The sequence below is a fragment of the Lepisma saccharinum genome, chromosome 30 (assembly GCF_977018435.1).
Source record: "Lepisma saccharinum chromosome 30, izLepSacc3.1, whole genome shotgun sequence".
Lineage (NCBI taxonomy): Eukaryota > Metazoa > Arthropoda > Insecta > Zygentoma > Lepismatidae > Lepisma > Lepisma saccharinum.
Window position 1 is genome coordinate 7,077,810 of NC_139258.1, and position 144,179 is coordinate 7,221,988.

The following is a 144,179-nucleotide window of genomic DNA, read 5'->3' on the forward strand; positions in this document are numbered from 1 at the left end:
GTATGAATGACATTCCTGAACTTTGCAACAAATTCCAAATAGTTTGATGAAAGAGCTTGCTGTGAAAAACAGTGAAATAAGAATTACTGGAAAGAAAGAAATTAGAAAACACACACACTCTGGACACACATTCAAGATTGAACAGGTTGGTAACAAGTCAGAACAAAACAGAGAAAATACCTTATGAGTTAAAGGAAACATTAAAGAAATCACGTGTATGGGGCAACAGTGAAGGAAGAAGCATGAGAAAATTGAAGACGTGTTAGGAGACAATCCACGGCTAATAGAATGGCTACAATATTCTGATGCTGAGAAAAAGGTTGGAAATGCAGGACATTGAAAGGTGTTATAAAATATAGATGGAGGTAAAAGAAGCAAAGTACAGCATATAAATGCTAAAACAATTACTTTACAAATTATATGTGTAGTCACAAAGGATGCGGACAGGGAGGAGATAAGCGAAACAAATTTACTGAAAGTACTGTGTCTGACATCTGAAATTTGGAGTGGCTTGTGGGAGGTTGAAGACAGTGGGGTAGACACATCAAAAGGGATAGATTTTGGAGTACGGCAAGAAAGAGGAGACTTTGGAAGAGCACGAGGAGACTTAGGTGGCGTAGACTTTAGTGCAGTGGGACAAGGAGACTTTGGTGGGGCAGATTTGAGTGGAGGAGACTTTAGTAGAGTGGGACAAGGAGACTTTTGTGGAGCAGGATGAGATGTAGGAGACTTTGGTGGGGCAGATTTAAGCGGAGCAGAATGAGATGGACGAGACTTTGGTGGGGCAGGTTGGGATGGAGAAGACTTTGGTGGAGCAGATTTCAGTGGAGCAGGATGAGATATAGGAGACTTTGGTGGAACAGACTTTAGTGAAGTGGGACAAGAAGGAGACTTTGATGGGGCAGATTTAAGCAGAGAAGGATGAGATGGAGGAGACTTTGGTGGAACAGACTTTAGTGAAGTGGGACAAGGAGACTTTGATGGGGCAGGATATAATGGAGGAGACTTTGGTTGGGCAGAATGAGATGGACGAGACTTTGGTGAGGCAGGATGAGATGGAGGAGACTTTGGTGGAGCAGATTTAAATGGAGCAGGATGAGATGGAGGAGACTTTGGTGGAACAGACTTTAGTGAAGTGGGACAAGAAGGAGACTTTGATGGGGCAGGATAGGATGGAGGAGACTTTGGTGGAGCAGGATGAGACTTTGGTGGAACAGACTTTAGTGAAGTGGGACAAGAAGGAGACTTTGATGGGGCAGGATAAGATGGAGGAGACTTTGGTGGAGCAGGATGAGACTTTGATGGGGCAGATTTAAGCAGAGAAGGATGAGATGGAGGAGACTTTGGTGGAACAGACTTTAGTGAAGTGGGACAAGAAGGAGACTTTGATGGGGCAGGATGGGATGGAGGAGACTTTGGTGAGGCAGGATGGGATGGAGGAGACTTTGGTGGAGCAGGATGAGATGGAGGAGACTTTGGTGGAACAGACTTTAGTGAAGTGGGACAAGAAGGAGACTTTGATGGGGCAGGATAGGATGGAGGAGACTTTGGTGGAGCAGGATGAGACTTTGATGGGGCAGATTTAAGCAGAGAAGGATGAGATGGAGGAGACTTTGGTGGAACAGACTAGAGTGAAGTGGGACAAGAAGGAGACTTTGATGGGGCAGGATGGGATGGAGGAGACTTTGGTGAGGCAGGATGGGATGGAGGAGACTTTGGTGGAGCAGATTTAAATGGAGCAGGATGAGATGGAGGAGACTTTGGTGGAACAGACTTTAGTGAAGTGGGACAAGAAGGAGACTTTGATGGGGCAGGATAGGATGGAGGAGACTTTGGTGGAGCAGGATGAGACTTTGATGGGGCAGATTTAAGCAGAGAAGGATGAGACTTTGGTGGAACAGACTTTAGTGAAGTGGGACAAGAAGGAGACTTTGATGGGGCAGGATAGGATGGAGGAGACTTTGGTGGAGCAGGATGAGACTTTGATGGGGCAGATTTAAGCAGAGAAGGATGAGATGGAGGAGACTTTGGTGGAACAGACTTTAGTGAAGTGGGACAAGAAGGAGACTTTGATGGGGCAGGATAGGATGGAGGAGACTTTGGTGGAGCAGGATGAGACTTTGGTGGAACAGACTTTAGTGAAGTGGGACAAGAAGGAGACTTTGATGGGGCAGGATGGGATGGAGGAGACTTTGGTGAGGCAGGATGGGATGGAGGAGACTTTGGTGGAGCAGATTTAAACGGAGCAGGATGAGATGGAGGAGACTTTGGTGGAACAGACTTTATTGAAGTGGGACAAAAAGGAGACTTTGATGGGGCAGGATAGGATGGAGGAGACTTTGGTGGAGCAGGATGAGACTTTGATGGGGCAGATTTAAGCAGAGAAGGATGAGATGGAGGAGACTTTGGTGGAACAGACTTGAGTGAAGTGGGACAAGAAGGAGACTTTGATGGGGCAGGATGGGATGGAGGAGACTTTGGTGGAGCAGATTTAAACGGAGCAGGATGAGATGGAGGAGACTTTGGTGGAACAGACTTTAGTGAAGTGGGACAAGAAGGAGACTTTGATGGGGCAGATTTAAGCAGAGAAGGATGAGATGGAGGAGACTTTGGTGGAACAGACTTTAGTGAAGTGGGACAAGAAGGAGACTTTGATGGGGCAGGATATAATGGAGGAGACTTTGGTGGGGCAGATTTAAGTGGAGCAGGATGAGAAGGAGACTGTGGTGGGACAAATGTAGGAGTAACAGGCTGTGAAAGATGTGGCTTTGAAGGGTCAGATTCAGGTAGAGTGGAAAGGGAACAAAACTTCATAGAGGAAAAATTTGGTATAGGAAGAGACTTCAGAGGGTCAGATTTTGCTGGTGGGGGGCAAGGAAGGTATTTCTGGAGAGGAAGAAGGAGTATGAAGGGCATTTGAAGATAGTGTAGTAATGAAGTTCTGAGGAATGGTAGAAGAATGCAACTTTATGATTGAGGAATACAGTGGCTTATGTAGGGTATGAGGATCAGTCAGAGGCGGGTTTTGGATGCAGAAAGAAGAAGGTTGAGGAGACTGAACGGGAATAGCAGGTAAGTTGGACACTGAAAGTGAGGGGACAGGATCAGGAGCCATGCTTGAGATATTGAAACAAGTACTTATCTGTTGCACATGCTCCAGAATCCTCTGCTCCAAGTATGAAACACCATCAAAATTCAGATGAAGTCCATCCTTTGATAGGTATTTCCCTGGAAAACTTCCCCAGTCCAGAAATGATGCACCAGTTCTGGAACAAAGATCCTGCAGCTCGTTGTTCAGCTTTCTTGCACTGGAAAAGCGAAAACCATTAGCAGAATGTTAAAATTAGTAAAGAAAAGTTACCACGTTCAGATTTCATATAGCAACCCTCCCTCCAAATGCTAAATAAGTAACATTATGGTGCACACTGTTAACCTGCCGTTCGACATGTTAGCCTCCACTAACATTCAAATTTATGTTTATATATCTGTTGTCAAATACGAAAGCTCCCTGAGATGGTCTAACTGTTTTCTTACAGGTAGTACAATATAATAGGGTGGAGTGTTCCATTAACTTATTAGGAGCTATGCAGTGATCACCGTCAACACATTGTGAGATGTTAGTGTAATGCCCAAATGTCGACCAACTGCGGAACTGAGCATGTATGTATTCACATAACAAACAAAAAGTAATGTTGAGAACCAAAAAAGATCAACGAAATTTGAAAAATGGAGGTGCTACCATGATGCTAACATCATTATTTGACCTAATTCAGACCTCAGAAGGCGCTGAGTCAGTAAATGAGTTTATTTTGCATTTTGCAATTTATTTCGTAACAAAAGATGGTAGCAAAATGCACCTCATGCCCCTCAAACATGAAAAATTAACATTACAGTGTGTTACTTTACATTGCATGTTTTCACCAAAAACTACATATGCAAGCTACTACGTATTATACACATTTCGTTACAGATCTGCCAGTGCAATGTGAAATAGACATAGTAATAGAATAAAAATGTTCTTGCTAGCTAGAATATTTTTTTTTTGATATCTGCTTCAATATTATGTCTGATTATATTCTTATATTTGCAACAGGTGTCTCATAACCATGTTAGGTAGCAATATAATGAAAAAGTTATTGCTAGCAAGCACATTTTGTTGTTTTCATATTGTCATTAATGGTCCTGCTGATAGCTAAACGATACCTAATTATTTTAATATTTATTTTATATTTTCATTTTTAATAGTAATTTTATTAGTAATGTTACTAAATAATAGCAACAGAACACAAATCCACAGCGACGACCCAAAAACCCACTATGGAGATGGAAGTTCACTCTGTGGACAAGCCAATTATTACCAATTTATAATTTTTAGATTAACTAGGAGCAAATGATCTTGGCCAAGGTTAGAATTGGACTAGGTTCTTTGAGAACAAAACATTTAATTATTTCTACAAATTTTAAAACAATTTTATGGCTTTGTGAAATCATATAATTTATAACCTTATATTTTGAGAATGGCCCACATACAATAATAATAAAGAAAACAGATTAAAGAGGTTAAGAAATGGATTTACCAAGCGTTGATCAGCCCAACCCGAGAAATTTCTTCTGGATAGAGAGACTTCTTGCTGTTGAGGTCAAAGGTGTTCACATTTCTGGGCAAAATCCCTGAAAATAAGACAAATCAAATATAAAGATAGCAATTCTCTGCATAAAAAAAAAAACAGACAAACATTTAAAAAAACAACGTACATTCCATTCTACAGAGTTTAAGATTGAATGTCTATACAAAATATAAATAACTTAAGTTTTGCAAGTATCTAGGTAACTTCTGCGACGTTTCGGGACGCAACTGCTCCCTTCCTCAGGCTGCTCACATTTAGGTTATGTATAAATCATAACCATGTCGAACTCTCCATAGGTACAGGATATAGGATTGGTAAAAGGTGCGTGGTTAAAAAATAATAAAAATCTAAAAGCCATTACAGGTGCACGTCAGACTACCATGCTGTTTCCCCGATAACCTAAATGTGAGCAGCCTGAGGAAGGGAGCAGTTGCATCCTGAAACGTCGCAGGAGTTACCTAGATACTCGCAAGACGTAACTTATTTATATTTTTATATTAAATTTGTGAGTAATTTGCACAACTTTCATCATGAAGTCTATACAAAGAAATCAGTTAATAAGTATGAGATTAGTCCAGATTTATGAGTGTGGTGCAAAGAATTTATGCATTTGTGATCCTTAACAGTACCATGCAAATGTGAAAAAGAAAAAAACAACCCAAAACTAAGAAAGAAAAGAAATAATGCAATACCTGAAACAACATTTCCTGTTGGGTGAAGCGACCTGATGTTCGACAGCAAGACCTCAAAGTTGTGCAATACAGCTGCAACGTTTGTCAATGGTCTCCCACTTCTCTCTGACAGGTCATTTGCTCCAGTGTGGATCACAATAACATCAAAATAAGGCACAAGGTCCTCAATGTGTTCCCACAACTGGTGCACTTTTGACCCAGGAAAAGCCAGGGAATGGTAGTCATTCCCTTCACCTTCACATGTGTGCAGGTACTTAACCTGGCTGTGTCCAACGATAAGAAACATCTGTAATTAGAAAAATCTCATGTGAGTAGAAGTGAATGAAATATTATATACTGAAAAACATCAGAGTTGATTCACAATGGTGAAGCTATTTTACATGAATATCAATTTGGCTTCTACGATTGTGGACACTTCTACATTTAAATTATCCTATTAGAAGTTGCTACATCCCAGAAGTGTCTGTGATCTTATAAGACGAGACTGATTTCAAATATGTATGTGAAATATGTGATGGATAGAATGTTTGAATGTATAATAGAATATACACTTAAAATGAATTAAATACAAGATTTTAAAAATATTTATGGGTAAAACTGGAAAATTAATATTTATCTGAGCTCCGATGTAATTATTATACAACACAAGATAAAGGTGTCCAGAAGACCCAAAACTCAGTGTAGAGACAAGTTTCCACTTTGGAGAACTCACCTGTACCTTTCAAAAATGCAAGATGGATTAATTTCATTTAACAGTTTTTGTCGTGGAAAGTAGATTGTTTCAGTTAAGGCTTGAAAGTTGCTGTGAAATTAATTTGATCATAGAAGATGCAGGATAGAAAGGAAAGTGTGGAAAAAGCAACATATTACACACACAGGTTTCTGATCTGGTTGAATGTGAATATCTGTGCAACATAGTTAAAAACCAGGGTCCCCAATTTCCATGGTGCCTGAATTTTCAAAATTCACTTCTAAAAAAAAGTTTGAGTCGCTTATGGAAATTGCAATTACTTTTTTCATATAATGAGTGAAGCAGAGTTTTTTTAATTGTTGTGCGTTTTCTGTAGCATGTGTACCATTAAATCAGAATAACATACAATTAAATATTTATGCACGGTTGCTAGCCAAATTCTAAAATCTGCAGTGATATCATAGTGCCTGCCATACATTAGAATGTATTGCATAATTATTCATGCTGTAGTTGAGCCTTCATTAGGCCATTCCCCGGTTCGATCAACGCATGTTAAATTTTAAAGAAGCATTAAAACAAGCTAACGCTACATTAGCACATCGGGGCATTTCTACAACTTTCGCTAAGGCTAACAGACCTCTAATGTCGTCGTTAAATCTAAAGGCACTCTTTTGCTTCATTGAAGTTCTTAACAGCACGTTGTGTTGTCGGAAATAAGATGGCAAAATTGCATATGCCAGCTGTTGTGTTGAAAGGTTATACCAAACTGATTTGAACACATTATTTGCATACCGTCACAAAACGTACACTAGTTCGATTTCTTTCTACAGCAAAAATAATTTTCCCATTCCGTATTTCATATTATAAATTTGTACTGCAAATCAGAAATCACATGTAAGTTAAATGAGAAATATTGTATCAATGTACTTTTTAAAGTTTTGTCAATAATGGCATTGTGATCACACATTTTTCAAATTTTATTAATTTTGCCTGTCGAGCCAAAAATGTATGTTTATAGTTAATTATACGAACTTGAATTTTTTAAAATTCATATTGGGCTTCCACCTTCAATGCACTGTAACCATAAACACAAAACATCACATGACTTTTTAAAATAATGTAACCTCCTTTTACATATTTTAATTTGTATAAGGTAAAGTTATTTACCAAAATATTCGGTGTCGTCGTCCACAATGTTTTCCAGTCATGGCTTGTTGTGTTTATGCTTGTGTCTGCTTATAACTACCATTCCAATTTTATGTTTTTTTTTTTTTTTAAACTGAAAAATGTCAGAAAACTTAAGAGACAAAATTAAAATGAAGCAACTGTCCTAGAAATAGGCAATACACATCCTGTACTCTCATTTAATGTAAAATAAGTCTGTGACATTACACAATGTAGCCTGCAATGTTTGAAAATAGTAGGGAATTGTTCTTTCGAACTTTTCAAATTATTAACCACCTACTCCAATTAACATAATGGAAAAAATGATTTTGCAGTGAAGAGAATGCTCGACACAAATGTTCATTCTATATTGTGAATCACAGTGTGTGCAACCACAAGCGGCTAGCGACAGCTGTAGCAACCTGGAGATAAATGTTAAAAGCACCAAACCTGACCTGCCTAACCAAGTACAGAAATAAAGAAAACCTGCCTAACCTATTTACTTATTCAGCTCATAGCTGTACATAAGTACTGTACAATAAAACATGTTATTTAATATAACGTGAGTCTTAATATAATCACAAAATCAAAACAATTATTATGCAGCATACTGAAAATGGGCTGACTTAATAACAGTGCAAATGGAAATTAAATCATATTCCTAACAAACTCAAAGAGCACTTAAAAATTGAAAAAAATAATCATCTGTTACATGTACAAGATACATTTACGAACGACTACCATCTCATGATGTAATACAGATTACATATGTTGTTTTATTAAAAATAAAAGCTTGAGGTCCTAAGCAGTTTCAGGTATATAGTTTTGTGCATGGACATTGTAACATTTTGACATTGTGCAGTGACATAAAATACACTACCATCCATTCGGAAATTATTCCTTGTACATAAGTACAAGTGGTAATGATATTGTCTAAGAGTGCACTTCTTTTTTTTTACCAGTTATGATAAATCATATACACGATCAAATATAATATAAAAATATCATATTAATCAACTGTTCCATGTACAATGTACATGACTACCATTTCATCATATAATAAATAACCAAACATAATGTAAAGAACCGTACTACACATGTATGTTTCATTAAGGAAAAAAGCTTCAGGTCCTAAGCAGTTTCAGGTGTTGGCATTTCGTGCATGGACATCTTTAGACCTCTTTTGAAATGCCATTTTAATGTAATTAAATTTATCAACTTCGAACCGACTACCCTAACCTAGAACAGTAGTTTTTATTTATAGATTTATAATCTTGTATTGGCAGTCAGTAGGCACTCATTAAAACTTAAGTTACGAAATTACAACGTACCTGTTAACATTTTCGGTGTGCGGACCTAAATACCTAACATTCCTTTCTTAAACATATGTTTATGTGTTCACATTACTTTATTTATTGTTGTTCCTGTGATATCATATAAAAAAGTTCAAAACAAATGTTTCGGAAGAACGCGCTTACTGTCTACGGTGCAACCAATCAAAACTTTACATTTCTCATATCAAAGTATGAGAATAGCAAGGAATCAAAGCAAAATGCCTCTAACATGTCATTAGTTAATGGGCCTATAAAATCACTTGTGCGAACATTAAAAGTTTAACAGGCTGCTAAGATTACTAGTGATGTGTTAACTATCAGCTCATTAAGAATGCTTTCAGGATGGTTGAGCGAACCGGGCACATGTCTTTCATAGTCCATACCTTCGTATGTACAATGGATGCTGGACGAAATCCCTCGATGAGTCGTCCTGTTGGTGAGTCCTCTTCCAGTGGTCCCTCTATGCAGTTCCGGGGAGAAATCCTGCAACATGAAAAAACAATGTAATCCCAATCTCAACCAATAACATTAGGTCATGTTGTCAATGCCGATCTACAAGTTTTGGGCCCTTCCACAAAATATTACCACCCCTTACCATCCCTGCTATATAAAACACATGTACTTATGAAAGAACATGTGAAAGTTGTTGCTCTTATTAAGTTTATTCAGTGTGTACACACGCACACACACCTCTATAAAGATATAATTTAATTTGGCTTTTGTTATAAAGTGTTGCTTTTCTGCCACTTTTGGCTAATTGTGATGAGGATGAGTGATGATAGGATGAAAATGATGGAGTACTCACAAAGAACACCCATGCCCAGGCCAGGATTTGAACCAGTACTCTTGGCTTCATAACACACTGTACTAACTACTCCTCCATGAAGGTCGAAATACCTCTTGAGAGCCATGTAGAATTACATTGTATTGTAAACCTATTTGAGTATGTAACAGGCAAGGACTCCTCTAAAGGTTTCCTTATCCCCCCCCTTGCTCTGTTGGGTTTGACGGTTTATAGATCTGGCACTCCATCGTGTGCATTCCCCTTAGAAAAAACAGCTTTTTGTGTGAAATTGCACATGCAAAATTTTAATAAACAATAAACTCTTCGAGAATCATAAAAACAAGCACATACCTTCCTATGCACAATGGATGTTGGAATAGATCCCTCGACGAGTCTCCTGCAGTGTTCCGTCGTCTTCCAGCGGTACCTGTATGCAGTTCTGGAGAAAAAACCTGCAACATGAAAAAACACAATGTAATTCCATTCTCAATTAATAACTTTAGATTAATGTTGTGTATTAAAAAGCTCAGTTTAAAAGGTCACCACAGCAGGATTTGCAAAATCAATATTTACAAAGGAAAAGAAATGAAGCTCACATCAAAGACAGACCAATCAACGACAAGCAAGGGAACATATGTACCATATTTCTTTTAGTCACAGAGGTATCTTATGTGTAGCTATGGGGCAAGCAGCAGTCCATACTGGACAAAGCAATATAGGCTGCTCTTTAAAACAATTATAATTGAGACTTTAAAACCAATCTTGCTTGTGGGTCATATTTACTCGGTTTCCATCTTAATTAGTTAAAATATTTTCCTATGGTTACGTAGCAGTACTGAGAAATATGCCCAAGTTAGTAACAATTCAATTTACTTTGCAGAACAATCAAGTAAGCATTTGTAGGGATCATTGCAATGTTGAAGTCATATAATGGGTTTTTCAACATAAGGTTTGGCAAAACACAAGAGCTTAATCGGTACTAGTTTACTATCCTTCGGACAGATTTCTTCATTTCTACAGAAGAAACTACTTACCGTAATAAGTTCCTATAGTATTGTCTAACATCTGGAAGGTGTTTTGTGTGATGTGGGAATGTTTCATAGCGGAAATTCAACCATTGACGCATAGCCCCACCAACCATTTGTGGTAAGGTTAGGTTAGGTAGGGTCACAATAGTTAAAAATTGGTTTCGAAAAAAATATCCGTAGCCCCACACACCATTCTCGCATAGCCCCACGAACCATTGACACATAGACCCACAAACCATTTGCGGAAATGTACGTTCCTCAGTTACAAAAACACTTTTTTTTAAAAAAAAATGATCAAAAAAACGTGAATACACGTTAAAAAATGATCCGCGAAGCAGATAGGTAAGTAGAAATGTCAATAATTGGCGAAACTCAGAAGTTATAGGTGTCCGAAGGATAGTAAACATTTACTGTTGTGGTCATTCTAGACATTGTATTCACACAGAAAATGACAAGTGTAAAATGAAATAATTGCACAAGCAGAATTTCAGCCAATAAACTACAGCAGAATATAGGATTGTGGACAATTGGACAGCTCCAAAATGTGATCTGGAAAAAAAAAAAATCTAAAAATTCCCATATACCACAATTTATTCGGAATTTAGCAATCGGAACTTGGACCTTAGAAGCATGATAGCTTGAGAACTTTTTTTCCACAGCATAATTCCTGACTGAATGGCACTTTCAATGACTTAATCTGAACTAATCACATTATCCAAACTTCCAAATAATGCCCATAAATATAGATCCACTAAATGACCCTTCACTCCTAGTAAAACTTGCGAAAATTATCACACAACCTGTTTCCGGACCTGATCGACAAATAGCTGTACCCTTGACCCTCTGTACCCCCTTGAGAAACTGAAATATCTTACATGGTTGACGAAGATTTTGTTGTTTATGAACGTTTTCAGTTGATTTTAGCTCGCTGAAATGTGTTATTGTGAAGTAAAGTACGGTTGTTATCTTGTTACTTTAACGTGTAGCAGAACAGTCCAAAAGCTTTGCACAAGTGAATATAGCACCCAAAACGACTTTCCACAACAGCAGATATAATTTTGCATAGTTAGGTTAGGATTGCAAGGTTTGGTACTGACAAGTTATTTTTGACGTGTTCTTACGCTATTTTACTGTGCATACCACCAGTTCTTACTAACAAAAAGCGGCGAAAGTACTCTGAAATTGCAGGTTTTAACTTACGTGGGCCATACTTTGGGGTCAAATATCTCCATTATTTGCTTCTTCCGTGCTGGAACCAAATTTATATTACGTAAAACATCGAAATCTATAGATTAAAAACAAATTCAACATAATTCTCGAGGGAGTACAGTGGGTCAACGACCCCCAAAGAGCTACCTATTAAATATGGTATGGGAGAAATATCGAACAACTGACAAAAAATACCATGCATAATTCAAGCGTTGAATTAAAAATTAACAACGGAATGAAATTAATCGACAATGCATCTGAAAAGTGAGAGAAAAAAGCAAAAATAAGACCGCCTTTGAAGTCTGGAATAGCCATTACTGAACGATACCTCGTACAAGCTATGCAACTAGGTAAATACACGTTTCCTTGTTCCCGAAATTTTAATCCGGGTACTATGAAAATTGGTTTTGAAAACTGCCAACAAAGAGATACAACAAAAAAACGACAAAAAATCTGGGATGGAGGGTTGTATCGCAGGTCAAGCCAACCATCGTTTTTAATTGTAATGGGCTTTTAATAACCCATCGAACATTTATGAGTATAATATACGCCGCAATAAAGCCGTAGAGGAACGTTTTACGCAAGAATTCTGTATCTATAAATAATCTGAATTTGAAAGACATCACGATACTGAGATTGCAATTCTCGCATATATGCCAATCCTGACGTGCATGGATTGATTAATTTAATACGAATTTGGCACACACACACACACACATATGCATTTCGAAAGCATAACGAAGCTTGTACTTACAATATATAGCTGAAACTACTGCTAAATAAGGTCTTCTATGACACCAAGAAATGCAGCTTCCTTTCACAAACACGAAAAGAAAGAACAATATGGGTACGTTTAAACTTTCCTCCGCACTCCTTATCCAATGAAAAGATTAGTTAGTAGTGACGTCATTACAGTTACACAACGTCACCACTGCGGCCATGTTCCCATCGATGACGTCACGACATTGTTTACTTCCGGTTTTAGGGGTGTAGCAGGAACGTCTACGTTATTATTTTGTAAACTATTATGTTAAAAATACATACAGATATCCTTCTCGCTTTGATTTGCTCTTAACTCAACTAGCACTATAGTTTGTTATATCTCCTGTTTACAGTACGAAAGTGACTTTTTTTGTACACACTACACACAATGTCCACCGTTGTTACATTAATATATATATTTTTAATGCATACACGCATGTTTGTTGTTTATCAATTCGGCATTATCCATTCAATTGTTTTTTTGTGTTGGTGTGACGTCACATCCGCAAAATCAGCCAATCGGAGAGGGGAATCAAATCACCTATGCTGAACTGAGTGGGATTGGCATATATGCCCACTGTACTTATTCTAACTCGTTGGCCCCACACTTATTATGAGTAAAGATTTTTTAACAAATTGTCCTATACCGCGTGTTAAAGGCTTTGATTGGCAAAATTGTACTTATTTTACAACGGAAACTGAATCTAAATGTTTTACTTGAAGTACATTGTGCGAAATCTTACATATATAGAAAGATTATCAATTTACACAATCGAAAAATGTGTTAATTTCATCGAGTATCCGTAGCACGGGACTAATTGCAAGACTTGGATATTTTGTTTCTCACCTTCACGTGGTCCTGGTGAGAGCAAACTGTTTACATGTGTCGAATTCTCGAAGACTGTTAAGTATTTATTTAATTGTTTTTGGTTCGTGAACGTACAAAGTTGAGATGTTAAGAAGACAAGCACGTCTGAGAAGGGAATATTTGTATCGCAAATCTCTAGAAGACGCAAAGAAGAACATTCAAGAGAAAAAGGAGAAATTGAAACGATCCTTGGAAGAAAATGCACCAATTCATTCAGATATAAGGAAGGATGCATTGTCTCTACAGAAGAAGCTGGAATGGGAGGATCAAGGGCCGGAACGAGCAGTAGCTTTAGGAGGAGAGACTGGCGGCGGTGGTGAAACGCACGAAGATGACGAGTATCGGTGGGCAGGTGTTGAAGATCCAAAAATTTTGATTACCACATCTCGAGATCCATCATCAAGATTGAGGGCGTTTGTGAAAGAGTTACGACTTTTGTTTCCAAATGCTCAAAGAATGAACAGAGGAGGTTTTCAAATGGCAGAATTAATCAATGCATGCAGGGCAAATAATGTAACTGATTTCATACTGGTGCACGAACATAGAGGAGAACCAGATACGCTGATAATATGTCATCTACCTTACGGACCAACAGCCTATTTCACAATGTCTGATATTGTTATGCGCCATGATATACCAGACATCGGTAAGATGTCAGAACAGTTTCCTCATCTAATATTTCATAATTTTAAGACACCTCTGGGACAAAGAGTGATGAGTATTCTAAAGTATCTTTTCCCAGTGCCCAAGGAGGATAGTCGGCGAATTATGACATTCGCTAATCACGACGATTACATATCCTTCCGACACCACACATTCAAAAAGGTCAGTGGAAAGGAAATAGAACTCTCAGAAGTAGGACCCAGATTTCAATTAAAACTATTTGAAATCAAATTGGGAACATTAGACACTGTTGATGCAGCTGATACAGAGTGGGTTTCCAGACCATATATGAACACTACGAAGAAGAGGAGGTTTTTGTCAGATGATGATGGTTGGGTTCAGGATGATGACTGATTGTGTGGCAGGTATTGGCAAAATACTATCATACAAGTGAATTCTTTGATAGCTCAATTGTACCTGTTTAAGATCCCCATGTTTGTGGTTATTCATGAATTGTCATTTGAAGTGATGGAATATAGAATTTCAGCGTAATGTTGGAGATTTTACTTTTGATCACAATATGCCCACAGTATTTTTATTCTGTAACAGTACCTGAATATTAGATTTGCATTAATAGAAATTACACACGAACATATAAAGTGAGGTACTAATTTACTATACCAGAGACACCTATTAATGCTTTATTTTGCAATTTTTTACATTGCTAACATACTATTCTGCATTGTGGAACATTTCTTTAGGTGAAATAATGAATTTCTAACGAAAATAATGTATATTTCTTACAATAACGAGTACTTACTGTTGTTCCTTATTTCCCACAAATCTTCCATGGGCAGCCCCAAAAACCATTGATGTTAGCCCAAAAATTCACGATAGCCCCACGAACCATCACGGGGACGAGGTATGCCTACTAGGTTAGGTTAGGTTCGGTTCCATTAGCACTCCTTTCGTTTAATTTAGCATATACGGACAATACGAGAGCGTATTGTGCTCTCGTGCAGAAAGCAAATGGCGGCAGCAGCAATAGCACGTCGGAAATAGATTTTCGTAGAAAACCACATGCATTCGCATTAAAATGGATCAAAACTACATTCCCGAACATCAACAACGCTACAGAAAATGATTTACGTAAGTACTTTCTCCTGTAAATTTGAAGAAATCTGTCTCCAGTATAGTAAAGTGTTACCTAAAGTGATTTTACAGAAACATACTTTGCTAGGTTTGTTATGTATAAAAGTAGGAAATATTGAAGGGGCCGTTGACCCACTGTTCCCCCTCAAGAATTACGTTGAATATTTTCTTAATGGCAGATTTTGATGTTTTATGTAATATTCGATTGCTCCCAGCGTGCGGAAAAAACAAATAACAGATATTTCTTTCCAAAGTAAGTAAAAACCACAGTAAATGTCTGTTATATTGGAGACACATTTCTATCTGATATTTTCAGTTTTAAATGGTTCGTACTTACCAATTGTGTATTGAGGAACATAGTTGAAGGTGCCATTATGCTTTTTACACGAAAATAACTTCGATTTTTCACATTATGAGTAATTCTTTTGGTTTCTCTCTTCCGTTGCGGAACATACAATATGGCACGCACAGCTGTGGATCATCGCGCGTTGTGCTTGTGTTTTGTCGATTTGGAGTGGGTATGCAGTGTTGCAATCTTCTTAACCGAAAAATATTTACTTTCATGTTCATTATGTCATCACAAACCATTGTCGGATAGCCCAAAAAACCATTGACAATAGCCCCAAAAATCTTTCACGATAGCCCCACGAACCATTTCCGGGAAGGTTAGGTTAGGTAAGCATAGTTAAAAAAATAACAAAATTCTGGTAAAAAAAAAGGCACGTTTGGAAACACTGGCGAGACCACGTGCTTTTCGATGCTCGCGCCATCTGCAAGTAGGGAAACAATGGCATAATGTTGTCGCTTTGCACAAAATGCAAGTTTATTATATCAAAAGTGCTTATTTCTTGTTGTGCAGCATTCTACGGTGAGAAAATACCTCCATGAACTTTCAAAATACTACAGAAACTCATTTCCGTAAGTAGTTTCTTCTGTAAAAATGAAGAAATGTGTCTCCGATATAACTGACATTTACCAAAACTGCTATGTCCGAGTACTTTTCGCCGCCTTTTATTACTAAAAACTCGTTGTACACACTCTAGTAGCTAAAGAACATGTTCAAGAGATCACACCATCAAACTTAGCACTCCTAACTGAACAAAAATTTCAAAACTTGCTATCAGCACCAAACCTAACGATGTAAAATTATAAACACCAATAAATCTAACACTCCTATCGATAATTTCACTTCTATTTTGGTTTTGTAAGTTTTCGGTCATTCATGCTTCATTTACTCTATTTTATAATACATTTATGAAACGATAGGCAATGTCCCATCTGCTACTCTTGTGGAATGTCATGTTGGATGTTACATTCACTTGTGCGAAGCCCTCACGCTGTTCTGATTCACGCTACGGTAACGGCATACTTTACTTCACAATATCACAACTCTACAAGCTAACAAAACAACTAAAACACTCATAAACAACGTAATCTTCATAAACTATGCAAAATATTTCACATTCTTGAAAGGGTACATAGGTTCAACAATTCCTCTTGAAGCTCCAAATCAAATATTGTTATCAGTCAGAAGTTTAGAAGACTGGAAATAACTGGTAAAATGTAAAATTATATGAACACCCTCCTAATAAACGGTATAAAGGTAAGTAGGTAACAGTTCCAAATGATTAATGACTTTGTTCTTTGTTAAAGTACTTTGTTCAGAAAGGAAGACTAAACTTATTAGGTCTGTATTAACAACTGTAGCTACATTACAAGATCAATGAAGTAACAATTCTTAAGAAATCATGGTGCGACACACTAATGAATATCAAATATCTCTCCCAAAATATTTGTTTCATTTGCTGCAACGATAGACTGTTAGGTCCAAGTTCCCAAGATTTTGTTCAATATATGCTTTCGTAGTTAGGTTAGGCAGACCAGGTTTGGTTCTCTTAGCATTAAAATAAATCCCTAAATGCCTTCTACTAAGGTTCCGATTTACTTCTACATTAATTCCCACTAGCCTACGATACTTACAGTCGCTTGTCAATGGAAAATACATTGTCCATGAGAAGTGCACTTGTGTAAGGTAATTTTTAAGTTGTTTTTTCAACATAAGTAACTTTTTTTTAAAAAAATTCAAAGAGTGCTCATTAATTTAAGGAAGGTTCAAATTTTGTGTGACAATGATTGCCAAAATTCTATGATAATTAGTCTTCTTGCTAGGAGAATTTGGAAAAAGAAACAAAACAATCGGAACCATTACAAGTAACAGTTTCATACATTGGAGACACATGTCTTCAATTTTACACAAGGAACTACTTACGGAAATGAGTTTCTCCAAGGTTTACGTTCGTCGAGGTATTTTCTTTCATTGTGGAATATATTTGACCGGGAAATCATGTATTTTTCAAGAGAAATATCTCACCGATGCACAATTGCCATTGCTTTCATTTGCTTGCCCTACGACAACCGGATGCTACCTACGTTTGATGATGTAAGCCCGTCAATGGTTCAACTCCCTTTTTTTTTTTTTTTTTTTTATACTATGCTTTCCTAACGTAACCAAACCTAACCTTATCGGAAATGGTTCGTGGGGCTATCGGTCGGTCACCTACCGTGCATAATGGTTCGTGGGGCTATCCGTCAGCTACCTGTGCATAATGTATAATTTGCACCGGTGACTAACACGGTAGTAGGTATTTTTCGGTGAAGAAGGTTGAAACACTGCATACCCACAACATGAGTCAAGATTTGCCCGCCATATTGTGTGTTCCGGAAGCGAAGAAAATAATTAAAAAAAAAGCACTCACAATGTGAAAAATTGCGTTTGTTTTCGTGTAAAAAGCATAATGGCGCCTTGAACTATGTTCCGCAATACACAATTGGTAAGTACGAACCATGCAAAACACAAAATATCCGATTTTAATGTGTCTCCGATCTATGAAACTGGTACCCCATTGTTAATTTAGGTCTTTATGAAATAATATTCATATGCTTCTGTCGTATGTTCACATATGGTGACTTGAAATTCATGCCGTTTTGAAGGTGGTTAGCAGTGGCTAAATCAGTTTTATATGAACAAATGGATACCAGTTCCAAACGTTAAATGATTTTTTGCATGTTTTAGAGGAATTTGAATTATTGTTTTACGTCCACTTTCTGCACAGATAGGCTAATCGGGTCTGGACCTACAGTTTAAAGTGGAATCCGAACCACGGTGTAATGTGGCTCCATGAGGTATCAGGTTTTATTGGAACATTAGGAAGTGGTTTAGAATACTGGAAACGATCGTGGAGGGAAGTTCTAGACTTTGCTGGAGAAATTATAATTTGAAAAATAGCTCATGCAACATCCATACTTTGCAGTGAGCAGCTGTTCTTAGGCTCTGTCCGAAAGGTACAAAGCACGTACTTGAAGCATGGTCTTAGCGGAAGTGACGTCAGCGAGTACAGTTCGAAAGCGCCAAGAACAGAAGTACGCAAGTGCACAGCTTGCAGTACAGACGGGAGCTGACTAAGTCACGTGATTTCCACACTCGATGTTCATTTGTTTAAAGTCACGGAGGTAGAAAACCAGCAACACAGGTTAAATATACGTTATGGGCCAGCAAGTTGTTAGTTAAAGTTCTTATAATGTGTACAAATGTATGTGTACGAACATTTGAAAATGCTATGTGATTTCTATGGTGAAAAACAAGTGTTTAAACCATGGGGAAAACAACGAGTACTAAGTTTTATCTACTGATCGTATTTGGCACCTGCAGTCGAAGTGCAATTCGAAAGATTTTCATTTCCAGGCAACGACTTGAAGACCACACTCTCAAGACCATACTCGGAGGATGTACGGTCTTGCACCTTTCGGACACGGCCTTAGTTTATAGTTATGTGATTCCAGCAGATTTTCATGCGACGCTCGGAGGAGGATTTGTACTTGCAACCAAATATTTTGTAATCAGGTGTTGGAAGCATTTATGATCATTTTAATGCTAAGAGTCCTAAACTTGACACATTTAACCTAACAACAAAAGCATTTAGGATGTGTTATTAATGCTAAGTGCCCTATACCTGACCTGCCTAATCTAACAAAGCATTTATGGACGTAATAGCCCTTCACACCCCATGCATGAAAACTAAATGGAAGCACACACTAAGTAATCACTAAAACTCTGAAGTATGTGTTAACAGATATAAATAGAAATTGAACCATGTAAAAAATGCATCTACCATGATTACAGTAACCCCCGACTTATGTAAATTTGCAGTTACATAACTGTATGTAGCTGTCACAAGTAGAGTTTAAAAAGGCTGGCTTTTTTGAATGGATGTTTTTTCTCGATAAAAACCAGCTTTTTTTAAAAAGAAAACCAGGAAATTTTGGCTTTTTTTACCAATTACACCTAACCTATTCCTTTTGAAGTTACTGTTATGAGTAGGGAGCGGAAGTTGATGAAATGTCATCTTTTTTCTGACATTTCGGACACGATACCCATTAAATATAGACAATATTACACTTTGTCTAGAACCCAAAAAAGGTAATTATAAAGTGCATTTTTTGATAATTTTCGGCATTTTCCCGTCACTTTTTGCGATATTCGGTGTGTTGTTTCGTCATATTTTGTCACTTCTTTCGTTTTGGTAATATTCTTGAGTTTTTTCACCAAGGTGAACATAGGCCTATATATATCTCGAAGGATTTATTTTTCTTTAGAGTCCCACAGAAACGCACCACACTACAAAACATCACCAGGCAAAGCTGCGGTAAATTAATGCACTTTACACCAATTCATTCAGTGCATACGACTTTTTCATTAAATTGTTTTAAAATTATTCGGTTGTTTCCATTGGAAATCCTCATTGCATATTTTGATTGAATGTGAATTTGGTGCCTTTTTTTTAAAAGCAAGATTGAATTTAGTTTAATTTTCTTTTCATTTCAATTTTTAACAATTTAATGGTCATTTTTTCCCATTTTTTATCCTTACTGTGCATAAAAGTGCACTTAAAACACCAACTCAATTTGACAAGCCTACCGAAATATGAAGATAACACTTGGAAAGAACCCCCATTCAAAAAAGCCATCTTTTCTGAAAAACTGTTTATGTCTAGCTACAAATTTCTTATTGTAAATTGTATTTTATATTTAGAAATCACTGTATTTTACAGTAGGGAGATAAACTAAAACTATGGAACAGGAAAAATACTACCAATTCTTGTAAAAAAAGCCACGGAAAAAAACCCTGTTTTTTTTTCCGACCACTTCCAACTCTATAGTGGAACTATAAGCAAAAAAACCTGCGCAGACCCGCAACTCCTGTGTACCGTACTCCCGTGAGGAGAGGAGCATGGTCCAAGTATTGTTACAGATAAAAATATATAAATGACTTACGTGAGTGAGTAGAAATGGTTCAAAACGACGTTTCGGAAGTCTGTACTACTTCCTTCATCAGGTAAATAAAAAAAAAACTTTAGGTGCCAAACATGATACTGTGTTGTCAAATCGTAAGTTGAGGATTCAGGTTCACACAATAAGTTTTTACCTTTTTTATACTCAATTTGAATCCTCAACTTACGATTTGACAACACAGTACCATGTTTGGCACCTAAAGTTTTTTATTTTATTTACCTGATGAAGGAAGTAGACTTCCGAAACGTCGTTTTGAACCATTTCTACTCACTCACGTAAGTCATTTATATATTTTTATCTGTATTGTTAGTGAGTAAAACGCACCATTGTAAAATGTTTGTATATTCTTGTATATATTTTTCATACTTTTATAGTTTATATCCGAATAAATACTGCTGCATGATGTTTCATTTATAAAATAATACTGTGTAAATAATATACACATTTATATATACTTACACACATATAATAATAATAGGGCCAAAGGGGGAGAAGGCGCACATCACTGATATTAAGGTATATAGAATATAGGAAGACCAATTGCCTAAGTTTTAATTGTGTGTTTATTTTTAAAAGTTTCACAGGAAGATGATGAATACTGGAAATTAGTATTTTGTGAGAAATTTATGTTGTGGAAAGTAGCTTGAAGAAGTGATTGTAAAGTGTTTTTTGTGCATGGAAAATGTTGCATACACCTGCTGGCGAAGCAGGAGTCAAAATACAAAGGTACTGAAACCTTACAGCCTGAACATAGCAGTACCAGGTAAAAAAAGGCACTGAACAAACCCGTGCAAGCATATAGGAGTGCATATTGTAGGTTAGTCGGGTGTTACTCACAAATCCAAAATATAAAAAAGGAAAGTTAAAACTTGTACTTACGAATGTGAGTATATACTCATATTCGTAAGTACAATTTTTAACTTTCCTTTTTTATATATAGGAGTGAAATGTAAAAAAAAAAAAAAAATATATCTGCGCAAAACAGTAAGCAGAGTTGCTACAATTTTTTGATTATGAAATTTCCTGACATCCAGGTTTTCCAGTTCAAAAGTGAAATTTTTCCAAACATGTTTGTCATCATGATTTTTGCTTTTAAACCTTGTGTTTTTGAATTAAATATATAATCTGTTAATTATTATAAATATTCACTTTCAAAACTTTTTTTTTTTTTTTTAGCAAATTTTATTCTATGTACACAAGAACACATGAAAGTTTGAAGAGTAAAATGCAAAATTACAATCTGCATCAAATGTATAGGGTGCTACAATCATGTGCATCTAGCCTTCAGGCTAAGGTAAAACAGGTACATTATTTCATCATAACAGATCTCTACAATATAAAAACGACGGAAAAAGTTCATAAACCATACACAACTTTTCATTTTCCGGCTGATTTTGTCTCGTAGAAAATGCTGCTTTTTTGCTTACATTTATAAGTACAAAAGCATCTGGAGAAAATTTTGTTGCATTTAGGAATTCTATAGGAAATGCCAACGAGACAGATCTATACAATAATAGACGATAACCTCATCTTCACCAACCTTTCCGATAATTATGATCATATTGTCTGTCAATGTACTTTAGTTATCAATCAGATATCTGGGCTGCAAGTTCTACTTTGATATTCTTTCTAATATAAAAAAAGGTAAAGTTATCCCCTGTGCTTAGCACATGCCATGAAGGCGTATAGGGGGTGTGGGGGTAATGCCCCACACTTTCTTGATCCGATCGTGAGTGGGGGTGATAATATCTAGTATTATACAAAATAAAATTTATTACAGAAATTCGAAGGAACCATAATTTTGCACAAGACAGAATCATAAGAACGAAAGAAACAAGTTTCTATACTGAATTTTTTTTGGGAGTGGAATCAGAAGTGGAAGTTAACTGCTTGTTCATTTTGGAACTTTTTCTCTTGAAGACTCCAAAATGCATGTAAATTCCAGATGATCTGCAAAATTCCCTGACATTTCCCTGTTTTTCAGGTTTTCCAGATTATAATCCTCTACGTCTCTTGTTTCCCCTTTAATACCAAAGAAGTGAGACGAGGATTGTCTTATCGGCGCAGTGGATGATCATATATTAGGTACTTAAAGTATACAATTTAGACTTAATATTCGTTAACCCAATATTTATTACAAAACATATTAGTACTTATACTTTCCAAATACAATTAATTCAACAGAAATGTCTATGGATTATCTCCCAGTTAACCTAGTTTAATTTGTCCCATTTGATAGTCAGCAGTCAGTAAGTAAAGGCTACAAGAGTCAGAGCAAATCGCAACCCAGCCCAAAACCCCCCACAGCCAACATGACCCGGAGCAATCCACCTAAAAAATCTAAACTAAAACAATTTCCTTTTCTTGCACTTTTAAGAACTCAAAATAAATCAATAGACTTTAGGTAAATTACACCCGGCCATGAGGGCCTATAAAGGGCGATAGACCGTAATGCAATATACTCAGCCTGTCCAGCCAGTGTCCAGTACGTCAGAAGTCTCTCGTAGTCGGCAAGGATCTCCCACGCTAAACTTCTCGCTCGACCAGCGCAGAAGCCCAGCCAATGGCAGAACCTTCCAGAATCACCTGTCTGTTGAGTCTCCATCCGTCATTCATGAGCAATATTACACTATGGGCTTACAAAACAACCTCTCCCCCAAAAATTACAATTTTCTAGCACATAGTGTACTACTAGTTACACATATCCTTTTAGAATTCCCATTACAAACATACTCTTCTTACATAACCAAGTTTCAAGCTTTAGAGCGAGGTTTCGTAATAGTTATAGGGGTTTGCGCATGTCATCCCTCCAACTCCATCGCCTGTAAATATTGAAAAAGAAAAGGAAAACAAACTGGTACCAGTACAAGTTTACAAACATAAACCATTCATTCTTACTATAATACAGGCAACCTACACCAAATCTACAATAATTTACATTTATATAATGGGAGAATCCTTAATTAACCTTACATAGTCAGAGATCTTGTCGATCCATGTATAAAATTACCTATTATTGCCTCTCCTGGGCTCCAAATATCTTTTCAATTTATGTATATGTACTTTGGAACATACCTTGTCATCATCAACTTTCTTAACCAGAACTGAATTCTCTGTTAGAAATTTACTTATAAAATATGGACCCTCGTACATATTAGAAAGACTTTTAGTTATCTTGTCCTCTAAGGAAGATTTAATCTTAGTCCTAACTAATACTTTGTCATTGACTTGAAACGTTATGGGTGCATATCGCTTCTTATACAATTGTTTTCTCTTTTCCCATTCCCTTTGCATATTTCTGATAGCATTTTTCCATTTATCTTGCAAATTACCATCTGCTACATTAAAATCCATATCAGATAATTGCCATTGGACTTCCAATGGATCCCATAATTGTCGTCCCAAAAACAATTCCGACGGAGTATACTTCAATGTATGATGGTATGAACAATTTAAACTATACTGTATCTTTTTCAAACCTTCATGCCATTTAGTTTGATCTGCTGAATAATAACATCTCAAGGCAGTTTTCAAAGTACGTATGTATCTTTCACTTAAATTGGCCTGAGGATTGCCAACAGATAATCTAATATGCTGAATTCCATGGTTAAATAAATAACTGGTAAATGCATCTGATACAAAATATGACGCATTGTCTGATACAATCTCATAACAATAGCCATAAGTCATAAAAATATGATCTAATTTATCAATCAATACCTTTGAACTCAATTTCCTAATTGGCTCAAATACACAAAATTTTGATGCTCCATCTACCAGAACAAAAATATATTTATAACCATTAGATACAGGTAATGGTCCACAAATATCTATGTACAACCTTTTCATAGGAATTGTTACAATTTCAGATGTTAATATATTTTCAGGGGTTGTGTTTTTACACTTAGCTCGTTGACATACATCACAAGATTGAACTAAATCCTTAACATCCTGAGACATATGTTCCCAAGTAACGTGTCTCTGTAGACGCTTAAGTGTTTTCAACCAATTACCATGAGATCCTGTTCGCATATTAGTGTGATAATATAATATTAAAGGATGTTTCAAATTATCTGGTACACATATCCTATAAGGAAAATTCTTGGCTTTAGTTCTTTTGTATAAGAAACCTCGATGCAATTTATAATTTGGGAAATTTATACCTTGCTCCATTTGTCTCATAATATTGGCCAATTCCTGATCTTTCAACATTTCTTTCTTCAAGGTATCGGCATGAAATGGGTTTACCAACATGGCCAAATTAACATTACTAACATAATCAGAATCTAATTCTTCCGTGTGATAATCTCTCCAATCATACATACGAGATAATAAATCAGAAGTCACATTTTGCTTAGACGGTATGTGCACCACTTCAAACTTATAACAAGAGAGTTTCTCCATCCATCTCGCATATTTGGAATATTTCCTAGATTGTTTAACCATATAACTAAGGCTCATATTATCTAATTGAATAATAAAAGGCTGAATTTTCAAACAGTATTCAAAACGTGATATGGCTTGCATTAAACTTATAAGTTCAATTTCATAAATTGTTCGTTTTCTATCAACTTCTTTTAATCTTTTAGAAAAGAACGCCACTGGTCTCAGATTATTATTTTCATCAGCTTGTAAAAGACAAGAGCCGAATCCTCTCAAGGACCCATCACATTGAATAACAAACGGTTTATTTAAGTCAGGCAATTTCAAAATTACATGTTCTCTAAATAGAGTTTTAATTTTTTCTAGTGCCTCTTGTTGCCTAGAACCCCAATAAAATTTTATTTTGGGTGTTCGAATTTCATTTAAGGGAGCTACCACAGTAGAATACTCTGGAATAAATTTAGAATAAAAATTTAAGGTACCCAATAATCTTAATAATCCTTTTAAATTTCTCGGCGAAGGGAGATTTTGAATAGCTTCAATTCTGTCTGGATCCATTTCACAATTTCCTTGCCCCACAATAAATCCCAAGAATTTTATTCTCCTTTTCAAAAAACAACTTTTATTGGGGGAAATCGTTAACCCATATTCACGTAATCTCTGCAGTACTAAACGTAAATGTTCCAGATGTTCTTTCTCATTAGCACTATGAACAATTATGTCATCACAAAATAAATGTAAAAACCTTCCCTTATAATCATGAAAAACTTGGTTCATAACTCGTGACATGCAACTTGGCCCAATACTAATGCCAAATGGAATGACCTTATATCTATACTGATTATTAGGAGTTACAAAGGCTGTTACATCTCTACTAGATTCATCCAAGTTTACTTGGTTGAACGCTCTTTTCAAATCAATAACGGAAAATACCTTCCCCTGACTCAATTGAGCCATAGTTTCTTCCATATTAGCCACTGGGTGCGCATCATAGATTATTTTCTTATTCACTGCAGAATAATCACAAATAAGTCTTTTAGTCCCCCCTGAAGAAGGAATTACAAAGCAAGGTGCTGCGTACGGTGACGAAGATGCTTCAATAATGTTTTGTTCTAATAATTCAGTAATCACTCCATCTAGTTCCTGTTGTTTAGATGGTGGAACAAAATATGGACTCCGATGTACAGGAACATTATCGTATAATTTAATTTTATACGAAAAGTTCTTTAAACGTCCTAGCTTAGAAGTAATAACATCAGAAAATTCACTTTTCAACTTACATAACTGTTGTTCAGTATCCTCTAATGTAAACTGTCCAAAAGATACGCCAGAAACATCAGAAGCTCTGGATTCGAGTCCACGCCTTCTCTCTCGTGGCCTCCACGAAGTCCTGGACTGGCTCCGAAAGGAGTTCTCACCATTGTTTACATTTCTGACGAAGTTTTCCTGGTTCGCACCTGCTGCAAAGCTACATGTTGACCTTGGTCAGTTCTCGTGCGCTGATAAGACCGAGCTCTGACTCCTCGGCCTGTGCTGGCTGAACCCTGGGCAGGAGAACGTACAGGAAATGAAGGACGATCTTGTCTTTGTCTTTGACCTATATTCTGTAAAACACGAAAATTTTTGCATAAGCTTTCAGATGTCCATTTAATAGGGATTTTCTCATCACTTCCGGAAAAACCAACAATTTGTTCTAAATAGTTAATCACCATGTGGCACTGTTTCTGAAATCTCACACCAAGCACTAAGTCTAGAGGCATGTTTTTGCAAACATGAAAAGTTGTGGTCCACGATAAATTTCCAAGACCAACATTTAACATAACTCCTTTATTAATATTCATAAGGTTGTTGTTACCAACTATCACTTGCATATCCAAATCCCATTCTCGAACATTTCCCCTAGTCTTTATTCGATCTAAGAGACTTTCACTAATTAAACTATATGTTGACGCAGAATCTAAACAGGCCAATAAATTCAGATTATTGATTTTACAATCAACAAACACAGCAGTCACATTAGTTTCACCACCTTGTCTGGGGGGTCCTATGTCACTACGCAATCCTTGCAAAGCAAATTGAGCACCTCTCACATGCATCGGACACCATCGCTCAAAATGATCACTTGCTGAACATTTACGACAAGATTTGGGCGTATAGTCTTTGAATGCAGGACCTTTAGCCTTGAATTGTCGTTCGATATTAGGCAATCCCCAAAAATCTTTGGACAAATAAGAAAGTTTTTCTAAAACTTTCAACTCGTTCTGTAAGTCATTTAAAGTAGTAGGTATCCCCATTAGATACAATTTTTGGGAATACTGAGGTTTAAGTCTATCAACAAGATAACTTACAAAAGTACATTCATCCATATCATACTGTAAAATCTTAGCAGCTCGAACTCTACTTTCTAAATACTCTAAGGGAGTTTCATTATCTCTTTGATTACCCAGTACATATTTATTACATAAATACTGTCTCCCAATAGAAGTTGCATACTTATTTAAGATCATTTGAAATACATAATTCCAAGGGATATTTTCAATTATACATTTCATCCATAATTTACCCATTTCAGTATTTAATTTTGGTAAAACTGCGAGCATAATCTCGTGAGAAGGAAACATTTTTCTGTCTTTAATACCCTGCAATACATACAGAAATCTATACAGGCTTTCAGCATTAATTTCGTTAACTATAGGTACAGTAGCGATTAATTGAGTCAAATTTTCTTTGGCCATTTCCATATTTAACTTTCTCAAATCGGACCTATTATATAATACTCGTTCGTCTTCATCAGACGACGACGAACTTTCCAAAGGCTTACTTGGGCGTTTATTCACCCACCGGGGTTTACAAGGGATTTTTACGTACGTTTCTACATCTTCCCCCTCCCTTTGTCGTCCTTGGGCATTTTCTGGGGTGTGTGGTAAGGGTCCTACAAATTCATTTAACAACTGCGAAGCAGAATGTTCTCTATGGGTTGAAGAAAGTGGGGGAAAAGGCGGACCAAAATTCCTCCCATCCACTGTTCCCGTAATATCTACAGTATAATAATTCCGGGAGGTAGCCATAGTACCGCACCATTTACAGTCTAACCAAACTAGAAATATTGATATATTGATAGCCAAATGTACATAAGTACCAGAGACAGAACCAGCATGAAACCATGCTCTGCTCTTATAATCCTCTACGTCTCTTGTTTCCCCTTTAATACCAAAGAAGTGAGACGAGGATTGTCTTATCGGCGCAGTGGATGATCATATATTAGGTACTTAAAGTATACAATTTAGACTTAATATTCGTTAACCCAATATTTATTACAAAACCTATTAGTACTTATACTTTCCAAATACAATTAATTCAACAGAAATGTCTATGGATTATCTCCCAGTTAACCTAGTTTAATTTGTCCCATTTGATAGTCAGCAGTCAGTAAGTAAAGGCTACACGAGTCAGAGCAAATCGCAACCCAGCCCAAAACCCCCCACAGCCAACATGACCCGGAGCAATCCACCTAAAAAATCTAAACTAAAACAATTTCCTTTTCTTGCACTTTTAAGAACTCAAAATAAATCAATAGACTTTAGGTAAATTACACCCGGCCATGAGGGCCTATAAAGGGTGATAGACCGTAATGCAATATACTCAGCCTGTCCAGCCAGTGTCCAGTACGTCAGAAGTCTCTCGTAGTCGGCAAGGATCTCCCACGCTAAACTTCTCGCTCGACCAGCGCAGAAGCCCAGCCAATGGCAGAACCTTCCAGAATCACCTGTCTGTTGAGTCTCCATCCGTCATTCATGAGCAATATTACACTATGGGCTTACAAGATGCGTAGGAACCCTGAGTGAGTCTGTGGTAGAAAGAGCTAAAAGTTATTCAGGTGCCATTTTTTTTTCCAATTACAGGTTTAGAAAGCCATGGATCTAACGAACATAAGGCTACACATTTAGAAATATGATCTTAAAACATTTAATTTATTAATTAATATAAGATTGGATTGTAATTAATTAATTCTTGCACCAGAGTGGCATTCCTAAATAAGGCTTAACTGGTAAAAGCTTAAATAACTATGTAATACATTCTAATATTGCTGACTACCATGCAAAAATTTGGCTAGCAAGAGTGAAAAGAATTATAATGGTATGTTTATTATTCTGATTCAAGATACATGTAACAAGGAAGAAAAAAAAATTGAAAAAAAGGTCATGTAAATTTCCCTTAAGCAAACTTAAAATTTTAATATTTTTTTGCACCAAATTTGAAAATTCAGTGACCGGGTGCCCTGTATTTCTACCCTTGCAATAAGTAATCAGAAAACCTGCTCGGAATGTGCTTAAATGTGTATATGTATATGCAAAATCATATCAAAATTATGCAGTTAGTACTAGGAAATTTACATTGAAAAATAATAGTAGTACATCTGCACAGGTATCATTTAGCCGACATGTTGCAGAATTAAATTTTCTTGATGTATTCCATATTTTGTGTTTGTGTAAAAAATATAATTTTCACAATGAAAATGTTGGTAGGTTAGGCAGGTTCAATTATGGTACCATGGTATTGCACTTTGAAGTTTATTTTTATTCTACACTAATTTTGTGTGTAAAACTGAATTTTGTGATAACATAAGCAAGTATTAATCAACTTTTAATTATTTCAAAGTATCGGTTGAAAGTGGTATTGGCTCAACCATAGATATTTTTTGGTACGAAATTTCATCAAATTACCGATGTACTTCTTAACAGACGGCAGCCTCTTTCAATTGGAAGCCTCAGGAGGAGGGTTTTCAAGTGCTTTCTTGTCAACTGTGCACTGCTGTCCAGAAGGATTCATACAAGCAAAACCACTTACCGTAGACAGTTGTCTTTTCCCCAAATAATCATGATTTTGGAAGGGAAATTTTGGTATTCCCTTCCTACAAACACAATTAGAAGAAAAAAAAGTTAAATTTTATACAAAAATCCCTATTTGGAGTCCTTGTGGTCCCTGCAATAATAAACCAAGGTGGGTAAAACGTTTTTGGTACAATTAGGGTCCTTGAACCATGTGATGTCATGTTCTATTAGGTTCAATAGTTCATTGTGTAGAAAAATGTATGGTTCAATACTAAAAAGCACCGTAAGTGTCAATGAGTACAGTAGTCTGAACGCATGGCAATTAAAATTTGGCAGCTGGGCAGAATTGTGTTGGTGCTACATATGTTCAGCGTATATTTGACCAAACGCGATTCCTTCCCCCTGCACTCAGAATATACTCTCCCAACCGTGGTCGGGCATGTTTGTCAGTGTAGTGTGTGAGCTGTAAAAAGAGTGGTTGTGTTTTCTCACTGGGCCAAAAATCCCACCCAAACTGAGCCGCTTTTGGGGGGAGTGCATTGTATAATTTTCCAAGTGTTTGTGTTTTCTGGCTGGGCCGAAAATGCTGCCAAAACTGAGTTGCTTTTGGGAAGGTTATGTTGTAGCCCTTTATGACGCAAAGTTCAGTGTTTCAATGATCAGGAAGTAGTGTAAGAGCAAGGATTGTGACGTTAGTCTGACTTTATTCAAGAATGTGATCGGCAAGTATAAGGATTGCATGGCCCCAGCATTCGGTTCTCCAACAAAGGGGACGAGAACACGGCCGTGCACACAAGCCACCACCAGTATGCAGGTGAAACTTCACAGAATGGCCATGCAAGAGAATCCACCGACCCAAAGACAGATGGCGAATCATCTAAATATGTCCTTGGAAACTGTTAACCGCACCTTGCACCTGCATACTGGTGGTGCCTTGTGTGCACGGACGTGTTCTCGTCCCCTTTGTTGGAGAACCGAACGCTGGGGCCGTGCAATTATTATACTTGCCGATCACATTCTTGAATAAAGTCAAACTAACGTCACAATCCTTGCTCTTACACTACTTCCTGATCATTGAAACACTGAACTTTGCGTCATAAAGGGCTACAACATAACCCTCCCAAAAGCAACTCAGTTTTGGCAGGATTTTCGGCCAAGCGAGAAAACACAAAACACTAGGAAAAGTTATACAACGTACTCCTCCCAAAAGCGGCTCAGTTTGGGTGGGATTTTTGGCCCAGTGAGAAAACACAACCACTGTTTTACAGCTCACACACTACACTGACAAACGTGCCTGACCAAGGTTGGGCGAGTTCATTCTGAGCACGGGGGAAGGAATCGCGTTTGGTCAAACATACGCTGAGCAGCCTCTGTACATAATACATTTTAATGTATGGGACAATTTTGAACTAACCATGATTGCAGGTACATAGCAATGCAAATTTTGGAATTTTTCTGTTAATGCTGGAAAGTTAGAGGTAAGGTGGGGTAAGTGGGCCACCGAAAGAGCATAATTTGACTTCAGTTGAGTAATTACATATGAAACCAACACCAATCAGATGCATCCCGCATGGCAGTCAAGACGGCCTACCGACTATACCGCCGCAGCTCGTTACTTCATGGGAAGGGGATTTCAAAATTTCATTTCGCATGAGGCCCATATAAAAAAGAAACTTACACTTTCTACAATAAAAAAATGTTTTGTGTGCGAGTACATTGAAAAGTGTATGCTTGGGAACTTCTTGGAGAGGCTTATAAGCACACATACGGTCAGCTGCACAATGGATGTAACAAGATGATGACTTCCTGTCTCTGTGCAGGGTTGTTCAAGATCCAGGGATCCATAAATTCTAATGGGTAATATTGGGTTCCGCTGCAGGACCGGAACCTTTTGTCTTGCACAATTTAAATTCGCTCCAAGTTGCGTATTGTTACATTGAAAAAATGTCCATGGACCGAATTTAAATTGATTTAGGAAAAAAGGTTCCCGGACCGTAATTAAATTGAGCCGGGAAAAAAGTTCCTGCACCCTATTTAAATTGAACCGGGAAAAAAAGATTCCTGAACCATATTTAAATTCATCCTGAAAAAAGATTCTTGGATCGAATTGAAATACTTTATACTTTACGGCCTAGAACCCATTTACAGTTGCTGATTTTCTCTTCCGTACGGGAAATAAATTTATTTACAATTATTAGAACTTAACAACCCTGGCATTATTAAGGATCCAGAAATCCATACATTCTAATGGGTTCTATTTGGTTCCGTAACAGGATGGGAACCTTTTTTCTCGCACAATTTAAATACCATTCCAAGTTGGGTATTGTTTCATTAAGAAAGGTTCCTGGACCGTATTTAAATTGATTCAGAAAAAAAAGGTTCCCGGACCGTAATTGAGCCTGAAAAAAAGATTCCTGGACCGTATTTAAATTGAACTGGGAAAAAGGGTTTCTGGACTGTATTTAAATTGATCATTTTCCCCCCATCGTCCTGATGGTCTCAACATAGCAAAATGTTGAATATTTCCTGGATTTTACATTTTCCTGCATTTCGAGTTCTTTCAGCTTGGTCCCATGAAAAACGAAAAATTGAGGTTTCACTGTATATTATGCAATCTTAAATATAATATGTGGCCTACTGTGTAGACAAATGCTTAACGCTCTCACCTTTGGTGCATGCGATCCCAAGTTCGATTCTGGGGTGTAAGGGGTGCTCCATCCACGTAGTGCACCCAATGGTCAACCTCACTTCCACATAGTACACCCTGGACTGCAGACTAACGAGGCTCTGGCGACTGGCTCCATGGTCAGTATAATTTTGTTTGTGTTGTCCTGTGATTTTTCCTTATTTGTACTGAGTGCTCCTTTACAGCCTCAGCTTTTAACGAAAGTCAGAACATTTTAATATTTTATGATTTTAGTTCTGCAACGTCAGAGTTGTTATATGTAACGATAAGGGGCTGGACCCCGCATAATGTGACGGGTGCAAAGTAGCCTTAGTGCTGACGCACCCAAAATTTTATATTCAAATTCAAATTCAAGTTCGATTCTCAGTCACCGTTCATATGTTATTTCTCTTGTAGTCTACGGTTATAGTAACTGAATCTTTAATCAAACTAAAAATAAATGTCTGATGAAGGGAGCGTGTGTTCTCCTGAAATGTCACAACGAAAAACTGTGTTTTTATGCTTGTAATAACTAGGGAATGGAACTTTATGTGCTAAAAAACTCAGAAATATTTTTTTTTATGTGTCATAAATGTTGAAAAGATGTGATAAAAACAGGAAAATATGTGACAAAAATAAAAACCATTTCGTAACAAAAACAAAATATTGCATGCATTTTTAACACCTGAAATCTGTTTCTAAATGCTTACCTCTTAGCAAGTTATTTTTTAGAAAAGTTGCAGTGGATTACCATAGTTTTTTCCAAATTCTCCATTGTAAATCTGTGACGATTATCTCTAAAAAGCATCTTATATTGTGAGAGAGATAGCTCCACGTCACAAAAACAATTCTTGCATATTTGAAGCACGAGATGCCACTAACGCTGAAGTTTTCCAAAGCCTCCTCTTCCTGACCTTCCAAAACACGTGCAATTTGGTACAAAGTTTGAAAACCTTGGTTTTTCACAAATATTTCTGTACATTTAGACATTAGCATGCGTGTGTTAGATCCAGTGGCGGTATTCCCCCCCCCCCCCCCCCAATGGGATCGTAGGTGAGGCGCCAGAAGTCTGCCAGCGAGCATGTTCAAAGACAATACAAATCCGAACACTCTCGATATGAAAGAGGTGCGGAGATTAAACATTTTTCCTTCGAGGATTTCGAGGTAGCTGAAGTCAATGAGCGATTTTATGTATTTAAAATGAAAATTCACAAAATATGTTTTTACATATGGAAAACGTGTTTTTATGTAAAATAAAATTTGCTATGTTGACATGATCAGATCATGATCAGAATTTTGGCAAAAACGAGGGTCTCTGTCTTATCGCAGAAAAAACATTTATTTACCTAAAGTTTCGTTTCCTAGTAATAACCGTAGACTACAAGAGAAATAATTCTACAATAGATGCGTACATGCAAGAAAAATTATTGTTCATATGTTGTGTAAAAAAAGAGAGACAGAAACAACAATTTAATTTATAGGAGAACATAGACTCATAATGAGATGCAACAACAATATATGGACACTTAATATATGTACTACATTATTTACATGAATGCCATTATAAAAGTAAAACATACATACAAAAAATGAAAAGAAAAATACATAATTGCACAACTGCAATAAAAACTTATTTACAAGAAACTGCTCTTATTTTGCACAAAACATAATACAAGTAAGCTGTTTTTTTTCTTTCTTTTTAACGTGGTCTGTTATACACATAAAATATCACATTTTTCCAGTGCTGAAAATGGCTAATTTTGTTGTCCACAAATGGACTGAACCAGAGACTTTGCATGCGTATGGGGCATACAATATGCACACAGCCTACAACCGAAATTGGGTGAAAAAATTGGAATTTTTATACAGAGAGATGCTCTGTTGACTGAATCACTGCATCTCTCACAATAAAAAGTATGGAAATTAATAAATAATTAATTTGTATCATGCATACTAAAGCGGAAAGTAAAGATGATTTCTACCAAATCTCTTCAAACTGGAAATCCTTATTACAGCTATGGTGATCTCAAATTTATTCCTTTCTTTCAATCTCTACTTGGCAGTCTTTATATATATATACAGTAGAACGTTGTTTATCCGCACACTCAAAAAAACAAAAGTGGCAAAAAAAAAGACAATCAAATCGGTTCCAAAAAAAATTAATTCTGATTATTTTTCTGCACAAATAACACAGTACAGGTACAGTACTGTACGTATATTATGAGTATTTTCTCATGTCTTTTGTTTTCTTGTACATGTATACGTACGTATGTAGTACCTTGCAGTTACTTAAATACAATTTTAAATTTTGCATTCTTTCATTCCATATTTAGTTTTTTGTGTATTATATATTTTGTATTTTGTGTGTTATATTCAGGGCTTTAAGACTTGTGTGTATGAGTATAATGTGTGTGTGTGGACCTATGTGAAATGACTTAATGTACTTTGTGTATAATACAGGGCTAGCATAAATGATTCATTCGTTTTGAAAAGGCTATATTTTCAAAAGTATTACACGTACGCACATGAAAGATAGATGAAAAGAACCACAAACTCACCAAGTTTGTATCGTGTATTCCAGGTGGCAGCACGAGATCATTATCTTTTTCTATTATTTCGCTGCCAAGTTGATATTCAGCGATGAAGCAACGTTCCACTTATCCGGGAACGTGAATCGCCATAATGTGCGATTCTGGGGCACGGAAAACCCACGTGCAGTCGTGACAGTTGAAAGAGATTTGCGAAAGGTGAATGTTTTCTGTGCAGTGTCACAAACAAAGATGTATGGGTCGTTTTTTTCTTCGCTGAGCAAACTGTGACCGGTAAATGTTACCTGGATATGTTGCAGTTGTGGTTGTTCCCGCAACTCAGTGCTGACTTCAGGGATTTTGTCTTCCAACAAGACGGGGCACCCCCTCATTGGAACATCCCACTTCGTGACTACCTATACGATGAACTTCCGCATCGCTGGATTGGGCATATTTGTGGATGACCTAGCTTTGTTCCCCTTGCTTCCCAGATCTCCTGATTTAACGGCCTGCGACTTCTTCCTGTGGGGGTACGTTAAGGACCTTGTTTACGTACCCCCACTACCGCAATCCTTAGTCGAGCTCAAAGAACGCATGAGTGCTGCAGTGCAGACCATTGACAGGACTATGCTACAAAATGTATGGAATGAGCTCGAGTATCGTCTGGACGTGTGTCGTGTAACCAAACGGGCACATATCAAACATTTGTAGAGGGTGTATAAACTTGGTGAGTTTGTGGTTCTTTTCATATATCTTTCATGTGTGTGCGTGTAATACTTTTGAAAATATAGCCTTTTCAAAACGAATGAATCATTTATGCTAGCCCTGTATAATAATGTATAATTTTAAATGTATGGTTGAGTGGAAGAAAAGGCTTTGTACGGCCTTAACTCCGCCATTTAAAACAAGGCATTAATAAATAAATAAAATACTGTGTACTGTATGTATAAAGTAAACCTGTACTGTACGTGCTTTTCTTTGTTAAATAAACGCATGTTTGATTATCTGCATAACAGGCGGTCCTAATTAATGCAGATAAACAACGTTCTACTGTACTTGAAAACCAGTGCTAATCTCGCACTAGATTGTATTTATGTGAGGCACCACTCTGTTTTAATGAGGAATGGACAGATATGAAATTTTCCCCGATATCAATGAAATACCGATACAAAATTTATTAATACCGATAACTCATATTCTACCTGTCAGATAAAATTCATCATTGATTTTACATTTTTCGTGGGACCAAGGTAAATAATAATAAAAAAACAAAACTTAAAATGCAGAAATATGTTACATTATGCTCTATTGGGGGGCACGTATAATCTGGGAAAATGTAAATCCTGGGATCATAAATCTTCTTAGTTAATTGATATAACCAGGTGACTGCAGTTGGATATGCTTTCAAAAATAAACTTACTGAGGCATTTACTTTGCAAAATTTTGGCATGAATTGTATGTTTATGGTTATCAAAACAGCAAATTGGTGGAATTTTGCACTAAATTTCAGGCTATATTAAATTGGTAAAATTGTCAGTAACTTTAGCAACAAACCAATATGCCTTAGAACATGATAAGCTGCAATACGCAATAATCTTGAATTCTCGCATAAAGTACCGTATTTCTCTATTTTATTTTTTGCAATTAGCTTTGTACAAATGTCCTTTAAAGTGTGACTGCATCTGCCTTTCTACCCTTAAGACAGGCTTTGGATGAAATACAGTGGAACCTCAATTTTTCCAGGGACCACAGTGAAGACACTTAAAATGTGAAAAAATTCTAATTGGGATAAAATTGTATAATATTTTGCTATTTTGGGACTATGAAGATTGAATGTATAATGCAGGAAAATGTAAAATCTGGGTTCACACTGTATTTGTTGCTATCTCTTTGTGTGTGCGTAGGGGGGGGGGGGGGGGCAGAAATAAAATCTCCCAAAATGATTCTGCACGAGCACTTACCTAAATTACTGCTAATGTAACAAAAAAAAAACAAATATGACATTGAAAGCATCTTTGTGTATGCACATGTGTATGTCTGCCAAATAGTCAAAACAGAAGCATTCAGTGTACAGAAAATATATGAAAAATGTAGACACTAATGACATGAAATCAACTTCAGAATGTCATATTTAGGTCAGAATCCCTCTTAGTCACAGCACTACAGACATAAAAAGTAGGAAAATATTCAGTTAAGTAGGTATGAACAGGTGCGTCGCCTGATAATGTTCGCATGAGCACGTTAACACTCATATATAGGTCTTAAATTACGTACGTATTAAATGCACACACATACGTATATTTATTCGAAAAAATACTATGTTTGATGTACGAGTATACACACACAATTTACTGACACTACTTCCTTCACGTTGATAACTCCTCTAGATAGTTGGTAACACTGACTCCCACGGTGTTCCACGGAGGGTGTTGAACACAATTGCTGTGCGTGTTGCATAGAGCTGACAGCTAAGGGGCTGTTGGCCACTATACCCCGAAGATGTTCACTTCGCTGTGCGAACACTGATGCAAGCGGCAATACTTCTTTCATTCGGCACCAGGGTGCAGCATATACAAGGCATGTCTAGGGGGACTCGAAAAGGTCTGCGCTACATAGTTGCTAACTTCAGCGAAAATTCGCTAAACCTGTCAGATAGGAATGTGCCGAAGCCGATTACAGGTGTATGAAAATCGGCCGAAATTGACACATCGGCATCGGTATCGGAATCGGCAAAAATCCGATATTTAAACCGGTACAGATTATACTAGAGTCTTTACCTTCTAATAACTTTTATATTCTAGTTTTGTAAGATTTATTGAAAATTTGGTTATGATTCGTCATTATTGTAGAGTTTTTGTAATAAAATTATTGGAAACTCATTCAGAGGATCAACCTAACTATAGATCGGAAATAAAACAGTACATTGCTGAACCAGGTTCTGCTGTTGTATTGGAAATTCAAAAATGAATATTCAAACCTGAAGCAAGTCCTGAGAAAATACTTGGGCATACCTGCTGCATCAGTATTCAGTGATTGAGTGTTCAGTGTTGCTGAACAGATTTGCGATAAGAGAACAAGTAGGTTACTTCCTGAAGTGCTTCCAAATCTCGTGTTTCTGAAGTTGAATCTGGCAGAACAGGAATTCATTTTGCATTTCAAAGAACTGCTTGTGTACTAATGTTTAATCTCTTGAGAATCCATGTTCTTCTTAAAGATTCACATAACATTTTGTAGATGCAAATGTACATTCGCATCTCTTGAGAATATATATGTATATACATATGATATGCAATAGAAATGTACATAGAAAATGTATTTTTGTCATGCTGAAAATAACATCCCATTTCTGTTTAACAATCTTATGTATCGGAATCGGTTAAATATCGGCATCGGTTCCAAAAATTATCGGTGAGTACATCGGCATCGGTAAATTTTCAGCTTCGTCACATCCCTACTGGCAGATTTTAAGGGGGAGAGGGGCAATTTCCCCAGGGTCCTTCTTGTATTACTTCAAATATAGCGTGATTGGGGGGGGGGGGAATTGTTGAAAATAAATTGAACTGTTATTCTCATTTTTTCAAATGAAGATGAAGTTACAAGGGAGAGGAGTAAATCTCAATACAAAAACATTATTGTGAACACTCGTATACGAACTTCACGCGACGCAACTGGGTATGAAGCAGTAAATAGAACAATGACATAATATAGGACAATACTTTATAATTGAAAAAATGCTCCCATGTTCCCTGTATGCAAAAATTAGCTCCTGTTATTAGAATAACTTCTGTGTGGAACTTTATCGCCTCTTCCTAATCCACTTTGTTACTTCTTGCAACTGCAAATTGGATTAAGTTTAATACAGTACAGATAGGATGGTATATGTTTTGTGTAGGAAAATAGCAGTAGAGGCATTAAGATAAAGTGCATTTATTATTTACACTACTTCTGGTCTTCTGAAAATAACCTATCTATGCAGAGATCTTTTCACTCAAGAAAATAATATATAAATTTTGGCACATTTTTTAAAATTTACAAATACTTTTCTTTTTTTTACAAGGTATGAACATTTCATTTTTTCTTTAATGCAATATTACTGTCTTAAACTGGCAGCAATATTTTTTTGTGAAAAACAAGGATGTAACAATGGAAAATAAAGCATTGAAAAACTAAAAACACTGCAGTCTCTGGTCTCGTAAAAATCTGGATCCTTAAATATCCATAGAAACATCTACTGCTCACTGTTGCTGCTTCATATGTCATTCACAGCCTGCAAAATTGTAGAAAATTATGTAATCAAAGGATAATTCCACGTAATAACAATAATATCTTGAATGTAACCTAAAACTTAACAGATATTTTATTTCTCAATGGTTCAATGATCCGTTTCAAATGCAATATTCGTTAAACTGCAAGTAAAGGGTGTTCCGTATAGGATGCCGAATTTGAATCGATTGCTATTGTTTTGTTTCGAGGTTGGCAGCCCTGCTGTTACCAATGTTGGCATCTGTTGTCGTGCCGATTAATGTAGCCTCAATTGTTTTGACTCGTTTGTTGTGGTTTCCTTCCGTAAATCCTCGAATAATCCAGGAGCGTGAAATCCATCCATCCGCTGACAACGACTGTGTGGTGTGGGTTTTGGCAGGTGGAGTGTGATATTACACCCTGTGATGTCTTCTTATGGGGGTTTGTGAAATCACAGGTGTACGCCAACAAACCACAAACCCCTTTGGAACTGAAGGCGGAAATCATACGGGTGATTGGTGGCATCAGGACAGACATCTGGAGAGGGTTATCAATAATTTTGTGGAGCGTATAAATACATGCAGACTCAGTAGGGGTGGACATATGCCTGGCATTGTCTTTCATACGTAAATGGGAGATGTTACTGCTTATGTAAAATATAACTATTTTCATGATATTTTCCCTATTTTTATTTAATTTTCTAATTCGGCGTTCTATACGGAAACCCTATACAAGTGTGCAACAAATTGTATTTTCAATTTTGTTATTTAGCGCCACGTTTGCCTGATGAGGACGAGTGATGAATAGATAAAATTGATGAACGGACATTCATCAAGAAGGCCCAGCTGGGGACATGAACCCAATAATTTATGTGATGAGTATGGCTTGGAAGTTGACCTAAAAAAAAAATTCCTCTTAAAATGGAAACTTGATTCTTTCATAAATTGCATGAGAGTAGTTGAATAATACGATAGAACCCGTTGTTTGGTGGTTTAAACCGCAAAGGGATAAAAGCAATTGGGATGTCATAAAAGTAAAGTGTTGTACACACAAGGTTAATATCTCTGAACAGTTTGCCATACTCTGAGCAGTAAGGTCGTAAGTTTCGAGTGAGCGGAGGTTTGTACACTTCAACCGCGTGGCGGCGCTAGCGTGCGTGCATGAGAGACAAGATGGTGGTCACGCCACAACAGCATGCTCAGTGCATCGTATGGTATGCAAAATTGGGATACTGGACACCATTATCTTTCAACAGGATGGTGCTCCGCCACATTGGGCTCTCGTAGTGCAGGATCATCTTAATGGGATATTCAATGTTCGCTGGTGTGGACGTGCTCCCATGGTTAACGCCTGCAGATTTTTTTTTTGTGTGGGGGTACGTCAAGTCATTGGTGTATGCACAAAAACCACAGACTGAAGCCGACCTGCAATTGCAGATTGGAGCGGCCATTCAACAGATCACTCCAGAGTTGCTGCACGCCACGTGGCACAACATGTCTGCACGGTATGAACTGTGCCGTGTCCGCAATGTGTTGAGTGTTAATGTGGTGGGATACAAAATCTGTGACTCTCCTACACATGTATATACCATGAACAGGCAATAAATTTGAATGGTTTCTGGTATACAGAGGTTGTTCAGCGTATATTTGACCAAACGCGATTCCTCCCCCTCCACTGAGAATGAACTCACCCAACCTTGGTCAGGCATGTTTGTCAGTGTAGTGTGTGAGCTGTAAAAGAGTGGTTGTGTTTTCTCACTGGGCCAAAAATCCCACCCAAACTGAGCCGCTTTTTGGGAGGAGTGCCTTGTATAACTTTCCAAGTGTTTGCATTTTCTCGCTTTCCCGAAAATGCTGCCAAAACAGTTGCTTTTGGGAAGGTTATGTTGTAGCCTTTTATGACGCAAAGTTCAGTGTGTCAATGATCAGGAAGTAGTGTAAGAGCAAGAATTGTGACGTTAGTTTGACTTTATTCAAGAATGTGATCGGCAAGTATAAGGATTGCATGGCCCCAGCGTTCGGTTCTCCAACAAAGGGGACGAGAACACGGCCGTGCACACAAGCCACCACCAGTAAGCAGGTGCAAGGTGCAGTTAACAGTTTCCAAAGACATATTTAGATGATTTTCCATCTGTCTTTGGGTCGGTGGATTCTCTTGCATGCCCATTCTGCGAAGTTTTGCCTGCATACTGGTGGTGGCTTGTGTGCACGGCCGTGTTCTCGTCCCCTTTGTTGGAGAACCGAACGCTGGGGCCATGCAATCCTTATACTTGCCGATCACATTCTTGAATAAAGTCAAACTAACGTCACAATTCTTGCTCTTACACTACTTCCTGATCATTGACACACTGAACTTTGCGTCATAAAAGGCTACAACATAACCTTCCCAAAAGCAACTGCGAGAAAATGCAAACACTTGGAAAGTTATACAAGGCACTCCTCCCAAAAAGCGGCTCAGTTTGGGCGGGATTTTTGGCCCAGTGAGAAAACACAACCACTCTTTTACAGCTCACACACTACACTGATAAACATGCCCGACCAAGGTTGGGTGAGTTCATTCTCAGTGCAGGGGGGAGGAATCGCGTTTGGTCAAATATACACTGAACAACCTCTGTATAACACTTTACTTTTGTGACATCCCAAACAAATCACCTGGTAGTTTTCTTTATATTTACTTGAAGGTTACATAAAATACATGGCAAGGTTTTTGTATAAAAACCATTCACCTCCTTTCATAATGGGCATTGCACAATACATAGCCGGTCAGCATCTGAAAATACAGTTGCATTTTGCATATTTTGTTTTATTATATTGTGACTAATTTTACTTCATAGCAATAATAGTGGCAAGCAAGGGACCTCAAAGTATGCTTCACAAAAAGTATTTTAAGTTTGCTGGACGACAAATAAATTTATCACAATTACGAGGGCCATTCGGAAAGTAACTAACATTTCGGTATAAAACAGAAAAGCACTGTTTCTGTTGAGACACTTATCATATTGGCGAACAAGGTTTACAATACCCATGTTAAAGGCATCTGCCGCCTGTGCATTCAGCCATGCAGTAACACCGTCCTTGAGCTCCTGGTCATTCTTGAAGCGCTGTGCCCCTAGTCACTTCTTCATTTGTGGAAAGAGATGATAATCGCTAGGGGCCAAATCTGGGCTGTAAGAAGGGTGGTCAAACAATTCCCACTGAAAATGTTGGAGAAGGTCCTTGATTCGAGCAGCAGCATGCAGGTGAGTGTTATCATGCACGAGAACAATGCCAGACCTCAACATGCCACGTTGCCTGTTTTGAATTGCTCGTTGCAATTTCTTCAAGGTTTCACAATACACTTGGGTGTTGATTGTTGTGCCTCGTTCTGCTGTGAGCTCAAGGACAGTGTTACTGCATGGCTGAATGCCCAGGCGGCAGATGTCTTTGACATGGGTATTGTAAACCTTATTCGCCAATATGATAAGTGTCTCAACAGAAATGGTGCTTATGTAGAAAAATAGCTTAGAGTTGTCTCTTTAAGTTGTATATACGAGGGATGATCGGAAAAAAAGGTTACAAAGCATGTAACTTTTGTTTTATTCACTGTAACGTAACAAAAATTTATGTGTAAATTAATAACATGTTTGTCTTGTTGCGAGTTTGAGGACTTCGGATTCTGACCATGTATACCTGAGAAGCGGACATTTAAAATGGTGACTCATCTAGAAAATTGGTCAAGAGTAGAAGTGAGGGCAGTGGTGCGGTTCCTGTGGGCCAAAAACACTACACCTGCTGACATTCATAGGCAGATTGTGGAGGTGTATGGGGAGGGGACAATTTCAAGGCAACATGTAGCGAAGTGGTGTCGTGCCTTCAAAGAAGGACGGACCAGTATTGTTAATGACAACCCTGTACACAGCAGCAGGCCCAGTACCTCAACCACTGACGTGAACTGTGCTCTTGTGGATGAGTGTATTCGTGAGGACAGAAGAAGAACATTATGCTCAATATCAGCTGAGCTGGGACTACCATTTGGTTGGCTGGCCACCATTATCTGACATGTGATGATGTCAAAAGAGCTGCCTCACGGTGGCTACGAGAACTTGACGTGGATTTCTGTGCAACCGGTATGGAAAACCTCATCTACCGTTGTGACAAGTGCTTGAACAAAAAAGGTGATTACATCGAAGACTAGTGTTGAGTGCCCTCCATCATTAGGTGTGTTGATCTTCCAGCTATGTCTAACACATACGCCATAATAGGCTTTGTAACCTTTTTTCTCGATCATCCTTCGTAATAAAAACTCTCACAATGTCCTGGTGTTTCTTTTATACCCTAACGGAAGTTACTTCCGAATGACCCTCATCATTAATTAATTCATTGTCGAACATTTCAGTTAAAAAATAATATTGTGCTGTTGCGCTGACCGTATTTTCTATTAATGGGAACTTTCTAAAAAGGCCATATCAGGACATTCATTACATAAACCTCAAAAGTGAAGAATTATGCAACCAAAACACCAAAAAAAAATATACTGAAAAATTACCTAAAAGCCAAAAAAGGCTGAAAAATTCAAAATAAAAAAATTGTTTTTTGGTTCTAACAGAACAATGATTCTTCATCAACTTCCGAGCCCTAGTGATGATTGATGAAAGTGAACATGGGCCACTTAATGTGCTTCACCATTGAGCTGGCTAATGGTTACAAATTAAGCAAACCAGCACACTTACCCAAATCTAATTCAAGCTTTGTCTGCAAAAGTTCCATCAAAAATTCGTCATTCCAATACTCCGTATCTTCACTAGACACATCCTGCAATGAACACAAAATGAGTTACTCCCAGTGTATTAAATGTCTTGTAATAAATTTACATAAAGGTTCTTCTCTTTTTGTTGTTTTCATCAACACATTTCTGATTAAGCCTATTTGAGCATAAGTGGAGAAAGAACAATAAAAAAATTCTCATGCACACAATGAACAAGTAGGTCAATGTCTAAAAACAAATGTTTATTTTTGTACTAGCAAAGGCCAATCTGTCTCTATCCTAAGAAAATAAGTTTTGGGAATATTCAAAATTGAGTCAACATTGATATGATAATTACGAGGGTCGTTCAAGAAAAAAGTTTCCCTTTTTTTTTTTTTTTTTTTTTTTTGGAGAAAGTACGGAGCCCGATTAATGAAATGAAGCTAGCAATATGTTCTCTCGTCTTTCCTCTACATTTACACACAATGCAATGTTCGTGTGGGCTACCGTGCATGCGTGGCACATGATTAGCATGAGTCATGTAGTGAGAAACGTGGCCTGGCCATAAGGAGTAGCGAGTCATGGCGGTGTGGATTATTGCTCACAGAGTTTTTGAAGAAATGGGGAAACAGTCAATGCTGCACTTTATTGCCAAACACTGGAGAAAGTGAAGAAAGCAATTTACCGCAAACGTCCTGGACTCTTTCTGCTGGTGTCAATCTTTTGGATGACAATGCTCGTCCCCATTCGGCAGCACTAACACAGGATAAACTTCGATAAATGAAATGGGAAAGATTACCACACCTGCCCTACAGCCCTGACTTGGCCCTGGGTGCCTTGTTTCCTGCACTGAAGTCCCAGCTGCAGGGTCAACGTTTTCAACTGATTTGGAGGTTCAGACAGCTGTGAAAAGTGTTCTTCATTCCCTGGACCCCGAATTTTTTGCAGATGGCTTTCAAAAACATGTGCAACGATGGGACAAATGCTTGTGCCGCCTTGGAAATTATGTCGAGAAGTGAGAAAGGACCATGCTGATTGGTGCAACTTGATTTTTGTCTGTAACTTAAGAAATACATTTTTTGCAACATAGGGAAACTTTTCCCTTGAACGACCCTCATATAACCTACATTACAATGCATGCAACCAAATATGCCAGAAGAAAAATATTCTTCGAGAAATGCATCATCACACATAATACTTAGACTTCAGGGAAGTATGAGGGAGTCAAATGAAAATCTCAATTTGTTTTGTGTTCATCTAGTAGATTTCTGCACGCAGGGTTGCAAAAATTTGCTGAATTTTAGAATGGACGCTATGACAAATCGTCATACGTTGTTGTGTTTTCTCTTTAAAATTACTAAGTGACACTTTCATGGGAACGTTTGTACAAAAATGGGACCATCTGCTGCATTTTGCTTTGTGTGTTGCCCGCTGTGTATGTTTGTTCATACTTGTTATTCACTCTATTAAGTTTACAATTCACTATTTCTCTCAGTTTTTGTTTGTTTGTTTGTTGCCACCTGTCTTGTAATTTTGTACATGCCTGGTGACACTACCAGACGTAATGAAATCGATCGCAAACAAAAACTCACGAAAAATGAACCATAAACGTATTAGCAATGATTAACTCTCTTCACAATTGACTGATTGATTGAGCTGGTGTTTTAAGTCCACTTTATGCACAGTATGTCTAATTGGGACTGGACCTACAGTTTAAAGTGGGATCCAAACCACTATAAATTGGTATCATAGACCTATTATGACTTGACTTGTATGTAATCCTTGATATGTTCCTTCTCGTGAAATATCTCGTCATCATTGCATTATTGTAAGAATTATGGTTATAATTCCCATTAATAATAGTATTATATTTTGATGATGAAATCATCTAATTAGGCCCGTGGTTACCATTATTGCTCTGACGGCACCTGTTGTTAGTCAGGGGCTTTGATCTACTAGGTGATATGGGTGGTTTTGGGTTGTTGACATTAGTTATTTTGATTCTCTGGAAAAAATAGCAATTAATAATGCAAATACATAAGATTGGATAAATGCTACGGCTGTTTCTATAATAATTAACATGATTTGTGCTAAAATTAATATTCAAAGTCCAATAATTTCTAATATTGTTCCTGTATTTCCAATTATCGATATTATTAGATGCCCAACTATTATGTTTGCTGCTAGTCACACTGATAGAGCTATTGGGCGAATTAAATTTCTAATTATTTCAATACACACTATAATTGGTATTAATAGTGCTGGTACGCCCTCTGGCACTAGATGTGCAAATATAGTATAAGTGATAGTCAAATGGGTAAAGCTAATGTTAAAGTAAAAACTAGGTGGCTTGATCTGGTAAATACATATGGGAATAGCCCTATTGAATTGTTGAATAAAATTATTGAAAACATACTAATAAATATGAGAGTTCTTCCCTGGTGATTACGTATTCCCAAAAATGTTTTGAATTCTTCATGTAACCATGATACCACTGGGTATTGAACCTGGGACCCCTTGATTACAAGGCGACAACGCTGACACTGCGCTACTGGGGAGGCCCTAACTCTCTTCACAACAATGTATATTTGTTATGTTGTCTTGCTACGTGAGTGACTTACTGTTTTCATCCAGCTGTGAAATCGAGACAATCATAATGTCTCACTTAGAAACCTAAAATTCCAGTGTTGGACCCAGTATCATGAGGACAGCTGGCAAACTATTTGAAAAAGAGAAGTACCAGGCTCTGGGCAAGAATTACAGCTAACAGCAACAATGAAACTTAAAGCACCTAGCATATGCCATGCAATAAAAAAAAGTCAGATTTGCAAGCTACAGTGTTGCACCACTGAGGCGGTTCATGTAATTTTTTAAATCAAGTTTACCACAATATGTAGATCTCTCTGAAATATCCAAAGTTCATGCTTGCGTAACAAATTAAATATGTTTTCATGTAACTAATTTACATAAAATACACAACATACTGCTTTGCACATGCCTACATGCAATTATGACTCAGCTATACTCACATGTTCACTTGAATTAACTGAACTTCTCAAAGCACCATCTTCAATCTCGCCATCGTCTGTCTCTAGACTTGAATCTGAGGGATCATCTGTTTCATGATTTGAATCTGAGTCATCGTCTGTCTCACGATCTGAATCTGAGGAACCGATTTTACTTTCTAAAACAGAATACACAAATAAGAATATATTAATGGAAGGAAACAGTAAACACTACTATGAAACCCTACTCTGCTCAAAGATAGGGTGACCAACTTTTAGCCATGAAAGTAAGGGAGATTTAGTCTGAACAAATTTTGTGTATTTTTAGTGGTGCGAAATCATTCCAGTAAATGTTCATGGATTGGATAATATTAAACAAAGTATAAAATTTACATCTATATACTGTGCGAGTCTGTTAAAAGAGGCCCCGTGGAAAATGTGCTCCTTGCATGTAGACAACCCTGGTACACCGAAGAGAAGAGCGGGGTAGAGAACATTCCAGGATATCGGTGCCAAGCCGTTTAGACAACTTGACATAAACGTAAATTAATGAAACATCTCTTCTGTAAATACAGTACAGTGTGACAACAACCTACCTAGAGGAGGTGCTGGAAATGTCCTCTGTTGACCTCGAGGCACGTGTGCAGAAGATACCACATGTTCTGAAAAGCACGGGCGAGGACATCCTGCGGGATGGCCTGGATAGCTGTGATAATGTTGTTCTGGAGTTCTTCGAGTGTGTGAGGATTGTTGCACTTGTCCCTTTAGAGCTCCCCACAAGAAGGAATCACAGGGTGATATATCGGGAAAACGAGGTGGCCAAGGTTGGTTCGTGCCACGGCTGTTGACACAATCAGGCGAGAACACTGACTCAATGCGCGTGATCGTCGCACATGCTGTACGCGCCGTGATCCTGCTGAAAGTAAGCGTTCCTTCGCTCATCCTTAGTCAGTTGTTCAACAAACACGTTGAATATGTTACTGATGTAACAAGCACAGTTCACAGTCTCATGGAAGAACACGGGGATGATGCAGCGTGACAACACGGAACACCAGACACAGAGTTTCTGGGCATGCAGTGGAACCTCCATGAACACGTGTGGATTGTCACCTGACCAGTGTCACGTGTTCTGGGAGTTTATGTAGCCTCACAGATGGAACCATGCTTCATCGGAAATGAACAAGTAACCATCCTGCAGCACCTCCGGAGCAATATTGGACAGAAACCACTCACAAAACTGCACGCGAGCTGCGAGCTGCCTTGTCCACATCCCGCACCTGATGCATCACTGTAACTTTCAATGTGTGCCAGTTCAAGTCCTGCTTCAAGATCTGCATAGCGGTTGACTGGGACACCTACAACTGTTGTGTCAAACGCCGAGATGATTTTCGTGGACTGCATATTATTAGCTGCGCTGCGTCGCCCACCTTTGCCTCAGTGCGGACAGTCTTTGGACGCACTTTTGGCCTATTCAGCACGGATCCGGTTTCCCGTCATTTTGCAATCAGTTTTTGCATTACTGATTTGCTTGGGGCCTTCGCTGGAATTCCATTCACCGCGAACTCCATCGTAAACAAATCTGCACACTGTTTCCAAGAACCAAGGCGTACATACATATCGACAACAAAGATACGCTGCTGCACCGTTAATACCATGCTGATCCACCGAACCACACTCACAACTTTCCTCGGTGCTCAACTGCACTCAACTGACCTGCACGCTGCCTGCCTCACGGTCATTACTGGACACTTTCTTTTCAATCCCCCTCTATGTCAAGTTGTCTAAACTGCTTGGTACAAATACCCTGGAATGTTCTTTACCCCGCTCTTCTCTTCGGTGTACCATGGTTGCCTACATGCAAGGAGCACATTTTCCACGGGGCCTCTTTTAACAGACTCACCCAGTATATAAAAATGGATGTGTGTGTGTGTGTATGCGCGTGTTTGTTCCGGCATAACTCTCGAACGCCTGGAGCGATTTCAACCAAACTTGATACACATATCACTTGCATCCCATAATACTGTGGGGATAAGACACCACTGGCACCCCTAGGGGAGGGGGTCGGAAGGGGGTGACATGTAAAAATAATCGAAAACGACCGATATTAGTGTGGAATCCATAGTTTTCGGGGTCGCAATGCCATTTAACTCCAAGTTCATTTTACACTTTAGTTAGAATTCATTATTTTCCTGTCTAATAGAAGATTGGGATAAATAAATACCCGGACAACAATAGGCAATCAGCCAGTACAGAATAAAAATGTACAAATTTGCATGTTTCTTGGTCTTAATCTGTATGTAATAGTCCACAGATGCTCCAGAACTAAGCATTTTTTATCTTGTGCAAATTTCATAAACTATTTACAACTGTACTCACAATTAATTGCTAACTTTAGTTTCCAGTTAACTATTTCTAAGCTGCATTGATTTCTCTGAACAGTTATTTATTGCTTATCAGTGAAAAATTTCTTTGCGTGGGCATTTAAACCTGGAATGCTGAAAACAAAGCTTAAGGTCTTACTAAGGTTTGGAACATCAATTTGTTTCTTAAATTACTGAAAATCTTGACCTCTCTTTGTGTTACACTTCCTGTTTTTACCACATTCACAATCACACCCAATGAACGCTCAACGTCCAAGATCTTGCAGTTGTATGGCTCGCCAAACTCGTATTATATTGGAACGAACTGATATTTCGTGATCTTCATTGCTAATGAAATGTACGGGAGAAATAGAATGTTAATACGTGAGCTGGGAGAATAATAATAATAAAAAAAATAGTTCTAAGCAGCTCCCATATCCCCAGAAGAGAGAAGCATAACATGATAATGCAATTTGAGCTTTATAGACTTCCCCTCTTCACCAAAGCTTGGTTGTAATGTCTCCAGTTACGAACTTTCTCTATCATGAGTTCAACGCTCCTTGTTATGGATTTTCCAAGTTCGTAACTTGATCAGATCGAAAAAGAGACAGCGATTAACCTCAAACTTCTGCCTCTTACGTGTCGCTACGCATTAGAAGAATGTCTAAACAAATATTTTCCTGTAGTTTACGGTTATTACAAGCACAAGAAAACAGTTTTTCGTTGTGACATTTCAGGAGAACACACACTCCCTTCATCAGACATTTATTTATATTTTGACTAAAGATACAGTTATAACAATGGTTAGCAATTTTTTAAACAAAAATAATCTGTTACATAATGGATGTTGTCAATGTTACATTGTTGTAATATAGTAACTTAACTGTGAAAAGAAGCAGTCTGTTATTTTTATTTCAGATAAAAAAAAATAAAAAAAATTGATCACATTATTTATTTATTTAAAATTATGAATCCCAAATATCATCAGGTAATTCAAAGTCATGATTCTTTTCACAAAGTGTCTTGATGTTTTCTGTTACATTAAATTTTAAAGATGGTGGCTTACTCCATTTGTGAAAAAGAAAACTCCATACTGGATCTATGTTACCATTTTCATTATTTAATTTATTCCAGTGTTCTTCTGCAATGAACGAACCTTCCCAAACATTCAACTCTATGTTTCCCGTCAATCAATATGCAAGCAATGCGTACATACAAGAAAAACTATTATTCATCTATTACGGGAAGATTTTTATCCTGAAGATGGCAGATTAAAACATAGTTTCTGTACGTGCCATAAAAGGAAGCACGCAAACCTGACATACGGCTTAAAAACTTCCGCCCTCCAATTTTAAAGGTGTTCACAATCATGAAGAAAGCCTCTGTATGCTCCTTCCACAAAAAAACCTCCATCTCTTCTCAGGTATTGATCCTGGTGTGCCATGAATAAGCTCAACTTGAGGTTCAAGGTGCAGCACATTATTTATCCAATGACTCTTTAGTCTATGGGTGTTCCTAGGAAATACAGGAGTGTTGGCTGCCCTAGTCAAAGATGACCTGGAACTCTGAATGCAAGGAGTATACTGCATCCCCAGTGAATGTGGACAAACAGAAAAGCGATGAGAGGACTATCGAAGCTATACCAGCCAATCAGAAAAGTCACGATGAACAGTATCACAGGATCACCAAATTTTATTACCAGACACCAAAATTATAACCAAATGCACCAGTTACGGTGACAGAAGAGTAACAAAACCTGCAGCCATTGCCCAAGAAAGCATGAACAACAGGGACATGAGGCTTCAGCTTGGTCACGTCAGGAATCCACTTCTCTACAAAAGCACGCATCCTCATTGAAACATGAGGATCCAGAGCGAACCAATCGCAGGATAGAATATAAGGTCCGCCTCCTAATCCATGCATATTTAACCTTGCACTTGGTCACCAATCAACATTCCCTGGTGATGACAGGAGTGCATGCACTCGGAATGTTGGAAGTTAATGCTGACTTAACCAGGCTAGTAATCCAAGAATGTCTGGCAATAAAAAAATCCTCACGCCACGTGCAAAGAAGGACATTTTCGTGAACCACGACGCGAAATAAATAAACAAGCAAAATACGAGGGTTATTTTTTAAGTAAGGTCCGTTTTGCAATAAAAACAAAGATGTTTTTTCAAAAAAACTACGAGTTTTTGGATACCCTCCTCATACAACTCTGCCACCTGTGATGATAGCCACACACTGTCATTTTCACTTCTTCAACAGTGTCTAAATGCTTGCCACCCAGGAAGGTCTTCAGATGGCGGAAGAGGTGGTAGTCACTAGGCGCAAAGGTGTTTGTGAATATCGTTTGAAATTGTACGCGAGTGTGGGAATGAGTGCACATATAGGATCCCGGCATTCTTTGAGCAGCATCATGGCAACTGTGTTTTGTTACTGGACTTTTTGCCACAAGGAACAACAATTAAGTCAGCTTCCGTGAGTAAATTGCTATCATCATAGGCGGCAGAGTTCTATGAGTAGGGCATCCAAAATCTCATAGTCCGTTACGATAAATGTTTAAACCGGCAAGGAAATTATGTAGAAAAATAGAGAAGTGTATGTAAATTCAGAAAATAAATGGTTTCTTGAAAAACATATACTTACACATTTTTATTGTAAAATGGACCTTACTTGAAAAAAGGGGGGAGGGAGGGAGGGAGGGGGGGGAGAGAGAGAGAGAGAGAGAGAGAGTGTGAGTGTGTGTGTGTGTGTGTCTCTGTCTGTCTGTCTGTCTGTCTCTCTCTCGCTAATACAAGTGCGTAGAACTGCATGAAAACATAGAACTTAAAAAGGTTTGAGAAAATTGTTTACCCTGACATTTCTACCGATTTCTTACCATAAAATCTTCTGACGAACTAAATCGGGCAGGATGAAGAAAAGTTAGAGAATGGATCGTGGTACAGTTGTAAAAAAAGCATGTCGCAGGGTCGGATACTCCATTTCGTTTGAAACATGTCCGCTGGTGGAGCAGAATTTAGATTTGGACATAATTTTATTTTTATTCCTGAAAACATATTCCTTTGAATTCGATTTCCCTCTCCCAGGGAGTGGCATTCACAGATTATGCTACATTTTACCATTATGCCAAAAATAGGATGCTAGGTGTCAACAAAGATCAAACTGTACTTGGTTTAGTATTATTTTGCTGGGGTTGGCATCGCTGATTGAGGAAAGTCTTGCTGGTTCCTCGGCTCTTGCCGATCTTCGCAACCTCCCCCCACTCCCTTCACTACCCCTTCCACTCCTCACCCATCTGTCTGTAGGATGATCGCCGATGTTCCTCACCGAGCATCAGCAACCCTGTGACTATCGTGTTTGGGCTGCTGCTAGAGCAGTCAACTTTTGACAGTTAATTGTACGTACATCGCGCTCATAATTTTATAACGAGCATTAAACTCCTAAAAAGTAGAGAACTTGAAATAAGTAGAAATTAACTGTAGGAAGTTCATTCCTGGTTCTAGATTCAATTTTCAATGGGTGTACATTTCAGAACTTTTGATTCTAACTTGAATGGTGTGTGTACTCCTGATAATTCTGCCTATGTACTTCATGTACACTTAGAAGCAGTTTTTTTTGTCATTTTTTAATGCTGCATTGAACAAACAGTAAAGTAGAACATCAACATTTTTGATGCATTATTTGAAACCAGGACTCCTTGATTACAAGGCAACGATGGTACCATTATTGCATTGGGAAGCCAGAACCTGTGAGCTTCGATACTTTCTAACCAAAATATCTCAGATAACAGTCAAAAGTGTAGATTTATATATCTTCAGAGATACAGGGTGTTCATGAAGTCCCGGTACCATTACAAAAACATTACGGAAACTACATGCAATAGAACAATCAAACCATAATATTTCAACAAGATGGGGCACTCCCTCATTGGTCCTTGGACGTCTTCTGAATGGACATTTCCCTGGCAGGTGGATAGGCCGTAATGGACCTATTCCCTGGCCATCGTGTTCTCCTGATATCACACCCTTGGATTTCTTCTTCTGGGGGTATGTCAAGGATTGTGTTTACCGCACTTCTGTTCCAGATGTTGCTAGTCTTCGAAGAAGAATAACGGAGAGTATCCTATCTGTCACTGGTGATAAGCTGGGGCGTGTATGGGCAGAAGTGGATTACCACCTTGATGCTCCGAGAGCAACTAGAGGGGCGCACATTGACGTGTGTGGCATATAAACGTGGAGAGTTGTAGCTCATTTTGCAATCAACAGTATTGTTCTATTGCATGTAGTTCACGAGCTATGTTTATTTTTGTAATGGTACCGGGACTTCATGAACACCCTGTATACCTTGGAAGGTCTGAGGGATCACAAAAAACTGGTTACTAATCTTGTTCCTGTTTCAAATAACATCATATCACAAAACAATTACTTAAATGAAATAGTAAAACTAGTTTTCTTACCTGAGTCTTGCACTGAAACTGGCTGAAACTTATGAACTGTATTAAGTGTATCTTGGTGTGTGGTTTTAAAATCCGTGGTTTCATGAATTTTTAAATGTTCCATATATTCTCTCTTCTCCGCGAAACCTAAAAGTGGGAAAAAATACTTGCATAGAGAATTATATGTGATTAAGTTTCATGTTTAATTACTACATCAAGCGCAACTGATATTTTCCGATTCCGATACCCCCCTTACTGCACCAGGCATTGATATTTTATTTGCATTCTTTGATATTTCCTTCTTATGCCATGGTTTGTGATATTTACACCCTACAAATCTTGAAATGAGGAAACAAAAGAAAAAGTTTGAACAGTTTTATTTCATTACGGAAAGATAAAATTGAGAAAAAATGAGAACGAAAAGATGGTAAGAAGATCATCAACAATGTTTTACAAAAATTCACTCGACTTCAGTTGCCATATGGCTGGTCAAACTTAATAAAATTAGATTATTTATTGAAGATGATATTATTTACATGCATGAAACAATTAAAATTCGGACTTAAGAAGCAATTTTCTTCTGGGTATTTTTTACCCAGCATGCATCCTGTCAGGTTAACAGTGGCAAGATAACAACTTGCAAACAGAACAAACATGCCAAATATTTCATCAATTCTTATAACACGGGCTAGTACTTGTTTTGCAATATACGAGGGCAAGTTGAAAATTCTTTGCCCCTATTTTTTTTCAGCTGAAATAGCGACGTGATTGAGAAAGTGAGATACCATATTTACTCATGTATAATGCGCACTTTTTCCCCAATTTTTTGCACCCAAAAACTTTGGTGTGTATTATGCATGGAATATTTTTTCATGTTTATGGAATCCTATCGTGTTATATATCGTAGTAAAGCTTGAATTCTGTAGTTTCTGAATATGGCAACAGTATTCCACTCAAGATGGCAACACTAATGTGAATGAAGTTGAAATAAACGCATCACAAAATGAAGGAACGTTCTGATTTTTGTCGCACTTTGGATGAAAGAAAAGATAAGGAGAACGAATATAATAATTAAAGTGTATTACTGACCAAATAATATGACTAGGGCTCGGAAGTTGAGGAAAAATCCTTTTTTTTTCCTAGTGTCCGAAGACGAGGCCCAACATAATACAGAGTGTTCCGTTCAAATCTCCCTAATTTCAATATTACAATATATACAAGGTCCTTTAACCGTAACTTGTATAGGAAGGTCGTGCTGTAAGTGGCAACTTTCTCTTGTTTTGAAGCTTTCAGCACGGTGTATACGACCAGACAGCACACGCCTGCAAAGATGTCAAGTCAGATAAGGAGGTGCCGTGCATATTCATTAAATATGTAATTAAAACAGAAGTTATTAATTAATTTGGATCACATTTATACATCCTTTTTTTTCGTTTTTAGGTCCTTTTTTTGACATTTTTAGGTATTGTTTTTTGGCAATTTATAGGTCTTCAACTTTCGAGCCCTAAATATGACATATATGGATTGTGTTAATGCCTTAATGAAATAAATCTTGTTCTGCTAACTGCTAGTTTAAGGGTCCTGAATGGGCCTCTTATAAATGTTACGTCAGTCATGGAAAAAGTATAAATTTTGAAGGTTTTTTTTTTAGAAAAAGTAGAGAGAAAATGAGCAATCCCACGCATAAAGGTTTAAAGGCCATTTTCCACGATTTTTGACTTTGTAATATAATGTATTGCGCCACAAGAAAAGCAGTGCCATTCGGGCAGACTTTGAGCATGACTTTGGGATGTGTATCAGCGGTATTTGTTGGGTGAGAAATAACAGAAAATAACTTCCTGAGTACTGCAAATCTATAATGTAATTTTGAGCTCCCTTTCTAGTATTACAGAATAAATAAGGTGGTTAAAGAGTGACAGCTTTAGGATGCTAAACACAGTGGAGGGAGAGGCTATGACTTATTGTTTGCACAAGAGGATATTCTCCTCTTGGTCCACATAGCAACAGGTGACTCATTGAATAGGTATGACGCCACTAGCTCTTGAATGGCATAGCAACAGCTTTATGACCTACAATTAATGGCCGTGTGCAGGAACGAAGATCAAATTTTAAACTGGGATCGGGAAAGGATCACTGGAAAATTCCATTGCACAAAGACGGTTCAACACTTGATTGCAATCTAGGAACATCAAAACGAGTTTATCTTCTGATCGGCCATTCACCACCGTTTTGGTGTCTGATCCTGGTTCACGATACTAACGCTTCGACTGCAGGCAGTTGTTTGTTAATATAAAAAGAGCGGAAAGTGATATTGAGGGCGTGCAAACGCTAGAGATGTTGGATGTACAATGCTGATAATTCGAGAAATGTGTAAACTAAAAACTGCCAAAATAATAATAATAATTTGTGGTTCTGTGGTGCAAAGTCGTAATGTTTATATATACACACTGTACTTTCTATCCCAGAACACAAAACATATATAAATGTCATATATTACGTGCAAGGTTTACGATATTGATACATGGTGTTGGAAATATGATTGTATAAATTTACGAAAATACATGTTACTGTCTATTTACACGACACGACAATATAAACATATAAGAATTAAGAAATGAAAAATTCAAATACTTACCACAGTACAGTAATAATAGAAATAATAATAATATATCTTTATTTGAGGGGGCAAGGTTCAGCATACGCTGTTCTCTCAAAATCGAGTGCATTTTGTAAGCCATTAAAGTCCCGTAGAAGAAGGTTCCATGCTTTCTCCTTCTCCTTTTGTGTTGTGCCATCAATTCTTTTTTAATGTTATTATATTTTTACACTCCACTACATCCTTGTACATATTGACAAGGTTGATTAGTACATTTCTCAAATTCAGAGAAGTTTGCAGCCCGAATTATTTTCTTCTCCTACATGTTGATACTTTAACACATCACATTACTCTATGGGGTTCTTGATAGTCATTTGTTTTAGCCAACCAATCAGGTATAGCCTTACAAATTAATCTCGGATCAGTTGAACGGAATCTTCTGAACATCGTTTTTTGTTGGTGCAATGCAAATCTTTAAACAAAGTTCATTTAGAGTGAATTAATATTGATCTCGTTCATCTGAACTTTAAAATAATCGGCGTTGGTGCATGCGGCCATAAGAAAGCCATTTCTTGAACATGGATTATACTGTGCATTATACAAGAGATACAATTTTTTTGTCACTTTTCCCCCATCAAAAACCACAGTACGCATTATACACGTGTAAATACGGTACACACAATGCAATAGGTTTTTCTTGGAACAGCCAAGCGTAAACTCTCGGCTGCTCCACGGCATGGAACTGCTGTCAGTTTGCAAAGATGGCTGTAGTACTCAACACGTCCACATCGTATGAGCAGCAAAGTGTTATTCGTTTTCTATGGAGCAAGGGACAAACGCCCATCGACATCCATAGGGAAATGCAGCCGATGTATGGGGAAAAACATCTCACATTGATAAGTGTGCGGTGGTGGCGTTGAGAGTTCGAAACCTTCATGACAATGAGCGGTCGGTCAGGGCATCCTCAATTTTCGCTCACAATTGAAAACATTGCCCATGTGGATGAAACGGTGAAAGTGGATCGGCGTGTGCATCTGAAGGACATTTCCAAGGCGCTTGGCATTACTTACGGTAGTGTTTACGATATCATTCACAAATCCTTACGGTATTGCCAGGTTTCATCTTGGTGGGTGCCTGAGCTCCAGTGGTGGTTCCATGATCAACCGGCCGAATTCTAAAACAGCGGCATCTCCAAACTAGTGGTGCAATGGGACAAATGCCTGAACTGTTGTGGTGACTATGTGGAAAAATAGTGCAAGGTACATAGAACAATTCCTATATTTTGATTTCCCTGCATGTTTATTATTTCGGCTGGAAAATATAGGGGCAAAGACTTTTCGATTTGCCCTCATAAATATATTTGTCTGCATCTATCCCAGAGCCAAAAAGAACGCACTGTATATTTGAAAAACTCAATATGCTGACCAAGGCAGATATTTATTTTATTATAAAACATAAACTAAACGTAACGTTTCAACCTTCTAGCAAGGTCTTCTTCAGACTCTGTACAAAGTACAAATGAAACAAGGTACAAAACAGGAATATACACAAACATTTCTCCCCTCCAGACGATTAGAAAGTTGTTCTGGAACATTCTAGCAGGTGGCTTTCCCTTGTCAACTGTACTTTCACCTAAAAGGCTAAACATATTTCCTTCCATCTAGAATGTGGTTGGTGACAAAAAGAAATTTTATAAAGAATATGGAGGACAGAATAAAGAAAATATGCATGAAAGAATGTGAAAAAGAAGGCAAAATAAATAGCCTATGGAAACAGCTGGAAAAGAATGGCTATGAGAAGCAGGATAGACTGGACATAAACAGAAGAAGGAAGAAAAGAGGAAGGGGAGAATTGGAAGAGAAAGAAAAAGAGGAAGAGAAAGAAAAAGAGAGAAGGTTTGGAATAAAGGAGTATGGGGAAGACCACAGAAAATATTTGCAAAGTGCTTAGGAAAGCGGGAATTAAAACTTACAGGAAGGGAGGGAGAAGCATCTTAGGAATAGCGAAGAATGCAAACAAGAAAAAGGAAAAAAGAGAAGAGGAAGAGGAAGGGATTATCTACGAAGTGAAATGTAAAGAATGTCAGTGTGTGTAGATAGGAGAAACGAAAAAGAGGCTGAAAGACAGGTTGAAACAACATAGGGATGATGTACGACTTAAGAGAGAGAGAAATGTGATATTTAAACACACGAGAGACACAGGACATGGCATAGAGTGGGATGAGGCTAAGCAGATAGGAAGGGAGAAGAGAATACTAGTGAGAAAATGGAAGGAGGCCAAGGAAATAGAGAAGAAAGGTGAAGAAGACACAATGAACTGGAATGGGTGACTGAAGTTAAACAAGGAATGGAAGAAGGTGTTAGAAAGAGTGGAAAGGACAAGAGAGAAAGATGAGAAAAGAAGGAAGAAGAATGAAGGAAATAGAGTGTGAGATAAGAGTCCAGCGACATTCTCTTTCAGGTGAAAGTACATTTGACAAGGGAAAGCCACCTGCTAGAATGTTCCAGAACTACTTTCTAATAGTCTGGAGGGGAGTAATGTTTGTGTATATATATCGTCCTGTTTTGTACCTTGTTACATTTGTACTTGGTTCAGAGTCTGAAGAAGACCTTGCTAGAAGGTTGAAAACATTACATCTAGTTTATGTTTTATAATAAAATAAATTTTTGCCTTGGTCAGCATATTGAGTTTTTCATATCATGGAAACAAGGCTTAATGGTGTTATAATTGTATATTTGAGTAATTCATACAATAATTAAAATTATTATAGTTTTCTTTGGAACATAGATATGCGAAGTTTCGATTAGTTCCCAAGAAGCATGTTGGAATTACATGGTAAAGGCATATCCCCGATTACAACTTAGATGGCACTAGTAAAGAATAAATTGAAGATGCATGAAAAATTGATACATTACATTCACTAGAGACGAAAATACATGATTAACATATACGTACATTCTTACTATACTTAATCATAATTGTATGAGAATTGAAATTATATTTTTGAAAATGATTATAATAAGCATACCTTTTTTACAGTACTTGCAAACAAGCAGTTTAAATCCATAATGTCGAGTCATATGCTGATAAAACTGCAGCTGTGAGGTGAACACTCTGCCACAAACGTCACACACACATTGCCATTCTTCAGACTGTACTTTATTTTTATCTGAAAATAATGAAAAATCATGTTAGTTGTCATCTTGGTATTTGGGAAATATGAGATGTGCTAGTCTACACACAGGGGGGATAAATATGAACATTTTTATTTAAAAAATCATTTTTGATGATTTTTTAAATTTAAATCATTTTTTTTATTTTTTAAGAACAACCTTAAAATTGCTTGTATGTTTTTTGGCACTGTACATATGGATACATATTTTTTTGTAGAAAGGCTTTTTCTGGTAAATGGCCCTGTAAAATATTTGAACAGATTGATTAAAGCAAATGAAAAATTACATGTAAATACCGTATTTACTCATGTATAATGCACACTTCTTTCAAAAAAGTGTGGTGCGTATTATGCATGGAATAATTTTTTAATGTTTACAGAACCCTATCATGTTACATATATATCGTTGCAAAGCTTGAATTCTGCAGTTTGTGAATATGGCAACAGTATTCCATTCAAGATGGTGACACTTATTTGCAATGCGGTTGAAATAAGCTCATTACAAAATGAAGATACATTGTGATTTTTATGGTACTTTGTATGAAAAGAAAGATAAGGAAAAAGAAAATTAGAATTAAAATGTATTACTGGCCAAATAATATGACATATATGGAGTGTGGAAATGCCTTAGTGGAAGAAATCTTGTGCTGCTAGTTTGAGGGGCCTGAATGTGCCTCCAATAAATGTTTCGTTAGTCATAGAAAAAGTATAAATTTTGAAGTTTTTTTTTTTAGAAAAAGTAAGAAGGAAATGAGCAAAACCACTTATGAAAGTTTAAAGGCCGTTTCCCACAATTTTTCACTTTGTAATGTAATGTTCTCCTCTTGGTCCACACAGCAACAGATGACTCATTGAATAAGAATGATGTAATTCACTGTTGATCGGCATAGCAACAGCTTTACGACCTACAACTAAAAAACCCATTTCTTGAACCTGGATTGTACTGTGCATTATATACAAGATACAATTGTTTGTCACATATCCCTATCAAAAACAAGGGTGCGCATTATACACGTGTAAATACAATATACATTTTTGTTTCTGACATTGTATATATGAACCTGTTGTGGAAATATTTGTTGTGTGTGTTAATCAAACTATAATAATTTCAGTAATTTTTCTTTCAGTGAAAATTGAACATTCTGGATGTAAGTTTGCAAAATATCAGCTGCCTTGTTTATTTGCAGTTGTGATTTAACATTAGTATTTTGTATATTATTCTAAACAAAACTTTTGCTATTTTTGCCTATAAAAATTATTGAATTTTTAAACCGAGAAATTTAAGTGTTTACAGTTTACAAATTACATTTCCTTTCATATGAGCTTCACACCATCGGTACATATATTTTGTTGGATAAAAAATCTGTATAAAAATGGTTACGCAATGTGAATTGACAATGATAATGGATTTGAATAAGAAATGCAATGAGCTTCAAAACAAGACCAGAAAAGTTGTTTGGCAAAATTGAAAAGAACTGTTTTTTGACAAATCTTGAAAACCTGAAAATTAATAATTGTGTTTAAAACCTTTCTGCCTGCACCCTACTAAAATTTCACATTCATCGCACAATCCGTTTTTGATTTACAGAATTTCAAAGAGAGCGATCGTTTGCAAAACAACAAAAGGGCCCTTTTTTGATTTCAAGGCAATAAAAAATATGTCATACTCGAAAAAAATTGGTTAGCATAGATTAAAGCAGAATTGAACAAGCTAAAAAAAGGTAAAAAAGGTAAAGTGTTCCCCTGTGCATAGCACCATGCCATGAAGGCGTATAGGGGGTGTGGGGGTAACGCCCCACACTTTCTTGATCCGGTCGTGAGTGGGGGTCATGTGATCAGCATCACGCCCCTAACCGCCTTTACCCCCCAGGGTTTCCCCCAGGTACCCATGTTATTCGACGCTGGGTAGGCGCTGGGGCCGCTTCCACCGTTAGAAAAGTTCCCGGATTTGAACCGGCCGGGGATCGAACCCGGGACCTTGAGCATGGTAGTCAGACGCGTTACCGACTGAGCCACCGCGGCCACTATCTAAATTGTAATGTAACTCGTTTTACTGGTTAATTTTTAATTGGAGTGCAAACTCGAGTATCTATAATTTTTAATCTGATAGTAATTATTTTGTGATGTTTTGCCATGATCTGGATGGCTGAACGTAAAAGCATGGGAATATAACGGGTATTTCACTCGGGGCGGAACCCTGTATTTTGGTCATAACTCTGACACTAATAAAGATATTGCAATGAAATTTGGAGTGGACTTACCTCCGTTCATGCAAAGTCGGGTAACATAATAAAAAGTGATGGAAATGGCCACCATTGGCATCCAGGCAGCAAAACAGCGCGATGCCTTGAGTAGCAACAGCACCGATCGGTCGCGATGGAATTATCCATTGGTTATTTCCAGCAGGATGGAGCAACACGGCACACCTTGCGTGCAAGCATGGCCGAAATCTGGTCTTTTTTCGGCGATCGCGTAATTTCCAGGGGACTTTGGCCACCGTGCTCGCCCGATCTCACGCCGCCTGATTTTTTTTGGTGGGGATATTTGAAGTCGAAGGTTTACGCCAACAAACCACGAATCATAGAGGCCTTGAAAGCAAACATCAGTCCGGCAATCCCAGCAGTGACACCTGACGTACTGAGACAGAGTTTCCACAACATGGAAACACACTTGTTATGATGTCACCCTAATTCGCATGAACGGAGGTAAGTGCACTCCAAATTTCGTTGCAATATATTTTCTAGTGTCCGAGTTATGAACGAAATACAGGGTTCTGCCCCGAGTGAAACACCCTGTATAATAACGGTTCCCTGTGAATAATTTCTGTGATTCAATTTTCAGTTCTCCCATAGATTTAATTTATAAACACATTTTGAGTGAATCAAAGAGTTGTCATTATGTAATGCAGAAACAAAGATGTATTGTGCATAAATGAGGGCCACAAACAGAACCACTATGTTTATACATACATTTATTATTGATTATAAAATCTGTTCATTGAGGCTTTAAAAATTGTTTGTGGCCTGAAACGGTGAGGAGTCATGTCACAGAAGAAAAATTAATTTTTATACTGGGTGTCCCACGTGAAACTGGCCGGTTTCATGTGGGACACCCGATATAATTCAGCGGAAAACAACAACAAAATATTTACCTTTCATAGCTGGAACTTCAGAATTCTGGGCTGCCTTCGTTAAATGTTTCTGTTCCTTATGCACTTCTTTCTCTTTCTTGTAGTAGGGGTGCTCTATATGAACAGGCAACGATATACTGACGATAGACTCATCATCACTGTCGTCACTTACGGTACACTCATCCATGGTGGTTAACGTTGCAAGGGAGTATGCATTTTTTACCTTGGGAAATATTTCTGCAGTCGTGTCTACTTTGGGGAAAGGTACGTGATCAATTTCACTACTCCCGTTTGGAACTTTTGAATTGCTTCTTGAAACACTCACTATTACGCAGTCGTCTTCCTGTTCGAGTATTTCAACTTTGGGTTTGCTTTCGGAACTTTTTGCAAGGGACGGTTTCAAAACCGATCTTTTGTTTTCCTTCTCGGGTGTAGCATTTAAAAGTCTCAAGGTTTCATTTTTGTCTGAACAAGTATACACACCTGGTTTCGCTTTGGATGTTATGCGCATTGTGTACACATAATTATTGCCATCTGGCTTTGCAATTTCTGTTTTACACGGAGAACTTGACAAGTTATTTGATTTGTCACGATGTACGTCGGGTGAAAATGTTTCCTTTCCGAATGACTTACAGCAACGAAATATGCCCGGTTTTAATAACTTAGTGTATTTGTCATTAAATTTAACAACACACGAATACATCCCAGACTGCAGCAAAAATTGTTTGTCGATATCAGATTTAACTTCTGATACAGTGTCATACATCGACAGATCAACAGGAATTCCTGTGATGCGATCTTTATTTAAAGGAACACTTTCTTCTTGAATGATCTTCTTGATGGATTTTTTAGTTAATGGAACACTTTTTACTTTACTAATCCTCTTGATGGGTTTTTTAGTTAATTGAACACTTTTCTTTTGGCATGTGGTAACACTTTCTTCTTGACTAATCCTCTTCACAGATTTTTTACTTAATGGGACAATTTCTTTTCGACTAAATATCCTGATGGATTTTTTAGTTAATGGAACACTTTCTTCTTGATCAGTCCTCTTAGTTAATGCATCAATTTCTTCTTGACTAACTATCCTGATGTAATTTTTAGTTAATGGAACACTTTCTTCTTGACCAGTCCTCTTAGTTAATGCATCAATTTCTTCTTGACTAACTACCATGTTGCAATATTTAGTTAATGGAACACTTATATCTTGACCAGTCCTCTTCGTTAATGCATCAATCTCTTCTTGACTAACTATCCTGATGGATTTTTTACTTAATAATGTTCCACTTTCTTCTTGACCAGTCCTCTTCAGGGATCCTTTAGTTAATGCATCAATATCTTCTTGACTACCTATCCTGATGCATTTATTAGTTAATGGAACACAATCTTCTTGGCTAATACCTGTGATGGACTTTTTACTTAATAGCACACTTTCTTCTTGACCAGTTCTCTTAGTTAATGCATCCATTTGTTCTTGAGTAACTCTTCTGATGCATTCATTTGTTAATGGAACACTTTCTTCTTGGCTAATCCCTGAGATGGACTTTTCACTTAATGGGACACTTTCTTCTTGACGACCTATTGTGATGGATTTTTTAGATGATGCATCAATCTCTTCTTGACTAAGTATCCTGATGGATTTTTTAGTTACTAGAACACGTTCTTTTTGACCAGTCCTCTTAGTTAACGCATCAAATTCTTCTTGAGTAACTATTCTGATGCATTTATTAGTTAATGGAACCCTTTCTTCTTGTCTAATCCCTGTGATGGATTGTTTACTTAATGGAACACTTTCTTCTTGACTAACTACCCTCATCGATTTTTCAATTACCAGAACATTTTCTTCTTGACTAGTACTCTTGATAGATTCTTTTGTTAATGGAATACTTCCTTCTCGAGGTATAAATTCCATGGACCATTTACTCAATGGAACATTTTTTTCTTGACTGGAGTTTTCTTCTAAATTGTACACACGCCTGTCTATTAACTGGTCATCCATATCCATTCCCAAAATTGACTCACCAAGCTGATCTTCATCTTCACGTTTATCAGATAAGAACTTGTCATCTGGAACTAACTCACACGATTCCTGGCTCCTAACTAAACACGGATCTACCTCCAAGCCTAATATAGTTTCTGCATCTTGTTCATCATTCGGTGCAGATAGGTTTAAAGTGAAGTCCGAGGATAACAGGCTACTAGCTATACTCGGAGACAGTTCCTCAAAGGAGTCCGTAGGATGATCAGCGTGAGGAGAGTAGAAACTTTCCTCCGAATCAAGAGTTTGGAGTGGGTCATTGAACTCTGCGTCTTCCACTTTGGGCCGACAATCCCATTCAAAGTTTTCCCCTGGGGTATTCCAGATGGGAACAAGTTCCTTCTTAACTGTATTGTTGTCAACCTGAAAGGAAATCCAGTAGTAAATTTTGAATTTCAATTAAATATTTTTGTGTGCGTCAGCACTGAGGCTATTTTGCACCTGTCACACTATACGGGGTCCAGCCCCTTATCATAACAAAAATAAAAGCGTGTCTGAAAACTAAAATGTCCTTACCTTGGTTAAAAGCTGAGGCTAAAAAAGTTACTCAGCACAAATAAAGACAAAACACAGGATGACACAGAAGAATTATACTGGCCATGGGGCCAGTCGCCAGAGCCTCGTTAGTCTGCAGTCCAGGGTGTACTATGTGGAAGTGAGATTGACTATTGGGTGCACTATGTGGAAGTGAGGTTGACTATTGGGTGCACTATGTGGAAGTGAGGTTGACTATTGGGTGCACTATGTGGAAGTGAGGTTGACTATTGGGTGCAATATGTGGAAGTGATGTTGATTATTGGGTGCACTACGTGCAAGTGAGGTTGACTATTGGGTGCACTATGTGGAAGTGAGGTTGACTATTGGGTGCACTATGTGGAAGTGAGGTTGACTATTGGGTGCACTATGTGGAAGTGAGGTTGACTATTGGGTGCACTATGTGGAAGTGAGGTTGACTATTGGGTGCACTACGTGCAAGTGAGGTTGACTATTGGGTGCACTATGTGGAAGTGAGGTTGACTATTGGGTGCACTATGTGGAAGTGAGGTTGACTATTGGGTGCACTACGTGCAAGTGAGGTTGACTATTGGGTGCACTATGTGGAAGTGAGGTTGACTATTGGGTGCACTATGTGGAAGTGAGGTTGACTATTGGGTGCACTACGTGCAAGTGAGGTTGACTATTGGGTGCACTACGTGGAAGTGAGGTTGACTATTGGGTGCACTATGTGGAAGTGAGGTTGACTATTGGGTGCACTACGTGGAAGTGAGGTTGACTATTGGGTGCACTACGTGGAAGTGAGGTTGACTATTGGGTGCACTACGTGCAAGTGAGGTTGACTATTGGGTGCACTACGTGGAAGTGAGGTTGACTATTGGGTGCACTATGTGGAAGTGAGGTTGACTATTGGGTGCACTATGTGGAAGTGAGGTTGACTATTGGGTGCACTATGTGGAAGTGAGGTTGACTATTGGGTGCACTACGTGGAAGTGAGGTTGACTATTGGGTGCACTATGTGGAAGTGAGGTTGACTATTGGGTGCACTACGTGCAAGTGAGGTTGACTATTGGGTGCACTACGTGCAAGTGAGGTTGACTATTGGGTGCACTATGTGGAAGTGAGGTTGACTATTGGGTGCACTATGTGCAAGTGAGGTTGACTATTGGGTGCACTACGTGGAAGTGAGGTTGACTATTGGGTGCACTATGTGGAAGTGAGGTTGACTATTGGGTGCACTACGTGGAAGTGAGGTTGACTATTGGGTGCACTACGTGGAAGTGAGGTTGACTATTGGGTGCACTACGTGGAAGTGAGGTTGACTATTGGGTGCACTACGTGGAAGTGAGGTTGACTATTGGGTGCACTACGTGCAAGTGAGGTTGACTATTGGGTGCACTACGTGCAAGTGAGGTTGACTATTGGGTGCACTATGTGGAAGTGAGGTTGACTATTGGGTGCACTATGTGGAAGTGAGGTTGACTATTGGGTGCACTATGTGGAAGTGAGGTTGACTATTGGGTGCACTATGTGGAAGTGAGGTTGACTATTGGGTGCACTACGTGGAAGTGAGGTTGACTATTGGGTGCACTACGTGGAAGTGAGGTTGACTATTGGGTGCACTACGTGGAAGTGAGGTTGACTATTGGGTGCACTACGTGGAAGTGAGGTTGACTATTGGGTGCACTACGTGCAAGTGAGGTTGACTATTGGGTGCACTATGTGGAAGTGAGGTTGACTATTGGGTGCACTATGTGGAAGTGAGGTTGACTATTGGGTGCACTATGTGGAAGTGAGGTTGACTATTGGGTGCACTATGTGGAAGTGAGGTTGACTATTGGGTGCACTACGTGGAAGTGAGGTTGACTATTGGGTGCACTATGTGGAAGTGAGGTTGACTATTGGGTGCACTACGTGCAAGTGAGGTTGACTATTGGGTGCACTACGTGCAAGTGAGGTTGACTATTGGGTGCACTATGTGGAAGTGAGGTTGACTATTGGGTGCACTATGTGCAAGTGAGGTTGACTATTGGGTGCACTACGTGGAAGTGAGGTTGACTATTGGGTGCACTATGTGGAAGTGAGGTTGACTATTGGGTGCACTACGTGGAAGTGAGGTTGACTATTGGGTGCACTACGTGGAAGTGAGGTTGACTATTGGGTGCACTACGTGGAAGTGAGGTTGACTATTGGGTGCACTACGTGGAAGTGAGGTTGACTATTGGGTGCACTACGTGCAAGTGAGGTTGACTATTGGGTGCACTACGTGCAAGTGAGGTTGACTATTGGGTGCACTATGTGGAAGTGAGGTTGACTATTGGGTGCACTATGTGGAAGTGAGGTTGACTATTGGGTGCACTATGTGGAAGTGAGGTTGACTATTGGGTGCACTATGTGGAAGTGAGGTTGACTATTGGGTGCACTATGTGGAAGTGAGGTTGACTATTGGGTGCACTATGTGGAAGTGAGGTTGACTATTGGGTGCACTATGTGGAAGTGAGGTTGACTATTGGGTGCACTACGTGCAAGTGAGGTTGACTATTGGGTGCACTATGTGGAAGTGAGGTTGACTATTGGGTGCACTATGTGGAAGTGAGGTTGACTATTGGGTGCACTATGTGGAAGTGAGGTTGACTATTGGGTGCACTATGTGGAAGTGAGGTTGACTATTGGGTGCACTATGTGGAAGTGAGGTTGACTATTGGGTGCACTATGTGGAAGTGAGGTTGACTATTGGGTGCACTACGTGCAAGTGAGGTTGACTATTGGGTGCACTACGTGCAAGTGAGGTTGACTATTGGGTGCACTATGTGGAAGTGAGGTTGACTATTGGGTGCACTATGTGGAAGTGAGGTTGACTATTGGGTGCACTACGTGCAAGTGAGGTTGACTATTGGGTGCACTATGTGGAAGTGAGGTTGACTATTGGGTGCACTATGTGGAAGTGAGGTTGACTATTGGGTGCACTATGTGGAAGTGAGGTTGACTATTGGGTGCACTATGTGGAAGTGAGGTTGACTATTGGGTGCACTACGTGCAAGTGAGGTTGACTATTGGGTGCACTATGTGGAAGTGAGGTTGACTATTGGGTGCACTATGTGGAAGTGAGGTTGACTATTGGGTGCACTATGTGGAAGTGAGGTTGAGTATTGGGTGCACTATGTGGAAGTGAGGTTGACTATTGGGTGCACTATGTGCAAGTGAGGTTGACTATTGGGTGCACTAAGTGGAAGTGAGGTTGACTATTGGGTGCACTACGTGGAAGTGAGGTTGACTATTGGGTGCACTATGTGGAAGTGAGGTTGACTATTGGGTGCACTATGTGGAAGTGAGGTTGACTATTGGGTGCACTATGTGGAAGTGAGGTTGACTATTGGGTGCACTATGTGGAAGTGAGGTTGACTATTGGGTGCACTACGTGCAAGTGAGGTTGACTATTGGGTGCACTATGTGGAAGTGAGGTTGACTATTGGGTGCACTATGTGGAAGTGAGGTTGACTATTGGGTGCACTATGTGGAAGTGAGGTTGACTATTGGGTGCACTATGTGGAAGTGAGGTTGACTATTGGGTGCACTACGTGCAAGTGAGGTTGACTATTGGGTGCACTATGTGGAAGTGAGGTTGACTATTGGGTGCACTATGTGGAAGTGAGGTTGACTATTGGGTGCACTATGTGGAAGTGAGGTTGACTATTGGGTGCACTACGTGCAAGTGAGGTTGACTATTGGGTGCACTATGTGGAAGTGAGGTTGACTATTGGGTGCACTATGTGGAAGTGAGGTTGACTATTGGGTGCACTATGTGGAAGTGAGGTTGACTATTGGGTGCACTATGTGGAAGTGAGGTTGACTATTGGGTGCACTATGTGGAAGTGAGGTTGACTATTGGGTGCACTATGTGGAAGTGAGGTTGACTATTGGGTGCACTACGTGCAAGTGAGGTTGACTATTGGGTGCACTATGTGGAAGTGAGGTTGACTATTGGGTGCACTATGTGGAAGTGAGGTTGACTATTGGGTGCACTATGTGGAAGTGAGGTTGACTATTGGGTGCACTACGTGCAAGTGAGGTTGACTATTGGGTGCACTATGTGGAAGTGAGGTTGACTATTGGGTGCACTATGTGGAAGTGAGGTTGACTATTGGGTGCACTATGTGGAAGTGAGGTTGACTATTGGGTGCACTATGTGGAAGTGAGGTTGACTATTGGGTGCACTACGTGCAAGTGAGGTTGACTATTGGGTGCACTATGTGGAAGTGAGGTTGACTATTGGGTGCACTATGTGGAAGTGAGGTTGACTATTGGGTGCACTATGTGGAAGTGAGGTTGACTATTGGGTGCACTATGTGGAAGTGAGGTTGACTATTGGGTGCACTATGTGGAAGTGAGGTTGACTATTGGGTGCACTATGTGGAAGTGAGGTTGACTATTGGGTGCACTACGTGCAAGTGAGGTTGACTATTGGGTGCACTATGTGGAAGTGAGGTTGACTATTGGGTGCACTATGTGGAAGTGAGGTTGACTATTGGGTGCACTATGTGGAAGTGAGGTTGACTATTGGGTGCACTATGTGGAAGTGAGGTTGACTATTGGGTGCACTATGTGCAAGTGAGGTTGACTATTGGGTGCACTACGTGGAAGTGAGGTTGACTATTGGGTGCACTACGTGCAAGTGAGGTTGACTATTGGGTGCACTATGTGGAAGTGAGGTTGACTATTGGGTGCACTATGTGGAAGTGAGGTTGACTATTGGGTGCACTACGTGCAAGTGAGGTTGACTATTGGGTGCACTATGTGGAAGTGAGGTTGACTATTGGGTGCACTATGTGGAAGTGAGGTTGACTATTGGGTGCACTATGTGGAAGTGAGATTGACTATTGGGTGCACTACGTGGAAGTGAGGTTGACTATTGGGTGCACTATGTGGAAGTGAGGTTGACTATTGGGTGCACTACGTGCAAGTGAGGTTGACTATTGGGTGCACTATGTGGAAGTGAGGTTGACTATTGGGTGCACTATGTGGAAGTGAGGTTGACTATTGGGTGCACTATGTGGAAGTGAGGTTGACTATTGGGTGCACTACGTGCAAGTGAGGTTGACTATTGGGTGCACTATGTGGAAGTGAGGTTGACTATTGGGTGCACTACGTGCAAGTGAGGTTGACTATTGGGTGCACTATGTGGAAGTGAGGTTGACTATTGGGTGCACTATGTGGAAGTGAGGTTGACTATTGGGTGCACTATGTGGAAGTGAGGTTGACTATTGGGTGCACTACGTGCAAGTGAGGTTGACTATTGGGTGCACTACGTGCAAGTGAGGTTGACTATTGGGTGCACTATGTGGAAGTGAGGTTGACTATTGGGTGCACTATGTGGAAGTGAGGTTGACTATTGGGTGCACTACGTGCAAGTGAGGTTGACTATTGGGTGCACTATGTGGAAGTGAGGTTGACTATTGGGTGCACTACGTGCAAGTGAGGTTGACTATTGGGTGCACTACGTGGAAGTGAGGTTGACTATTGGGTGCACTACGTGCAAGTGAGGTTGACTATTGGGTGCACTACGTGCAAGTGAGGTTGACTATTGGGTGCACTACGTGCAAGTGAGGTTGACTATTGGGTGCACTATGTGGAAGTGAGGTTGACTATTGGGTGCACTACGTGCAAGTGAGGTTGACTATTGGGTGCACTACGTGGAAGTGAGGTTGACTATTGGGTGCACTACGTGCAAGTGAGGTTGACTATTGGGTGCACTATGTGGAAGTGAGGTTGACTATTGGGTGCACTATGTGGAAGTGAGGTTGACTATTGGGTGCACTACGTGCAAGTGAGGTTGACTATTGGGTGCACTATGTGGAAGTGAGGTTGACTATTGGGTGCACTACGTGGAAGTGAGGTTGACTATTGGGTGCACTACGTGCAAGTGAGGTTGACTATTGGGTGCACTACGTGCAAGTGAGGTTGACTATTGGGTGCACTACGTGGAAGTGAGGTTGACTATTGGGTGCACTACGTGCAAGTGAGGTTGACTATTGGGTGCACTACGTGCAAGTGAGGTTGACTATTGGGTGCACTACGTGCAAGTGAGGTTGACTATTGGGTGCACTACGTGCAAGTGAGGTTGACTATTGGGTGCACTAAGTGGAAGTGAGGTTGACTATTGGGTGCACTACGTGCAAGTGAGGTTGACTATTGGGTGCACTACGTGCAAGTGAGGTTGACTATTGGGTGCACTACGTGGAAGTGAGGTTGACTATTGGGTGCACTATGTGGAAGTGAGGTTGACTATTGGGTGCACTACGTGCAAGTGAGGTTGACTATTGGGTGCACTACGTGCAAGTGAGGTTGACTATTGGGTGCACTATGTGGAAGTGAGGTTGACTATTGGGTGCACTACGTGCAAGTGAGGTTGACTATTGGGTGCACTATGTGGAAGTGAGGTTGACTATTGGGTGCACTATGTGGAAGTGAGGTTGACTATTGGGTGCACTACGTGCAAGTGAGGTTGACTATTGGGTGCAATATGTGGAAGTGAGGTTGACTATTGGGTGCACTATGTGGAAGTGAGGTTGACTATTGGGTGCACTACGTGCAAGTGAGGTTGACTATTGGGTGCACTACGTGGAAGTGAGGTTGACTATTGGGTGCACTATGTGGAAGTGAGGTTGACACTTGGGTGCACTATGTGGAAGTGAGGTTGATTATTGGGTGCACTACGTGGAAGTGAGGTTGACTATTGGGTGCACTATCTGGAAGTGAGGTTGACTATTGTGTGCACTACGTGGAAGTGAGGTTGACTATTGGGTGCACTACGTGGAAGTGAGGTTGACTATTGGGTGCACTACGTGGAAGTGAGGTTGACTATTGGGTGCACTACGTGGAAGTGAGGTTGACTATTGGGTGCACTATCTGGAAGTGAGGTTGACTATTGTGTGCACTACGTGGAAGTGAGGTTGACTATTGGGTGCACTACGTGGAAGTGAGGTTGACTATTGGGTGCACTACGTGGAAGTGAGGTTGACTATTGGGTGCACTACTTGGAAGTGAGGTTGACTATTGGGTGCACTATGTGGAAGTGAGGTTGACTATTGGGTGCACTACGTGGAAGTGAGGTTACTATTGGGTGCACTACGTGGAAGTGAGTTTGACTATTGGGTGCACTACGTGGAAGTGAGGTTGACTATTGGGTGCACTATGTGGAAGTGAGGTAGACTATTGGGTGCACTATGTGGAAGTGAGGAGTGAGGTAGACTATTGGGTGCACTACGTGGAAGTGAGGTTGACTATTGGGTGCACTATGTGGAAGTGAGGTTGACTATTGGGTGCACTACATGCAAGTACACCCCACCTCCCCCAGTAGTAAATATTTAGCAACATGAATTGTTTATTTTTGTTAAACACATCAATCAATGCATACAATTTATTGAAATTGACATACTTATGCAAAAAAAAAAAATCCAATGTAAATTTGAGGAAACATTTACAGTCTGGAGATATAGAAATCATGTGGATCATTTGTTTGTGCTGCAAATTTGCAACAAAAATAATTTCAAGAGTCGTTTATTTCAACTGAGATAAATTTGTTCCTTTAAGGGCATGTCACTCTTGCCAACTTAACTCTTTTGGTGCCAGATCTGTATCTTTCGTGTGCCCATTTGGCTGTGAACTGGGGCACTCGCTCCCCTGCTCCACTACGATGCCATCACTGGCTCTGGTCCACATAGACCAACTTTTGCCATTAATGTACATTCTGCACGTGATATTATTATAGGGTTAACAGTAATAGCAGTGCCCTCCACCGCTTTGACACTAAAATTATCATATGAGGCAATTTATCCGGCCTTTGTAAATCTAGCTCTTTGAAAGTCACCTTTAGCTCCATTTAAAGTGAAATGTAGCTCTTTTATGCGCATCAGGTTTGTCAGCATTGCCAGGATGGCTGTAGGAGGCAAGGAGAAATGCATTATGCTTATGTGGGAAATGCATTATGCTTTTATTTGTTCTCTCGGGAATATCAAACATCCAATGGCGTAGAAAAGTACATGAATGGAAAAAAGACACGTTGATTAATTTCTTGGTCATCGGAAAAATCGAAACTCCCATTTGATTAACCGTAACTTGAAGTTGATTCCCCCCATAGGAATACATGGGATTATGTAAACACTATATTCTTCAAACATTATGTCTAGCTTAATAATCAACTTAAGAAACATGGAGAGAAGTTCAGCTGGGAATTTTTTTAGTAGCGGTGCCCATTCCGATGATATTGAAATAAATGTACAACTGTCACTCTTCCCCTTAAGCAGTCTGTTCTTGCATTCCTTGGCCTCCCCGATAGCGCAGTGGTAGCGTCGTCACCTTGTAATCAAGGGGTCCCGGGTTCGATACCCGGTGGAGGCACATAGTGGTTCGGATCCCACTTTAACCCGACCCCGTGGCCGACTGGTTAGCACATCGCGCTGCGACGCCAAGGGTCACGGGTTCGAATCCCGGTCGGGCTTGGTTGTTTGTGAATGTCCATTCATCAATTTCATCATTTCATCACTCATCCCCATCTTCACAAATTAGCCAAGAGGCACAAAACGCGAAGTAAAATAAACTAAATCAAATCAAATCGGATCCCACTTTAAACTGTAGGTCCAGTCCCGATTAGCCTTTCTGTGTATAAATTGGACTTAAAACATCAATTCAATCAATCAATCAATCAATCAATCAATGTTCTTGCATTCTTCTTTCTGAAAGTGGGGCACATTCTAATAAAGTTAAAATAATCAAAGTATGAATAGTATGTGGTATGTTATGAAATATCCTAATTAATGAATAATAACATTTCTTTCAGAACACTTGTGGTTGATCAGGGTGTCTACCAAAATAACGCTCCCAAATTCTTGACTTTTTCTTAACATTTATTTAATCGCCTCGTGCAAAATTAAGAAAATACATATTTTAATTCAATGAAAAACCCATTCCACAAGGCCAGTTACGATGAAAACTGAAGTTGTACATTAACAAAAGATTTAGACTTGCTTTAATTATTAATGCATGTAAAAATTAATAATTCTTCCTAGATGTGGAATGGCTACATTACTTTATTTTGACTTTCTTGACTAGAATACATCCTGTTGAAGCATGACATTCATGGACATCTGTAGAATTTCTTCCAGAAAAGGGCAGGCAAGGCATTTTTTTTCCTTCGGAGGGGCACAAATGAGGAATATTCTCCTCCATAATAGTGTTAAGGTAAAGGTAATTCAGTGCATGTGGGGCCCTCAAAAAACACTCCTTTACTTATGTTCCCACAATGCACTTATAAAAATTAAGAGAAATTAATGTTTGAGTTGGTGTTTTAAGTCCACGTTGTGCATAGTAAGGCTAATCGGGACAGGACCTACAGTTTAAAGTGGAATCCGAACAACTATGTGCCTCCACCGGATATTCAACCCATGGACCCTCAGAAATTAATGTGACTGAAATGAAATTATACATGTGAAAATATTGATTTAAGTGTTTTAAGTCCACTTTATGCACAGTAAAGCTTTGGGACTGGACCTACAGTTTAAAGTGGGATCTCAACCACTATGTGCCTCAACTGGGTATCAAACCCAGGACTACTTAATTACAAGGCGACGTTGTTACCACTATGCCATCGGGGAGACCCCTTAAGTTGACATATATTTCACCAATAGAATGTTCCTGCAGGACATTATCTGCAGCTTTCCAGGGATGGGTGTTCTGCTCTAGACAAAATAATACACAATGAGAAGACTATGAAGATTAACCCTTAAGGGGAAGAGGGACAATTACCAGTTGTGCATTTATTTCAATATCTTCGGATTGGGCACTGCTATTTAAAAAAGGGATTAGTATGCAAGAGAGTAAGAATTTCTCTCCATGTTGCAAGTGGAAGCTGTTTCTCAAGTTGATTAGTAAGCTAGACACGATGTTTGAAAAATATGATTAATAAGTACAGAATCCTATGTATTCCTTATGGGAAATCAACTTCAACTTCAAGTTACGGCTAATCAAATGGGAGTTTCGACATTTCCTACTACTATGAAATAGTTCAGTGTCCTCCTTCGGTCCATGTACTTTTCTACGTTATTGGATGTTTGATATTCAACAGAGAATGAATAAAATAAGGGTCTCATAAACCTAATGCATTTCTCCTTGCCTCCTACGGCCATCCTGGCAGTGTTGCCAAACCTGATGTGCATAAAGGAGCTAAATTTCACCATTCATAGAGCTAAAAATGACTTTCAAGGAGCTAGAATAATGAAGGCTGCATAAAGTGCCTCCTAGGGTAATTATGAATGTCACAGCTTAGCTTTAAAGTGATGGCAATTTATTCTTAATTTTCACCGTCTACATTTGGCAGCATCTCAATAATCCACTGTTGCTCATATGAAATTGAAAATAAAGGATTCCCGGATAACAAAATTGTCATCTTCACCTTGGCCACGGCACCATATAAAAGTAGCTGGGGAGGTAAGAGGGGGTGCGTGACGCAGCCAATATAACAATATCACGTCACGTGCAAAATGTACACTCATGGCAAAAGTTGGTCTTTGTGGGTCAGATCCAGTGGTGGAATCATAGTGGGGCAGGGGATGGCACAGTTCACAGCCAAACAAGTGCACGAAAGAGCCAGATCTGGCTCCCAAAGATCGAAATTGGCAACAGTTATCGGCAGCTGCTGTAGCGAGAAAGACCTAGGGGAAATTGTCCCTCTGCCCCTTAAACGCCGAGCATGTTTTCTGCAGGAAGTTTAAATTTGCACAAGGTTTTAAGTAAAAATGTGTATCTCAGAAACTACGAATGCTAGAGTTTCACATTATAGTTCGTTTTCTTCAGTACAGAATAGGCTATAAGCCTGTGGGGAAAATATCAAGTAGAAAAAAGAAAGAGAATACAAAAGTGAAAAATCGTTCCTATTACGAAATAGGCAACACTAGGACATGAAGGTTCAAAACAGTACCTAGATATTGCCTGACATGTGTTCCATCCTCATAGAAAGACTTGCACACTTGCTGCTGATACTTTCAGAGGAGGAAAACATGTAATGTAAAAGTGGTGATTTAAGGGGAAGGGGAAATTGCCTCCCTAAATATATCCAGAATCAAACTAAACATTACTAATTACTAATAGGATGCCTCAAGGATTGTGTAGCACTCAAAACATGTATCTCCAAACATTACCTGAGCCACAATATGCTTCAGAAGTCGAAAATACCAAATGTGACAAATGAGTCACGTTCCAGTGATTAAGGGTTAATCATGCTGTTGTTTTTTTCATTTATACAAATTGCACAGATACAATACATCCTGTCAGAGCATCAATCTCCACTCTCCACAGACTACTACTCTCACGTTAAGGACTATTCTTGTAGTTGCATGTTGGCCACCCTGGCTTAAAAAAATATATAATACTGACTGAACAGACATGTAAGTGGGATAAAAGTCGCTTTCCTCCAAAATCTACATTGCTCATTTCTTTACAAAATTTGTTCAAAATGAAGACCCTGTTTCATGATACACGATTCACATCATTTAGGAACTGACTGGCAGATTTTGGAACATAAACGATGATCTTTATCGATCTTCTCAAATGCCAGTTGGATCAAGTGATGCAGATTGTTCAATTTCTGAGAATAAACATAATTTCTGCTCAAAGTCTGCTATCACCAATATTGTGTTTTTATTGTGTTTCCACCTACATTGTAGTACAAAAACATGTTGATCTTTGGTTAATTTTGCGATTCATTGCAAGAAACATGAGCAGTTATTACATGTGGTGGCCGGCGGCAACTATGATGGGTAGTGCCGACGTGATCAAGAAATCGAAAAAAAAAACTCCGCAATGCCAACCCCCCTCCCTCTCCTTGAGGTTGCGCCACCAGCCAAGATGTTTATCCTCGTTTGGTAACATGGAAAGCTGTGTGTGTTTTAAGTAAAAACACACTAATCCGATTCATCTTCACTCACTAACCTATCTTTATACACTACAGGACATTTTCCTAAAAACACAATAATTACAAGAGGAAGGGAAAAACAAATCCTCTCACTTTCGCCTCCCCCATGTATACGTATTCCAACTGGATGTCGAAAATATCTTTGTTGTAAAAATAAATTGTCGAAATGCCAAAGGAAACTCGCATCATCATAGGATTTTTTACTTTTATATTTTTAAAAAACTCTGGATGGCCCTTTAGGTGCATCTATCTATTATCAAAATGTTCATTTAACTTTCCAAAAATATTATGTTCGTTTCTCCAAAAATAGGCAGAAAAGTAGATAGTACCTTTCTCACGTAATACTTCCCCAGCGGGTCTTACAAATCAGTCTTATTTAGTGACTTATCTCTGAAGGTGACAACTGTGTCAACACTGCGAAAGTTCCCTCGCTGTGCCATGCGAAAACGGGCACAGCTGGTGTCTTATGGGCTAACCCCATCCCGGCTCATGGTGGAAATGTTCCCTGCTGAGACTTCTTCAACCCTCTGCACGTGTGTCAACTTGGTTGGCCAGCTCTTGGGCAGCTCGGACCACTGCCTCGCAAGGGTACGAAACAGCTGGCGATGCAGTGAGGAGGTTGGGGCGGTCGTCACGTCAGCTAGACCGATTGCAAGATTCGAATCTCCTTGTCTATAAACTATCAATAAATTAATTTAAAAATACTTGGATGAGGTATGCGTTTCTTCTGAGGGTAGTGCCATGGAACGGCAGCTCTCCCCCTTGAGCCGCCGCTGGTTATTACAGACACAACCAAACACACAATAATCAGTGACAATCGAACATCGGAAAACAAATGAAACACGAAACATAAACAAGAGGGTTGCCAAGTCCCACCACTTACACATGGGGTACTTGTTAGTTCAAGTTGTGACGTCTGTATGGGCTTATTCTTGAGTAAGTATGAAAACCGAGAACTAATTTTTGAGGAAAGCAACTTCTATCACACTCATATGAGAAGAATTTACAGAAGTAAAAAGACCAAACAAGCTGTAAAAAAAGAAAAGATTAGATGAAAAAAATCGTCACTGTCTGATCAAAAATGACACGCTCGAGTTTCAATGTGATGTAACTGCCTACCTCCATAAGAGGATCCTGCTGATTTATTGCATGACTGTACAAATTTGCTCCAACATCTCGTACCAACACTTGTTCTTGTGCATAAGTTGATTGAAGAGTGGGCCTGGGGAAAAGAATTGCAATTAATGACGTGAAGATGAAAAGCTGCAATACAAATTAAATGTACACTGAAATATGTCGTAAGTGCAAGCTCACAATTTTTCTATGCTACTTTCTACCAAGCTTCTTAAAACTAGAATTACACAGAGAGTATACTGTGTTTGTTTATTAGTAGAGGCATGCATATTTCGTTTTTGACGAAAACACGAATTATGAAATAACATGCTGTAATGTTCATTTTTCATGTTTCTGAAAGGTGTGAGGTACATTTTCCTACCCTGTTTTGTCACGAAATGAACTGCAAAATGCGAAATATACTCTTAAACCCGAATTTTTCCATTTATATACCGATGCAACACTGTCTGAAGTATTCTGTGAGTAATGCAATTCACGGAAAATTGATTAATTCTGCTGTAAATGTTTGAGAAACAAAATTGGACCCCTTTACACAGGAATAAACTTAATACTCTGGTAACTACATAAATGTGCTATTAGAAGGAATAAGTCTATTTTGTGTACTAAGTGCAGTATTTAAATCAAATTTAGAATTATATTCACAATTTTAAAACCTGGGCCTCTCCCATGGCGCAGTGGTAGCGTCATTGCCTTGTAATCAAGGTGTCCCGGGTTTGATACCCGGTGGAGGCACAAGTGGTTCGGATCCCACTTTAAACTGTAGGCCCAGTCCCGATTAGCCTTACTGTGCATAAAGTGGACTTAAAAGACCAACTCAACCCAACCCAACAATTTTAAAACCAAAATGTCATTTTATATACCACTTTTGATTTGATTATTCACTGCTACAACACCGAAATTTTATTTTATTTACCGCTTTTGAACTCGAAATTGTCTTGGTTCTTGTACCGAAATTTTGATTTTTATTTACAAAAAGTATGTGCCTCTATGTATTAGCAATAAAATGATATGCACTCTGTTTTGCGTTTCTCTGTTATGACTACTGCAGTCACTCAGGACTTTGTGTTTTACTGCTTGCCTAGCTTGTGGTTGGCTTAAACCATGAAGGTTTGGCTAATATCTACACCAGCTACTGGTAGTACACCATGTATGGTTTGCCAACCCATACTTTAAATTGACACTAAGCTCAAGTCTGTATCTGGTTAACAACTATGAAAATGGAATCTGAAAGTACCCCAGTGATCAATTTTGGATTATTTTTTTCCAATTTTTAAACTTAAAAGTACAACTGAGTTGTCATGGCAATGTACTGATATTGGAAACTATCAGTGTCATTTTATTTACCGATACCTGCCGATACTTTTCCCGCATTTTGGCCCTGCACGGGGTTCACAATAATGCCACACAACACTTTCGAGAAGTATATATTATCCTGGATGTGAAAAAATGTACAAGGGCCATTTTTCTTGTAGTGGCAACACTGTTGGTATACACTTGTCAGTTGTCGCTGGGACAAAAGATGATCGGGTCTTGTTTAGCCTTGTACTACGGATCGTGTGTAGGTGTTTGGTGCTGAATAGTACTGTTGTGTGGTAGTTACAAGACGTTAAAGTGAAGTGTGTGTATAATACCGCCACTACAAGAAAAATGGCCCTCGTATTTTGTGATTACGTTGCAGGTATTTTCATATTGTGATGTAATTCTTGAATATTTTGAAGAAAACTGGTAAATTCAAGCTTATTATTGCGTTGCAATACTGCTTGCCTTATTGTCCCGAGTAAACTCGGGCAGGTGTTAGGTGCACTTTTTATATTATCCTGAGTATAATCGGGCCAAACTACTTTTTCTTGTTCGATTTTCTTTATCCCGTAGAAACTTATGAGAGGCGCTCTGTCACGAAGTACAGTAATGTCCCATGGAAGCAGCACCTTACTCAGCTTGATGCTTGGAATGCGTAGCAGAGGGAGAGATGCCAAATGCAAGAAGATGGCAGTGAATCACGTTACCTCTGCCCAGATTGCAATGTCCCCTTATGTGTTGTGTCGTGCTTCAGAGTACACCCTGCTGTGTCTATTTAATATCTAATAGGGATGGGCCGATATGAAATTTTGGCCGATACCGATAAAGTACCGATATAAAATTTACCGATAACCGATATTCTACCGATCCGATATAAAATTAGAAATGGTCCTTGAAGAACCTGAAATGTTCATTGATCTCCTTAATAAATATGTGTTTCGAGGTTATCGCAGTGCAAAAGAAGTTGAATATTTAGACAATTACTTTTTTAAAAAGTAGGGCATCGAGATTATCCATAAAAATTGCATCAAAATCGCAGAATGTTGCACTAAATTATAAAATATTTATCGATATATCGGATCGGTAAAATAATCGGTAATTTTACCAATAAACCGATATGCCTATATCGGCTGATAACGATAGAGTACCGATTAATCGGTCCCATCCCTAATATCTAATAATGTCAGAATCAGAACTGCATTTTCTAAGGTTTTAAAAACATATGTACAACATTTAAAGGCATGATATTATGTTTACGTTTATGATAAAAATGTGTAGCCTTCATTAGACTAAGTATACTTGAGCTAATAAAATTTGCTCATTATATACAAATCGTCCACTGAGAATGTAAATGTTCTATGTCCAATTTTTTATTTCTTCGGGAGAGTCCTTTAAAGTTCGACATGATATATTTATTGGACCTTTGTCATGATTGTGCTGAAAGTTTGTGCCATTCCAAAGGCTGATATATTGAAGCCTCTCTAAAAATAAGTACTTGTTTGGTTAGGTATATACGCTGTAATAAATTATTGAAATTTCAGATAGAACATTGCATTCTGGAAGCGAGACGGAGATGAAACAATTTCACCATAAATTTGTCATTTGGTAGCAAAGTAAAATTCATTCATATTTTTGGAAATCAATTAACTACTTCAATTCAAGTACTATTTTTGTCTGTTAACAACAAAAGTAAGAACCGAAGACCTTTACCATTGCTAAGCATATCCCACAAGTGACTGAGGTTAAAATGCAAGTGGTTTATATCATACTTGGATGATGCTTGTGGTTGGTTGAGGAAATTGCAGCAAGGTTTCATTGGCTGTTTCAAAATTCTGCACATGCACCAAAACGACTCTCATTATATCAATATTGGTTGTATGTAGGCATCAGACGATTGCAGAAATGAAAAAAATGCATCCTAAACAGACCTCAACCAAAATATGTCAATTTGTTTACAATTTGGAGATGCAACATTTGCCTTCTCAATGGACAAAATGTATATCCATACTTTATGTTTATAAGTGAGTGAACTAAATTGTTTAAACTTTCATTAGATATATACAATATTTAGAGGCAGTATGTTATGTAAAAATATGTTCATGAAAAATTATAGTTTTTAATGCATATGTGTGTAACCACATTAACTGTGGATAATAAAACATAAGTTTTATATGTATTCTATCTTGTTAGCTATATTTCAAGTAAAATACACGAGGCGTATTTTTAAAGTAAGTACCGTTCTGAAATTCCGCCGCTGCAGCACTGCGGTCGGTGTCCCGTGCATGCACACTGTGTACCTACATCTGTTGGCAAGCCACAGACGCCACTGCGGCAACAATCGATCGTGTATACATTTGCTTTTGCATATTTAAAGTGCCTCCACCGATTGAGAATCCCGCCGACTGTGAAATATGCGCTGTTATTCGGTTTCTTAGTGCTAAAGGCGTGAAAGCAGTTGAAATTCACCGTCAGATTTGTGAAGTGTACGGACAAAACATTATGAGTGATGGAATGGTACGCAAATAGGTAAGAGCTTTCAAAGATGGCCGAAAGAATGTTCATGACGAGGAACGGAGTGGGCGACCCTCAGTGATCACTGTCGATTTGGTGCAGAAAGTCGACGAAAAAGTGAAAGAGAACAGACGCTTCACGATTTCTTCGTTATCAGAGGAGTTCCCTGAAGTTTCAAGAAGTGTTATCTATGAAATTGTTACCGAACGCTTAAACTATCGAAAATTGTGCTCATGATGGGTACCAAATATGTTAACTGAGGCACACAAAAGCAAACGTTTAGGTAGCACCTTGACTTTTCTTGTCAAGATCTCATCGCATCATTTGGCTGAAAACAATTTGATCATCCTCCATACAGCCCCGATCTAGCACCCAGTGACTACCACGTGTTGCTGCAACTGAAGAAGCATCTCGGAGGTCAGCGCCACGATGACGACGATAGCCTCAAAACGGCCGTGTTGCAGTGGCTGTCAACTCAGGCGGCAAACTTCTGTGACGACGGAATACAAAAGCTTGTTGTTCGATATGATAAGTGCCTTAATATTGGTGGCAATTATGTGGAAAAGTATATACAAGTGTGGTCTTTCATGTAACAAAAAAATTGTTACAAAAAGTTTACTTGTATTTTGTACATATCAAAACTGTACTTACTTAAAAAATATGCCTCGTATATATATTCTTAGTAACGAGCATACAATATGGAACAAAGAAACTGGATTTAGAAAATTCCAAAATTTGGGATTGAATTTCGGAAATTAATTTGTAAGGCAAGCAGTTTATCAATATTTGGAACGACTTATAATTGTTACCATTTTCAAGCATCGGTATCGGTGGGAATCGGTACGGGTTCAAAGTAGTATCAGTTCAGGCCTACTTAAAAAGTAAAATAACTAATGAAAAATCTTAATGTTTTTAAATCTTTGAGCGAGGCCACATACACAAAAATCGATAACAATAAGTTTGTATTGTTCGTTGATTTATTATTAAATTAGCAATAATAAAATATTTGTTAAGATTATACTGGTTGTATTTCCAGGTGGCAGCTGACTTTTATGGTTATTTCTGGCTCTCTCTGTCCCCCAATCGTCTTTGGGGGAATGTGGCTCGATGGGTGTCAGCAAACTCAGTTCCCGAAGGAACGTTGTCAAGCGTACTTCTCTTTTTGCCAGTCGCATACCGACCTGTGGATGGTCGTTCCGGAAATTTTATTTTGCAGGACCAGTTGTACCTTAACCCCCGTTGATTTCTGGTGCTCACATTATCGTTGTCGCAGAATTATCTCACTTTACAGTACGTTTGGCAACATGTGGTGTGTATCCGATGCTCATTTTTTACATCCCACCAAGAGCGTTCGGTGCCTTGTGGCTCAAAAATGACCCTTAGTCGTTCGGAATTGTAGGTAGCTTTCTGGCGGCATGATTTGAACAGGTGTTCTCGGATTACAAGCCAGGTTAAATTGGAGTTAGCTTTCAACATTTCGAGGGCATACATTGCTCTCATCTTCGGGGAATGTAAAAATTGAGACCAAAGTAAGGTTATATATACAGGGAGGTTATTTCAGTCGTTCACCGCCAGCGTGACGGCCGTTCCGCGGACTCTTCATGCAACAGGTCCCGGCAAATTGCGTTCAGGAAGTCCGTAACAGAAACCGCTTGTTTTGTAATGTTTCCACTTTTCACAATTACAGTTACAATTACAATTGAAATAAGCACGTACCTTGTCGCACGGATGCAGGAAAAGGTGTCCTCCCAAATACAAATATTTCCGGCACCTTATTTCTGACATCTAATCTTAGATTAGACATCGCTACTTTATCCTCAGTTGACAGAAAGGGAAGACAGCATCCCGGCGCATAAAGCAAACCGAAAGCGTAAAATGATATTTAAAAGTAATAATAATGATGATCACTAACCTCCTGTGTTATAAGAGATGTTGAAAATGACTTCCTTCAACAGCAATACAACACGTTTCTTAGGTTCAAGAGATCCTGTCTATCGTAATCCCTGACCACTTTTCTGCAAGAATTCGTTTTCACGTAATTATCGTACATAAAAACTCTATGTTCAAGACTATATTTGTTTAACGACATAAGTAATGAATGAATAACAATTAACACACAATAAAGCACTGGCCACGAGTAAGCACATTACAATAACACAGTATAAGCAACACGCGTACTGATAAATGAACAGAAGTTAACATGAATGTACACTGACGTCTGGTAGCCGACAGTGTTGCTAACCATTTTTCGGCAATGTCCCTACAGACGTAGTCAAAATGTCCCTACAACTGACCAAATGTCCCTACGCCAAGTAAAGTGACTAAAAAAAAAACACCTCATGAGCATGCAAACAGAAGATAAAATATACACATTTACTTACCAAATCTTTCTGCTCGGTGCTTCCACAATTAATGAAGGAGCGAATTTACAATACAGGACCTCTCCCCGATTTTTTGTAATATTTCGCATACTCACTAATTGAGGCCTCCTAATCACGAATTTGAAGTTAAAATTTGGGGGGTCACGTGTAGAAATTGCAAAATAAGTGACATTGAGTGGTCCGCGATCGGCACGATTGCTTATTATTTACCGGAAGATTTTGTGTTTCCAATACTTAAAAAACGAAATATACATACCTGATATTACTACGACCCCAAATTTTAACTATGTTTGCCTATCCTAACCTAACCGTACCTGAATGGTTCGTGGGGCTATCCGTCAATGGTTTGTTGGGCTACCCGTGCATGTTTTTTTCGAGCCCAAATTTTAACTATGTTTGCCTAACCTAACTTAACCTAAACTTACCGAGAATGGTCAGTGGGGCTATTCCTGAATGGTTTTGCGGTAATTGTGATTACGAACCGATAAAAAATATTATTTTCGTAGCACTTTAACGGCAAACGTTCATCATCGAAGACGCCATTTTCGTATCCTGCAATTTTATGATTGATGTACTGTTGCCAAATTTACCTGTAATCAAATCAGTTCTTCTACATCGTGATTGTCGCTGTCACATGTAAGCACGTTCTTTGGGCAATATACTGAAATCCATAAGTTTATTAATTAGCCCACAGCCATCCTCCTGCACACTCCACCTAACAATCTGTACAACATTAACAACTTTTTTACTGTTCTCTTCCGCCATTCTTACACGATCCATGCTCTCCAAGTATGAAATCAACAGTGTGGCAACGCTGTAGACAGCGTAACTAATTTTAATTTGTTCATATCAACAAATATGGCTACCATACTTGTATACGGAGAATCATTGCGAGAATTGAAAAGCTTATTTTACAACTTCTACACGTTAATGAACATTTTTTCCCCCTCACCCCAACATGTTAACTTGAGATAAATAATCACGAATAATTATTTCGTGAGTATAAGACGTAGCATAGAAATTACAGAAGGGTCCGGTATTGTAAATTCTTGCCTTAATGAATAATAGGGGTGTGCTGGACAGAATTTTTTGGGTCGGGACGGGATCGGGACGGTAATTTTTTTAAATCCCGACATTCGGGACTGAAAAATTTGCAATTTCCCGACCAAGTCGGAAAATTTTCTGGACGGGAAATGTTCGAAATTTCCCGAAGCACTGGAAATCTCGAATTTTACAAGTCATTTTCACTTTAAGTGATTGTTTTTGCATTTCTAGAATAAAAACTTACAACTTTCGATAAGTTCCAGAAACTTACAAGGCAGAAAACGTCGAGAATTAACGACTTTTTAAAGTAAAGAATCCAGCACACCCCTAATGAATAACGTTGAGTCGTTTACTGTTGATTATGTTATTTGAAGTCATACATGCTGCTGCTGTGAAGAGATAGATGTTGGTTGGTGATGCTGTATTTCCTGCATTCTTTAACAATTTTGGTCCCATTTTATTTCCCTTTTTTGTTTTTGTATCACTTAACATTGAAAATATTCTTTCCGTTTCCGCGTTAGAATGCGGCAATGTTAGCACTATTTTCGCGAGAGTGGAAACGTTTTCAAAAAGGAACTTGCCTTGAAAGTTTTTGGTAACCGATAACATGTTCCAAAATTCTGATGGAGATCTGTTAGTTAGTTCTTTTTTCTCCTCCTCGCTAAAGTATCCAGATAAACTAATTCATAAAATGTAATTTACCAAGATTGAAAAAAGTACCTACGTTTTCCCTCATTTGGCAAAATCTGTCCCTACGTTCCTACGCGGGCGAAATTTAGTGAAAAGTCCCTATGCGTAGGGACATGTCCCTACGGTTGGCATCACTGCCGACACGTGCAGTATGAAGCGCCCTCTCGCGGCTGACAACTCACCCAACCCCCGATAAGCTGCAGGCGCTGTCGCGACAACTGAGGATAAAGCAGCGATGACTAATCTAAGATTAGATGTCAGAAATAAGGTGCCAGAAATATTTGTAATTGCGAGGGCACCTTTTTCTGCAATCCTTGCGACAAGTTAAGTGCTTATTTCAATTGTAATTGTAACTGTAATTGTGAAAAGTGGAAACATTACAAAACAAGCGGTTTCTGTTACGGACTTCCTGAACGCAATTTGCCGGGACCTGTTGCATGAAGAGTCCGCGGAACGGCCGTCACTCTGGCGGTGAACGACTGAAATAACCTCCCTGTATATATATATATGACTATGATGTAGCGGAGCTTGGGCACTGTCTTCCTATTGACTCACTCTGGATCCTGATGTTCTCATTCGCTGGTGTCTTGTTTTTACGGAGGAGTAGGTTCCAGGCGTTACTGAGCTGGAGTACCATATCCCTGTTGAGATTGGTGCTTTCCCGTGAAATGGGTATGGCTTATTTTACCCGTCGGTCCCAGTAACTGGCACATTTGGCTATTATTTTGGTGTCAGCAAATAAAATCCTGTGCCCCTCGGTGATGCTGACTTTTCTGGTTGGAATAATTGGATATTGCTAAAGGCACATATTTTTGGTAAATAAAAAGGGAAAATTTCGGTACAAAAACAGTCGATTTCGGGTTCAAAAGTGGTAAATAAAATAAAATTTCAGTGTTATAGCCGTGAATAATCACATCAAAAGTGCTATACAAAATGACATTTTGGTTTTAAAATTGTGAATATAATCCTAAATTTGATTTAAAAACTGCACTTATTACACAAAATAAACTTATCCTTTTTAATAGCACATTTATGTAGTTACCAGAGTATTAAGTTTATTCCTGTGTAAAGAGGTCCATTTTTGCTTCTCAAATATTTACAGCGGAATTAATCAATATTCCGTAAATTGCATAACTTGCAGGATATTCCAGACTTCAGAAAGTGTCGCGTCGGTATATAAACGGAAAATTTCGTGTTTAAGAGTCAATTTCCCATTTTGTAGTTCATTTCGCATTATTTCGTGACAAAACAGGGTAGAAAAGTGCACCTTTCAGAAACATGAAAAATGAACATTTCGGCATGTTATTTCATATTTCATGTTTTTGTCAAAAACGAAATTTGCATGCCTCTAGATATTGCACTGATGATCAGTCCGTCGCTGGTCAATGGTGCGTCCCAAACAGGGACATGGGACTCCAGCTCAGTAACGCCTGGAACCCACTCCTCCATAAAAAAAATAGACACCAGCAAATGAGAACATCAGGATCCAGAGCAAGCCAATAGGAAGACAGCGCCAAAGCTCCGCCACATTATAGTCATGTATATTAATCTAATTGGTCTCCACTTTTACATTCCCTGAAGATGAGATCAACGTATGTGCTCGAAACATTGGAAGCTAACTCGAATTTAATCTGGCTGATAACACAAGAACACCTGTCCGGACCCTTAGTCAGTTGTAACGTTCTTTCTCGTGGACCAAGGTTGGCTTAGTGTGGCCTCTCTCAAACAGACTCCATAATGTTTACTATAATTCAGTCCAATCTGCATAGCAGTATGCAAGAGTCGTCGTTGCCCTCCACAGACAGGATTAGTTTAAGTTTTACCGATAATGCTAACCTTTTCCTCCAGCGGTGTCATGAGACTCAAAATTGCTCTCAGGGTTGCCAGTTAAAAAGAAAAAAAGGTAGCCAAAGGCTTGACCAGAGCGATAAACAGGATTGACTTTAACATATAAAATTTTATTCAACTACAAAGTTCAGAAAGAAAACTTAGACTAATACAGAGAGGTTATGAGTTTAAATTAAGGACTTTAGACACAGAAATACAATGCATGAACTTAGTCCGTTCTCAATTTACCTTGATACATAGGGACCCAACGTTTGCATATTAAACCTGTTACTAATCTACGAGGGACGTTCATTAAATACAGGGCTATTCTAAATGATCTTCCCGATTTCAAAGTTTAATATCTCACGTTTATTTAGTGACAATGACATGCAAATTATTTGAAATGAAAGAAAACTCAAAAAGCTTTAGTGTCTGGCAAAGCTGATGTTTAGTTACGCACTCTGTCGCTAGGGTGACAGTAAATCAAGATGGCTGGAATCGAAGACAGGAGAGCATTTTGTGTCTTGGAATTTCATGTCCAACAGTCAGTTATTTGTGTCCAACGAAGTTTTAGGACGAAGTTCGTGTTAGATCCACCAAGTGGTCACTCAATTCGGAAGTGGTATAGACAATTTAAAGACAGTGGGTGTATCTGCAAGAGGAAATCAACAGGCCGGCAAGGAGTTAGTGATGAAACAGTTGATCGGGTGCGTGCGACTTTCATCAGAAGCCCCAAAAAATCAACGGTTCGTGCAAGCAGAGAATTGAATTTGAAGCAGACGACAGTTTGGAGGATTCTGCGAAAACGTTTGAAATTTCACCCTTACCGATTGCAAATGTTGCAGGCACTTAAACCTACTGACAAAGATAAGAGACTTGAGTTCTGCGTTGCTATGCAAAACCTTATGGAAAGAGATGGTTTCATTGAGTCGGTTGTCTTCAGTGATGAAGCTACCTTCCACCTTTCGGGGAAAGTAAACAAACAAAATGTGAGGATCTGGGCTTTGGAAAATCACCATGGTTAAGAAGAACACGTCCGTCATTCCCCCAAGGTGAACGTGTTTTGTGCGGTTACCTGTAACAAGGTGTATGGCCCTATGTTTTTCGAGGAGGACACTGTAAACGGACTTTCCTACCTTCACATGCTGCAGACATGGCTCTTCCCGCAGCTGGAAGAGGACATGGAAAATTTTTATTTTCCAGCAGGACGGGGCACCCCCACATTGGCACCGAGATGTCAGGAGGGAACTCAACAGAAGGTTACCAAATCAAAGAATAGGACGAGCTAGTCGTGATGATCAGGTTCTGCTTCCTTGCCCCCCCCCCCCCAATTCTGAACTCCTCTTAGTTTTTGTCTTACTAGTACTGAATTGAGACAAGGTGTAGTGATGGATCCAGTGGAATACCAAGCAGTCATCAAGTTTCTTTACTTGAGAGGCCGCACACCAAAGGAAGCTGAAACTGACCTATGGAGAGAATGCCCCATTGTATGACATACTGAAGCACTGGCATCGTCAGTTCAAGTGTGGTCGGACTTCAGTAGAAACAGCCCCTATTCCCGGGTGACCCCAGTCAGCCATTGACGAAGACACCATTGGGCAAGTGATAGCCGCCATCTTGGAGGATCGCCGCATAACCGTTCGCCAACTAGCTGAAGATGTCAAGATCAGTGTAGGGTTTGTGGAAAAAAATAAACCATGATCATTTGCACATGCGGAAGGTGTCTGCTTGATGGGTTCCTCGGCTACTCACACCTTTCCAAATGCAGGAACGAGTCACGTGCTCCCAGGCTAATTTGAACATGTGCCAGGAAAACCAGGAGGAATTTTTTGACAGACTAATCACCCAGGATGAAACGTGGGTCCATCAGACCAACACCCTGAGACCAAGGCCCAGTCGAAGGAATTGAAGCATGCTGACTCACCACCACCAAACAAGGCCCGTGTCCAACCCTCAGCAGGCAAAGTGATGCTCATGGTTTTTTGGGACCAGCATGAAGTCGTTATGATTGATTTCCTGGCGAAGGGTACCACAAATATCAGGACATACTACGCTTCACTGCTGCAGAAATTGCGGAAGGCCATCAAAACCAAGAGGCGTGGCATGTTGACCTCATCCTGCAAGACAACGCTCCAGTTCACATCTCGCATGTTGTCCAGACAGAAGCATGGTCCTGCGAATATGAAATCCTTCCTCATCCCCCATACTCTTCAGACCTCGCACCATAAGACTTCTACAAACAAGGTCTCCACGGGTACATAGAGCGATGGGAAAAGTGTGTGGCCATTGGTGGTTCCTATGTAGAGAAGGACTAATGTCTGTACTAATTTTCGTTTATCTCCGTCCATGGGAACTGGTTCAGGGGAAATCTTTAATGAACGTCCCTCGTATCTCCTAAAATAATATTCCTATTAGAGCATAAGTTTCTACTTCACGGTTGGAGGAAGGGGGAAGAAAAAGGAAAGCTCATTAGTCACTTCTCTCACCCGAGGGTGGAGTGTGTTCTTGGCAGTGCAAGTTCACTTCTCTCCTCCTAAGACTGAGCGTAACTTCTCTCATCCGAAGATGGAGCCCTTGCTACTCTTGGTCTCTCACTGGATAGGGCGGAGTGAGTCTCCTTTGCGGTGCTTGGTCTCTCGCCGGAGCGCAGCACACCTCCTCTTGCCCGAAAGCGGAGTCCTTCTCCCTTTCTGGCGCTTGGTCTCTCGCACTAGCGGAGCACACCTTCTCTCGCCTGCAAGCGGAGTCTAACTAACTTGCCAGCCAAGCTTTTGCCTTTATATAGGGTCTGCGATGGTAGCGAAAATGGGTGGAGAAGAAATAAACTAATAAAAGTATATTCATTATTGGGAAAAGAGAGACGCGGTAGTATATAAATTCGGAGAAACTAGTACTCACTTTTATCCGCGAAGCTGTGCAGAAAGTTCCAACGAGGATGGTGGCAGTGGCCACTGAAATTAATCGAAAAAGAAAAAAAACCGCTTCGCGGATAAAAGTGGGTACTAGTTTCTCCCTATTTAAAAGTATATTCCTAAACTAAGTTTATCAAAATAGAGGTGGAACTCATTTTTTAAAATTTATACAACTCTCAATTTCTCAGAAAGGTCATAAAAATAGAGGTGCGACTCGTACAATTTGTGACGAGACGGGTTCGTTACACAGTCATTGTGACGAGACGGGTTCGTTACACAGTCAAAGAAAATTCAACTGATCGCTGATTCGCTGTTTCAGAGCATTTTTTTCTGACCTTCCTTTCCTACTAAATGGAAGCACTTACTTCGAGTTTGAAGAAATATGCATTACTGTATATCGTTCTATACCAGATGGCGGTTCTTCACGTCTCCTGTTAATTGAATGAGAAGGTTTCTGCTTCGTTCCGTTCGATTCAGGTTTCCACAACTAAAACATAAAGATCACATGTAAAATATGAAGTGTCCAGTTTTCGTTTTAGCCTTAAAAAAAAAACAATGACCTTATTAAGCAGCACAGTATGATCAGCATTACGCATTTACCAATACAATTCTGCTATGTAATGTATTGTACAAATTACCTAGAAGAGGACATCTAAATTTAAGTTGAGGGGAATTTTCAGTGGCAAAAATGGCTTAATGCTGATGTCACACACTCTTTCATTTTGCAGTACCCTTAATGTTTGAAGATTTTATCTAACACTTGCAATGCTCAGTTAGTGCGTTTAGGTTGCTTGCCTTAAGTTAAAAAATAAACACATATTTCAAATTCAGAAACATGTTATATGTAAAAAGTACTAAATAAGGATATGTTAAATAGTTTTTCTTGTATGTACACATTGCTTGCATTATAGAATTATTTTCCTGTAGTTTACGGTTATTACAAGCATAAGAAAACAGTTTTTCTTTGTGACATTTCAGAAGAACACACACTCCTTTCATCAGACATTTATTTTCATTTTGACTAAAGATACAGTTATAACAATGGTTAGCAATTTTTTAAAGAAAAAGAATCCATTATATAATGGATGTTGTCAATGTTACATTGTTGTAATGTAGCAACTTAACTGTAGAAAGAAGCAGTCTGTTTTATTTTTATTTCAGATTTTTTTTTAAAATTATGAATCCCAAATATCATCAGGTAATTCAAATTCATCATTGTTTTCACAAAGTCTCTTGATGTTTTCTATTACATTAAATTTTAAAGATGGTGGCTTACTCCATTTCTGAAAAAGAAAACTCCATACTGGATCTATGTTTCATTTAATGAAGCTTCCCAGACATTCAACTCTGTGTTTCCCGTTAATCTTTTTAAAACCCTTCTCTTTTTAATCAAATGCTTTAATGTAACAGAAAACTTCAAGAGACTTTGTGAAAACAAAGATGAATTTGAATCACCTGATGATATTTGGGATTCATAATTTTAAAAAAATCTGAAATAAAAATAAAACAGACTGCTTCTTTTCATAGTTAAGTTGCTATAATACAACAATGTAACATTGACAACATCCATTATATAACGCATTCTTTATGTTTAAAAAATTACTAACCATTGTTATAACTGTATCTTTAGTCAAAATGAAAATAAATGTCTGATGAAGGGAGCGTGTGTTCTCCTGAAATGTCACAAAGAAAAACTGTTTTCTTATGCTTGTAATAACTGTAAACTACAGGAAAATAAGGATATGTTTGGAATAATCATATCTAAAACCATGTGCAGACTAACAAGTAAGAATACTCTCAGTGAAAATATTGGAACATTTCACGGCACCCTTTAAGCCAGCCACAGCACCCCAGGGCACCATGGTGCACACTTTAGGAACCACTGGCTTAATGCACGTAACCAGGTGACAGCAATGGATTTGTCCTAGTACAAGACCTTTGATATTTGGACATTCATTTCATGCATAGCTAGGCTTACCACACGGCCGGGATTAGCCCGGACAGCCCTGTTTTTCTAGTGCTGTCCGGGGTTTTGAGAATCTGAACATGAAACCGGTGTTGAATATTCACGACCAGAATTTATGACCGGCAAGGATCGATCGATTATAAGGATCGATTATACCTTTTCTTTCTTCGAGATATCGACTTCTGAGCAATTCTGTTGAACATCTGTTCCAGTTAAGAGAGTATTTTCAATTATGGGGAATATTTGGTCTGCAGAAAGCAGTAGACTTCTAGTATCCACTGTTAAACATCTGCTGAATGTTAAAATTAATTCAGAACTTTCATGTTCTGAATTCTACGATGTTATTAAAACAAACAAGCCATTTCTGATAAAAGTCATGTCTAGTGAAAAGTGCAACTGAGTCAACCAACAGATAATGCTACCTAGAACTGAGAGGTTTCTTAAACATAAGAAAATGTATTAGGGATGGGACGATATGAAATTTTGGCCGATACCGATAAAGTACCGATATAAAATGTACCGATACCGATAACATATTCTACCGATCCGATATAAAATTAGAAATAGTTCTTAACACATTGGGGTCTCATGACGGGCATAGCCCGCAGTGCACTTAAAGTCAATGTGGACGAACGACGGGCATAGCCCGTCCTGCGGTATGCAATCGCTTTGCCGATTGAACGACGGGCTATGCTCGTACTTCGTCTCATGCGCGTGTTCATTCAAGCCCCTGTGTTGAAATTCCTACCGCTAGGTGACTCATGTGCTATTTTTATCTCACACCTGTGACTGTTTGTTGTCGGGTTGATGTACTGTGCATTGTTTAGAATGGCGTCGTTAGATCCAGACTGCATAGAGGATTCCGCCTCAGAGTTTGAAGTTAGCGACGAATTTGATGATGCAGATGAATTTGAAGATTTGGAAGGTAGGTTACATTCGTAATAATTATTGTTGACAATATAAACAGTGTTGCAAACTCTAGTATGTTATGAATGAAGTGAGAAGAGGTAATTTTTTTGGGTCTATTCATCTTGCCTCTTGCTTGATTCTCCTACATGCACTGATGTATTTTTAGTTTTTCCATTTATTATTTTGTATAGTGTATGTAAAATGAAAATGTATTTTATTTATTTAGTTTATTTCTTTATTTCTTTAATTTTTACAGATGATGCAGAACCAACTGATACATCGTCTGGTCCTGTCCTGCAGCCACTTTTTCATACAAGAGATAATTACTTGTAATTTGTAATTATTTTTTGTTATGTGCACATAAGAAGTATCCTTATGCAAGATTAAAAAGATGTATTGATAGTTTATGTAGTTAATTATTGAAATTTCCAGATTACGAACTTAAAATCTCTATATTAACATTTGTTACAATGTTGTACTTTTTTCTTCTTCACAAAACATTGCTGAAAAAAATATTAAAAAACGTCTGAAAATGAAAATAAAATTTAACAAATTTTTGTTCATTGAAAAGAGGAAGTTTTGTAGATTTTAAGAAATATGCGGTTTAATAAAAACAAATTAAAAATATTTTTTCTATGATTTTTTGAAAAACAACCAAAAACCGCAGACCAGAGGTAACAATGCTGTATTATGAGGCCAGACCCGAATGTGTTAAAGAACCTGAAAGGTTCATTGACCTCCTTGTGTTTCAAGATGACTGCAGTGAAAAAGAAATTACATATTAAGAAATTTACTTTTTTAGAAAGTAGGGCATGGAGATTATCCATAAAAATTACAATAAAATGGCAGAATTTTGCACTAAAGTATCACATTTATCGATATATCGGATTGGTAAAATAATCGGTAATTTCACCGATACACCTATATTGGCCGATACTGATATGTTACCGATTAATCGGTCCCATTCCTAAAATGTATTATTCAATTAAACATTTGAAAATTAATTGATTGATTTTAGAAAATAATGTTAATGTTTTTTCTTGTAGTATTTATACTTTAATGTTCCAATAAAATGTTAAGGCTTTTAAGTAATTTCAATTTATTTTTGTAAAAAAAAACAACCTGAAATTCAGCAGTAACGAGTTGATCGCGAATATGTCCTGGGTTGGACCCAAAAAGATATGGTAAGCCTATGCATAGCCTGCTATAATCCTTCCAGCATCGGCACTGGATCATGTTATTCCAAGAACTTACAATTCCTGCCGCTACTCGCCATGAACTGGCTTGGTGGCTAAGTTGGTTGAGCAATGGTACACTGTACCAGAGAGCCAGGTTCGAGTCCTGGTCAAGCTTCAATTAGCTGAAATTTATACACAGATCTCTTGTGTGAGCAACATGGTAAGGAATATTTCTTTTGGTGATTTATACTTTTTATTTGTTCAATATTTTGACATATATGTCACTACTAAACCATGGGCACTCAAAAATAGAGTTGGATTGATGAGTTTAATGAGGTTAGCTGTTAAATAATTTTTTTTTCCATTTCTTCCTGAGATGTATTATTGTATTAACCCCTTCCCTGTGTTCGGCGTAATGTTACGCCCTTGGTCACTATAGCTTATTCTGTGTTGGGTGTAATATTACGCCCGCGAACATCTCTGACTCAAGTAACTTGTGTTGAATGGAATAATACGTTTTTTGTTGGTGAAACATATGTTTTGCTATTGAAGAAACAAGGACCTTTTATTTAGTGACGATTTTCAGTGCCGACAAAGAAGAAGAAGTAGTAGTTCAGAGGAAAGTAATCTGTTTTTGTGTTATGCTGACAAAGTGCGGTGATTAAGAGGGGGGAGGGGGGCAGTTGCCCCTCAACTTTTTGCCACTTTTGCCCCCCCCCCCCCCCCCCAGTTTTGGAACCCAATCGTCACCACTGGTATCTAATAGTATTATCAAACAGGATTGCAAAATATTTTTTCCCTCATACCTATTAAATATATTGCAATGAAACTTGGCGGACACACTACGTATAGACCATAGTATTTTTCAAGGTAGATTACAGTCCGGTACCTATATCCAGGGCCGGTCCAGAGGGCCCCAAAGTTACCAAAAGGGATTTTTTGAAGGGAAATTTCCCGAATTATCCCCAATTTCCCTTTCCTCATACATGATGTACACATGTGCGTGGTACCATTTGAAAGCCTGTTCTATTCTGAAGAGAAAGAAGTATGAACCATGATACTCGGATGAATTGTGCTGAAGCAGTAGCTACTTAAAAATATTACTACGCAAACTCAGAAAAAAAATACACAGAGTGGGAAAGCATTTTGACAGAGAATTACACAGGGAAGGGGTTAAAGAATCTTGGAAGATTCAAGTCTGTTTCATTAAAAGAGATCCCAATTTGAGCCAAAGCTAAGGAAACCTTTGTTCTCAACATAAATCTAATTTAATTTGATTTGAGTTTTGCCTTAAGTCCAATTTTATGCATAGATATGCTAATTGGGACTGGACCTACAATTTAAAGTGGGACCCGGACCAATATGTGCCTCCATTGGGATACCTCGATTATCTAATTCAGTTAAAATTAAGTCTGACCTTCCAAATAGTCTAATATAATAATACATGACAGGAAAATTTTAAAAAAGTAATTTCAATTTAATTAATTCCATTGAATTAACTTTACAGCATCCATTATTCACTAGGTTTTCTCAATCTATTGTTCCAACCTTGATTGGTTTGTAATTTCTAATACACTGTTTAATTCGTTCTTTGCTCTTAACAAAATCACATATGTGTGCATGCTGAAACATCACACAAATAAAGAAAATAAGAACTACACATATGGATTAATACTTACTCTCTTATCACTTACACGGGAGTTCGTAAAGCCAACGAGTTTTCCGTCCATGACAACAGGATGCCTTTTAACCGGGAGCTAAAGCAAAGGGAAAAAAAAACACTTCTAAAATGCTTTAAAAATAAAACACTTTAAATACTTCTAAAAAAGCAATTTATCATTCTGTGATATGGGAAACAGGATATAACTAAAGGCTGAATCACACAGAACTGGATATGCAGTTAGTTGGTGCTGAACTGGCTACCTGACTGGAAGTGATGGCTGCCTCGCTCGCTGCTTGACTGGTTTTGAGAAATAGGCCATGTTCTAATTGTTACTGGCTTTCCTAGATTCTGTGGAACAGCCAATCAGAGCAAAGTTTCGCCATGTGAAGATAATCTGTGTTTGCAAAGGAGAGTTTTTGTCTGTGGTTTCAGAGTGTTGGCGGTTTTTGTTAGTTTCTCGATTAAAAAAAAGTAGATGACGTGAAGTGCATCGTATTTAGTTCATTAATATTTAGGTATTTATGCAAAGTGATGAGATGTGTATGTGGCAAATACGATTAGCCGAAAATAAAATCCTTATTATTATAAGTGTACTAAATGTTTGATTTTGTGAATGAATCCTGCAAATCTCATGTATGAATATGCATACCAGAGTTCATCGAGCCAATCTCTAGTCCATACTTTTCTTCTTTAATAAAAGCACAAAGCAGTAATTCTCCTACAACATTCTTCAAATTGCTCAACCATCTTTACAGGTTTTCTGCTCTGCGCAATGTCTTATGGGAACAAAAGTCTATCGACAAGTACAGTAACAAGTATGCTATGAGGCGAAAACTAGCAAATGGGTAGCCAGTCCAGTGCCAACTAGGACATTCCTACTGGAAATCCAGTTCCGCGTGATGCGGGCTTCAAAGCCTGCTCGGCAAATGAACAAACTTCAAAATTCTAGTTTTGCCTTTATCCGTAGAAAGCCAGAGAAGGTAACATGACTTGCTGAACCAATCAGCTTGGCCCAGTTGCCATGATGAGGGGAAATTCTCATGGTATTCTGTTTTGACAAACTTTATGTTTCGAGTAATTTTCGAAACAGGTGGCACCCTCAGCAAGGTCAAGCACAGCGAAGCCTAATGGTTGCTGCCGTCTTGCAAACGAATAGGTCTCCGATTCGCTGCCTCTCCGTGAAATGTGAACGAAGGGTGCATGTTGACAGGAAAAGGTGTCTTGTAGGACTGCACAGAAATCAGGCATGTAGCAATAGCAGTTTCCCCTCCTTGAAGCTTCTACAACTGGAGGCAAAAAGTCTGGGTTTCGTGAAGTTTATTCTTTTGTCGGTCGGGTTTTGGAGGTATGCATATTTCGTGAAACAACATGCTGTAAAATCTTTGTTTCTTCATGTTTCTGAAAGATGTGAGGTTCAATTTCCTACCATGTGATGTCATGAAATGATGCAAAATGAACTGCAAAAAGCAAAATAAACCCAAAATTTATAGTTTGTTTACAGACATGACACTTTCTGAAGTCTGAATTATCCTGTGATTTAAGCAATTCACAGAAAATTGATTAATTCTGCTGCAAATATTTGATTGATTGATTTGCTTTATTTTACTTTGCTTCCCATGCCACTTTTGGCTAATTTGCGAAGATGGGGATGAGTGATGATATGATGAAATTGATGAATGGACACTCATAAACATCAATGCCCAGGCCAGGATTCGAACCCGGGACCCCTGGTGTCGCAGCACGATGTGCTATAGTGCAGGAGGCCTTAGAAAGAGCATTTCGCAGGCTAACAGCAGACGTCGCTCGCACACTATTGCCGATACTCTCGTGTCGTCTGCTCCTCAGCCGAACAAACAGGCCGAGGTGGCAAGAGGCAGAGGTCATTCACCCTTCCATAAGGGTGCAGGGAGCTAGCTGTGGCAACCGGGCTCGCTCATTCGCGGACCTGATTGGTTCTCGCAGACACACCCCCATATTGTCGTCTGCTGTAAGCCCGCGAAGCGATCTTTCTAAGGCCTCCTGCACTACAACCACGCTGCCACAGGGGCCGGCTGCAAATACTTGAGAAGCACAAAATGGACTCCTTTACACAGGAATAAACGTAATACTCTGATAAGTACATAAATGTACTACTATTTCAAGGGGAAATTTTCTATAATAAGTGTAGTTTTAAATCAAATTTAAGGTTATACAGTCACTTTCAACACCAAAATGGCATTTTATATACCGCTTATGATTAGAGGCACATATTTTTGGTAAATAAAAAAGCAAAATTTCGGTACAAAAACGGAGTCAATTTCGGGTTCAAAAGCAGTAAATAAAATAAAATATCGGTGTTATAGTGGTGAACAATTGGATAAAAAGTGGTATATAAAAAGACATATTGGTTTTAAAATTGTGAATATAATCCTAAATTTGATTTAAAAACTACATTTATTCCACAGAATTAACATTTTACTTCTAATAGCACATTTATGTAGTTATCAGAGTATTAAGTTTATTTATGTGTAAAGGAGTCCATTTTTGCTTCTCCAATATTAACAGCACAATTAATCAATTTTCTGGAAATTGCATAACTCTCAGGATACCGTATTTACTCATGTATAATGCACACCTTTTTCCAAAATTTTTGCCCCCAAAAACTGTGGTGCACATTATGCACGGAATAATTCAGACACCCAACATGAAACCGTACAGGGTCATTCCATGATTTTGGGACACTTGCATTCATTTTTCATGTTTACGGAACCCTATCATGTTATATATCATTGTAAAGCTTGAATCCTGCAGTTTCTGAATATGGAAACAGTATTCCATACAAGATAACGACACTAATGTGAAATGTGTCTGAAATAAGTTCATCAAAACCTGAAGAAACGTTCTGAATTTTATAGTACTTTGGATGAAAGAAAACATAAGGAAAAAGATAATAAAAATTAAAATGTATTACTGGCCAAATAATATGACATACATGGAGTGTGTAAATTCCGTAATGGAAGAAATCTTGTGCTGCTAACTGCTATTTGGAAGGTCCTGAATGTGCCTCGTATAAATGTTACATTTGTCACGGAAAGAAAAAGTATATATTTTGAAAAAGAAGGAATGAGCAATTGAATAGGTATGACGTCATTCACTCTTGATCAGCATAGCAACAGCTTTACAACCTACAACTAAGAAAGCCATTTCTTGAAACTGGATTGTTCTGTGCATTATATATGAGATATAATTTCTTGTCACTTTTACCCATCAAAAACCAGGGTGCGCATTATACACGCACGCGCACTATACACGCGTAAATAAGGTAATTCAGACCTCTGAAGGTGTCACGTCGGTGAATAAACCCTGAATTTCGTGTTTAATTTCGCTTTTTGCAGTTCATTTCGCATTATTTCGTGACAAAACATGGTCACAAAATGCATCTGACACCTTTCAAAAACATGAAAAATTAACGCTACAATGTGTTTTTTCAAATTTAGTTTTTTCGTCAAAAACGAAATATGCTTGCCCCTACTTATGATCCAAAATATGCCATGTTTTTGTGCCAAAATACTGATCTTATCTTCGATACTTGATATTGTTCTCTTACTCACCATAAATATGTGGATCTACAATAACTTATTCATGATATTAACCCGGGATCGGTCACGCTCACCCTTGCTTTTGAGGCATATTTCACCATTTATTTTTTTAAAATTTATTTTTTGTACTTGAAATGATCTGTTTATTATAATCCTTCTAATTCATTACATTTTTGTTTCAAAATGTTTATTTGTTATCAAACTGCATAGTACACATCGTTGAAGCCAACAAGTCTCAGCGTTAACAAAAAGGGCATGTTCCTCTGAGGTAAATCCATCTGATCTCCAGAAATCTGATATGATATAATATCACTGCGATACTTTTCGAATTTTCTATTAGCACGACAAGAACATATAGGTACCAAAACTCACTAGAAACAGGATGGACCTATTGATTAAATAATGCACAAATGTAAATAAATAAATATATAACGTAATCGGTTGCGTGTGAGCTATGCACTCACTCTGACAACTCTATTTCCACAACAATGGTCTCTCTAATAATGCCGTTTACATCATCTCATAAAAATGTGATCAGGTCGCTCGTGAAACTCTAAGGCAGCTAGAAAGCACCACAGGCCAATATTTTAAATACTGTTAAAATGGCACTTCATTAAAATTTAAAGTGAGTGCGGCACTCACCAGCGACCGATCGCAGGTTAAATAATTGATGAATATGTGCTGACAATGTAATTGAATCAATGTTAACCATTTTGTTAATGCCAATTGTTACAATTTTAAAAAAAAAAGTGTTATTGGTATTGATGACAATTGGTACAAGCACCTGCATCGGTATAGGTATAGGTTGAGACCTATAATAATATGTAGGGATGGGACCGATTAATCGGTACTCTATCGGTATGACTACCATGCTAAAGGTCCCGGGTTCGATCCCCGGCCGGTTCAAATCCGGGAACTTTTCTAACGGTGAAAGCGGCCCCGGCGCCCACCCAGCGTCGAATAACATGGGTACCTGGGGGAAACCCTGGGGGGTAAAGGCGGTCAGGGGCGTGATGCTGATCACATCACCCCCACTCACGACCGGATCAAGAAAGTGTGGGGCGTTACCCCCACACCCCCTATACGCCTTCATGGCGTGGTGCTATGCACAGGGGAGCACTTTACTTTTTTTTTTTTTTACTTCTATCGGTATCGGTCGATATAGGCATATCGTTGTATCGGTTTATCGGTAAAATTACCGATTATTTTACCGATCCGATATATCAATAAATATCTTATAATTTAGTGCAAAATTCTGCCATTTTGTTGTAATTTTTATGGATAATCTCCATGCCCTACTTTCTGAAAAAGTAAATGTCTAAATATTCAACTACTTTTGCATTGCAATCAGCTCGAAACACACATTTATTACGGACATCAATGAAAATGTCAGGGTCTTCAAGGACCATTTCTAATTTTATATCGGATTGGTAGAATATCGGTTATCGGTATCAGTAAATTTTATATCGGTACTGTTTCGGTATCGGCCAAAATTTCATATCGGCCCATCCCTAATAATATGGATACTTTACCGATGATACTTATAAAAAATTTAAAAATTAACCCTACACATTCTAGAACTTGCTACCAAGAATATATTACATTTAGACTTACATTATTTTCAGAATTGGTTGTCCTTGCACTTCTTGCTTCTGTCGAATTTTGCTGAGAGTTACGATCAATATTAGGTACCTCAAAACCACGCAACCTAGCAGGTTTCTTCCGTACACGGCTTGATCTTTTGACCTCCTGGACTTTTGAACCTTCAATTAGAGAAAAAATTATACTCCATCACTAACTCCATCACAACCATTGTGATATTCACGTAATTTCATTACTCATTTCTAAGAATATACCATATTTACTCATGTATAATGTGCAATTTTTTTCCAACATTAAACCATGCATGTTCTCACTATGTCACTGCATATAACATGTATATCAACAGGCGCAAATACAACAGTAGATTCTCGAAACGTCAATTTGTAAATAACATACTCATAAAACGTAAGTACCATTTTTTCTGAAATAAAAATAAAACAGACGGCTTGTTTTACAGTTAAGTTACTATATTACAACAATGTAACATTGACAACATCCATTGTATAACTGATTCTTTTTTGTTAAAACATTTTTAACCATTGTTATAACTGTATCTTTAATAAAACTAAAAATAAATGTCTGATGAAGGGAGCATGTGTTCTCCTGAAATGTCACAACGAAAAAATGTGTTTTTATGCTTCTAATAATCGTAGACTACGAGAGAAATAATTCTACAATGCATACATACAAGAACAATTGTAGATAAATTGTTTTCATGTTTTCATTACAAATTTCAGAAGATGGCACATTTTACCTTGTAACTCAAAAATGACCAAAATGTTACTAAGGCCGGTTTTAGACGAAAGCATTTCCTTTAGCATTTTTGCTAGCATGAATGCTATGTAAAAGTTTCCAAAAATCTTATAGCAGATAGTACTTTCCATGCAAGCATTTCATGTAACATTTCGGCTAGCTTTTGCGATTACAATGTATAACATATACAGCATGAACGGCACGTCGAGTTACACCATATATGGTGAGTGCGCGGTGTTTACAATTGAAAAAAACTAAAATATTATTCCATACGTGCACAGTAAACATTGTAAAGTATATATTTAATCAGTGCCATGCTTCTCTACCTAAAACCATTTAATATGAAGCGTAATTCCTCTCGGTTGAATAATTATCCTGTTCCAAAAATGTGAAGTGATACGTTGTTTACATCTCACGCGGCCGCCATTAAAACTGCGCTCGTGATCTAGAGGTCACTTCTGATTGGTTATGCTACAAAAAATGCTACGGAAATAGGACGGATCCTATCCTTGAGAAATGAAATGAAATAAGCCATGGCATCTGAAATGTCACTTTACACAGTAGCATTTTGGTCATGGCATAAATGTTAAGAAAAATGCTTAGGAAAATGCTTTCGTCTAAAGTGGGTGTTAGCATTTTTCTTTTCTTCTTCTATTTTTTTTTGAATGAAAGGGCTTTTAGCAGAGATGAAATTTATACATTATGCCTTGTTTAAGGAAGAAGAAAAAACTCATCTCTTTGACAATTAGTTATAGAGCTGTGATTTTATTGTACTTCACAGCAAGATTCAAAAGTACCTACTGAAAAAAAAAAATGGTGAAGGTTTACTCATGTGCAAGGCTCTGACAGCTAAAGGTTAAATGATGTATACCAAGCTATTGACTAAGCTTTTCACATATTTAAAACAGTGAACCTGGTAACATGTATACACAAGAATAATGAACAAAACATGCAAACACATACCATTTTTCTGTGCTTTATTCTCATGTTGAATTCTAGCAGCTGGTCTTGACTCCCTCTGACCTGAAAATAAGTGTGGGAGCAGAACATTAAGATGTACCTATTGGAATTGGCTGACATTAACATATTAGTTCCTCAATGGATTTGTGGGATTGCTAATAATTTAACCTTTTGGTGCCCAAGCGTCTCGAACGAGATACCCAAAAGTAACCCTCACGGAACCAAGCATCTCGATCGAGACGCTGTGTCAAGGTCGTAGTTTTTACGTTATAACTTTTCTATTTTTGGCTAGAATTTCGATTTTATTTTTTTATATTGTTCCTAACACATTTGTTTAACAAAAATGTTTTTTTGCATTTTTTTTGTTTTCATGAAAATGGAGGGGGAAAGGCGGGGAAAGGTGGGAAAAGGCGCGAAAAGGGACTGCTCTTTTGCGTCTCTTTTCAAGGTCAATTTTTTGCCGAGAAAGGAAGACCGGCTTTGTTGTTCTAAAGCAATGCTTTTCACTCCCTCCTGCTAAGTGCTTTCGAAGGAGGCTTGCTTATCAGTATCCGACGTCAAAATGAAAGTTTTAGGTGAGGGGGTGGGGGGAGGGGGAGGCAGGAGACTGGTTGTTGAATCTGCGTTGTGAGAATGGAATTTCGAAGCACGCTGAAGGAAACCTTTGTTTTTTTTTAGCACAAGTGTCTACAAGTGGCAACAGGGGTTACCCAGCATTGTCTAAGAATAGAATTTCAAGCAGCTGTACGAATTGGTGCTCATTTGTCACTACGTTCTAGCTTTTCGTCCGTGAATGTTGTGCGTAGGTGTCGTTTTGTGCCCAAGTGCGAGGACATTTTTTGGGTGAAGTGACAATTTTTTAAAATAATTTTTGGGTTTTTCTCCCTTCCCTCTCCATATATACACCAAATTTGCATAAATGTTGCATTTTGTGCATTTTGACATTTTTTTCCGGGGTGGGGGGGAACACCATTTTTTAAAGAAAAATATTTTTGAGCGGATTTCCCCCCCTTCCCCCTCCATATGTACACCGAATGTGCATAAATTATATATCGTCTGAATCTGTGATTCATTCTGCGTACAACGGTATATCTTTCATATCTCTAGGGCATTTAGTTTCTGAGCTATAGTCATTTCAAGGTACCGCTGCATTTTGAAGCTTGAATCAGTGGCGTGCCGACCATTCCTTTTGGGGGTACAACTCAAGTTACGTTGGTCATATGATAATAATGCAAATATTTTTGTGTTCCTTACATGTCAGCGATCATTTCCATGTGCATGTCGACACTGTCATGTACTTTTTTCTTGGGGGGAGGGTGGGGGAACCAAATTTTTTTTTGTGAAATTTTGGAATTTTGAGAGTTAGCCCCCTCTCACCCGCCACATATACGCCGAATTTTCAAAAATTTCAAATAGTCTGAATCTTTGGTTCATTTCGCGTACAATGGTATATCACTCATCTCTCTAGGGTAATTAGCCTCCGATCTACACTCATTTAATTGAAACTCTGCATTTTACTCAAAATCGGCTCGGGCAATAGAGGCTTACCTGTGAAAAAGGCCTTGGGCGGCAAAAGGTTAATGAATCCAATCATTTTATACACAGCCTACAATTTAGTGAAAACTTATGTGCCAGGTTTTAAAAAGAGAAATATGTAGCATTAATTCAGTATTATTGGATTTGTGAAATAAATGCTGTTTACTGAGCTAACAACAATGTATCAAGAAAGTATCAATTGGAATACTGACCCAATATTTTTCTGAGACTCACAACTGCTACATGGCACTAAATGAAAATACACATACAATATCAAAATGTATAATTTTCTTAAATTTTGTACCAACACTATGAGAAAAATTAATTTCTGAATACTATTTGAAAAATGAAACTCTATGAAATTGACATGATGTAGTACTACCTTTATTCATGTACTAATCGTGGAGGTGAATAAACCATTGAAGTTCTTCATGAAACATTTCCAATTTTACATCAGTACCTGCTAAGCTATCAGAAAAAGTTCGCTAAAGCTAATGTGGGAGTCTGAAGAGAGCGAGCAAGGCGAGTGGTTGGGTTTAGTGGTTCGACTCGTGAAGTGTGTTCGTGCGAAGGTTGAGCAGTGCCCGAAGAACACATCACCAACGGACGACACGGCACCGACGCAACCCAGCCGACGGACCAGATCAGGTACAGTGATGAGATGACACTAGTAATTTAAGTATCAGTGTTTAGTTGTTCAAATCCGACTCGTGACAAATGGTACTTTCCTGTAAAATGATTTATGAACACTATATTCAATACTGTGCAAAGGACCTGAAATTATCATACTTTCAACAAGAACGGAACAGGAGTTCACTTACAATACTTCTATGCACATGTTTGAACACAGAAAACCAAAGAAACTATATCACATGAAACACATTGAAATAACGCAAGTCGCCAAGTATTTTGCTGGTAAGCTGGCACAGAGAATTCATTATGGATGGGACAGATTAATCGGTATTGACTGATATTGGCGCATCGGTTTATCGGTAAAATTACCGATCCGATACATCTATAAATATCTTATAATTTAGTGCAAAATTTTGCAATTTTGTTATACTTTTTATTGATAATCTTCATGCCCTGCTTTTTAAAAAAGTTAATTTCTAAATCTGCAACTTCTTTTGCACTGCAGTTACCTCAAAACACACATTTATTAAGGGGAGGGGGGGGGGGGTCAATGAAACATTCAGGTTCTTCGAATTTTATATTGGTACTTAATCAGTAGCAGCGAAAATTTAATATCGTCATACATAGCTGACACCAACAAAAGCAGTTCCACAGATCTGTAAGACTGTTGATTTTCATACTTTGTGGTGCCAATCAGAATGAGCATCCTTTGGTCACATGGCTTGAACCTTGAGAACAGTCAGCAGGTCTAATGAATGGACGAGGTTCACGTCTAACCCTTAAATGCCCTCTTAGATCTACGTCCATGTACGAGGCTTGTCTGGAAAGTAAAGATACAAACACATTTGCACGTTAGGGGAAAAATGTGTACCAAAGTTGGCAACATTGGCAGTAACAGTGATCGGGTTTTTGCAGGCACAAGGCACAAGGAAAGCATCCATCGGAGATCCACCGAGAAATTGTGACTGTGTATGGGAATGTAATGAATCGTCAAAATGTGGCAAAGGTCGACATGATGTTCATGATGAAGAGAGAACTGTGAGGCCATCCATGATCACTGACGACCTTCGCAATCGTATTGAAGCAGACGTGCGTGCAAATAGGCGGGTGACAATTCGAGAATTGTGTGTGATGTTTCCTGACAGTTTGAAAACCACTATTCATGAAGTTGTGAGTGGGTTAGAGTACAGAAAGTTGTGTGCACGCTGGGTCCCAAAACATGAGTGACGAACACAAAAATAAACGACTGGGATATGCACTGGACTTTCTTACTCGCTACGCAGAAGAGGGAGATGCATTCCTGTACTCCATTGTGACAGGTGATGAAAGATGGGTGTTCCACCATACACCTGAAACCAAGCAGCAGTCACTGCAGTGGCGCCATACCCATTCTCCAAAAGGGCAAAAAATTCAAAAAGCAATTTCAACCTGCAAGCTGATGGCAACAATTTTCTGGGATCGCCACGGCATCCTGCTGGTGGAATTCATGCCGCCTGGAAGAACGATTAATGCTGAAACCTACTGCCAGACTTTGAAACATCTTCGACGTGCAATTCAAAACAAACGGAGGCATGTTGTGAAGTGGAATTTGCTTTATTCATGACAACGACTGCCCCCATGCAGAGAATGTCACCAAGGATCTGCTTGCACAGTTTCAATGGGAGGTCCTTCACCATCCGCCATACCGCCCCAACCTTGCACCCAGCGATTACCACCTGTTCCTGGACGTGAAGAAAAATCTTGGTGGAAAACACTTTGCCGACGACGATGAAGTCAGGGAAGAAGTCACAACTTGGTTCCAGATGCAGGCGGCGGATTTCTACGATTCAGGGATACAAAAACTTTTTCCGCGTCTGAACAAATGTTTGGACAATGGTGGCACTTATGTTGAGAAATAGCCTCTGTATCAGTGTATCAAGTGTAACTTTAGTTGCAAGCAATACATTTCTTTTAAATCGTATTTTTGGTTTGTATCTTTACTTTCCGGACAAGCCTCGTATGTATGAGGGTGTACAAAAAAAATGGATTTTTTTAAAGCCATGGTCGTTTTTTTAGTTTTTTTTTACAAACAACCATATCAACTTCAAAGTACTCTCCATGACACTTAATACCTTTGTCCAATCTGCGATTCCATTCTTGGAAACATTTTTTAAACTCATCTGTTGTGATGACTGACAGCTCCTTCCTCGTTTTATTTTCTTCACCTCTTCTACGTCGTCAAATCGCTGTCTCTTCATATCCCTCTTCATTCGGGGAAACAAAAAAAGTCGCACGGAGCGAGGTCAGGTGAGTAAGGGGCATGGGGCAAGAGAGTCATGCTGTTTTTAGCCAAAAAACTTGAGCACTGAGATGGCTGTGTGTGCAGGTGCATTGTCGTGGTGGAAACACCAGTCCGCAGTCTGCCACAAATCAGGCCTTTTTTGTCGCACACTGTTATGCAATCTTTTCAGAACCTCTAAACAGAAAGCTTGATTAACAGTCTGATGTGGTGGAATGAATTCTGAATGTACTATCCCCCTCACATGAAGAAAACAAATGAGCATTGTCTTGATGTTTGATTTCACTTGATGAGCTTTCTTGGGGAGTGGTGATGATGGCATCTTCCACTGGCTTGATTGATGTTTGATTTCGGGGGTCGTAACAATAGCACCATGTCTCGTCACCAGTAATGACCTTGGAAAAAAGTCTGGGTCACTTCGGAGCTCTTGTTTCAAAGCACGGAATGTTTCCACTCGACATTCTTTTTGCTGGTCACTCAGATTCCAAGGCACAAATTTTGCAGCGACCCTTCTCATTCCCAAATCTTGTTAAAATTCGCTGAACCGAGCTCCAAGATAATCCAAATAACATCCCCAGCTCTTCAATGGTCCGTCATCGGTTTTCGAGCACAAGTTTACGAATTTTGTCAACATTTTTGTCCGTTCTGGAAGTTGACGGACGTCCAGAATGAGGTTAGTCATCAATCAACATGCCACCTTTTATGAAGCGAGAAAACCACTCGTACACTTAAGTTTTCCCCATAGCGCTGTCCTTGTAAGCTGTGTTCAATCACAACAGTTTCTGCGGCATTTTTGCGAGCAGGAAACAACATTTCACAGCCGCACACTGTTCTCTTACATCGGCCGTCACAAAAAACGAGGTGCGAGCGAAACTGCTTTTATGAAAAAATCACCATGACCAGAGACAACCTTCTCCGGCGAAGCCACTGAAGTCACAACGAGTTGCTCGATGCTTGCCTACGGAAACTCCGTCCAGCGCAGTGCTATTCCAGATTTTTTTGGGTACCCCTCATATGTGTGTGTGTGGGGGGGGGGGAGGAAACAGTGAACACCACACAAAATGAAAATTCCTATATTTTCTATCCATGTTGCATCCTGAGAATTTATGCAAAACCTAGAATGAACAGGCATTTGTTAATTCAGAATTCTAGGGTGAGGTAACGTTTCTAGAAGGAAGGAATGGTACATCTCGGGCACACTGACCATAAATAATTCTACGGTGAGGGGACAATGAAAAAAATTGAGGTGTGGTTACAGGGTTGTGAAGGAAATTGAGCTTTTTGGGAGAGTGATAAATCACTATAGAATTTACGGAAATAAGACTGGCATTCAAATATAATATCATTGTTCCTGAAGTTTCTCTGGAAACAGTTACAGGTTAAAATGGGTATTCAATCAGAAGTGATTGCAAATTGTTATCCTACACAAGACTTCATTTCAGAATAATTGGCTGCATATAGCACAAGGCACAGTACTAACAATTGCAAAACATCAAGGTTACTGCATAAAAAATTTCAAAATACATTTTTCTCTCACATGGAATAACACCCACACCACATTTCAACAGGATGCAGAAAAAAATATGGAAAATCAAAATAACCAAAAATGAATAAAACTGATTTGGGGGAGGGGGGAAAGTGCTATTCAACTTTAAACTTTGAACATATTAAAGATTTGGTAGAAAAGTGTTTGAAATACTCATTTGATGAGGTAATGTGCATTATTGCCTCTTTATCTTCCAAATCACCTTGCATGTTTGATTTGTTTGCAAGATATATGCATTTTAAAATTCAGTGTTTTGCAAATATGCATTTTTTTTAAATTCCTAAAAGCTTGTAGGGGGTTTCATAAAAAGATTATCCACACTTGCTCACTAAAATATAGTCAAGAACCAAGAGTTCAAGGGTCAACACCTGCCTGATTTGGCACGGAATTAACCAGAAATATTAGATTGATTGATTTGGTGCTTTAAGTCCACTTTATGCACAGTAAGGCTGATCGGGACTGGACCTACAGTTTAAAGTGGGTTCCGAACCACTATGTGCCTCCACCGAGAATCGAACCCAGGACCCCTTGATTACAAGGTGATGACGCTACCACTGCGCCATCGGCGAGGCCCCAAAAATATTAAATATCTTAGTTTAATGATCTCCTGCACCATGGCCGTGTGGTGTAAGACGTTATGCTCTGAGTTCCGGCTACAGGACGTATGCAGGTTTGAGTATCCTAAGAGAATTGTAACAACTTTTCTCCTGAGATTTCGGCCTGTGTATGGGAACGGTGACCACCCACCATCGTGAGGGAATCGGGGAGCTACAAATGAGTAGCATAACCCGGTCATGAGAATCTACAACGATTGAGACGGGTTCATTGTGCTGACCTCATGTCACCTCGTAAATGACAGGATGATCTTCAACCTCGGCAGGTGGGAGTGAGGCCGGCACGTAGGCCCTGGCCCTCATAGGCTGTAGTGCCACGAGAGAAGGGCATCGTGTCAGAGGAAAGTAACTTCAAAAACATTGTGACATTTAAGATCTCCGTTTGGAGTCAGATGTGACTCAGTAAATTGGAAATAAGCGACTCCACTTTACTGCTAAGGAGCTTTTAAGAAACCGAACACTAACACGCCGAATGTTAATCTGTAAATAAATGAAAATTACTTACGTAGTGCTTCAGAAACATCAGCTTTCTTCAGCAACACGCGCAGCTCTTTTACTTTGATTCCCCCTTCAGATGATCTTCCTTCAGATGATTTGTCATTACTCACTATCCTTTTACCTCCACCTAGGAACAAAAAGAACAGAACTGTTTTGGTAGTAACACATATATATCCTACTCTTTTTTAAAATTATAAGGAAAAAAGAGTGGCTGTTGTCAATAATTATACTGATCTGTAACTTAGCACCAAATTGTGAAATTTTGTTACTATCTTTATGAAAAATTTAAGTCTTTCACATGGAACTTAAATTTTATACCTTACTGAGATAGTGTTGCTGGTATTGGTATATGTTACAGCAATACTTTATTTGTACGTTGGTTGGAAATTTAATAGTGGCAACTATACGAAAGAGATACCTCTGTGAAACTTTTACAGCACTTCAATGTAGTCACCAGCATTGTGTACAACCGTTGCCAGCGATGTGGAAGTCGTAGTATTTCTGTAGCAGCACCTGTTCTGTTGATGGTTCGAATGGAGCAGTCTATTGCCTGAAGAATCTCTGGGACAGTTTGGAAGCTTCATCTTAGGGATCAAATCACAGTCACAGTCGCTGGTAGAGCTACTGCCAGCCCCATCGAGCTAACAAATCAGCCACAGGTTGCGCTACATGTGCCCGAGCATTGTCCTGCCAAATGATGGGAGGATTCAGCAGAAAGTATCCCCTCTTCTTTTGCAACGCAGGTCATGTTCCAAAAATGAACAGTAACAAGTTAATAAAATGAACTTGTATCTGGTAATACTGCGCATTGAGTCTGTCCCGGAGGTACAGCAAGAATCACCAGACTTTCACATCAGTGGAGTTCTGAATCTGACTACACAACTTTAGACCGCCAACTTCAATGACACTCTCTTCCTCCCATCACTCGCATGTGCCTGGTGTTGGAAGGAAGTGTCCCTTTACTGGGAGGAAGCTTAGGTATCTAATTAGCATGTGGTATAAGTGAGAAGCAGTGGTTCCGTTCAATTGCGTACATACAGCAGTGTTGCCACTATTAAATTTCATGTTGGTGTCAATCCATACCAAATGGTCTGGAAATGGTCCCTTGATCAATTAAAAAAAAACAACAATCATTCTTTTGTTGCTGTGACCCCTATGGAATGCTAATTCAAAATGGGTATTATTTCTTTACTTGACTCCATTTAAAAATGGCAGCAATTTTTGTTTCATGGCTTCTGGCATTTTTGGCCTTTGCAGACAGTTGCAATAATTTAATAACTCGACTAAAAAAAACAATAGAAAGCTGGAGGGAAAAAAATACTGTATTCATTACATTTCAAGCTACATTTTATGCCCTGTACCTTTTTATTTTATCATCTCTAATGTAAATGGTTGAAATTTTAGGCCAGAACTTATGTTCGATTTACAACAAAAATCAACGTCTTGGACTTTTATTTTTAGCAGGGAAGTACCGTAACATAAAAGCTATAATTTTTTATGGGAAAGATGTACATCCAAAGTTTGAGCAGAAAATATTTGAAGTCTGTTACTGGTCTCTTTCTAAAAATGTTTATTTTAATTTTTTTCAAAATTTGAGTCACAATATCGCTGGAGGGAGACTGGTTAAAAATTTTATATTTACATCCTTAAGAGTTCTGCGTAAAGGAAACGTGTGTCCTCTCGAGAAATGTTACATCAAAAATTGTGTTTGTGTGTTGTAACCGTAAACTTCAAGAGAAATAATGACAAATAATAATAAAAATGTTAGTCAAATCCAAAGAACTTACTTTTGTTGTTAGGGCTCGAAACAACATTTCGTTCCTTGTACGTTGACAGCAAGTCTTCATCCAAGTGGAAATCCAAGAGCTTTGCTGGTAACCTTCTATTCCGTGTTCTACTTGTCATTGCTGAAAAATAAAGTAACATTTATACTGATCAAATTCACTATAATATCACTATAAATAGTAAAATTGCTATTGGCTAGACACGTACACTGATATGCTCACACAAGGTGATATCAATATGTTCAATCTTTACAATATGAAATTTAAAAAACTTATTAACCCGGGAGAGGTCTCGCCCATTTCACAATTTAATGAGGTCTCGGAGGGTCACTGTGACCCGCAAATTTCAACTTTCTTCTTTTCAATATGTAAAGATTCTTTTTGTGTTTTGTCCTTCTGTTATTTATTTTACATCGTTAGGCAAATAAATAAATGTACGTATTTATTGATACTAACATTTTTGTGTTCTTAGTAATATTTGTAATGTTGAATAAATGCACCATTTCTGCATGTGCCTCAAATAATAAGTATATCTTTTAGGAAAAAACGGTAAATGTCTGTTATATCGGAGACACATTTCTTCATTTTTACAGAAGAAACTACTTACGGAAATGAGTTTCTGTAGCGTTTTGGAAGTTCTTGGAGGTATTTTCTCACCGTAGATTGCTGCACAACAAGAAATAAGCACTTTTGATATAATAAACTTGCATTTTGTGCAAAGCGACAACATTATGTCGTTGTTTACATTACGTACCTGCAGATGGCGCGAGCATCGAAAGTCATGCGGTCTCGCCAGTGTTTCCAAACGTGCCTTTTTTTTTACCAGAATTTTATTGTTTATTTTTTTAACTATGCTTACCTAACCTAACCCAACCTTGCCGGAAATGGTTCGTGGGGCTATCGTGAATGGTTTTTGGGGCTATCCGTCAATGGTTTGGGGGGCTATCGTGAATGGTTTTTCGGGCTATCGGGAATGGTTTTTGGGGCTATCCGTCAATTGTTTGTGATGACATAATGAACACGAAAGTAGGTATTTTTCAGTTAAGAAGGTTGAAACACTGCATACCCCACTCCAAATCGACAAAACACAAGCACGACGTGCGATGATCCACAGCCATGCACGTCATATTGTATGTTCCGCAACGGAAGAAAGGACCCAAAAGAATTACTCGTAATGTGAAAATTCGAAGTTATTTTCGTGTAAAAAGCATAATGGCACCTTCAACTATGTTCCGCAATACACAATTGGTAAGTACGAAACATTTAAAACTGAAAATATTCGATAGAAATGTGTCTCCGAATATAACAGACAATTACCGAAAAACAAAGAATCAGTTGTTTTTGATTAGTAATATAATAAGGAAAGAAATATAGTACACTTTTGTATGAAATAGGTGATAATTATTTTATTTCCATGTGTTCCACACTGTATATTCGCACAAACATAAATGGTCACAGCAACCCATGTACAACCTTTCCTGCAGACATGTGAACACAAACCGAATATCGCCTGTTGGACTGTGGAGGGCGGAAGGAGATAAGAAGCTACTGCTTCTAACGGTTTGGTAAAGAAACAAAAGTTAGGTGCAGGTCACGATGACCCACGCGACTGCTTACGGGTTAATAAGTACAATACATAGTTAAACTGTGAACACTTGACCTCTAGGATAATAAGGTGCACACTTGTGTTACCAAAACTAATTCCTTGAATTTTGCTTCTTTTCTAATCATGTTTTATCATTCTAATAAATGGTGTTAAATGTTCATTAAGACATTGTATTGAAATTATGTCACACTCTTGGAAAATGAATGAATGATTTGGTTTTTATTTCATTCTCTTTTCTACCACTTTGGCTAATCGTGAAGATGAGGATGAGTGATGTTATGATGAAATGGATGAAGCGAAACTCACAAAGAATATCCATGCCCAGGCCAGGATTCAAACCAGGAACTCCTGTTGTCCTAGTATGCAGTGCTAGCCACTCCACCACAGAGAGTGGTGGAAAATGATTAAGTAAATACGAAATCAATTTTGATAATTGCTGCAGTCCACATGTGTATGTAAGAGTGCTTCCTCACAAATATTGCAGGTTAACCAGCCCTGACATAAAACATGCACTTTCAAGAACAAAACAAACCTACGTGTTAAATAAAGCTGATACCAGCATTTTGAACTTTTTGGCTGATAGGTTGTAGCAGTAAAGGGGGCACAAAACAGTGTAGTTCAACTCTTGGTATATATTAAGAATACCGGAAGTATCTCCGATTACTTTCAAATTCGGCCTCGTAATCACGAATCTGCAGTTAAAAATTGGTGGTCACGTCTAGAAATTGCGAAATAAGCTTGTCAATAACATGGAAACCATGTTTCTCGCATGTGAGAAAATGGCGTCTTGCGTAAAGTTGAAAAATATGTTTACCCCACGAACCATTCACGTAAGGTTAGGTTAGGTTAGGCAAGCATAGTAAAAATTAAGATTGATCTTAAACATAGTTTTGAAATGCTAATCATTGCAAAATATAGTTGTTTTCTTCATAAATTAATGGTGTTTACTCCGTTCATGGACCCACTTTTTTCGACTTATTTCGCAATTTCTAGACGTGACCGCCAAATTTTAACTGCAGATTTGTGACTACGAGGTCAAAATTAGTGACTATGCCGACTTTGAAAGCAATTGAAGATACTTCTGGTATTCTGTATTTGCTCCCAACTTTTACCTAGTATTGTACTTGAACACCAACAAAATAGTTTTCTGGCCATTGTGGAGCAGTCAGTGTAACGTGCTATGAAACCAGAGGTGTTAGGTTCGAACCATGGTCAAAGGCGAGATATATTAAAGACTTATCCTCATTGTAGCGATTAACTTAAGAGTTAGAATAGCAACAGAAATGACAAAAACAGAAAGAAAGTTGAGTTGCATTAGTACTTCACCACTACTTCTTCTTCTTTACATGTATACACAATTTTTTAATGTTTTAATGGGATGGATTGCCATAGTAATTTTGCAATTCTCTCTTTTTCTTTACATGCAGCTATTTATACATAGGTGATCGTCCCTTCCCAGAGGATCTAGAATGTATTTCCACCACTTCTGCCGTCTCACTCATTCCATTCACTCACAATCACTGTGGCCTATATATCAAAAACATGTTGACAAGTAGCCAGAATTACTGCTACCCACAATTTAAAAACTACAGTTGAATGTTTCACAAACTTCAAACAATTCCCCCCCCCCCCCATTTACAAATTGTTAAATGTTTCCCTCATTTACGTGACCACCTTACGAAAACTAGTCAACATATGGAAGTCAGGCCTAGGTGTTCAGTATGTTTGTTTGATTACGGCTACATAAATATGGTGCCAGAGTAGCATAAGTGGTAACAGTTCCTTATATTGGGGACACATTAAAATCTGATATTTTGTGTCTTGCATGATTCGTACTTTCCAATTGTGTATTGCGGAACATAGTTCAAGTGCCAGTATGCTTTTTACACGAAAACAAACACAATTTTTCACATAGAGAGTAGTTGTTTTTCTAATTCGTATTTTCGCTTCCGAAACATACGATATGGCGGGCACAGGTTGACTAGTGTTGTAGGTATGCAGTGTTTCCAACCTTCTTCACCGAAAAATACCTACTATCGTGTTCGTCACGTGTGCAAATTGTACATTATGCACGGGTAGCCGAGGGATAGCCCCATGAACCATTTACGGATAGCCCAACAAACCATTTCTGATAAGGTTAGGTTAGGCAAGCATAGTTAAAAATAAGGGGGTTGGAAACACTGACAGGGGGTTACGTCATCAAACGTATGCAGCATCCTGTTCACGTGTGTTGGTGAGATATTTCTCTTGAAAAATACATGATTTCCCTGTCAAATAGATTCCATGATGAAAGAAAATACCTCGACGAACATTGGAAACCTTAGAGAAACTCATTTCCGTAAGTAGTTTATTCTGTAAAAATGAAGAAATGTGTCTCTGATATAACAAACTGTTACTGCATAAGTAATGTGACGATAATATTATTTTTCTTAATAATGTGACATATTATACTAAAAAAAAATTAGAGATAAAGAGAGAATGAACCTTGTAGTATTGAAGGTTGCTTAACCATAAAGAATTGTGCATTTGTATGGTGAAAAACATGGATCATTCATTATCATACCCTTACTACATGGAACATCTTCCACATCTTGCCTCCATAAGTAACAGCATTCACATGCCAAAAAATTTCGAAAAACACCCATTTCAAATGTTTCTGAAAAAAATCGAGGTGGGCCTTCTTATATCTGAGTAAATTTCCCTTCTACAATCAATAATTTAAAACCCCTAAACTATATTCATCATTTTCATGACAAAAATTCAGATTTTCATTCCTGCCAAAATAGATTGTAAACTAAAATCAACATGTCAAATGTGCAGCCTAAAACTGGCAAAAAATAAAATAATAAATAAATGGTATCAACTTAAATGGGTTAATTATACAGTCAACTGTAATAATATTTTTTTTTCATTATTCCTAGTGCCGTAAAAATGTTTTCATTTTATTTTTCGACTCAGGTATGCTAACTGAAATTAGATCTGCCTCATTTCGTCAACCGAGAATGCAATTATTCCCTCTACGTTATTGTCTGATATATACAAACAATCACTATTGATATTGTGAGGATATTTTTGGTATATTTAGCATTAGCAGTTTTAAATGCCACCAGCGAAAGTATGACGCATTGGACACAGAGCATTTGAATTGTCTTTTGACGATTTACCGTCACGTTTAACGTAAAATAAAATAAAAACAATTGAAATATTCTAAATAAATTTCAATTATAAGGGCATTGTCATTCCAGTTTCGATTATCAAATAAAAAATGCGAATTACGTTGATTTACATAAAATCTTACATATATATCTTTATTCTCAGCATTCGAAAACTGTAAACATAAAAAGGTGCAATGAAGTTCTTCATTCGTACGTAATATGGCTTACTGCATATAGTGATTCGGGGGGGGGGGGTAAATAAACTGAATTTACTGTATTATGAAGTGTCAAAACTTTCTATACAATGATTTTAACTAATTGCGAAGATGAGGATGAGTGAGATACAATGAACTTGATGAACGAACACTCAGAACACCGATTAGAACCCGAGCCCCCCTGGCGTCGTGTATAGTATATACAAGCATACTATTTGCTAAAGTCGTGAAAATACAGCAATTTTATACAATAAACTTTAAAAATTATAATATTAAGGTATAATTACTATGTAAATGGTAGAAGTACAAATAAAAATAAAAACTATTATAATAATTTTAATTAGTAGTATTATAATTAATAACATGGAAATTATAAGTATAATTAGTAACTAATGTGTTAATGTTACCGTTCAACACTGACTTCTATAATATATCACAATCGTTGAATTAATATCAACATTTATCTATCACGACAGGAATAGCAATGTTCTCAGGGATATAGTCTGTGGAATTTAAAATGGCGGCAAACATGGCGACCATCTAAGATGGCAGCTACCAACGACTTAAGATTTTAGAAGAGAGGGCATTGCTGGGGACAGTGATGTAAAATGACTTGCAGCTGCTGCCATTTTGTGTCCATCTTTCAACCAATGGTCTGCACTTGTTATCGGGGTTGTACTACAGTGAGATCCATTCGTATTGCTGTGTAAATTGTCCATCACCATGTTCGTGAACTTTGTTTGACGCAATCTTCAAGAATTAAAATAAAACTCAAAACAATCTGTTGACCCATCGCTTAAAAACACATAGGATGTATGAGAAAAATTAACGAATTAGTAATGGACAATTTGCACGGTAATACTCATGAATCCCACTGTACACTTACCCAGTGGCGGCTCGTGGTGATCCAAAGTGGAAAGGTCACAAATTTGCTTTATTTTACGTACTTCGCCTTTTGTGCCACATTTGGCTAATTTGCGAAGATGGGGATGAGTGACATGATGAAATTGATGAATGGACACTCACAAAATCCATGCCCAGGCCGGGATTCTAACACGGGGCCCCTGGCGCTGTAGCGCGATGTGCTAACCACTCCGCCACGGGGGCCGGGACAAATTTGCTCTACTAGTAATGTGAGTTTAAATGATGAATTTCGTATAACAGCCAACGTGATAAGAAATTGATACTTTCGTGTTTACCGAATATCATGTTTTACACGTTTTAAATTAATAATTATTTAACAGTAATGCGAAGAAGATGGAAGAAGAAATAGATTTCTAAGAGATTTAGTCGTTTAACAGAGGGGAAAATTCAGAAGAAGGTATATTAATTTTTACACAACTTGATAAGCACAATGAAGAATATTTACGTGCATTTTTGGGGAAATTTCTAGTAAAAAGTTACACAGAAAATGTCTCCTGTCCAACATGACTAATTGATATGTGAAATAGGGCACCAAAATATATATCTCACTGGAAAGGTGATATCTGCGTTACCAGAAGCTCTAGTAAAAACTAGGGGTGGCCAGATCCGGATCCTCGCGGATCCGAAGATCCGGATCCTAAAATTTTTCGGATCCGGATCTGCGGATCCGGAATTTTCAGATCCGGATCCGGATCCAGAACTTTCGGATCCGGATTCAGAACTTTCGGATCCGGATCCAGAATTTTCGGATCCGGATCCAAAACTTTCCGGTCCGGTACTTTCAGATCCGGATCAGGTACTTTCGGATCCGGATCCGGTACTTTTGGATCCGGATCCGGAATTTTCGGATCCGGTACTTTTGGATCCGGATCCGGAATTTTCGGATCCGGATCCGTTTTGCCATCCCACATGCGCTTCTTTGGAAAGTAAGAATGTGCTTATAACATATTGTTACCTGCTAATATACATATATATATAATATACGTACACATATATATATATATATAGTTTGTGTGCTCGCGTGCGCGATTTGTAATTAATTAATACACTTACTTACTAGGGAGGTCTAAGTCTCCCCCTCCGATTTCCATGAAACTTGGCAGGTGTGTAGAGGCCCCCCCCTCAAATGTCAAGATGAGGAGAAATTGAAGTGGGGATCTGTCCCCGAAACCACGTAAATATGGCATAGGAAGAAACAGGGGGCATACGGCCTCTCTATACACCTGTCAAATTTCATGGGAATCGGAGGGGGACACAGGGGTCAGATGATTCCCACGGCAATTTGTCCTAATCTTGACATTTGAGGCGGGTTTTGCCCCCTAAAACAGTATTTTAGCCGAAACAAAAAAACACGTATTTCTTCCTTTGGGCCCCTCTATACACCTGCGAAGTTTCATGAAAATCGGAGGGGAACACAGGGGTCAGATCCTTACTTCAATTTGTCCTCATCTTGACATTTGAGGGGATTTTGCCCCCTAAAACAGTTTTTAGCTCAAACAAAAAAACACGTAATTCTTCCTTCGGGCCCCACTATACACCTGCCAAGTTTCATGGAAATCGGAGGGGGACACACAAATCAAATGCCCACTTAAATTTGTCCTCATATTGACATTTGAGGGGGGGTTGCCCCCTAAAATCGTTTTTTAGCCGAAACAAAAAAAACACGTATTTCTTCATTTGGGCCCGTTTATACACACACCTACCAAGTATCATGGAAATCGGAGGGGGACACAGGGGTCCGATCCTCACTTCAATTTGTCCTCATCTTGACATTTGAGGGGGTTTTGCCCCCTAAAACCGTTTTTTAGCTGAAACAAAAAAAACACTTATTTCTTCCATTGGGCCCCACTATACACCTGCCAAGTTTTATGGAAATGGGAGGGACACAGGGGTCAGATCCTCACTTCAATTTGTCCTCATCTTGACATTTGAGGGGGTTTTGCCCCCTAAAACCGTTTTTTATCTGAAACAAAAAAACACGTATTTCTTCCATTGGGCCCCACTATACACCTGCCAAGTTTCATGGAAATCGGAAAGACACAGGGGTCAGATCCTCACTTCAATTTGTCCTCATCTTGACATTTGAGGGGGTTTTGCCCCCTAAAACAGATTTTTAGCTGAAACAAAAAAAAAAAACACGTATTTCTTCATTTGGGCCCGTTTATACACACACCTGCCAAGTATCATGGAAATCGGAGGGGGACACAGGGTCAGATCCTCACTTCAATTTGTCCTCATCTTGACATTTGAGGGGGTTTTGCCCCCTAAAACCGTTTTTTAGCTGAAACAAAAAAACACGTAATTCTTCCTTTGGGCCCCACTATACTGCCAAGTTTCATGGAAATCGGAGGGGACACTTAGATAACCTCCCTTGTTAGTCTTACACTTTGTAATTATTTAACACTGCATATATTATAATGTTTTATTTTAATTTGTAAAACTGTAACTGTAGAACAATTGTATAATTTTTGTATAACATTTCAATCTTGTTATATGTGTTAAAGGTTTCATCCTGGAATGGAATGTCTCACATTTATGTGTGTTTTCATTTCCAATACATTCGAATGAATACATAAACGTTTCAATGGCATTTACAAAATCACTTCGGACATTTGTGCACGAGTGTGTTAGCCGATGCGTAGCAAAGTATTTTAGGAACAACACTTGAAAAAAATTCTTGTAGGACTAAGGTGTGGTAATATTATAATGGGATTGAGATACGAAACTCTCGGATCCGGATCCGGATATTCGGATCCGGATCCGAAACTTTCAGACCCGGATCCGGAACTCTCGGATCCGGATCCAGATCCGAAACTTTCAGACCCGGATCCGCGGATCCGGAACTCTCGGATCCGGATCCAGATCCGGAACCTTCGGATCCGGATCCGCGGATCCGGAACTCTCGGATCCGGAACTCTCGGATCCGGATCCAGATCCGGAACTTTCGGATCCAGATCCGAAACTTTCAGATCCGGATCCGGATCCGGAATTTTCGGATCCGGATCCAGATCCGTAACTTTTGGATCCGGATCCGGATCCGAATGGATCCGGATTTTTCGGATCCGGATCCGTTTGGCCATCCCTAGTAAAAACTTCAAACTTACCAGAAATCTTCAGACATGCTTGTTAACTGAAATTCATCCTTCTGTCCTTCAACGCAAAATTTGAGAGTGAACTCACGACCTCCCTTCTTTGACACTTGTTCTATATTCAAATTCGGACTAGGTTTTTTATGTTTATTTTTTCATCCAGACTTCTAGACTTCTGGTAGAAAAACTTCGCACCAACAATTTCTCCACACTGTTCATCGCGACAAATGCACAACTACAGCACACAACTACCGAAAAGGCTTCACTTTTCCATGGAAAACGAAGAAACAACAAGTGTCAATACAATCGTCTTCCCATCCGGTAGTTTTATTGCTTCGGGGTTGCCAGACAATTTTGCCAAATTTTAAGAAATTTGTAGTTCACAGGTTCCTGTAGCGGCTCTTGGTGAGTTTAGATGACGAGTTTCTAATTTATTTAACATCGGCCTTGAAAATAAATTGGAGAACTTTGTCACATTATCAGGAATTTTTTCAAACGTGCTAATCAAAACATGTATTTAAATCTACATGATGTACTCCACATCATTGTAATCCAAATGTACTTTTCACTAAACTCAGAAAAAATACAACGCATATATACGATAATTTTGCGTGTAACAAGAATATATAGCCGACTTCCATGGCTAGCATACCGTATTACAAAGCCAGGCCTCCTGGGTTCGAATCCCGGCATGGGTATGTGTGTTCTTTGCGAGTGTCCCTCCATCAATATCATTGTATCATCACTCATCCTCATCGTCGTGATTACCGAAAAGTAGCAGAAAGCGACGGTAAATAACAAAAATCAAGCAAGAGTATGTACTTTTCCAGTTATCGACATTTTCTTTCCTCGTTGGAAATTGCGTTATTTATTGCTCTACTCTTATGTCATAAGTGAATAAGATTATGGAATACAGAATATTTTTTTTCAACGGTTGGTAATTTTCTTTCTTATGTTAACTTCTTTGCTTCTGGCAACTCTTCATTGTTTACCGTTCTCCGGAGAGAGGGCCAGTTTCGCCTAGGGGGTGGGTTTCGGACGACAAACCCTCCGTCCTCCCAGCCAGAGATCCCGCGCTTGTTATTCCACAGTTCCCTCGCCTCTTACCCCTCGCGGCCGCGCCAGAGAATGCTCTACGTCTCGTAAAGTGGGAGGACGGCGCCCCGCCAGATTTCTCTCGAAGTTCCGTATTTGCCCGGTCAGTGGCGTGCAAACTTTGTAATTGTCACGGAAGAATGAATACAGAACCGACTAACCAACGATCTAAAAGCAATGGAATATTTGCAATTCAGACAACTTTAAAGCTAACATATAAATGTTAATGTAATGTTTGTTCACTTGTGGTTGCACACGGCAGTGCGGCGTCCGTATCGTCCTTATGACCGGCCGCCCCTGCACTTACCTCACTACTCCGGCAGTTTGTTTCTTTATACAGTACGTTTCCAAAAGATACAATTAAACCTACAAGTGTATCAATATACACTGTATAAAACTCACCTCATTACTAACTTCGTTGTCCGTACGGGAAGGAAAATATTTTGAAAAATCCTGATACTATGATCGACAAATGTTCGCCATCTGACAAAGTTGCGAACATTTTCGGGATGATGTCCTCTTCGATGGCGTAGTGGTAGCGCACGGCCAACTTTTTTAAAGGTGGTCGTGGGTTGCGTCGTCGCCTTGTAATCAAGGGGTCCATGGTTCGATACTCGGTGGAAGCACATAATGTTTCGGATTCCACTTTAAACTGTAGGTCCAGTCCCGATTAGCCTTACTGTGCATAAAGTGGACTTGAAACACCAAATCAAACAAACAAACACATTTTCGGGATGGGAAAATTTCAGGCTATTCAAAAGTTGAAAATTCTCAAATTCTACACACTGCTTGTGCCTTGAGTTTTTGACGAATTTTTGGAACGAGACCTTTCATTTACAGGAATTTTTTTAGAATTTTATAGTGCAGAAATTGAGAATTAAACACTTTCAAGTTCCCAATCTCTGTACGGGCATTTCGGGATCCAGCACAACCCCAGTATGTACAGGGTCAACGATGTTAGTAATAAGTTGTGCTGTATACAGCGTATATTGATAGATTAGATTTATTTCCTGCAAGAACCTTACATGTAACACTAATTACAAGATTGGTATAGGAAACGTCATGTTACATTACGATGTATTACATATTATACATTACAAATACAAAATGTAGATATCAATTGAAAATTAATATTGTTAGTCAAATTTGATTTGAAAAAAGTCCACAGAAAAAAACAATGATATATAAGTATACTTTTAAGTTGATTTTTAAATATGTTCAGTGGACAGTCTTTCAATTTCTTAGGCAAAAGGGGCTTCCCCGGTAGCGCAGTGGCTGCGTCATCAACTTGTAATCAAGGGATCCCGGGTTAAATACCCGGTAGAGGCACATAGTGGTTCGGATCCAGGCGCGGTTGGCCCTATAGCGCACAGGATCAGTGAACCCCCACTTATAATATACGGCATTTACCTTGAGAATGGACAATAAACAATGTCTTTACCTTTTGACAATTTTTCGCTAAAATTTCTACACAAGAAGTCATGTATTTGTGTCCGTAACATGGCAAATTCTTTTTCTGAGAAAGAGAAACCGCGAGTAGACCGCCCTCGTGCAGACCCTCAGCTGAACCCCCACAGGAGAGCTCCTGCCATAGTAAAGGTTCAGGCGGCAGGCAGAAGCTCGGGGTAAGCTATATGGGCAAAATATATGGCAGAGGATACTGAGAAACCTCGATCTCCAACCAACGGTCATGCGCAGTTCGTGCTCTCTCAGAAGCCACAGCAGAAGCCAGAAGGCACCGTCCTCGCTGCAAGCGAGACCCAGCTGGTTCCTCCCTTCCAGTGTTGCCCTGTGAGTTTCAAGTTTGAAGAGCATTCGTTACATATTCAATCTTCTGTGTTGAATAATTTTTGTGCCGAACTTCTTGGCATAAATGTAAAATTGGGCAGAGAAGGCTGAGTAGAAATGAATGAAAGCTGGAAATAGACGCGATCAATTAAAATAAAAGAACTCGTACATTAAAAAAAAGGTAAAGTGTTCCCCTGTGCATAGCACCACGCCATGAAGGCGTATAGGGGGTTTGAGGGTAACGCCCCACACTTTCTTGATCCGGTCGTGAGTGGGGGTGATGTGATCAGCATCACGCCCCTGACCGCCTTTACCCCCCCAGGGTTTCCCCCAGGTACCCATGTTATTCGACGCTGGGTGGGCGCCGGGGCCGCTTCCACCGTTAGAAAAGTTCCCGAATTTGAACCGGCCGGGATCGAACCCGGGACCTTGAGCATGGCAGGCAGACGCGTTACCGACTGAGCCACCGCAGTAGACCAAGTGGCCGGGTTCACGGCCCGAAAGTGGAGCTCGGTGGAGCTCGCCTTAATGGATTTCTCTCGTAAGGCACGAGCTCCATTTTCTCGCAGTGTTGCCAACTCCTCACTCGAAAAAATCACCAAGGTTTTTTTTTGGGTCTAACCTAGCCTAAAGCAAGGAGCTGGCAACACTGCTTGAGGCTTGCCATGCATGATGTGCTATACACACGTGCGTGCGCTGGTGCCTTTTATTATTTTTCGTATTGTGAGTAGTAGGTGGAATGCTTCGTCCTGGGCCTGCCCTTTGACCTACTTTTTATTTTTGGCCCTTTTACGCACTAAACTAACCTACAATGAGAGAAAAAAATGGACAGAAAAAGCTCTAGCATCACTTTTTAAGCTATTTTTTATGCTAACTCGTTTTTTTGACCTACATTTGAAATGACTTACGACATTTTGCTATAAGGCTGCCTCCCTCTTACTGTCATCTCGGGTGAGGCGTAGCCTTTTACAGTGTATGTTAACGTCACTAGCAGTGTAGCCAACTCGGCGTAGCCTTTTATGGTGTATAATTTTTTAGTGTGTGTGAGTGTACATGTGTTGCCAACTCGGCGTAGCTTTTATGGCTGTATGTTAACCTCACAGTGTTGCCAACTCGGCGTAGCTTTTTGGGTGTATGTTAACCTCGCAGTGTTGCCAACTCGGCGTAGCTTTTTGGGTGTATGTTAACCTCGCAGTGTTGCCAACTTGGCGTAGCTTTTTGGGTGTATGTTAACCTCGCAGTGTTGCCAACTCCTCACTCGAAAAAAAATCACCAAGGTTTTTGAGTCTAACCTAACCTAAAGCATGGAGCTGGCAATCTTGCTTGAGGCTTGCTTTGCAGTGTTGCCACTTTACTCGAAAAGTTACCAAGGTTTTTTTTTTTTGGTCTAATCTAACCTAAAGCTGGCAATTTTGCTTGAGGCTTGCCACAGTACATAAAACAATTTGCCAACCTACTGGTTTGCCATAGCTTTTTACAAAAAAAAAAAGAGAGGAAAGAGAGGGAAGAGTTAAACAACCGACAATGTTGCTAATATTTACCTACAGCTTTTTTTACTTGACAAGGGCTTAGCCAATTTATATACTGGCGTAACATACACTGGGCAAGAGAGCCGGCAACAAATATATACTGCCGTAAAAGAGATGGATGGATGCCAACACAGTATGTGTGTGCGTGTGTATAGCATTAACTGGTGTTGGCAACCCACTTACAACTAAAAAAATAGAGATGCCAATGTTGCTGTAAGATAAAAAGAGAAAGACTTGTAACCGGTAGCAGTGGTGAGCAAATGCGTCTTATCGTAATTTTCTTCCAAGTTTTGGGGGCCAAATGTTTATGTATATGATTTTTGCAAACCTACCTCTCTCGGGAACACGATGTGCCGCACACACACATATGCGCGCGCTGGCGCCTTTATTATTTTCGTATTGCATACAATATTTATTGTGTTTTTTAGGATGCCTGGCCCCTAACCCCGCCAGGGTGCGTGGTGCCCAACCCAAAAAGGTTCTAACGGCTGCGACTCTAGATAATCGCACCTCTGTAGAGTTTCACGTGTTTTTTTTCCCCCCCCCCAAACTTCTATGAAACTCTACAGAGGACCTCCGTAATGCATGTAACGTGTACTAACGACTCTAGTGTTATTTTGATGTTGTAATATTTTTGGATATAGAGTTTTATTGTGAGATATAGATAATAATAATTATGTTTATTATAATATTTTTTTGATGAAGATGGAGAATGTATGTGTGTGTGTTACAAATAAAGTTGCATGTTTTTTTTTTCTAGTGTGTGTATGTGTATGTGTTTTTTGATGTTCGACAGCATCTGAAACGATAAAAAGAATTTTATTGTTAATTTTCTCATGTACAACAACAACAAAATTTTTGTGTAAAAATTCTGATTGTCTTGTGCTATAGTGCAAAAAACTGATGAGAAAAAAATATTGTAACTCATAACTAATGAAAATGATATTGTAACTGATTTTGAACTAGTGAAATTTTCGTATTGTGTTATTGAAACTGATTGTGCTAGTACAAAAATTTCTTATTGTGCAAGAAAAGATGTTAAAAACTTGTTAAAACTGTTCTGTGACCCTCTCGTTCTTCACGTCGTGGACGAAGGACTTCTCGGCAACCAGGATGACACTGCATACGGTATCCTCGGGCAACGCACTGTTGAACTCGCAGACGACCTTGATGTTGGTTCGATCGTTGACCACCACCTGCTTTCTCTTAGATGTGTTGATGACGAACATGGGTCTGCGGGTTTTGAATTCGCTGGGCGTGTAGTACATGTCCACGCTCCCCTCGGTCACGCGTTTGTAAGCCGTGTAAGCTTCGTAAAGTTTGAGGTAATCATCTTTGGTCATGTCGAGGTTGTAATTCTCGCGCGGGAACACTTCGTTGCGTCCATTTTTCAGATAAATGTTCTTGATCTTGCAGTTGTCGAACTTGCTGGAATCTTTTTCCTGGTTGTTATCGCGCCCGGTCTGAAAGAGCACTACGACGAAATCTGGCATGTCGAACTGTATGTTGTTGAACTGTGTCGTCACGTCGAATTCCATGTGACTTCCCGACGCCATCTTTTGCACACACTGGTAACCGTGAAAGTGAATCGACACCTGCGGATTTTTCAAGATCTCCGCTTTGTACTTGAGGGCGTAGTTTGTTTCATATTCCACGATCGGCATTCTCAATTCCATGCTCCGGATGACGCACTTGGCTGCTTCAGGTAATGTGTTGGCTATCGGCGTGCCGTCGGCGTTCAAGTTGGTGTATCGCATCAGTGCGTTGTTGTCGTTGGCTGCTCTTCGAAAAGTGACGCGCAATCCCCCCTTCCACATGATCTCTTTGTAGTCCGAGAAGAATCCCGGCAGCAGACGCATGGGAAAGAGCACCGTGTGACTTCTCGTCGATATTTTGGTCCCTGCTTCGAATCCTCCCGCTTGATAGTATGCTGCGTCCGTTTTGGATAATTTCAAAGTTCCCACTGCCGTCGACGTGATGCCTGGATAATCGATTCTGTCGATGACGGTGTTGTGTTTCCTCACCTCCACCTGCGAGAACAGGTGAGGCACGAAGTTGTCAACGAGTATCAAATTGGCATTGGGCGGAAACGCTTCTCCACTTTCCTTCTTCACCACGTCGAATTGAAGGTAAAGGTCCCCTCTGTGAGGATGAACGAACCCATCCCCCACGTCCACGTCGTATTCGATCTCCCTGTTCGCCTCGTTGAGATTGGCGAACGTGCGACGGTTGGGAGGAAAAGATTGCAATTCGTAACTTTCGATTTGCTCCATTTTTACTATGTGTGTTATTTATTATATGTTGATCTCCACGATGGCAGTGGTTGTTGCACCTGCGAAATCCACCACGTCTCCTTTCTCGTTCGTCACCACCAACTCTATGTCGTCTATGCGGTTGCGACATACTGGAAAATAGATCGGCGAAGAAGGTGTGTAGATGATCGGTTCCATGAATTCGGAACTTGGTTTGAACGTGGCGATGATTCCCGTCTGCTTGTGACTTCCCAGTAATCCGTCCGAAGATTTCGTGATCATGCCTTTCGCCACGTTGCAGTGAACGTTTAGAGTTTCTATGGCTAGAAATTTAGGAATGTTGGTTGCTGTGTGTTTGATGCCAGCTTCGAGTTTGGTGTTGCTCTCGAAACCTAAAAGTTCTCCCATGGTACCCAGGTTTATGGTTTCCGTTGCCGATAGGATTTCCACTCTGTGCGTGACCGAATTTTGAGAAAGGTACGTGCCTTTAGGTAATTGAGCTTGCAAAGTGGAAAGATTGTATTGGCCTGGCGTGACGACGATGTGTTCGCTTCCGACGCTAATTTTGTTGTTGTGCTGCGTGACGTTAGGTATGAGGTACATGCTGTAGAATGCACGCAGAGCTACGGATTTAGGATAGACGATGTCGTCGTGCAGCGTGAGTTTCAAGATTGAAGATTCGCTCGTGAGATGGAACACGCCCATCGTGTTTTAGGTTCCACAATGCTTTCTGAAAATGTTCCACCGAGGGGTTATTTATTTTAGACATGTATGCGAGAACGGAAAGGCATAGGTGTCCGCAGTTAACATCGGTGAAACCCTGGATGCGTTTGTCATTGTAGTAGAGGTTGGCAACACTGAGATACTTCACCAACCTGGCAGGTGGTGTGCCACCGAACGAATCGAAAACAAATGCATTGTTATCGTCAATTTTGAGGTAGCATATCCAATGTGTACCAGGATTTTTGTAACTGTCCAGGTTGACCACGCCATACTCCCTTTTCTTCACAGCAGAGGGTAGAGAATCGGACATGAAAACACCCCTGAAGTTTTTTATTCCCAACAGTTCGATCAGAGATTCAATATCGAAGTTGGACAGGGCTTCTTCTTTTTTTTATATTTTTTCAAAGCATCGAGGTTGCTTTTTTGTTTTTTGGTTATACCTTTCCCCTTTTTCTCCATAGCCAGGTTGTGACGTTTCTGTTCTTCCAATTCTGCCTTGTTCTTCTTCGAGTCGATGACGGTTTTTGCGATGGCGGCGCTACCGCCAGCCAAACTTCCAACGGCCCCTAATGCTGCCAGGATGGCTGGGATGCTGAATATGAAACCTCCGATCTTTTGCTGTTTTCGCGAACGCTGCAAGCGTCTCAATTGAGGTGTGCTGAGAAGTAATTTCATTCCGTGTCCTTTTGTCAAGCAAGAACGTTTCTTCTCGCGTTGTTTCTTGGTGAGTAAACCATCGAGGGCACCTAGATTTTTCAGATTGGAGTATGGTATCTGGTACACGACACCCTTGGGCTTCATGTTGATGCTCTATATGTTATCTTCACGGTATGTTATTTATATATATGTTCTGAGATTGTTTTTGTTTTGTGTAATTTTTTTTCGGTATGTTATTTATATATAAATGTTCTGAGATTTTTTTTGTTCCGTGTAATTTTTTTTTCAAGGATATACTCCACGTAGAGTTGTTACACAAATTCTATTACGTGCTTTGTTTTCTTACCAAGAAGTTCTTTTGTACCCTTGTACACGATTTGAGTTTTGTTCTCGATTAAAATAGCTAGCTTCTCGTCGGATAACATGTTAGCGTATCGATCTGGTAAAAATAGACTGTATTGTGCGTTGAGCAACAGACGCGCCTTGGGACCATACTGGGTAGAAACAATTGAACCGGAAGTTATCGTGTAAGGTTTGTCGACTTCCAATTCCTGAATTTTTACATACTCTACTGACAAATTTAGCATTTGTTTTAATGCTTGGAGGTCACTCATTTTTTCAGTCGTCATATTGAAGAGAAATTTTCAGTGTTAGAGAAATTTAATTTTTTTCACAATGTGTGTTATTTATATATACACCGAAGATTTTTTTTTTCACGATGTGTGTTATTTTATATATATTTTTTTTCACGAGATTTTTGTATCGAAGATTTTTTTTTGTCTGTGTTAGAAGAAGAAAGTTTGTGCTTCGGAAAACGCGATGATGTGCGTGATGATATCTTCCGTCTCTTGTTTCGACTTATGCCAATCATCTGTGAATCGTCTTCTCCCCTGCCTCGCCTCGTGCAGTTCATCTAACCTATTGTTTAATTTTTCCCCTGCGGCTGAAAAAAAGAGTGTCGAGATCGTCGCACCTCGTGCCGCTAATTTCCCGAAGATAATCCTTGACAGCCATTTCACAAGGGATGCGAAATTGCGGCGTTGATCTCGCTATGATCAAAAGTTTTCTTATATCCTCACAATCTCCGTTTACTGCATGTTTGAATATTTTACACAGCAGTTCGTGTGGCAAGTCGGTTATACCAGACATGATGTTTTTTTTTTTTTACTGTAGTGTTATTTATATACCCCACCCAAGTTTTTGTTTCGTGTTCATGGCGATGGTGGTGTCCAGTGCTGCAACTCTTTCTCCCAGCGAAGCGTCTCTGCTAACGAATCTTTCGAAAGCTGCGTGCTCTAACTTTCTGTCTGCTTCGTGACGTGCATCCAGATCGGAGCGAGTGGTGTTGTAAGCGATGTCGTGATCTTTGCATGCGGCGTCCAACGGATTTACACCCTTGTCTCCTCTCTCCAATCTTTTCTCGAGTTTGGTACCTGGTCCGCAGTACTGGTAGCCAGGTAAATGCATCTCGAAAGGTAACTTGTTGATGATGTCGTTCACGAGTCCTTTTCCTTCGGCTACGTTCCAGAATCTCGGAGGCAGCGTGTTGATAATTTTGATGAGGTAACCTATGCCCTTGTCGTCGTTCACGATGAAGTTGAAAAGTTTTGTGCTGATCATGTCCACGATGCCAACCTTCTCGTTGTAGAAATTACGATTGCCTGCATTCTCCTCTCCTGCAATAACCAACAACCTGTCTATGAGCTTGCGCACGTCGTCCACCCACACAAACTCTTTGGGCAGGGTGTTGTAGAGTTTGACGCCGCTGCCTGTTTTCACCTGGTTCCAAATCGGCTTGATGAGATTTCTGTACTTCTCGCCGCTGCTCGATTTCACCCTATTCTGCGTAGCGTCGTTGTTCTGGTATAAGGCATCCGTCATGATCAAAATTTCCTTGTAACTCTGGTAATCTTCGTCGGTGTAATCCTTCGGCTGCTTTTTGGCAACGAGTTCCCACAGTCCCACCGTACCCGGATACCTGTTCCAACTATCCTTGTCGCCTAAATTAATTTTAATGTCGTTACCTTCGAAGGTAACTTTCGATTTTCCAATCTTCCATACCACACCACCACCTTCGTTACTCTCCATGCTCGGATACAATCCGAACACTTCATCCTTGTCGAACTTGCCCGTGCTCAGGTAGTCTCGTGCCAAAGGTCCCAACTCGATTTTATCCAAAGACGACGGCGTGCTACCTATGGCTCGACGTCGTGCCGGTACGTCCTTCAGTTCGAATGGTGTCGAAGGAATGCTCGAAATAGGCGTGGGTACGGTGTAACTTTTAGCTGCAAGTGGTACAAGTTCGTTGATCAAATTTTTATTTTGTTCTGTGACGCCTTTAATTTCTTTACCTAGATCGCTGATGGCGTCGATCACAGGTTGATCTTGACGTTTCTTCTCTTCGTAGAATCCGCGATTCTCGGATTTCCAACCTTTGAAGCGTTTCGCCAGGTAGTTTCGCAACTTGAGATTTTCGTCTTCGATTTTTCGTTTCGCCATAACGTTATTTATACACGTCGTTTCTCACAACGTTGCAACGTTTAGAAAGTCGTTGATTTTGTTTCTGTATTTTCCGTCGTTGGGTTTTCTCGTCATGTCGATCGTCGCGAATCCGAAATCGTCACTGTTCCAACAGTGGGAGCAGCAGCGTTCCGAAAATTGATTGTAGTTCATGTCTCCGCCTACGTAGTCATCGTACGCGTGCTTGAGGTTGGTGTGATCTTGACGAAACAAACATATGAAATTAGCGTTGTCTCGTACTAACTGTTTTGGAATTTTGGAAAACGTTTGAGCTAGGAAGAAGCAATCCATTCCTTTGTGACGACCTTGCGTGAAAAAATTGCGAATTTCATTTTGATTTTCCAGGATGACATCGTCGAAAACAACGACTGAATTTTCACGACAATCGTCGAGTGGTTTTATTTCAGATGCGAAAGTTGCAATGTCCAGACCATTGTACAGTTTTATCAGTTGCTGGTATTTCGCTTGTTCGAGACTTTTCGAAAATACGTACAGGTGCCTGTTCTTCCAATCTAACCAATTCGGTGCGAGGAGAAAATTGTCCACAAGCAGTGTCGTTTTCCCACACCCTGAAGGGCCTACGATTAGACAACGGATGCTGTCGGGAAGCAACTCGCCGTTTTTTTTTTTTTCGTTTGATTTTCCGAATCAGGTAGACGTTTCACGACATTCCACGCACTCATAGAATCACTTCGTTCGCGTCGATCCAACTCTTTTCCGGAAGCCCCAGCCATTTCACCAATAGTTTGTCACCTTTTCTACGCAATACTTTCTCGATGAGGTACGTGTCGGGGTGTTTCGTTTTAGAGAGTTCCTCTTCGTAAAATCTTCCTTTCAAAATCTCGTCGCTACTATCTTTTATTATATACGTGTGCCGGTTTCCGGATAAAACTCGAACCACCGTAAAAAGTTCCGTACTCCAATTTTTTGTGAATCCCTTCTCGAAGGCGCGTTTGAATTTGCTGATCCTCACCTGGTCTCCAATTTTGAATTTTGACTTCTTGGTAGTCGCGGGAGTGTACTTTGGACAGTAAACTGTAGAAATTAAACGCTGCTCATCGGATTTCGTAACGTCAGCTGGCTTCATGCCTATGGTTCTGTGTACTGTATCATTATAAGTGTCGACGAGTTCCGGCAGTATGTCGACCCATTTGTAATTTCCTCGAAGCGTGAATCGTATCCACATGTGTGTTTTCAAGGTTCGATTAAATCTTTCCACGATGCTGGCTTTGATGTGACTGAAGGTTGAATAATGTCGAATGTCATGTTTTTGAATAAACTTTTGGAATACGGCGTTGTAAAATTCTTTACCGTTGTCTGTTTGCAAAAACCGTGGTCGTCTGCCGCTTTCGCGAAAAATTGTTTTGAATGCTTCCGTGACGCACGTTCCCGTTTTGGCTTTCAAAGGTAGAGCCCATGCGAATTTCGAAAACGTGTCTATGACGGTGAGGAGGTACTTGTTGCCTTTGTTCATTTTATGCATGTTTTTCAAATTGCCGCTACTCATCTCCACGAGGTCACTTTGCCAGAGGTCGTCGATTCCCTTGGTCACCACCGCCAAACGTTCGTAGTTGCGGCGTGCAGGTTTATGCAATTCTTCGACGATGGCTTGCCTAGACATTTTTTAGAGATTACGTTTGAAGAGAAGCACAAGCGTGATGGGATTCAAAGAAGGTGGCACCTCGCTCGTGTTTTGAATGATCAGCTTATCGCTGGCACTCACGTCGAAAACGGTGAGATCTTCGTCTTCGTGTATTTCATATACGTTGCGCGTTTCGTTCCAACGTGCCAGAGGAATGTTTCCTGCTTTCTGAACACCACGATTCGATATCAAGGTCATGGTGGGAACGCTAGCTTTTCTGCCGTGAGACCAGTACGAAAATTCATTTATCTGAATCGTGCCATCGAGGAGAAACTTGTAGTACGGATGATAAGGATGCAACATGTACAGTTTGTTACCTTCGACGAACGTGGAGATTCTCTGTTGATTGGGTACGCTGTTAATTTCGATGGCTTGCAGAGAATGCAGTTTAGCGAATTTAGTATCGACGCTAACGAGGTTGCTGTGAAGCTGTCCCAGTGTATTTTGTAAGGGCAACAAATGTTCGGCTATGGTATCCGTTACAGTAGAAAATGACGGTTTGATTTTCACTTCCACGTTCAACTGCTTGAAGTTTTCGTTGAGTTCTTGCAGTTTGGCACCGAAAGAGGCCAGCGTCGATTCCTGCGTGGATTCCAGCACTCCAACTTGATCTCTGATGTTGACGACAATACTCTGAAGGTTCTCGACTTGAATTAATTTCGAACTTTTCTCGGTAAGATCGTTCACGATGCTTCGCATCTCGGTAAACTGCGTGTGAAGGTCGGCGACGCTCTGCGAAGTGGGCAACGTCGACACCAGCGAAGCAAGTTCGTCTCGAATCTGTTCCACGTTCGCCGTTTCCGTTTCCAGTCGTTTCAGCATACGTGATATGTTCCTTTTCAAAGCGTGCAATTCTTTGGAGGTGGGGAGATTGGCCACCCTACTCTCGAGATCGCTCAACGAACTTTTGATGTCGCTCGAATCGGATAGTGCCGTCACGGCCGTTTTCAATTTTTCCAAATCTTCGCTCGAAGGTACGCTCGTCCGTAACGATTCCAAGTCGGCCTGTATGTTGTCCAGCGCGTGATGAAAATGAGCAAGGTTCGTTTCGACGTTCAAATTTTCCAAATATTCCATCTTCTGCTGGACCGTGCTTAACGTGTCTTGTATGCTCGTCAACGCGCTCGCTTCAGCGTGAATATTTTTAATTTCTTCGTTGATCAACTCCAGAGATGCCTGAAGCGTAGCGATGGTGGTTTGAATGTGTTCGAAATCTTGATAAGCTTCCAATTGAATTTTTATGTTCGCGACGCTTTTGCCGATGACCTGCAGTTCGTCCGACGATGGTAGGTTCGTCATGGTATCTTCCAAAGTCTGCAACTTGGATTTAATTTCTTCCAATGTGCCGGCGAATTCTTCTTGTAATTTGGAAACAACGACGTGCAAACGTTCTACATCAATATCCTTCACGACGGTTTGAAGTTCAGAGAAATTCTTTTCGATTGCCGAAGTTCGTTCTTCGATTTCGAGTTTCAATTTTTCCAAATCTTCATTTTTCGATTGAAATTGTTGTAATTTGGCCAAATCATTTTGAAGCTTATCCACGCTCAACTGTATATTTTGAACGTTGTCGTAAGAAGGTACGTCCACATAATTTTTTATGAGCGTTTTCAATTCGGAATCGATTTTCAAAATAGGGTCGAGACATTGCGTTTGGAGCGTAGCGATCTCCGACTCTAAACTTTTGTTTAAGGTCTCCTGCAAAGCGATCAAATCGCTCCTCAACTTTTTAATTCGGACATCCAACATAAGAATCTCTTCTGCATGGTCTACACGCTTAGTGTTGCCGAAAATATCGTTAGGCATTTTGGTTAACGGTTATTTATAATAGGATAGACGATTCGTACTTCTACGAAGAGAGGAATGAGTTTGTCGTAATTTCCGAGGAGTTCGACGTACAGGTAATCTCCTGCGGAAACATCGTACGTAATGTTAGAAAGCATCTTGTCGTGCTTGATTCGAAAAATGTTCTTGCCGGTAGATATTTTGATTTCGCCTACGTTTTCCGGATTCACGGTGATTTGAAGTTTTCCATCGATCGGAATTTTGTAAAAATGTAAATTGTTGTTGAAGACGTAAAACATCTTGCCCACATCGTCATCCAATTTCGTCCAAATGCTGTTAAGGTGAACAATCAGTAGACCGTTGAGTTTAGTTAACATGGAAGGTGGAAATTCATGATCTGTCGTCGTGTGGTATACAGTCTCCATGTTGGCTTGTTTTCGGAAACCAAAAAGATTCATATTATGCTGGTTATTTAAAATACGGTCAAAGTTTTTTTTGTAATAACAGTCAGTGTTTTTTTTTTTGTAATGACTAACAAAATGATTTTTTTTTGTTTTTTTTTTGTTTTGTTTTATGAATCTTCTGTTGAAGGGCATATGTTGCAGGTTTTGCTTTCTGCTAAGCGATAGTGCCCCCACGGCAGTGTGTGGATTCCACATTGGAGAACGCACCTCTTGTCGTCGTTGGGATTCAGGGCAATCTTCCTCACCTTGTTGGTGGTTAACACATGGTCGACGCTCTGGATGCGCTGTTCTGCTCTTAGAACCGACGACCCGGTCTTGAGGCAATCGACGAAGTCCTCGAATGCGAGATGCTCTCGAACCACCTGTCTGCCGACACCCTTGGCCTTTTTGGTAACGCTGCCCTCGGCTTTGATGGTATAGGCCTTGGGGCGAAGACCTGCAAACTCGAGAATCACGTCTCCGTCCTTCTCATCTTTGAGTTTGCCAGGCACCTTTTTGTTGCGAGCCGGGATTTTGTATCGGTTTGGCTGGGGATAGCCCGAGGTGTCGAAGAGGTTCACAAAAAATGGATCTGTGGCTATATCCCCGTATGCGTTGGCTGTGCGAACGTGGTACACCAAGCTGTCCGTGTCCGTGTAGAGAAGCGAGATGTTGTGCTTGTAGTGTGGACGTAATGTGTCGTAGTACGTCTCGAACATGTGGAGCTTGCTCAGATCCAGAACAGTGGCTCCAACGTAGATGGGTTTGTTGAGCTTCACCACACCTTGCTTCATGTGAATCAGAGCCAGCTGCTCGTTGTAGATTGTTCGAGACTTGAATAATGGACTTGCAACAAGCTGACGACATCGCTCTTTCCTCGTCACCAATTTTATGTCCACGTAATTGCGTACATTCTCCATGGTCTTGCCAAACACCGCATTATTCATGAGCTTGAAGAAATCCTTATCAAACTCGGACGTGGCTGCGATGCGGCGTTCAGTGTTGAGCTCGATATATGGACGCAACCATGGAGAATGTTCGAACTTGAGGATGCGGTGAACTGCGTGGACTGTGACCCCTTGCCGCATCAACCACCGGAGATTCTGGTAGTGAAGAACGTATTTCTTCTTGGGTTCGAAATCCATGAGGAGCTTCTTCTGGTTGGAATCGGGTGGGCACTTAAACTCGGGTGCAGGGGGGAGATCGCAGAACAAATCCTGCAGCTCCTCGGAGAACTCAAGGTCCACCTCGGCGAAGAACCCATGTTCCGAATCGTCGAAGTTTTCGATGTCGAATTCGGAAGAATCAGCCCACTTGAACCCTCTAAAGGGGAGTGACTGCATCATGGAGTGCCCGTACAAGTTATTCACGTCCGTGTACATGATGTAGCTCGACGGTTGGGTGGAGTCGTAGCCAGTAGCCATGTGATGGTTGTTGGCGCGCGCGTGCCGTTGCGACACCTGAACCATTCCACCCCGCACGGCACGTTCTACAAACAGCATCATGTCCACGTCCGAAAAAAGCTCAAGCTCGATCTTCGTCACCAGAAACATGGCTGACCACGCCAGTCCGGGGAGGCTATAGAAGTAGGCGGGGTCCAGCTTGTAGATGTTCATTGCGGTCGCCCGGAACGTCTGGAACACGTCGGCGAGGAGCGTCACATCAAGTTTGAGGTACGCGTCGTGGTAGTCCCCGAGAGTTCGACAACCCAGCTCGCGCCACATGGACTGGGCGTGGTGGTATTCTTCGTTGGTGATGTTCGAGCCTCGTAACTGACTGTAGAACTTCACCTGGGGAGGTAGCGACGTCTCCTCGAACTTGGTAGAGTCGGTGACGTACTCGTAGGGGTAGACCCCCTTACGCCTGAAGAGACCGACGTCCAAGTTTGAAAAATTCGCAGAGGTAATGAGCATTTGCCCGTCGCTGAGCTTTTTCGCCAGGGCATCGAGGCTAGCCGAGAGGAACCTCAGGGAGTCGAGGAAGCGAAGCTCGACGGTAGAGCGTAATTCTGGGATTTGAACCCATTTGCTCACACTGATGTAACGCTCCTCGTTCTCGGCGAGAACGTTGATTCGCATGTCGTCGTACCCAAGATGCTTGATCAGGTGGTGAAAGTCGTACCCCGAACCATTGTGAAAAAACACAGGGATGAAGCGCGGGTCCCGGGCCAAGCGGTTGCAGTTGTCGCACCAAGGACCAACGTACCTACCGTTAAAGTGATCGTGGTGTCGGACTTTATGGTTTTTGGCAGTGTACTCCTCAACGCAGACAGGGCAAGCGATGGCCTCGTCGTGTCTACGTTGATCGTCGGGGGACAGTTGGAGCATAGACTTGGGGGTCGACAATATCTTCCCTATCTCGATGGCCTCGACAACCATCCTTTTGAGGAAGTGTTTGGCTGCGTCGGGGCCACGGTACACGTAGGGCTTGGGGGCGATGTGCTGGTCCCGACGCACCACAACGTAGGCGTAACTCGAGGCCTCGTGGAGTTGGTATGGGGTGGTGGAGGAAACTTCGGGATCGGGATCGCAAGTGGACAGGGGTTTGAGGAAGGCCTCGAAATCCGCGATGATGATGGCGGGGTGCTCTACCATGGCACCGTGCATTTTGAAACGCATCATGGTGCCAGGTTCGGGCAAGACTGGCACCCTAGGCTTGTTGGCATTGCAGGAGAGCTTGTGGTTAGCAAGCTTCTCGGCAGCGATGTTGCAACCTCTGATGCGCTGGTAATCCTGCTGTTCCCGATTACGAAATATAGACAAGCACCTGCAACAAACTTCTATGTGGGTTTTGTCTTCGCTCCGTTGGCTCGAAACAAGTCGAGAGAGGGAACGGATGAGGGTGTAATGGTGGTGGGTCTCGTCCTTGATGAGCAGAAGGTGAATTTCCTGCGCACCGTCGTCGTCTACGTCGCTCACCCGGATAGGGTACACCACATTTTTGTCGGTGAGGCCATAAACATTGATGGCCAACCGAGGGTTGTGTGTACGGGCCTCGAACTTGCGAATGTCTGAGACCTTCACCGGGTAGTCGATCCCAGCCATCGCATCTTCCAGCTCTGGCTCGTAGGGTAGGTAGTGGTTAACTCGGTATGGGTGGGTGTGGTCAGGGTGCAATGCTGCAAGCACACACCATACGAAGCACTTGTTATCTTTATTTTGGATGTTCAGGACAGCCTTTTTATCCACAATCGTAGGTGGTAAGGGGACGTAGCTGGAGGCGGAGAGAGGCACAAACTTGCAAAGTTTGACGCACAGTTCGTGAGGCTCGCCGCACAGCGAACCCCCCGAGCCCTTGGCTTGATGATCCTCCTGCTTTGCCACCAGCTCCTCGGCAAACTTGTTGTAGATAACCTCTAGGTTTTCGACATCCGCCAGATGCAGCGTCTTCGCCTTGGTGTTGTGGCAGAAGCTGTAAATTTCATCAGACGGCTTTTTGTACTGACAACGTAGCGATGCGTAGAATTTAGTGGAGTGCGTTGCAAGCGCATCGCCAAGAACGGAAATAATTTGCGCTTGCACGTTCTCCAAAAAGCTACGCACGTCGCATGAACCCTCCGAAATAAAACAAAAATCCTCTAACGAACGCTGGAAAGCAGACTGGTCTGCTTTTATCGCAGGCTTGACGCATTTGGCGAGTGGTGCATTAATGGAGGTTGCTTCTGCCTTCCTCTTGGTGGAGCTGGTCGACGGTTGAGCCTCAGATGTACTGTCGCTTAGACAAGTAAGCTTATGCTTGTTGGCATACGCAATTGTGATATGTTTATTGCATCCGGAACAGAGTTCGGTGGCAGCCAAATGCTTGCCTGGCACGCAGGTGCGACAATGTCTTGCAAAATGTTGGCTTGATATGGTTCTTTTGCAAACAGGGCAACTTTTCATGGAGCGCATTTTTCGGGGTATGTTTATTTATATATGATCTGTTGGTGGTAAAGTGTTTACAAAACAAAAATGCCTTATGAGAAAAATTTTGTAAGGTAATTCTAATTAGTGTTAATTCGAAGGGTTTATTTATATATAGGTGGCGTTGTCCTCCTCAAATATGTGCTTTAATCAACTCTATAAAAAAATAAAAAAAATATATAAGAAAAATATGATTGTAGATAGAAAAAAAAAACACAATAAATATTGTATGCAATACGAAAATAATAAAGGCGCCAGCGCGCGCATATGTGTGTGTGCGGCACATCGTGTTCCCGAGAGAGGTAGGTTTGCAAAAATCATATACATAAACATTTGGCCCCCAAAACTTGGAAGAAAATTACGATAAGACGCATTTGCTCACCACTGCTACCGGTTACAAGTCTTTCTCTTTTTATCTTACAGCAACATTGGCATCTCTATTTTTTTAGTTGTAAGTGGGTTGCCAACACCAGTTAATGCTATACACACGCACACACATACTGTGTTGGCATCCATCCATCTCTTTTACGGCAGTATATATTTGTTGCCGGCTCTCTTGCCCAGTGTATGTTACGCCAGTATATAAATTGGCTAAGCCCTTGTCAAGTAAAAAAAGCTGTAGGTAAATATTAGCAACATTGTCGGTTGTTTAACTCTTCCCTCTCTTCCCTCTCTTTTTTTTTGTAAAAAGCTATGGCAAACCAGTAGGTTGGCAAATTGTTTTATGTACTGTGGCAAGCCTCAAGCAAAATTGCCAGCTTTAGGTTAGATTAGACCAAAAAAAAAACCTTGGTAACTTTTCGAGTAAAGTGGCAACACTGCAAAGCAAGCCTCAAGCAAGATTGCCAGCTCCATGCTTTAGGTTAGGTTAGACTCAAAAACCTTGGTGATTTTTTTTTTTCGAGTGAGGAGTTGGCAACACTGCGAGGTTAACATACACCCAAAAAGCTACGCCAAGTTGGCAACACTGCGAGGTTAACATACACCCAAAAAGCTACGCCGAGTTGGCAACACTGCGAGGTTAACATACACCCAAAAAGCTACGCCGAGTTGGCAACACTGTGAGGTTAACATACAGCCAAAAAAGCTACGCCGAGTTGGCAACACATGTACACTCACACACACTAAAAAATTATACACCATAAAAGGCTACGCCGAGTTGGCTACACTGCTAGTGACGTTAACATACACTGTAAAAGGCTACGCCTCACCCGAGATGACAGTAAGAGGGAGGCAGCCTTATAGCAAAATGTCGTAAGTCATTTCAAATGTAGGTCAAAAAAACGAGTTAGCATAAAAAATAGCTTAAAAAGTGATGCTAGAGCTTTTTCTGTCCATTTTTTTCTCTCATTGTAGGTTAGTTTAGTGCGTAAAAGGGCCAAAAATAAAAAGTAGGTCAAAGGGCAGGCCCAGGACGAAGCATTCCACCTACTACTCACAATACGAAAAATAATAAAAGGCACCAGCGCACGCACGTGTGTATAGCACATCATGCATGGCAAGCCTCAAGCAGTGTTGCCAGCTCCTTGCTTTAGGCTAGGTTAGACCCAAAAAAAAACCTTGGTGATTTTTTCGAGTGAGGAGTTGGCAACACTGCGAGAAAATGGAGCTCGTGCCTTACGAGAGAAATCCATTAAGGCGAGCTCCACCGAGCTCCACTTTCGGGCCGTGAACCCGGCCACTTGGTCTACTCACCGCTACTAAAATAATTCGAGCATGTATTCAGACTTTTTCCTTAAAGATGGAAACACTTCGGATATGTGAAAGTAAAAGAATGCCGCGATCTTAGACAAGAAAGGAAGACGTGACAAACCCTGTCGGTGCCAATGTTTCAAGTTTGTAAGTTTTCGAAGTGCTTTCATAGTTGTTGCAAAGTATTGATGTTCCGAAGGATGGACTATGTTACGTAATTTGATGCAGTGTAGGTGTTGCCGTCTGCGCAGGTAAGAAATGACCGCTAAAATGCATACAATTAACGGAAACAAATTTTCTCGTCTGTTGAAAGAAGTGGCCGCGATGGCTCAGTCGGTAACGCGTCTGACTACCATGCTCAAGGTTGCAGTCTGCCTGCAGCTCGTGCTTGTATCAGTTCGTAGCGAGCTCCGCTCTTCGCGTGAGAAGGCTTAGTGATCGAACTGTCCGAGTTAGCTAGGGCCGTATACGGTTTGCTAGTGTTGTGTTAGTTCTTTTTTCCTTTGGAGTGCAAGCGAGGTTTTGACTACAATTACCGTGAGCCAGTGAAGATACGATGAAATAGTTCACGATGAATACACAAAGAGAAAACACCTTGAAATTTGTTTTCCGTGAGGTCAAAACGCGACCTACGTCATTGGATTTTCATCGATGGTTTCATGATGTCTACCAAGTGCCTACGAACCAAGTGCTCAGTTTTGAAATAGATTACTTTCGTAAGTGTTTGTACGTGAAATTTGCGACAAAAGTGGTAGGAGAACGGTTACTAAATGTGACGTAGATGGTGATCATAAAGTTGAAGTAGAATGGGCCCACCAGCGACATGTAATCGTCAGAATCCATGTAGTCCCAATTGAATTAAGTGCAGAAGTGATAAGTCGTGTCATGAGGTCTTATGGGGAAGTGTTAAAAATTGAAGACGAGACATACTCTGCAAATCACATTTACCCTACTCGAACTGGACGTGTCTTGATAAAAATGATACTACGTAAACCCATACCCTCATATGTAACAATGAATGGAGACTCTTATTGGGTAACATACCCTGGGCAGGTGCGTACGTGCCTCGCGTGTTCGGGGGAGGATCATGTAGTTGCTCAGTGCCCTAAGCGTCGATCCCCAGGGAACCAGCCCCGCAGGGGTCCGGTTAATATACCCGCTGACAATGTACCGATGGTATATGAACCAACTGTGCTACCCGTACGGACTAAACCCAGAGATTCAGCTCCGTTAGTTGCAGAAGTCCCAGCGTCAGGAGATAACAATGGAGGGAACACGGATAGCCCCAGAATCACCGACGAGGAGACAGGTACCAGACAGGAAGTTAGTGAGAAGAATGCACCAACAGGAAGGGAAGAGATGGAGCAGCCAACATTGACCACTGCAGAGGAGATGCATCACATACCCCCGCCCCCACCCCCAAGTGCTTTGTTCGCGGAGGCAGAATTCCCCGTAGTTACCTCTCCTAGGAAATCACGGTCAAGATCTGTATCAAGGTTACGGTCAGTGGCGGAAGAGTCCATGGTGCTACGTAGAAAGAAGAAGAAAAATAATGAATGCGTAAGTTCCACAATAGTTCATAACGAATTTAGAGTAGAACCTGGTACCCCAAAACAAGATGTTTCAAAGGGTAGTTTAACAAGTAATTCAGGAAATGTAATTAAAGAGAAACCTTCGACGAGTAACAAACTTACCCCAGATTTATTTAGTGGAAAGCATAGTTAATGCATTCTAGGCAGAAATTAGAGTTTAGTAATGTTGAAGAATGTAAGTAAGTTTAGTTTTCTTTTGTGGACAGTTCTAATCATGCAAACATTTACCTTGGCATCTATAAATTTGAATCAAATGCAAAGTAAGACCAAAATAATTGCTCTCAATGACTTTCTCACTAAATCGTCTATTGATGTGGCCCTCTTACAAGAGGTAGCCATAGACGATTTTTCTGTACTGAACATGTTTAAAGTTTACAACAATTTTACTCCCTTTGCACAAGGGACTGCCATAGCATGTAGGCGACACTTGGATTTACGTAATGTAGTGCCCCATCCCACGGGCAGACAAATAAGTGCCAAATTAGGCTCAGTGTTTCTCTGTAATGTGTATGCTCCGTCAGGAAGCCAAAACAGGCGGGAAAGAGAAGATTTTTTTTCAACAGTTGTAGGGCCCGAGTTGACATCCCACACACTAGACACTATACTAGTGGGAGATTTTAACTGCGTAATTCGTTCACAAGATCAAAATCCAGGATACAACTTCTCACGTGCGCTCTATGAATTAACGCAGGGGTTACAACTGTGTGACGCTTGGATACACACCAATGGCGAAAGTCAAGGTTACACACATATCACCTCCAATAGTGCGTCAAGGATCGATAGGTTTTATGTCGCACCAAGATTTCAGGAATATATCATTAGTGTTCAAAATTTTCCAGTATGCTTTAGTGATCATAGTGTCCCAATTCTCAAAATAAATTTAGATTTGATCAAACCCCGACAAGGTAGCGGATACTGGCTTTTAAATAGCACATTATTACGAAATGGTAGTTATGTCCAGCTAATCAGGGAAACGTGTAACGAACTCAAGGACTCCAGGCCAGTGCAAAAGACCCTAATCGAGTGGTGGGAAACTCGAGTTAAGCCTAAATTTCGTCAGGTCAGTAAATTCTTCAGTGCAGAGGTTAGTAGAGATAAAAGAAACAAATATAATTTTTTGTATGCAGTCTTGAATGATCTCCATCGTTTAGCATTGCAAGGTAAATTCGATCGTCCTTATGCAAATGAAATAAAAGCGCAATTACTTGCTATACATAGGAAACGAAAATCTTCAGCAATAATAAAGAGCAAGATTCTTCCTATAGACCCAGACGAGCAAGCCACACTAAGTCATATTCTTCAAGAACATAAACACGCCAGGAGTCACGTTATTCATAAATTAACTTTAGATTCCGGTGAAGTTGTCACCAGCCCTCATAGTATACACGACAGGTTTTGCAATACTATAAAAATCTTCTTGGTCAAGCCTTTAATCCAACAG

At 39.4% G+C, this 144,179-nt stretch overlaps 3 protein-coding genes across 6 annotated transcripts; 1 reads left to right on the forward strand and 2 right to left on the reverse strand.

Annotated features, from left to right (window-relative positions):
- Window positions 1-2,357: 2,357 nt before the first annotated feature.
- Window positions 2,358-10,744, reverse strand: LOC145981720 (uncharacterized). Its single transcript, XM_083115129.1, has 6 exons — window positions 10,733-10,744; window positions 9,645-9,745; window positions 8,893-8,992; window positions 5,321-5,606; window positions 4,578-4,671; window positions 2,358-3,308 (listed from the first exon to the last, which is right to left on the reverse strand). The coding sequence occupies exons 1-6, from the start codon at window positions 10,742-10,744 to the stop codon at window positions 2,852-2,854; spliced, it is 1,050 nt and encodes a 349-aa protein (XP_082971255.1). The 3' UTR covers window positions 2,358-2,851.
- Window positions 10,745-13,166: 2,422 nt separating this feature from the next.
- LOC145981672 (U3 small nucleolar ribonucleoprotein IMP4-like) lies at window positions 13,167-14,376 on the forward strand. The gene has a single exon (XM_083115054.1). It carries the CDS (start codon window positions 13,245-13,247, stop codon window positions 14,175-14,177), a length of 933 nt encoding a protein of 310 aa, XP_082971180.1. The 5' UTR covers window positions 13,167-13,244; the 3' UTR covers window positions 14,178-14,376.
- A 23,675-nt stretch (window positions 14,377-38,051) lies between these two features.
- On the reverse strand, window positions 38,052-117,638 carry LOC145981853 (uncharacterized). Of its 4 annotated transcripts, none has more exons than XM_083115304.1 (14): window positions 117,513-117,638; window positions 112,133-112,252; window positions 110,353-110,472; window positions 103,244-103,303; window positions 101,540-101,688; window positions 96,364-96,441; window positions 90,997-91,118; window positions 77,953-78,055; window positions 62,357-64,736; window positions 59,062-59,202; window positions 53,459-53,584; window positions 46,666-46,820; window positions 43,623-43,704; window positions 38,052-38,939 (listed from the first exon to the last, which is right to left on the reverse strand). In XM_083115304.1, exons 2-14 carry the CDS (start codon window positions 112,248-112,250, stop codon window positions 38,929-38,931), a joined length of 3,645 nt encoding a protein of 1,214 aa, XP_082971430.1. In that variant the 5' UTR covers window positions 112,251-112,252; window positions 117,513-117,638; the 3' UTR covers window positions 38,052-38,928. The 4 variants fall into 4 exon arrangements, with proteins under 4 accessions (XP_082971430.1, XP_082971429.1, XP_082971427.1 ...); XM_083115303.1 differs by having other exon boundaries at window positions 117,527-117,624; XM_083115301.1 differs by lacking the exon at window positions 117,513-117,638 and adding an exon at window positions 116,299-116,472.
- Between the last annotated feature and the right edge of the window lie 26,541 nt (window positions 117,639-144,179).

Coding starts and splice junctions, on each gene's coding strand:
- LOC145981672 (XM_083115054.1), top strand. CDS start 13,245: ATGTTAAGAAGACAAGCACGTCTGAGAAGGGAATATTTGTATCGCAAA.
- LOC145981853 (XM_083115301.1), bottom strand. CDS start 116,380: ATGGGTGTTTTTCGAAATTTTTTGGCATGTGAATGCTGTTACTTATGG. Junction 103,304..110,352: donor TGATGTTTCTGAAGCACTAC/GTAAGTAATTTT, acceptor ACTTATTTTCAG/GTCAGAGGGAGTCAAGACCA. Junction 59,203..62,356: donor TGAAGTTCCAGCTATGAAAG/GTAAATATTTTG, acceptor CATTATTTTCAG/ATAAAAATAAAGTACAGTCT.
- LOC145981720 (XM_083115129.1), bottom strand. Junction 8,993..9,644: donor CATCCATTGTGCATAGGAAG/GTATGTGCTTGT, acceptor TTCATGTTGCAG/GATTTCTCCCCGGAACTGCA. Junction 4,672..5,320: donor AACAGGAAATGTTGTTTCAG/GTATTGCATTAT, acceptor TCTTATTTTCAG/GGATTTTGCCCAGAAATGTG.